The sequence below is a fragment of the Budorcas taxicolor genome, chromosome 5 (genome assembly GCF_023091745.1).
Source record: "Budorcas taxicolor isolate Tak-1 chromosome 5, Takin1.1, whole genome shotgun sequence".
NCBI lineage: Eukaryota > Metazoa > Chordata > Mammalia > Artiodactyla > Bovidae > Budorcas > Budorcas taxicolor.
In genome coordinates, this window is record NC_068914.1 from 51,257,718 (window position 1) to 51,401,896 (window position 144,179).

A 144,179-nucleotide genomic window follows, 5' to 3' on the forward strand; every position below is an offset into this window, starting at 1 on the left:
AGATTCACACTAATTGGCAGAGAAACCAACCTAGTTTGGTTTTGTGTTTCATTTTGTGACTGTACATTACTAGAAATAGCTGCAAGAAAGTCTGGTGAGGTAGAGAAAGTGAACCACGGAGCTGAGGTTTACAATGAAATGAAAGTTCCAGGACTTTAAGATGGGGAGACAATCTGAAGTCTCAGGGCATTTCCTTATGGGAAAGAGATAAGAGATATGAGCTAGAATAAACTTTCAGCAAAGATAAAATAACCCTGGTTTTCTCACGCAGGCTGTATCTTGCCTCAACAGGGCTTTTGTCTCCACCACCATTTCCTCAAGGAAAGGAAAAAGTAAACAGAAGAAGAAATACTCTGTCCTCAAATAGGAACTAAGAGTAGAAACGAAACTGGACTCAGATATGTAAGGAAGAAAGTAAAGATGACAGAAACAGGATTCAAACCCAGGTGGTCTGACTAGCCTGGGAAATCTGGATAGAAGAATGTTTCCTAAATAATATAAATCAGCTGAACCAACTTTAGTTCAATTTCCAACTCTCAGTCTGATTCTTAGGTATAAATAAGTCAATGAGAGAGGAGCCCCGAGTTGCTGATCTAATACCTTGCAAGCGTGTTTGCGTGTGTGCCAAGTTTCTTGTGTCTGACTCTTTGGTGACCCCATGGACTGAAGCCTGCCAGGCTCCTCTGTCCATGGAATTCTCCAGGCAAGAATACTGGAGTGGGTTGCCATGCCCTCCTCCAGGCGATCTTTGCTACCCAGGGATCGAACCTGCAGCTCCTGCAGCTCCTGCGTTACAGGCAGGTTCTTTACCGCTGAGCCACCCTGGAAGCCTGATCTGATACCTTAGGGGACATAAACTAATCAGGATACATCCATGCAGTGATGGGCCAGGAGCTTGGGGAAGAGGTCAGCGGCAGCACTGCCAGGGAGCATTGTGAAAGCAGCCCGGTCACAGTCTGGGCCTGTAAGTTACCACACATCCAAACTGTCCTAATGAAAATCCTCATGTGTGTGTGTGTGTTAAGTTATTCAGTTGCATCCGATGCTCTGGGATCCCATAGACTGTAGCCCACCAGGCTCCTCTGTCCTTGGAATTCCCCAGGCAGGAATACTGGAGCAGGTTGTCATTTCCTTCTCCAGGGGATCTCCCAGATCCAGGAATCAAACTCACATCTCCTGTGTTGCAGGCAGAGTCTTTACTGTCTGAGCCACCAGGGAAGCCCTCATGTAAGTTTGCTCTTTTAATATCCTTCTGAACAGGAAACCTGGCAGGGGTCCAGCATAGTGAATCAGAGCACCATTAGCACTGAGGTAACTGGGACCTGGGACTCTCTACCAGATTGCTTGCATTTATACCTGGACAAAAGTCTCCTCGAGCAGCAGGATATAGAGAAAACATAAGGGGCTAAAATTAACTACACGTGCAGCTAGGGCAACTGTCAAAAATAAGACACAAACAGGGCATAAACCAACTGCCATTTTGGTGGTGTGGGGAGCAGAGTATTTTGTATCATCCCTACACACAGTACCACCAAGGGGGTGAGCAGACCACCTAAACACCCCATCCCCCAGCCATCCCACCAATCAGCCCAACACTTACTGCATTTAAGGAACCAGCCTGACCTCCTAGGAGAGCAAGGGCACCTGTTACTTGAATTCACTTCCTCCTGCTGTGAGTCCCAATAAAGCTTTGCCTGAAGCCTGGCCTCTTATCAATTTCCATTTATTAAAGGGTCCAAGAACTCTAGTCAGTAACCGCACCTCATCCCCAAGTTAAACACATGTCAAATTTCACATACTCCTTTAGTTCTCTAATTCGATCTTATCTACACCAATGGGACAAGATGAAAACTGAATTGTTGTAGCGAAAATTATTTCTGTCCATGTGAAAATGTGTCTGAAAGCAGTTTGGAGCACCGAAAGCAGGACCCTAATTCTGTTTAACTCTGCATAATGGGTGGAGGAGTCAGAATCAAAATTTTTGGTTTGGGCCAGGATCAAATGAATGAAAATCAGCTCAGACCAAAATGAGAAAAAGCAACTGTGCTGGGAGAACAGACACTGATAAAACCAGCCACAAAGTTAACAGAGATGCTATTTTTTCCCCCCAGCCATGCAGCGTCTGTAAAATGCCATTTTCACCCCGCTCTGAGCGATACTTTTCTCTTGCCAATGATGCCCAGACACTTTGCTTTTTTCTTTTATTACTACACTACCCAATTACTAAGCCGCCCTCTCCCACTGACAGCATCCAATCCCCGGTTACCCCTCTTTTCCAAATCCCGCCTCAGAAACAGCGTCCAATCCAGAACCGATCCCCGCTCACCCAGACCCTACAGACCTCCTCTGGCGGGAACCTAAACCTCACAGAAGATGCTTTCTCCTACCTTTCTGAGCGGTATCCAAGCTTCCTCGGAGGGCCCTCCCTCCTGATTACAAATAAATCTGATACTGTCGGATTGCAGGCTTCTTCCTGATTTGGCTTTAACACAAAACAGGTTAGTATCAGGATCCCTGTGAAATAATGCTTGTTGCTAAATCGTTCTCTGAGCAGTTTAGATTTTCGATTTTTAATAGCTAATAAATAACTACTTTCTCTAACAGTGCCATCAGCACATTTCTAAAACCCAATCCCCGCTACCCACCATGGAGCTGTAATATCCGTTTAAAAAACGTCTTTTTCTCTGGTTCGCATTTCAGCGAATTCGGTTTAAATAACTTCAGTTCTGAATTCCTGGATTACATTAAAATGTAGCAGAAGGGGGCGTGCGGGTTTTGAGGGCGTTCATTTTAAATGTGGTTATTCGTCATTCAAGACAGGGCAGTTTGGGATCATTTTAAAAAGGCTTCTTCAGGAAGAAATCCCAAGCTTTATCCGTGTTTTCCGGGGTCCCCCCGGAGGCATAAACTGCGGGACGATCTTTCTGAGGGCGAAAGAAGAGGTGCGTCTTTCTTTTTCCAGGAGCGATGCACATCTGGATTCAAGCCTGAGCGTCCCAAAGCTAGTACCTGGAGCGGGGTGATGGCTGCACCCCAGGTCGCTGAGGACGGGTCCCGGGGGTCTCGGATCGGGACAGCGGGATTTGCTGGCGTGGGCTGTCCCGACTGCCCGGGCCCCCGAGTCCCGGCTGCACGGCTCCGAGCCCTGCCCTCGTGGCTGCGCCGCCGCAAGGTTTCCCACGTGAAGGACCCGGTTACCCCCTTGCTGGGCGGCCGAATCCCCCCGGCAGCCAGAGGCGCACAGCTGCGGGAGGCCGGGGCCCGCCCCCGCGCGGCGGCGCCCACGCCCAGAGCCTCAGGCCCGCCGGCCCCGGCGCAGTGCAGCAGAGCGCGCTCCCGCGCGGGCCGGCCCCACACGCGCGCACGCGCGCAGGGACCCGCGCGCTCCGAGGGGGAGGGGGCAGAGGGGGCGGCACGGGGGGAAGGGGAGGAGGAGGCGGCGACCGCGTCGCCTCCGGCGGGGCTCGCGCTCGCCCTCGCGCTCGCCCTCCGCCTCGCCCGAGCCCCGCGAGGGTGAAACGCTTTCTCCCGGCATGCAGCGGGAGGAGGGATTTAACACCAAGATGGCGGACGGCCCGGATGAGTACGAGAGCGAAGCGGGCTGCGTGCCCCTTCTCCATCCAGAGGTGAGGAGCGGCTCCGAGCGCAGTCCTCGCCCCACGGTCCCCCCGGCCCTTCGCCCCCGGACGCGCGGCTGGGCGGCGGCCTGCGCGTGTGGGGTAGTGGAGCGTGCCGGAGTTGGGGAGGGCGGGCAGGCAGATCCAGGCCCGAGCGGGCTGTGAGCGGATAACGGGGGAGGAGATAGCGGGGCGGGCCCGGCCGGGGCGTGCTCCGGGACGCCGTCCCCGGCTGTGCCTGGAGGGCAGGGGTGGAGGTGTTGACGGGTCTCCGCTGTCGCTGCGCTGCTCGCCGGTCCGCTGGAGACGGGGGCCTGGTGCTGGTTTGGAACCGCAGCTTGAGCGCCTAGTTCTGCTCAAGCCTCCCCGCGGGGGTGGGGGGAGAAGGAAGCGCGTTTGGTTTTGATTTCTTCAGTTTCCCTTCACCAGAGTGAACGACCGTGTCTGTTCTTCCCATTTGGCTCTCTGGAGATGTGTAGGGTACGGACACAGTTTCTTGGCCAAAGTGATGTCCTTCCTGTTGTGCCATAGGCAGCACCTCGGGGCACCTTGTGTCGGATGTCCGTATTTTAGCGTTTATCCTTAAACGATTAAAAAGAGAGGTCGAAACTTTTGGGAATAGACCCACGCTCACAGTAGCTTGTCAAAGTGTCTTGTTTTTAAGGGGGGCAGGAGCCAGAAGAGGATAGTGCAACACGTTTTCCCATCACATGAGTATCTTCCCTGGAAGTAAACAGCGCTCCGCTCCAGGATCAGTAGCATTCTGGACGTGTTTACTTCTTAGTTCATAACTGAGGGAGTGCTCATTCAGGCCTGGAAGCGATTCTCGACGCCTCCCGGTTTTGAACGGCCCACAGTGATGTGCGGAGGGCAGCAGCAAAGCTTCCTGAAAAACTCGTATAGTTTTTATGAGCCTTTTAAGGGATGAAGACAATTTCTGTGTCGTGGTAGGGTGAACAAACATGGAAGCCTCTAACTGGTTATCATGCATTAGAATGATTCTGTTTATTTCTGCAGTTGAGATTATACCCGGTGTATTGTTTGTTGTTTAGTGGTTAAGTCGGTACAAACTTTTTTGCAGCCCTTTGTACTGTAGACCGCCAGGCTCCTCTGGCCATGGGATTCTTCAGGCAAGAATACTGGAGTGGGTTGCCATCCCCGTTCTCCAGGGGATCTTCCCCCACCTAGAGATCCGACCCACGTCTCCTGCATTGGCAGGTGGATTCTTTACCACTGAGCCAGGAGGGAAGCCCATAGCATGCTTATATTACTTAGTAAAATATAAATACAAGCACTTACCCATGTTATATACTAATACTCGCCACCTTCTCATTTGTCACTTTGACTTATCAAAAACAGTGGGACAGTTCCTTAGGCGCATACCTGGGCCACTCTAAGTGAAAAGGCTACCCTGGATTTCTAACAAACAGAGCTGTACAATAAAACTAAACGTTCTTTTTTGACCAAATGGTAAAAAAATTCTCAGAATTGGCATTGGAGATATCTCTCTTTTAGTTCACGCTTCAGGCCCTAAAACTGTATCAAGAAATAGACAAAGTTTTCAGAAGACGCGCTGAAAATGTTGCTAAGGAATATTTCTAATCACCTATTCCTGTGAAAGTATTTTTAAATACATAAATACTGATTCTGTGTATTTTAACATAACTTTTCTTTCTTCATAAACTTTTGCTTTGTGAAGTAGTTCATTGTTTGGTACTTTAGGAATAATTTCAACAGGCGACAAATCCAGAGATTGCTTGGTGTGATGGAATGGCCTGTAGGCTTGAAATTCAGAGACCAGGCTTCAGGTTACCATTTGATAGACTCTTAACTAGAAAATCAACTTCCTCATCAGTGAAAGTGAAAGTTGAAATACATGACAGTTACCATTCCTTTTTACTTGGCAAACACGGGGTTTGCTTAGTTCAGATATTTTGAGTCTTAAGCTCATAACTGTTAATACCAGAGCTATGCATTTTTCATGTGGTTAGTTTTGCACTCACAGCTGGTATGCGAAGAGCCGACACATTGGAAAAGACCCTGATGCTGGGAAAGACTGTAGGCAAAAGAAGAAGGGGGCGACAGAGGATGAGGTGGTTGAATGGCACCACCCACTCAATGGACATGAGTGAGCAAACTCCAGAAGGTAGTGGAGGACCGGGAAGCTTGGCATGCTGCAGTTCATGGGGTTATAAAGAGTTGGACATGACTTAGGGACTAAACAATAGACCTGGGATAATTCTGTGTGTGTTCTTGGGCAAGCTACTTCTCTGAGTTTTAGGTTCATGATTTTTAATAATGGGATGAAGTAATATAAGCTATAATAAGGATTAAGTGAGATAATGTATCCTTTTTTGTTGGTAAAGTAAGCAGTGTCTTCATTCTTCCTTGGAAAGAAACTGAACAAACCTTTATTTGCTTTGGTGAGCAAATAGGATAATAGTAGCTTTAACTTGCTTAGCATGGACTTTTGGCTAGACAAACTTGGGTTCCAATTCTGGATTTGTAGTAATGAGCCAAGTGACCTGAGACAGGCTCTTAGCCTCTTAAAGCCTCAGTTTGTTCACCAGAAAATGGAAATGCTGCCTAGTTCATTTGGCTTTAAGGGATCAGGTTGTGTTGAGCTTTGTTGAGCTTGAAGAACTGGCACATTGTAGGTGCTCAGCTAATGTTTCTCCTTTCTCCAACCAGAAGGAGAATGGTGTTATATATTTATTTTGATTTTGATAAATGGTTCAGAAACTTGTTTGGGTTTTAATTTAATGGAATAGGATCTTGCAGGAACAAGTTTATTTTACTTTTATGTTCAAATTTAGCACTGTGTCACAAAAATTGTTTCTCACTATTTGTTGAATAGATCATTTGTGAGGTAAAGACATTATCTGTTCCTTAAATCTGTTAATATGCAGACTGCTCACTGTTAAAACCTTTCTTAGGGGATTATGTAACTAGATGAACAATGAACCCTCCTTTTTAGAAGTATTTGCTGTGAGAGAACCTTACTTTTCAGTTAATTAAATAATTCATTCATTTAGTAAGTCATTTAATTATTTGTTTATCTTGAGACTTCAGGATATTCGTGATAAAGTCAATGTGAAACAGTATAGGATACTGGTTAAAAGCCAAGACTAGTGACAAATGGAAAATCTAGATTCTGCCTCTTACTATCATCATGGTCAAATTACATTTTATGCTTTTGTGAAATTAGGTTCATAGTACCTACCTCTAAGTAGAATAACGTTTATAAAGCAGTCATCGCAGATCTAGGTACATAGACTGCCGACCAAATCTAAAGGGCCTTGGGCCCTAACAGAAAGTGAGTACTGATGCTGTTGACTTTTGTTTTCTGATGAGATAGACTTTTATTTTAATGGAAAAAAATAGAGGCTATTTGGAAAAAGATAAACTGATTATCAGGGGATTAGGCTGCTAATCCCAGCTTTTCTACTTTAGGCCAGTAGACATTTGAATTATACTTTGTTTCTTTGCTTTTAAGATAAAGAGGCTAGACTATATGCTGTCTTCAGATTTCGTCAGACTTCAATGTTCTGATGTATGTTGTAATTTTTCAAGGTTGATAGGCTTGGTCATCTCTCTGCTAGATGCACAGCACTGTGCTAGGTTTTATGGGTGAAAATGTAATAAATAGCTTCTGCTGTCCAGAAGTTAATGACCTAGTTGGGAAGATAGGCGAAACCAAGTAACTGCTGAAAGGAGAAGTGTAGTCAGTAAGTTTGGATTCCCGTTATCTACACTGGTTAGAAGTAAAACTTAAGTGGATGGATACCATATGTTGGTCTCTAGATCCAGCTGACTTGCCGTCTGTCACCAGCCTTCCGTCTCACTTGCTAATACATCCTCAGTAAGCCACCCCTGCTCTTTCATATAATGAGGCCATGATACTCCCTTCAGTCAGAGTATCATTATTAGGGCTCTCCGTTTGAGCAAGAGCTGACTTAGAGCTTTGAACTGGAATGCCTAGATGATGTAGAACTTTCATCTCTTGATTGCTTCCTTTTTTCCCCCCTCAGTTTCACAACTTCTATTACTGCCTTTTCTCTAGTGTCTCATTTTTTTTAATGCTGTTTTTTTTGCTTCACATTACATTTGTGTATATTTGGGTCTCATTTTACACAAATGTAATGTGAAGCAAAAAAAGCATTAAAAAAAAATGAGACACTAGAGAAAAGGCAGTAATAGAAGTTGTGAAACTGAGGGGGGAAAAAAGGAAGCAATCAAGAGATGAAAGTTCTACATCATCTAGGCAATCCAGTTCAAAGCTCTAAGTCAGCTCTTGCTCAAACAGAGAGCCCTTATAATTGCCTCACATTACATTTGTGTATATTTGTGTCTCATTTTTGGAGAAGGCGATGGCACCCCACTCCAGTACTCTTGCCTGGAAAATCCCATGGATGGAGGAGCCTGGTAGGCTGCAGTCCATGGGATCGCAAAGAGTCGGACGCGACTGAGCGACTTCACTTTTACTTTTCACTTTCATGCATTGGAGAAGGAAATGGCAACCCACTCCAGTGTTCTTGCCTGGAGAATCCCAGGGACGGGGGAGCCTGGTGGGCTGCCATCTATAGGGTCACACAGAGTCGGACATGACTGAAGTGACTTAGCAGCAGCAGTGTTTCATTTTTTCTTTGTTTAGAGTATTAAACTGAAGTACTGAAAATTGCTTTTCTTTTTCTAATAGGTTGCTGGCACGTTCTTTCCCTTCAAAACGGGTCTTTCTGTCAGTCTTCTAGGATCTGATCCCTTTTTTTATTCAACAAAAATTCAGCTATAGGCCATATACTTGTAATTAGGTTTAAAAATACTATATCTCAAGCATAGTAACCACTGATTCAATAAATATAAAATGAAAATGCAATTAATCGGTGACCTCATGAACTGTGGCAAAGCCAAAATTGAAAATTACTGATCTGTAGAACAAAAAAATTACATTTGATTGTGAGAAGGGCCATCTTACTGTTTTGATCACTGTTTTTATTTAATTTGTGAGACTTATCCACAAAATTTTTATTAAGAGTGGACTGTTCAGTAGGTACATATAGGAGTGTATAGGTTACAAGTGGTTCCGTTCAAATCCTAGTTTTCTACTTGCTACCCATGTGACTCTGGGCAAGTTCCAGAGTACTGTGTTCCAGTTTCCCAGACTAAAATGGGGACATAATAGCCCCTATATCATGAAGTTGCTGTGAAGATTAAATGAGAAAACGTATGTAAAGTTCTGTGTCTGGCACTTGGTAACACAATGCATGTTAGCTGTTAATGTTGTGTTAAGTTAGTAATATCCCAGGCAAGAGTAGTATTCATATATTAGATATTGAGACAACTGACTAAGTAGCTAAGATAAAGAAAATTGGTTGTCTGGGGTTTGAAGAGAGGATGGGCAGGCAGCTTTTTATTATAAACGTTTGCTTGCACTATTTAATTTTCTTAAGGGCTTCCCATTCTCTCATAGCTCAGTTGGTAAAGAATCTACCTGCAATACAGGGGTCCCAGGTTTGATCCTTGGGTTGGGAAGATCTCCTGGAGAAGGAAATGGCAACCCATTCCAATATTCTTGCCTGGAGAATCCCATGGACAGAGGAGCCTAGCAGGCTACAGTCCATGGGCTCTAAAGGAGTTGGACATGACTTAGCAACTAAACCAACACCAAGGGCTTCCCAGGTGGCTCAATAGTAAAGAATCTGCCTGCCAAGCAGGAGACATGGGCTTCAGTCCCTGGGTTGGGAAGATCCCCTGTGAAAGGAAATGGCAACCCACTCCAGTATTCTTGCTGGGAAATCCCATGGACAGAGGAGCCTGGTGGGCTATAGTCCATGGGGTCACAAAAGAGCTGGACATGACTTAGTGACTAAACAACAACAGTTTTCTTAAAGATGTGTGCTTTGATCTAAGAGTGTTTATTGAAAAGCTAAGTATGGTCTTCATGCTTTGATAGGCCACAGAGTAAGTCATTATAAAATAACAAAAGATGAATTGGCGGCCTTCAGGTCCCTCTGGAGAGATGAAGGTGCACCTGTGTGTGTGTATTTTGTTAAAATTTTTAAATGCATTGTGGACCTCCTTTCCTCTAGAGAGTATCTTTAAGGGTGTCTTAGGGTTGGTTAGTCAGTTAAGGTGTCTTGATGTAGTGTGCCTTTAACAGAACTCCCAACAGGCATGTAATCCTTAAAGATGTTATTTCAAGGTTATGTGAAATTTTCTTTCAAAGCATCATCTATTTCTAATATTATTTTATGATTAGATTCTGTTACAGATAGGTAATTTAAGAATAAAATATCAAATAGATTAAACTGTGGAATTTAAAAAATTGATTGAAGGCAGTATTTGTATTTACAAAATATGCAGGTAAAATTCTCACCCAGTGCAATAACTGTACATTTGTAGGATGATATCTTCTGTTAAATTCTCCTTAGCTACAAGAAGCTAATTTGAAAGTAGAGTGAAACTTGAGCTTTCTGTGAGATATTATGAAAAACTTAATTTCCTGAATTATAGAGGGTTAACAAAATATTTTTTGTTTTTGTCTCAGTTGTTGAAGATTTGCCAAGTGAGTTACTTTGACTTTTTAGGGTTAATACATATTAAATATGATAGAATCTTTCTTTGATAAATCAGAATATTATAGTGTCTTAGGCTCATTTTTCTGATTATCAACAATTATTGTTGAGATGGAAACAGTAGGGATGAGTATACCTGAAGGGTTTTTTTGTATATATATCAGATAACTTATGTTTTTTTCTCAGTTGTTTTATACTAGGAACAATCAACTGAGAAATAATAACTAATGGTTGAGAAGTTACTGTACCCTCGTTCAGTTTTTTAGAATAGCTTTCTAATTATGAACATCTATTAATTTATGAAAGATTTAATGAAGGATGAACCAAATTGGTGACCAGAACTATTCTCATTCTCGTGAAAATAAATGAATGGATGAATGAGTGATTAAAGGAACAAACTGTTCCGTGCCTGAAGAAGTTGCTTGTCGTGTTAGTTAGAATCCTTGGACTGCAAATGTCACCAGCCTTTTAAAAATCTCCTTGGGCAAGAAAGGGAGTTTCCTCATTCACATAGCCCACACTTGGGATGCCAGCAGTGCAGCTGGGCTCAAGGGTAGCTGGAACCTGAGCTGAGGATGTCACCAAGACGGTCTTCTCTCTCGTCTCATCTCTGCCTTTCAGCTTCATTTTCTCCTTATGCAGAGTAGGTTCTGTGTTCTCTGCAGTGGGGACATGGATGCCAGCATCATGTCTAAAACCTCAGCTAACCATCAGAGAGGGACTGCATGTCTTTCCTCATTCCACACTGGAAAGTGGAAGCAGGTCCTCGTGATTTAGTTTGTGTGCCCACTCCTGTGACCATGGGAGAGGGCGTAAACTTGGCCAAGATTTCTTGCTTGGAATCGGAGGAGGAAGAGTTTCCTTAAAGAAGGAATGCTGCAGGGAAACTGTTTCTGTGCTCTGTACACTTAATGTGAAGAACTGTTTCTTTGCTTCTTTCCAGTCTTCTTATTTTCTGCGTACTTCGGGACTCTAATTACACTGCACTCATTGTTAACAGTAAATGTTCTAGTTGAGCTACTGAATAGCATTCTGCATGAATAATCCAGACCACGACTGGGAAACATTCTCTGTAAAGGCCAGATAGAAAGTATTTTCAAGTTTGTGGACCGTGTAGTCTCTGGAGCAGCGACTCAGCTCAGTGGTGATTGTATGGAAGCAGTTGTAGGCAATATGGGATTGAATGAGTGTGCTGTGTTTCAATAAAACTTTATATGTAAACTTAAGTGCTGGGCCAGATTTGAATTATAGGCTCTATTTGCCAGCCCCGATCTAGATAATATGTAAGAACTCCAAGAAATTTATGTTAAAATATATAGTTCAGTGCATTAAACCCCATTCACTGCTGGTATGCAATAATTTCATCTCCCATCAGCCTGGGAGATGGGTTGGGTAAAATAAGAATGTGTGTGTCTGTGTGTGTGTGTTATTAGAACCTTATGGAGGACTTATGCTTCCATATACACATTTCAAAGTTTCTAATTTAGTATTTGGGTTTGTGGTATGTATGTTTTGAAAAACTTTCAGAGGTGATACTGTAAACAATTCCATACTTTATCCTGCCCTCTCTGATACACACCTGATATGTGGGAAAAGTTTTATTATTTGTTTTTCTTTTTTGCACAAGAAGGAAGCAGGATGCTAATTTGAGATTTAAAGTATAAGGTGTTGTATTGTGTGCTTTTCTTGTTATTTCCTCAGTCTTCTGATAATCACAAGTGTAATTGCTAAGTTATCAAATTATAACTATGAGCTGGTCACTGTCCTAAGCAGTTTTGCATATATGTTCATTCATTTAATTCCCACACCTTTTTAAATACATCTTTTACAAAGGAGAGGATTGAGGCATAGAGAGGGTAACTTGGTGGTAAGTAGCAGAACTGAATTTGAATTCAGGGCTTCCCTGGTGGCTCAGAGGTTAAAGTGTCTGCCTGCAATGTGGGAGACCTGGGTTCCATCCCTGGGTCGGAAAGATCCCCTAGAGAAGGAAATGGCAACCCACTCCAGTATTCTTGCATGGAGAATCCCATGGACGGAGGACCCTGGTGGACTAGAGTCCACGGGTCGCGAAGAGTTGGACACGACTGAGCGACTTCACTTTCACTTTCACTTTTAAGCTGCTTAAATCCAGTTGCCCCTTTAGTATTGTGCAGCAGCTTGTGATAGTGATGATACAGAGTTAATTGAATAGCTGGCTGTGATAGCAAATGTCCTTGATATTATAAAAAATATTTTTAACAGATTAATTTTTAGAATAGTTTCCGGTTCGCAGCAACATTGAGCAGAAAGTACAGAGAATTCCCATATACCAGGGGTCAACAACTTGCACTGGAGGTGGCATGTTTGTTACAGTCATTGAACCTGCATTGACCCATCATTATCCAAAATCTGTACTTTACTTCCGGTTCTCTTCTAGGTTTTCATATGGGTTTTGACAAATGAATAATGACATGTATCTACTATTACAGAATAGTTCCATTACCCTAAAAATGCTCTGTGTTCTGTCTACTCATCCCTCTCTCTTTCTGCTAACTCTGGCAACCTCTGATCTTTTTGCTGTTTCCATAGTTATCCCTTTATCATAATGTCATGTACAGTTGATCCTTGAACACATGGGCTTGAACTGTGTAAATCTACTTACGCATGGATTTTTTTTCAGTATTAAATACTACAGTACCATGTGCATCTTGTGTGTGCATCACAAGCTGGAATCAAGATTTCTGGGAGAAATATCAACCTCAGATATGCAGATAATGCTACCCTAATGGCAAAAAGCAAAGAGGGATTAAAAAACTTCTTGATGAAGGTGAAAGAGGAGAGCGAAAAAGCTGGCTTAAAACTCAACATTCAGAGACTTAAGGTCATGGCATCCAGTGCCTTCACTTCATGGCAAAATGCATGGGGAAACAGTGGAAACAGTGGTAGATATTATTTTCCTGGTCTCCAAAATCACTGCAGATGGTGACCGCATCTGTGATGTTAAAAGACGCTTGCTCCTTAGAAGAAAAACTGACAAAACTAGACAGTGTATTATAAAGTGGAGACGTTACTTTGTTGACAAAGGTCTGTCTAGTCTGTCTGTGGTTTTTCCAGTAGTCATGTACGGATGTGAGAGTTGGGCCATAAAGGTTGAGCACCGAAGAATTGATGCTTTTGAACTGTGGTGCTGGAGAAGACTCTTGGAGAGTCCCTTGGACAGCAAGGAGATCAAACCAGTCAATCCTAAAGGAAATCAATCCTGAATATTAACTGGAAGGACTGGTGCTGAAGCTGAAGCTCCAATACTTGGGCCCTCTGATCGAATAGCCAACCATTGGAAAAGACCCTGATGCTAGGAAAGATGGAGGGCAGGAGAAGGGGTAACAGAATTGAGATGGTTGGATGGCATCATCAACTCAATGGACATGAGTTTGAGGAAAGTCTGGGAGATGGTGATGGACAGGGCAGCTTGGTATGTTGTAGTCCACTGGGTGGCAGAGTCAGACATGCTTTAATGACTGAACAGTGGACAACAATGTACATCTTACAGTCAACAGCGTCTTTGATTCTGAGGAATCCTACCTCTAAGTAAAGTTTAGAGTAGCACTTGGCACGGAGTTAGCTGTTACTTGTTTTACAGTCTTCCCTTTCTTTCTGCTGTTCAAGATTATGAGAGAGAGAATTGCTCAGTGTTGTTGAATCTGTTTCTGCCTTGGAGATTTTATCTCCCTTCACTCTAATTAAAAATATGCATTAGTCTTCATTCATAATTCTGTAATTTTTATAATCATGAATAAAATGTAGACATTATTTTCTAAGGAAGTTTTGCTTTCGATTTAACACTTGATGTAATACTTGTTATTTTCTTACTTGTCTCCTTTTTCCTGAGGATAACTGAATGTTATTGCTTAGTTGCAAAGTCCAACTCTGCAATCCCGTGGACTGTAGCCCACCTGGCTCCTTTGACTGTGGGATTTCCCAGGCAAGAATACTGAAGTGGGTTGCCATTCCCTCCTCCAGCGGATCTCCCTGACTGTACCTGTGACTCTTACATCTCCTGCGTTGGCAGATGGACTCTTTACCACTGAGCTCCCCGGGAAACCCTACTGGTATCATACAGTGATATAAAATTCACACTTTTTCTGAAGACACTTTTGCCATAGTTTCATCTTAGCACATAATGACCTTTCCCATTATAAAATGTCTAGATCTGCCTTATCCAGTCTGGCAGCCACCAATGGCCTGTGGCTATTTAAACTGATTAAAATGAGTAAAATAAAAATTTGAGTTTTTCAGTTATATTAGTCACATTTTCAGTGTTTTATTAGCCATGTGTGGCTAGTGACTACTATTATAGATAGCACAGAAATATAGAATGTATCAGTAATTGCAGAAAGTTCTATGGGACAACACTGGTCTGTATAGTTTTTGTTTTAATTTATATCCTTTAAAGCTTTTTTTTTAATCACATAGCTATTTTTATTGAGGCATATTGTATTTATAAATTACACATTTTAAACATTTTAAGTTAATGATTTTCTTTGAACTAAAAAATTTTTATATGGACATAATTATAGATTCACATGTCGTTGCAAGAAAAAATGCAGAGAGATTCTGTGTACCCTTTTATCTAGGTTTTTCAAATGGTAACACCTTGCAAAATTATAATACCGCATCCGAGAAATTGATATTGAATCAGTGAAGTTACAGGATATTTTTATCACCAGAAAGATCTTTCATATTGCCTTTGTATACACCAACCTATTCTCCCATTTCTATAATTTTGTAATGTAAAGAATGTTTTTTAAATGAAATCATGTGTGTATCCCTGTGAGACTGGCTTTTTTCATTTAGCATAACAGTTTGGAGATTCATCCAGGTTTTAGCATGTATCAGTAGTTCATTCCTTCTTACTGGGTAGGATGTGGATATACATCCGCATTGTTTCCAGTTTGGGGTTCTAAATAAAGCTGCTTTAAGTATTTGTGTAAAGATCCTGTGTAAACGTAAGTTTTTAATTTCCCTAGGATAAATACGCAAGAGTACTGTTACTGGGCCATATGATAGTTGTATGTTGAAATTTTTAAGAAACTGTCAGACTGTTTTCTGGAGTGGCTGTACGTTTTACATTCCAACCAACTCAGTGGTGTATGAGTAATCTGATCTCTCTGCCTCCTTTCCAGCATTTGGTGTGGTCACTTTTTAATTTTAGCCCATTTTAATAGGTATGTGATGGTAAGTCATTATGTTGTTAATTTACATTTCCCTAACAGCTAATGATGCTGACTTTGTTTTCAATGTGCTTATTTGCCATCTGTATCTTCCTGGGTTAAGTATTTCTTGGTGTGAGTTTGCTAGAGCCACCATGACAAAATATCACATATGAAATGTCTTAAATAATGGAAATTTATTTTCTCATTTATTTAGTTCTGGAAGCAAGGAATCCAAGAACAAGGTTGGCAGGTGTGGTTTCTTCTGAGGTGTCACTCTGCTTAGCAGATGGCAGCCCTCTTGCTGTGTCCTCCACGTGTCTGTTTCTGAGTGTATACGTCTCTCTGGTGTCGGCATGTCCAGATTTTCTCCCTGGAGCAGGAAATACCTATTCCAGTATCCTCCCTGGAGAGTCTCATGGGCAGCGGAGCCTGGCATGTCCATGGGATCATGGACAGAGGAGCCTACAGTTCACGGTGTCGCAGAGTCGGGTGCGACTGAGCGACTGACAGGACGCCAGTCACGCTGGATTAGGGCCCGCCTTGATGACGTCATTTTAACTTGACCAGTTCGGGCTTCCGCAGATGGATTTGGGGGGACACAGTTCAGCCATAACAGTGTCCTTTTCCAGTTTTTTAAAAATTGTTTTACTGTTGAGTTTTGAGAAGTTTGTTTTTTGTTTTTAATATCCTAGGCCCTAGTCTTTTGTTATGGTTTGCAAACATTTTCTCTCAGCCTGTAGCTTGTTTGTGAAAGTTTGATTAAACTTGAAAGTGGAAGTCACTCAGTTGTGTCCGACTCTTTGTGACCCCATGGACTGTAGCCCACGAGGGATTCTCCAGGCAAGAATACTGGAGTGGGTTGCCATTCCCTTTTCCAGGGGATCTTCCTGACCCAGGGATTGAACCCGGGTCTCCTGCATTGCAGGCAAATTCTTTACCATCTGAACCACCAGGGTAGCTTGTCTATTCGTTCTCATAACTGGGTCTTTCTGAGACCATGAAGTGAAAGTGAAAGTGAAGTTGCTCAGTCGTGTCCGACTCTTTGCGACCTCATGGACTGTAGCCTATGAGGCTCCTCCGTCCATGGGATTTTGCAGGCAAGAGTACTGGAGTGGGTTGCCGTTTCCTTCTCTAGGGGATCTTCCCAACCCAGGGATCAAACCCAGGTCTTCCGCATCGCAGGCAGATGCTTTACCATCTGAGCCACCAGGGAAGACTCACTGAGACCATATATATATATTTAAATTCTGATTAATTTCAGTTTATAAATTTTTCCTTTTATGGATTGTGCTTTTGATGTTAAGTTTAAGTTCTCTTTGCCTAGCAATAGATCCAAGAGTTTTGTTTTTTTCTTTTTCTTGTTCAGTTTATGGTTTTACTTGTAACATTTATGTTTTAAGTTCAGGATCAATTTTGAGGGTTTTTTTTGTATGAAATGTGAAAATTAGGTTGAACATTACCCCCCCCACCCGCCCCATAAATGTCCAGCTGCTCTAGCACCATTTATTGAAAAGTTTATCATCCTTCCATTGAATTGCTTTTATGTTATTGTCAGAAATCAGGAGAGCATATTTGTATGTTTTCATTTCTGGGTTCTGGATTCTATTTCATTGATCTATGTATCTACCTCTCACCCAGTACTACACAGTCTTGATTGTTGGAGCTATGTACTAGGTCTTGAACAGGCTGCTTCTTTGTACAATTCCTTTTTTAATTTTTGAAATTATTTTAGCTGTTTTAGTTGCCTTTCCATATAAATTTTGTGTATGCACTCAGTTGTGTCCGACTCGCTGCGACCCCATAGACTGTAGCCCGCCAGGCTCCTCTGTCCATGGGATTTTCCTGGCAGGAATACCGGAGTGGGTTGCTATTTCCTCCTCCAGGGAATCTTCCCAACTCAGAGACTCCCACCTGGGAAGCCCTGCATATAAGTTTTATTAATAGAATAGTGTTATATATACATACAGAACATCTTGCTGGGATTTTGATAGGACTTGCCTTAAATTTATCTCTCTGTGTGGGGGAAATTGACATCTTAACCGTTTTTAGTCTTCCAGTCCATAAATATGGTACGTCTGCCTATTTATTTAGATCTTCTTTGATTTCTTTCATCAGTGTTCTGTGTTTTTTAGTACAGAAGTACTGCGTATGTTTGTTTATGATAGTTTCTGTCCTCTCATGCCCACTTACGGCGTCTCTCTAGCAGTTCTCTATTCCTACTTCTACCTCATCAGTTTTTGACTCTACCAGATCATTTCTACTAGCAGTCATTTCACCCATCCTAAAAAAAATCTGAAAACCCAAACTGTGTTTTCCTTTGATTCCACTTCTTTTCTGCCTACTGCCCTACTTCTTTGCTGTTCCTTGTATCAAAACTCCAAAGATTTGCCTGTACTTGCTGTCCCTCTTTCCTTCCATCTTCTCCTTAATCAGTTGTGGTCTGGTGTGTGCCCCTACCTTGTCAAAGTAACAGGAAATCTATATTGCTACATCCAGTGTTTGACTTGGTGACTTTTCAGCAGGATCGATATTCTAGATAAATTGTTTTTCAGTTTGCTTCAGGGAGATGCAGATGAAAACAAGATACAATTTCTTACCCATCAGATTCCTCCAAAATTAACCCGGTCAGTCTAAGTATAGTGTAGTCACATGGTAATTCCAGTCTTAAGTTTTTGAGGAATCTCCATACTATTTTCCACAAGTGATTGTTTCAGTTTACAGTCCCACCAGCAGTGTGCAAGGGTCTCCTTTTGTCACATCGTCTCCGACATTTGTTATATCTTGTCTTTTTAATAGTAGTCATTCTAAGAGAAAATGTAAAGGGAAGAGTATAAAATAAATGAATACTGCGATTACAGACGACATAAAGATATATAAATATTTGGGCAAATAAAGATTATATAGCTCTATTGAAGGAAATTTACAAAATTAGGTTATATTAAAAGCTGCTGCTGCTAAGTCGCTTCAGTCGTGTCTGACTCTTTGTGACCCCATAGACAGCAGCCTACCAGGCTCCCCCGTCCCTGGGGTTCTCCAGGCAAGAACACTGGAGTGGGTTGCCATTTCCTTCTCCAATGCATGGAAGTGAAAAGTGAAAGTGAAGTCGCTCAGTCGTGTCCAACTCTTCATGACCCCATGGACTGCAGCCCACCAGGCTCCTCCGTCCATGGGATTTTCCAGGCAAGAGTACTGGAGTGGGGTGCCATTGCCGTCTCTGCATTAAAAGCTAACACATTTTAAAAACACATGAAAGTGAAAGAAAGTCAAAGTTGCTCAGTTGTGTCTGACTCTTTGCGACCCCATGGATTATACAGTCTATGGAATTCTCAAGGCCAGAATACTGGAGTGGGTAGCCTTTTTACCTTCTCCAGGGGATGTTCCCATCCCAGGGATTGAACCCAGGTCTCCCACATTGCAGGTGATTCTTTACCAGCTGAGCCAACAAGGAAAGCCCAAGAATACTGGAACAGGTAGCATATCCCTTCCCCAGCAGATTTTCTTGACCCAGGAATTGAACCAGGGTCTCCTGCATTGTAGGCGGATTCTTTACCAGCTGAGCTATGAGGAAAGCCCTGAAACAAAACACATACTCATCAAGGTCATCAAGAATAAGTAAAGTTTGAGAAATTGTCATACCCAGGAACAGCCTAGGGAGCCGTGACAACTTTAATGTGACACCCTAGACGGAATCCTGGAACAGAAAAAGGACATTGCCTAAAAATTAAACAATCTGAATAAAATATGGACCTCAATTAATGGTAATGTTGATTGAATTAGAACAACTGTACCATAGTAATGTTAGGTGTTAGTAATAGTGGAAACTGGGTGTGTGGAAGAAATATGGGGACTCTTCATTGGTTTTGTAAATCTTAAACTATCCTAAATAAAAATCCTAAAACTAAAATTATTTTTTTTAAGAGAGGGAGAAAAATACACATATAGGCATTTGTTTATCAAATGTCTGTGGAAGGAAAAAAATGCAGATTTATGTATTTTGTTATATACATGTATTTAAATATAGATTAATGCTAGAAGGAAATGAAGTGAAAATCAACTTTTTATAGAAGCTGATAAATATTCTCCTCGTGTAAAATCTGTTGGAAGCAAGCAAAGCAAGTTTGAGACAGTGGTGGTTCTGCAGCGTGAAGAGAACTTATGCCTCAAGTTGGTCTGTTTTCAAAAGTGAAAGTCGTTTTCTCTTAACCGGGGGTCAGGGGCCACAGCGGATCACACTATGTAAGAGGCCTCTAACTGAAGAATTGATGTGAGCTCTTTTCATTGTACTACCAAATCATTTTTGTCCAGTCTTCCCTTAAAGAGGGTGCATCAAATGGATGAGTGAGAAATTCTGTCTTGAGTGGTACTGTTAATTAGATATATTTTAAAAAGAAAGTTATTTTATAATTTTGTGGTGGCTATTACTTTTCTTAATCCTTCACTGTTCACTTGTTTGTATGTTTTATGCTTGTGCTGTCCTTTCATTGTTTATTCTTTTAAAAAAAATCCTTATGATACTCCTAGAATTTCATTCATCACTACCTAGGTTCTAAGAAGGTCTCACATTTGGCTCATCAGTTTTGGTTAGGAGTTAAAAATAAGTCAATTATGCCTAGAGATGTTCTTTCCTTGGTGCTTCTTGTCAGTAACCCTCGGTATTGTTCTATACATCTTATAGAATTAAATTTGAGCAGCTCCAGATTATATAATTAAATACAGTTGGCTTCTTGATTCAGTTCACCCTGTTACAGTGACACCTGACAGCAGACATTTGCACAGTGCAGCTCATCAGCGTGCAGTGAAGCCCTGACATACGCATATGGTGAGGCCCTGCTGGTTTCCTAATGCACCCGTGTATATGAGTTAGTGCCCCAAAGGCAGGCAGGGAACACGTGTCTTGTAGGTAACATATATGTGCCGTGGGAGTTCATTGAATTGATTCTCTGCTCCAGTTCTCTCTCTTTCTTTCTCCCTCTTAGTTTGGAAATACATTGATAGTAATTGAGAATTATAGTGTCTTCTCATACTGTATTTGCCATTGTGTTTTGCCCTCTTTGAATTATCTTCGTATTCTTTGCCCATTTTTCAAATGTGTTGTTACTCATGCTTTTCTCAGAGCTTTTTTTTTTTTAAACATTAGAACGATTATTACGGATATTCTTACATTTAAATCTTTAATCCGATTGGAAGTTGTCTAATGTGAGGAATGAGATGGAAATCTTAGAGGAGGACTCCTTAGGCAGACTGAGGCCTGGTCCTGAGGCCTGATCGCCACTTATCTAGGAAGCCTGGGAAGTTGGTCTGCAGCTCCCCTGGTCTTGCATTGATCACTCAGGAAAGTCCTAGAGCTCTTTTGAACAAGTTATTGCTTGGACCTGGTAAGCAGCAAACACATGGTCGTGCGTCCAGGATGGGAGCGTCCAGAAGGGCACAGAGACGCCCTGAGAACAGGAGGGTGCGTGCTTCTCTCACTCGGAGAGTGGTGTAGCCATCTCCCTGTGTGTTCTCAGGGAATATGTTGCTGACCTGGGAAGCTTCCCCCTGGGAGCATGCTGCTCTGAATTCTGCTTTGTGTGGCATTGCCTTTTCAGACAAGTTTCAGCATCATCTGCCATTAAACAGACTATATCCTTGGCTGTATTTGTTGGCGTTTTCCTGTTACAGACATCACCGTTTTGTGTTGGAGCTTGTTGAATTTCTTTTTTAAAAATCCTAGGTGGCTGGTTTGTCCGCTTATACCATTTACTCAGTCAGGTGTTCTAGGGGATCCCAGGTGGCGCAGTAGTGAAGAATCTGCCTGCCGTTGCAGAAGACACGAGAGACATGGGTTCGGCCCCTGGGTTGGGAAGATCCCCTTGAGAAGGAAATAGCAACCCAATCCAGTATTCTTGCCCAGAAAATTCCGTGAACAGAGGAGCCTAATGGGATCACAAAGAGTTGGACATGACTGAGCATGCATGCACAGCCATTTGCTGAATAACATGCCTTTCCTTCTTGATCCCAGTTCTCATTCTTCAAGCTTTCTCCACTGCCCTGTTACTGCAGCACTCTTAGTTTTCACTGGCTTGCTTTCTGATCTATTGTAATTAATGATAGGACAAGTCCCTGCCCTTACTGTTCTTTCTGAGCATTCCTGAACTTACTCTTTGCATGTTCGTTCTTTCAGATACACTCTACCATTGAACCAGTTCTGGGAGCACCTTTTCTTATAGAGCACTTATAAAAACATCTGTATTTGGGGGGTGATAAAGTACTGTGCCATAGAGGATTCTTTGGTCAGTGCTGCCTCCATCTTTCTTTTAAATGACTTTAATAGGTCTAGCATTTTTTAAAAGTTAACTAGATTGTGCACACTCTGTAATTCGTTTGTTAGCTATCCACCCAGGCATGTGGATAAACACTTATTATGGAGTCTGTTGTACAGTGTCACGAACCTCCATCCATAGTTCTTCAGGCACTCTATCAGATCTGATCCCTTGAATCTGTTTGTCACTTCCATTGTATAATCATAAGGGATTTGATTTAGGTCGTATCTGAATAGTCTGGTGGTTTTCCCTACTTTCTTCAGTTTGAGTCTGAATTTGGCAATAAGGAGTTCATGATCTGAGCCACAGTCAGCTCCCGGTCTTGTTTTTGCTGACTGTATAGAGCTTCTCCATCTTTGGCTGCAAAGAATATAATCAGTCTGATTTTGGTGTTGACCATCTGGTGATGTCCATGTGTAGCGTCTTCTTTTGTGTTGTTGGAAGAGGGTGTTTGCTATGACCAGTGCATTCTCTCGGCAAAACTCAGTTAGCCTTTGACCTGCTTTGTTTTATACTCCGAGGCCAAATTTGCCTGTTACTCCAGATGTCTCTTGACTTCCTACTTTTGCATTCCAGTCCCCTATAATGAAAAGGACATCTTTTGGGGGAGTTATTTCTAGAAGATCTTGTACGTCTTCATAGAACTGTTCAGTTTCAGCTCCTTCAGCATTACTGGTCGGGGCATAGGCTTGGATTGCTGTGATATTGAATGGTTTGCCTTGGAAACGAACAGAGATCATTCTGTTGTTTTTGAGATTGCGTCCAATTTCTGCATTTTGGACTCTTTCATTGACAATGAAGAATTGAACGTGGAACAACAGACTTGTTCCAGATTGGGAAAGGAGTACATCAAGGCTGTGTATTGTCACCATGCTTATTTAACTTATATGCAGAGTATATCACGAGAAATGCTGAGCTGGAAGAAGTACAAGCTGAAATCAAGATTGCTGGGAGAAATATCAATAACCTCAGATATGCAGATGACACCACCCTTACGGCAGAAAGTGAAGAAGAACTAAAGAGCCTCTTGATGAAAGTGAAAGAGGAGAGTGAAAAAGCTGGCTTAAAACTCAACATTCAGAAAACTAATATCATGGCATCTGGTCCCATCACTTCATGGCAGATAGATGGGGAAACAATGGAAACAGTGACAGGCATTATTTTTGGGGCTCCAAAATCACTGCAGATGGTGACTGCAGGCATGAAATTAAAAGATGCTTGCTCCTTGGAAGAAAAGCTATGACCAACCTAGACAGCATATTAAAAAGCAGAGACATTACTTTGCCAACAAAGGTCCATCTAGTCAAAGCTATGGTTTTTCCAGTAGTCATATATGGATGTGAGAGTTGGACTGTAAAGAAATCTGAGCACTGAAGAATTGATACTTTTGAACTGTGGTGTTGGAGAAGACTCTTGAGAGTCCCTTGGACAGCAAGGAGATCCAGCCAGTCAATCCTAAAGGAAATCAGTCCTGGATATTCATTGGAAGGACTGATGTTGAAGCTGAAACTCCAATACTTTGGCCACCTGATGTGTAGAACTGACTCCTTGGAAAAGACCCTGATCCTGGGGAAGATAGAAGGCAGGAGGAAAAGGGGATGACAGAGGATGAGATGGTTGGATGGTACCACCGACTCAATGGACATGAATTTGAGTAAACTCTGGGAATTGGTGATGGACAGGGAAGCCTGGCGTGCTGCAGTCCATGGGGTCGCAAAGAGTCGGACACGACTGAGCGACTGAACTGAACAGATGGAGCCTATTGGGGCTTCCCATGTGGCTCAGTGGTAAAGAATTCACTTGCCACTGCAGGATACTCCGGTTCATTCCCTGGGTCAGGAAGATCCCTTGGAGAAGGAAATGACAACCCATTCCCCTATTCTTGCCTGGATAATCCCACGGACAGAGGCGCCTGGTGGATTATAATCCATGGGGTTGCAAAGAGTCAGACACAGCTGAGCATGCACACGTGGCGTCCTGTCATCTTGATGTGCAAGCTGGTGTCTGCCTGTGCCTGCGTGTGAGTTTGGGTTTTAATCCTACTGATTTCTCCTAGCAGCAGTGTATGGCAGCTGAGCTTGTCACAGTTCTTCTTCCTGTCAGCTATTTCAGCAGCAAGGTTTGGAGATGCTTTCTCTCCTGCCAGTTCTATTCAGCAATCCTAGGACTATAAAAAACCTTTGTCTGTCAATTTAGGTACCTTTAAGACTCTTTTTAGTGTCTGTAATTGCTTTATTCCAATATGTAAAATAATTTCATTGTGTGTTAGCCTTAGAAGGGATCTTGGAGGACTTCTGATCTAGTTTTTAAGTTTTTTTAAAAGCAACTGAATCTTTTTTTATTAAAGACATACTATGTAAATTCCCGTATATCTAAAGAGGCTAAATAATAAAGTGCTTTGTTTAAGAAGGAAGTGAGCTGAGTGGAGCTGAACCCATCGCGCTCTTGGGTGCCCTGGTGTGGTCCTTGAGGGCCCTCGGTGAAACTCTGGGCTCATCTTACTCACTTCCTGTTTCTGCTAATAAGGGACCTGAGTCCTGCCGTAGTTAATTGCCTTGCTGGGTTGCAGCCTAGATAGGAGAGTGGCAGACTTTCAGTTCAGCAGTCTCCCAGTCAAGGACTTTTTTGTTATACTGTGATGCTTCTAGTGGAATAAGTGTGTTCTCAAAAGCTGCGATGACCCGCATGTGTATTCTGAAATCAGTACTACTTTCCTTGGCAGAGAAACCAATTAAATTCCTTCTTGGTTTTCATTCAAATCAAGGAAAAATTGTAAGATTCTAAAGTGTTATTAAATATCTGTATGTTGAAAATTTATCTGATATATAATAACATTTATAATTAAAAATTAATATTATCTATACATTTATAATCAAGATTGCCAGGAGAAATATCAGTAACCTCAGATGTACAGATGACACCACCCTTATGGCAGAAAGTGAAGGGGAACTAAAAAGCCTCTTGATGAAAGTGAAAGGGGAGAGTGAAAAAGTTGGCTTAAAGCTCAACATTCAGAAAACGAAGATCATGGCATCTGGTCCCATCACTTCATGGGAAATAGATGGGGAAACAGTGGAAACAGTATCAGACTTTATGTTTTTGGGCTTGAAAATCACTACAGATGGTGACTGCAGCCATGAAATTAAAAGACACTTACTCCTTGGAAGAAAAGTTATGACCAACCTAGATAGAATATTGAAAAGCAGAGATATTACTTTGCCAACAAAGGTCCGTCTAGTCAAGGCTATGGTTTTTCCTGTGGTCATGTATGGATGTGAGAGTTGTACTGTGAAGAAGGCTGAGCGCCGAAGAATTGATGCTTTTGAACTGTGGTGTTGGAGAAGACTCTTGAGAGTCCCTTGGACTGCAAGGAGATCCAACCAGTCCGTTCTGAAGGAGATGAGCCCTGGGGGTTCTCTGGAAGGAATGATGCTAAAGCTGAAGCTCCGGTACTTTGGGCACCTCATGTGAAGAGTTGACTCATTGGAAAAGACTGTGATGCTGGGAGGGATTGGGGACAGGAGGAGAAGGGGATGACAGAGGATGAGATGGCTGGATGGCATCACTGACTCGATGGACATGAGTCTGAGTGAACTCCGGGAGTTGGTGATGGACAGGGAGGCCTGGCATGCTGCAATTTACGGGGTTGCAAAGAGTCAGACACAACTGAACGACTGAACTGAACTGATACATTTGTAGGTGATATTTGTTTACATTAGCATATTATTTTTTATTTTATATTTTTAAAGTTTAAAAATCACAGCTGTTGCTCCTAGACCTAGTGATAGTGGTGTTTATCTTGATAGAGAACGTTGTCATGTCAGATTGGCAGGGTACTAGTTCCAGAAATGAATCAGTTTCCAGTGTGATTTAAAATGAGAAAAATAATTTAAATTCTATATTATTACTCTTTCTTTTAAGTAAAACAGGTTGGAGAGTTGGTTAAACACCCTTTCTTCTACCTCTTTAGTGGGAGTAGCTCTACCTCTTAAGAATTACTCTAGGGATATATGTAAAACCATCTTTGAAAAAATCTTATTTCCTTTACTAAAAAGTAGGAAATTAAATAAAAATCAGATAACTATGATAAAACAAATACTGGTTACAGGTTTAACTTTTAAATGTTACTGGAAAAAAGTCTGATTTCTGGTATATTAGAATATCACATTTGGCACTGTCAGTGGGATAAAATGGATAGAAGATAAACTGAGAATACAGTTTAATCATATATAATAACAGGTCTCTGGGGTTTTTATAAAAATGAAATTAAAATCACATGAAAGTATTACAGTAGTAAGCCTTAAAAGATATTTATTTTATTTAATGAATATTTGTTATTTGCCTGTAAAAGAACATGTTTGTCCTTAGTAAGAGAAAGAACAGCAGTTTGCCCTAGCAGAGTTTTATGTGTACATAGGTTTTAAAGTTATATTATTACTTTTTGGTCCTTGTGTTGTCTGTCTTTAGGTCTTAGCTTAGCTCTTGCTTCTACTCTCTGCCTTTGCGTCTCATCTCCTTTGTCCTTCCACTCTGGTTTGTAGAGGCCTGGAGAGCATCAGACCTTGCTGGGTATGTGCATCTTGCTTGGCGATGCTGATCCAAGCCACAGTGGTTGGTTGCTGCTCAGGCGCTAAGTTGTGTCCCCCTCTGTGACCTTAAGCGACCGTAAGCGACACAACTTAGCGACTGAACAGTGAACTGTAACGCACGCCAGGCTCCTCTGTCCTCCACTATCTCCGAGTTTGCTCAGATTCATGTCCATTCAGTTGGTGATGCTATCTAACCCATCGTATCCACTGCCACCCCCTTTTCCTTTTGCCTTCAATCTTTCCCAGCGTCAGGGGGTTTTCCAGTGAGTTGGCTCTTCATATCAAGTGGCCAAAGTATTGGAGCTTCAGCAACAGTCCTTCCAATGAATATTCAGGGTTGATTTCCTTTAGGATTGACTGGTTCTATCTCCTTGCAGTCCAAGGGACTCTCAAGAGTCTTTTCCAGCACCGCAGTTTGAAAGCATCAGTTCGGCACTCAGCCTCCGTAATGGTCCAAGACTCATATCCCTACATGACTACTGGAAAAATCATAGCTTTGACTATACCAACCTCTGTCGGCAAAGTGATGTCTCTGCTTTTTAATATGCTGTCTAGGTTTGTCATAGCTTTCCTTCCAGGCAGCAAGCGTCTTTTTCAAGGCTGCAGTCACCGTGTGCAGTGATTTTGGAGCCCAAGAAAATAAAATGCTACCAGTTTTCCCCCATCTGTTTGCCGTGAAGTGATGAGACTGGATGGCTTGGTCTTAGATTTTTGCATGTTGAGCTTCAAGCCAGCTTTTTCTCACTCTTCTTTCACCCTCATCAGGAGGCTCTTTAGTTCTTCTTTGCTTTCTGACATTAGAGTGGTATTGTCTGAGATTGTTGATATTTCTCCTGGGAAGTCTTGATTCCAGCTTGTGATTCATCTGGCTTGTGATACAACTTGATGTTCTTGGTTCACATACTGCTGAAGTTTAGCTTGAAGGATTTTGAGCATAACCTTGCTAGCTTGTGCAATGAGTGCAATTGTATGGTAGTTTGAATGTTGTTTGGCATTTCCTTTCCTTGGGATTGGAATGAAAACTGATCTTTTCCAGTCCTGTGGCCACAGCTGATTTTTCCAGATTTGGTGACCAGTTTGAACACAGCAGTTTAACAGCAGAACCCCATGGACAGTATCAAAGAGCCGCAGTGCAGCCTGGTACAAAGGAACAGCAGTGAGCAATACTACTAGTGATGTCTGTATTTAAAAGTTTGATGTTTGGATAGTCTTTTTTTGATTTTTAAAAGATAATTCATTCTGATTTTTAAGATTTTGATTATGGAATATTTGACACCCTCTTAAACTTTGCACTGGCCTTACCCTGTCCTGGCTTGTGGGTCCCAGTACACTGTAGAGGGTTTTGTTTCTTGCAGGCTTTCAGTACATGTTTTGTTGAATATATTGTCCTGTTCTGCTTGTAAACTATGGCCGGGTTTTATTTTCCTTCAGATGTCTTACACTCCTATAGAACAGTCAGATTCAGAATTTTAAAAAGTTATTTTCCCTGTGGTAGGGGAGAATAATATAAAAATATTTAGAAAAAAGGAAAATCAGTGTTACTGATCTGAGAAGTGTCTTTGTCTTATCTTGTGTCACTGGGTATAGAGCACCGAGAAGTTGAGAACTGGAATTCAGTGGAGAAATTGAATAGAAAAGGTTAAAAAAAAATTAAACTGGTTAAGTCATGTATTGGTTAGCTCCACCAGTTATTCAGACTGTTGCTTACACCCAGCATCGTGTACCTGCTTGTGTTCACATTTAACCAGTTGTACTTTAATGGAGTCCAAGAACAATCTCTCAAAAAAAAAAAATCACTTAATAAACTGTATGTAGTATGTCTGTTGTGGATCTTGGCTTAAGACTGATGTCTATCTTCTTTTTCTGCAAATATGTATTTGTGATTGTTATGGTTGTATTTTAATATTGGTGATAGCATTTTCTTAAGGAACTAAGCTTTCTTTGTTGAAAGGTTATGTTAAGCAGAATTTAGTTTTGTGAAACTTTTAAATTTTTTGTTGTTGAAAATATTCAGTAATATTATTGATACTCTTCTAAATGTATGGCCCAGACAAATCAGTTTTGGAATTTTTCACAAGTTGAATGGCTAAAGTGAGCTGAAGATAATAGCCTTTTTTCCTCCAATGAACTACCATTAAATTTGTATTACTAAATTTCAGTGGCCAAGAAAAAATGAATTATTCTAAGGATTTAATTCTTTCCAAATATCTTGTTATACCTTATCTTTTCATTTGCATGTGTGTGCACCTATAAGAGAAAAATATCAGAATCATAGAGATTTGAATGGATGATAGAGCCAAACGAGCTCAATTTTTCTGTTTTCATATTGAAGTAATTGGATCTTAGTGCTATATACTGAAGAAATTGACTATGCATAGCAAATTTTGTATTTTAAATAGAAAGCTGCACATAGTATATAAGCTTTAAATGGATATATTGATAATATTCTATAAGGCTGTTTAAATTTTTATTTAAAAGTTAGTTTCTTTAAGGATGTTGACATTTTAGGATTGCTTAAGTGAATTTATAGGTGGTGTGGTGGTAAAGAATCTGCCTGTCAAAGCAGGAGGTGCAGGAGACAAGGGTTCAATCCCTGCAGCAGAAGGAGCCCCTGGAGGAGGAAATGGCAGCCCACTCCAGTATTCTTGCCTGGAAAATCCCATGGACAGAGAAGCCTGATGGCCTACAGTCTGTGGGGTCACAAAGAGTCAGACATGACTAAGTGACTGAGTACTCCCACTTTTCTTTCTTCACCTGCTAGATGCTTAACAAGCTCTCAGCATGAAGGAGTATAAGAAAAGGCGATATCTGAGATTAATAAAATAATATCCTGGCTTCCTTTTTTAGGACCTTAGTTTTTATTTGGCAGGTGATGAAAGTTTTGATGTAGAACTAGAGGTTATGCTGGAATAATAGAAAAATTGGTCAGAGAAAGTGAGAGTTGATTTAATGAAGAAGTAGAGTTCTGTGGAGCTAAAGATAAATTGCAGTGACTAATTTGTCACTAATTTAAAGTCTTACAGCTGTTTATTTTGAGTTTGTGTAAGGGGTATATCTGTTTGAACATGCTTTTTCTCTGAAGAGTATGGACTTCAGCATAAAGTTAATATTTTAAATTATGAACATTCTTCAAACAGCACAGAAGCAGTAGTAAAATACCGAAGTATTTTCTGTACTTTTCTCATTTCTTCTGTGTAATTTTTTTTTCTTTAACAGGAAATCAAACCTCAGAGCCATTATAACCATGGATATGGTGAACCCCTGGGACGGAAAACTCATATTGACGATTATAGCACATGGGACATAGTTAAGGCAACACAGTAAGTTTTTTGTTGGAGTTGTCTTCTTCTTTGACATCTGTTTCTGGGTGAGGTCCAGTTGATAAGCCTTTCAAGTAGACTTTTCCAAGGAACCGCCATGTAGTTGAAGTAATGACTCCTCATTGGGAATGAGGCTTTGTGAGAACTCCTTTCCTGTTCTGCTCACTGTGATACCAGTACCAGGAATATAACATTTTTTTCAAGGTTGCTGGAAGCAGAGGATGGGACTGTGGTATTTTTTAAAGATTTTTGTTTATTTATTATTTCTAGCCTTGCCAGGTCTTCGTTGCTGGGTGAGGGCTTTCTCTAGTTGTGACAGTGGGGGGGTCCTCTCTGGCTGTGACAGTGGGTGTCCTCTGGCTGTGACAGTGGGGGGTCCTCTCTAGCTGTGGCAGGTGAGGGGTCCTCTCTGGTTGCGACAGTGAGGGGTCCTCTCTAGCTGTGACAGTGGGGGGTCCTCTCTGGCTGTGACAGTGGGGTCCTGTCTAGCTGTGACAGTGGGGGTCCTCTCTGGCTGTGACCGTGGGGTCCTCTCTGGCTGTGGCAGGTGGGGGGGTCCTCTCTGGCTGTGACAGTGGGGTCCTCTCTGGCTGTGACCGTGGGGTCCTCTCTGGCTGTGACCGTGGGGGGTCCTCTCTGGCTGTGACAGTGGGGTCCTCTCTGGCTGTGATAGTGGGGTCCTCTGGCTGTGACAGTGGGGTCCTGTCTAGCTGTGACAGTGGGGTCCTCTCTAGCTGTGACCATGGGGGGTCCTCTCTAGCTGTGACCGTGGGGGGTCCTCTCTAGCTGTGACAGGTGGGAGGTCCTCTCTGGCTGTGACAGGTGGGGGGGGTTCCTCTCTGGCTGTGACAGTGGGGTCCTCTCTGGCTGTGATAGTGGGGTCCTCTGGCTGTGACAGTGGGGTCCTGTCTTGCTGTGACAGTGGGGTCCTCTCTAGCTGTGACCGTGGGGGGTCCTCTCTAGCTGTGACCGTGGGGGGTCCTCTCTGGCTGTGACAGTGGGGGTCCTCTCTGGCTGTGACGGGGGGGGGGTCCTCTCTGGCTGTGACAGTGGGGGTCCTCTCTGGCTGTGACAGGTGGGGGGGGGTCCTGTCTTGCTGTGACAGTGGGGGTCCTCTCTGGCTGTGACAGTGGGGTCCTCTCTAGCTGTGACCGTGGGGGGGTCCTCTAGCTGTGACAGGTGGGGGGTCCTCTCTAGCTGTGACCGTGGGGGGGGTCCTCTCTCGCTGTGACAGTGGGGGTCCTCTCTGGCTGTGACAGTGGGGTCCTCTCTGGCTGTGGCAGGTGGGGGGTCCTCTCTAGCTGTGACAGGTGGGGGGGTCCTCTCTGGCTGTGACAGTGGGGTCCTCTCTGGCTGTGGCAGGTGGGGGGTCCTCTCTAGCTGTGACAGGTGGGGGGTGCACTCTGGCTGTGACAGTGGGGTCCTCTGGCTGGGGTGCTCTGGCTTCTCATCATGGTGGCGCCTCTTGCTGTGTAGTGCAGGCACTGGAGCCTGCAGGCTTCACGAGTTGTGGGCCATGGGCGTCGTTGCCCTGTAGCACGTGGGATCTTCCCAGACCAGGGATTGAACCCCTGTCCCGTGCATTGGCAGGCTGTTTCTTACCATTGGACCGCCAGGGAAGTGTGGGAGTATGGTATTTTAAAATACCACAAAGTCCTCTGTTCTTCCTGAAAGTCTTCCTGTTTTTCTTGACCAAAGATACCTTCGGTAGCTGAAAGTCTTGTTAACTGTTTATTCCCTAGATTCTGAAAAATTTGATGTTTAGTTGCTGAGTCGTTTCTGACTCGTGTGACGCCATAGACGGTAGCCCACCAGGCTCCTCTGTCCACAGGGTTTTTCAGGCCAAAATACTGGAGTGGGTTGCCATCTCCTTCTCCAGGGGATCTTCCCGACCCAGGGATTGAACCCACATCCCTCGCATTACAGGTGGATTCTTTACCAGTGAGAAGAACTGTTTGGAAAAGCCCCAAACGTTGATAGCGCCGGTTTTTTCATTGCTTTCATGGAGAGGCAAACTCCCTGAAGTCCTCAGTCCACTGCCACCCTGCCTCACACAGGCACGCACAGTCAGAAAGCAAAGCACTCCCTACTGGCTCTATTCACCAGGCCAGTTACACTGCTCTGCATTAACTCTTCCTTTCAAACCTTGCTGCTATTAATATATTCCTTCTCTCCTTTGTCATTAACCTCTCCCTCTAATGCATGATTTCCACCAGCAAATATACGCCAGCATCTCTCCTCTTAAGAAAAAAACCACCTTTCTTTATTCCTCAAATACCCTCTATGTGTGCAGTCTATGATTTCTACCTTTTAAAACATTTATTTAAATTTTGAAATGTTTTAATCCTCCAGATAAATATAGAGAAGAATATAACTGTCAGATTAAGCAGATGCTAACATTTTGCTGTAATGCTGCAGGTTGCTCGGCATCCTTTTTTCTTTATCTCCCCAAGGAAACTTCTCTTGAAATTACTATAAATCATTCTCATGAACATTCCTGTGTGTGTGTGTGTGTGTGTGTGTGTGTGTGTGTGTGTGTGTTCAGTTGCTCAGTCATAGTTCCCTTAACTGGGCACATGTAAACAGTTTTCTGAAAAAGAACAGAGAACTGAAGGTGCCCCTGTCATCGCTTGTGAATTGAGGAACTCCTGCTGTTGGCTTAGGTTGACTGTGTGCGCGCGTGCGCGTGTGTGTGTGTGTGTGTGTGTGTGTACATACGCAGTACGGAGCCAGGGTAGGCGAGCATTAAAGCAATGAAGACTGGTAAATGTTAGTGAAGATCAATTTCTTTCTCTATTAACTGTGATGTGAATGTAGTTTTAATATTTGCTGCAAATGTTCCATTATTGTGTCACCTTTCTCCCAGCCTCACCCTGTGGTATGCCTTCCCCATTTTGGAGGCCATTCTGATTAATATGGTCAAAGCTCATTTCAGTTTGTTTTTGTGTCGGATATTTCCAAGGATCCAGTATTTTGTTTTGGATAAAGTTGATGGTTTTTGAGACTCCATACGGATTCTTGGTGATTTATTGTATTATTCTTTGATTTTTGCTTATGCATAAAAATTTCCATGTTGTAACATTTTGAGAAATATATATGCAGTCACACAAGTGACCTAAACAGAAAGAGAGGAAAAGGTTAAGCTCTGTGCATGCATCTTTCTTCTTTATTAAATTAACTTCTTTTCTCAAGCTCTTCTAGTAAACTTTCTCTTATGTCTCATTGACTTAAACTCACAAGACCCTTCCCCACCCACCCTACTTCCCACTTCCACACTTTTTTAAAATTTGCCTTTAGGAATACCAAAGCTAAATTTCTAAATAAAGTATCTTACAGGTGTAAGACATCCTTTTTTTTGATGTTGTTCTAAATCAATGATAAATTCTTTGTTATCGCTTCTTTATGACAATATTTTAACATAATTGTATGTATTTTTAATAAGCTGCCTTCAGTGTTTTGTGGAATAGTGGTGATGTTAGTAAAAACAAATGACTGATAGATATTTTTATTTATAGTATCCTGTTCTCTCCTACTTGATGAGTTATTGCATTCTTAGAGAAGAGAAATTTAAAATTATAAAACGGGTTAGTAAAAGCTGTTGGAATATTGATATTTCTAAAGTAACACTTTATATTGAGAAAGCCTTTTTAGTTTCCAGGTATCAAAATGGAGCATCAGTTTCTTCTAGAAATGTTATTTTCGGCTTTAAATTTCTTGTCAAATAGTGTTAACAATCACGTTTTCCTTCTTTTTAAGATATGGAATTTATGAACGCTGCCGAGAATTGGTGGAAGCAGGTTATGATGTAAGGCAACCAGACAAAGAAAATGTTACACTCCTTCATTGGGCTGCCATCAATAACAGAATAGATTTAGTCAAGTAAGTATTTCTTTATTTTTAAGTAATTAGTTGTTACTACAAAATTATTGAGAATAATTATAAAATATATAATTTCTAAAATTCATAGCTTTTAAAATGTAGTTTCTGTATACTTTTTTTTTTGAGAAAAAATTGTTTTTAATGTATGTTGAATGTTTATTATGTGATGGATATTTTGCTTAGTGCTTTTCTATGTGTATTTTAGATCTTAATTCTTGAAATAACCTATGTGAAAAATAACAATTTTTACTACTGTCCTAATGATTTGGAAACTGATGCATAAAGAGGTTAAATATACTACCAAGTGACATTTGGGTGTTAAAGGTTGGTGTCTGGACTTCTAACTGAGGCAGTCTACCCTGTAGCTCACATTCTAAATATGAATTCTGTGGAGAAAAGGAATGAGGAGTTAGAAAGATAGTAGGTAATAACCTAACTTCATATCAGCATAAATGAAGAATACCTTTTATACTCAGTATACATTATTTTTATTACTTATTTTTCTGCTTATTCAGTAATAATAAGTTAGATAAGCAAGAGTCAGAATGATAACGAGGTCTTAGTATATCTGGCTTAATAGTCTCTGGCAATTTGGGCCTAAGATCTTTAGATAGAGACATGAACCTGAAATGAACTGCTTGCAGATGTGCCTTTCAAGTACAACATGCTGAGTTTAGAGATAAATAGGATGTTAATATCAAGTAAAAGAATTTGCCCTTAGAGTACTAAAAAAAGATTAAGCAAGTAGTAATTAAAGTGTTGAACTCCGCGAATCACATTCTTCTGGAGAGCATGTTTCCATCTTACTTGCCCTTTTCCCCCTTCTTAAGCCTTTAACTTTTCCTCTGCCTGCATGGGGTCTCTTGATGTCTAAATTCTGTTATTGTTCGTTAGAAAATGTTTTCATTTCATCTTCATTTGTGAAGGATATTTTCAGATGGCATAGAAATTTAGATTGGCCATTTTTGTTTTATTTTTGTTGTTTACTCATTGAGAGCATCATTCCACTGTTTTCTGGCTTCTGTCACTAGTGATAAATCAGTCTAAGTATTACACTTTTAAAGGCTTTGCTTTTTTTTTTCTGACTGCTTTTAAGTTTTTTTTTTCTTTCTGGTTTTCTGCAATTTCGTGATGACATTTCTAAGTGTGGATTTCTTTTATTTACTCTGAGATTGCAAGAAATTCTTGATTCTGTGGATTGATGTTTTCATCGGTTCTGGAAAATCTCAGTCATTATTTCTTCAAACAGGGCTTCCCAGGTGGCATTAGTGGTAAAGAACCCACTTGCAAGTGCAAGAGACACAAAAGACACGGGTTCGATCCCTGGGTCGGGAAGATTCCCTGGAGGAGGAAATGGCAACCCACTCCGGTGTTCTTGCCTGGAGAATTCCATGGACAGAGGAGCCTGGTGGGCTACAGTCCATGGGGTCACGAGGAGTTGGGACATGACTGATGTGACTTAGCATGTATGCATTTCTTCAGACACTGCTTCTGCCCCATTCTCTTTTTGTCTCTTCCTGGAACCCCAGTTAAACGTATCTCTGGCCTTTTCATCGTATACAGTGTCTCTTAACCTCTCCTCTGTGTGCAGCATCCTTTTTTCTCTGCTTCGTTCTGGAAACTTCTTCTGACTTACCTTCCAGTTCTTTTGTGCTCTATGTGTTGTCTGCTGTTAAATCTATTCAGTGAGTGCCTAATTTTGTTTTTTAGTTCTAGAATTTTAATTTTCTTTTAGCTTGTATTATTTGATTCTTTTGTTGCTGAAATTTTCCATCTTGTCTTACATACTTAAAAATATAGTTATATATAATCTGTCTGAGAAGACAGCATTGGGAGCCCATGTGGGTCTGTATCTGTTGTATTATTCTTTTGTGTGCCTGTTTTATCTTTGAATGTGTACTAGATATTATGTTTGAAAACTTAGTTGTGGAATAATTTGAGGCCTGGTGGCTCAGTGGATAAAGTGTCTGCCTCCAATGAGGGAGACCCAGGTTTGATCCCTGGGTTGGGAAGATCCCCTGGAGAAGGAAATGGCAACCCACTCCAGTACTCTTGCCTGGAAAATCCCATGGACTGAGAAGGCTGGTAGTCTGCTATCCATGGGGTCGCAAAGAGTCGGACACAACTGAACGACTTCACTTCAAGGTGAGAAGATACCGTTTGTTTTTATTAAGCCCAACTTTAAGGCTTTAGATTTTCTGGAGCACTTAGGTGGCTGACGACTATGCTAGAGCAAGGTTTAATTCTGGTTCTTAACTACTTCTACAGTTACGCTTTTGGGGTCCCAACCCTTCTTTTGCTTTGTGTGCTGAGGTTGCCTCTGGGCCAAGTCTCCTGCCTCAGCAAATTGTCTCTAGGGCAGATGGTGCCCAAGCAGTTTTCTAACTTTTCCCAGTTTTAACCTTCTCCTGAATCTTAATCTCCTGGTGAAGGTGAATGCTCTTAATCTTAGGTTTTATTTTTAGGAAATATTTCTTATATTTTGTTGAGCTTTTTAAAGTTTTCTTTGAGTTGGTTCAAATTACCTAGCCTTCTGTAGGCTCTGTATTTTTAAAAAATTACTGTTATTTTAATCACAATCAGTTCAGTTCAGTCACTCAGTCATGTCCGACTCTTTGTGACTCCATGAACTGCAGCAACACCAGGCCTCCCTGTCCATCACCAACTTCCAGAATCCACCCAAACCCATGTGCATTGAGTCGGTGATGCCATCCAACCATCTCATCCTCTGTTGTCCTTTTCTTCTGCCCCCAATCCCTCCCAGCACCAGGGTCTTTTCAAATGAGTCAGCTTTTCCCATCAGGTGGCCCAAGTATTGGAGTTTCAGCTTCAACATCAGTCCTTCCAATGAACACCAGGACTGATCTCCTTTAGGATGGACTGGTTGGATCTCCTTGCAGTCCAAGGGACTCTCAAGAGTCTTCTCCAACACCACAGTTCAAAAGCATCAATTTTTTGGTGCTCAGCTTTCTTTATAGTCCAACTCTCACATCCATACATGACCACTGGAAAAACCATAGCCTTGACTAGACGGACCTTTGTTGACAAAGTAATGTCTCTGCTTTTTAATATACTATCTAGGTTCGTCATAACTTTCCTTCCAAGGAGTAAGCGTCTTTTAATTTCATGGCTGCATCACCATCTGCAGGGATTTTGGAGCCCCCCAAAATAAAGTCTGACACTGTTTCCCCATCTATTTGCCATGAAGTGATGGGACCAGATGCCATGATCTTAGTTAAGCAATTAAAAAAATTAAATAGTACTTAAAGTCTTACAATGAAAACAGCAGCCCCTCCCTACCCTTTAGTTCTATACCCCAGAGGTAACTATTTTCAATACTTTAGATGTTTCTTTCATTATTGTATTTTATATTTTTATGTTGTTACTTTAATATAGAAAGTTATCTTTACAAAAATGATGGCAAATGCTTTTCAGCTTTCTTCATTTAATTTTTGTTTCTTGAAGATTTTCATGTCAGTACAACTAGAGCTACATCATTCTCTCTAAAATGCTGCATCATGTTCAATTGTATGGGCTTTATTTAATGGTTTACCTGTTGGTGAACATTTAGATTGATTTTAGTGTGTTTACTATTTCATACAGTGTTGTAATTAATACCTTCTTCAGGTAGCATTTTGCTTGTGTTTGTATATATCTATAGAATTCTTATGAGAAGGAAACTTAGGAGGATGGATTTTAGTAAATACTGCCAACTTTTGTGCTGTTTCTTGGCTTATCAGTTATTTTATTTTGACTTTCCGTTTGGGGATAGCCAGATGTCCTAGAACACCTCACTGCTAATACTTCTTCATCTATCTGCTGTTACAGTTTTAGTTAAATTACTGTGTAAAGTTTAAACTGTTGTGCATATGTAAATTCTCACTGATAAGCCCAGAAGTGTTCAGTGATTTTTTTTTCTTGTAGAATTTTTATTTTTTTCTGAAGTAATAGTTGCTTTTCCCCCCTCATTTGTTTAACTTTCTGTATATCATAACTGATTGTTCCATACTCTTAAATAGAACTGTAGAAACCATCTGTGTGTACAAACAGTATCACATAATTTATTGGCTCCTTTTTTTGGTGGAGTGGAAAGGATGAAATCATTTCTGAATTTCTCCATCTTTCTGTTCTAGCAAAGACTGTTTGCTCCTGAGAGCTGCGTGCAGCCGTCGTCTTGAGACGCACCTTTGCATGCATCCTGAGATATCCCTTTGCTCCATTGTGCATCTCAGTTTCCTGCACCTCAGATGCTTCTATCTGTTGGTTTACTCTCTGCTCTTAGTAGATAACGAAACTTTCTGATAACTTTCTGAGAGAAAGAGAGTCCTTGGGAGGAAAATGTTTTGAAGTTACTATCTCTTATGACCTTAACCCTTATTGGTTGGTTGGCTGAGCATAGACTTCTAGATTGAACTTAATTTTCTCAGAATTTTAAAGCATTACTTGATTATGTTTTTGCTTCAAGTGTTCCAGTTGAGATATGTTTGATCTTATTCTGCTGATCAAAAAGTCACATTTGTCTTGTGTAAAAATAAAGAAGGAACTCTAAAATGAGAAATGCAGACAGAAAGTCTTGATATTGCCTGTTGCTTGCCTTGATTGTTCACCACTTAATGGACAAGTGAGGTTACAGAATAAAGTCAGTAATTATGGAGTGGGTTAATAATTATAGTGTCTGTGTATATTATATCTTCAGGGGGGTAAAATTAATTTCTTACAATACATAGTCTAGCAACTTACTTTCCTAAAATAAACATAATTGTGAGTAAATACTGTTTTCAATAGCAAGTAGTATTCATTGCCTCAAGATTTTTACTTTTGAGTCTAGAATTACACGCTACATTAAAGCTAGAGCATATTACTATTTCATGGATGCTAGCAGAAGACGCACGATTTTGGTAGAGACAAAGGCCTTTATTATTCATCGTGCAGCAGATAGCATGAGCATCTTACTTACATAGCTCCCTCTTGCTCCCTGGGTTCTATGGGAGCAGCTTGATGTGGTTCAGAGCGATGTAGCACACACAGTGGATATTCATTGTTTTATTTTGTTTTTAAGCAGTATTTAAGATTTATTTTGCTTTATAACCAGAAAGTATATTTATTTCTTCTTTACTCAGAAAACAGAAATATGAAGCATTGACACTAATTCAAAATTGCATCTCTTTCAGATATTCCAGTTTGATCATTGATCATACATTGACTTTGTAGATCATACATAGATGTAATGTTTTCAGTCTGGAAAGTCTAGGCATGACTGACTACAGGGTCTGTAACAAAACAAATGAAATGCAACTAAATATGAAAAAAAAGACAAACATAAGCCAGCTATTAGACAGCTTGAGTCAGGATATTAGAAAAATATTCTAATACTTCATTTTTTAAGATATGAATTGTATTTATTTATTTAAATTTATTTGTTTTTAATTGAAGGATAATTATAATATTGTGTTGGTTTCTGCCATGTATCAACATGAATCAGCCATAGGTATACGTATGTCCCCTCCCTCTTGAACCTCCATCCTACCTCACACCTGGTCCTGCCCCTCTAGATTGTCACAGAGTACCACGTTGAGTTCCCTGAGCCATGCGGCAAATTCCCACTGGCTCTCTATTTCACATATGGTGGTGAGCTGTCCTCCCCTCCTGGGTCCACAAGTCTGTCCTCTCTGTGTGTCCATTGCTGCCCTGCAGGTAGGTTCATCAGTACAACATTTCTAGATCCGCTATATCTGCATTAATGTATGATATTTGTTTTTCTCCTTCTGACTGACTTCACTGTATGTAATAGACTCTCAGTTCATCCACCTCATTAGCACTGACTCAAATGTGTTCCTTTTATGGCTGAGTAATATTCCATTGTAGACATGTACCACAGCTGCTTTATCCAGTCATCTGTCAGTATGACTGACATACTAGGTTGCTTCCATGTCCTAGTTATTGTAAATAGTGCTGCAATGAACATTGGGGTGCATGTGTCTTTTTCAGTTACGGTTTTCTCAGGGTATATGCCCAGTAATGGGATTGTTGGGTCATATGGTAGTTTTGGAGAAGGCAATGGCAACCCACTCCAGTACTCTTGCCTGGAGAATCCCATGGAGGGAGGAGCCTGGTAGGCTGCGGTCCATGGGGTCACAAAGAGTCGGACACGACTGAGCAACTTCACTTTCACTTTTCATGGTAGTTTTATTCCTAGTTTTTTTTAAAGAAACACCATACTGTCTTCCATAGTGGCTATATCAGTGTACATTTTCACGGGCAGTACAAGAAGGTTCCCTTTTCTCCACAGTCCCTCCAGCATTTATTGTTTGCAGATTTTTTGATGATGGCCATTCTGACTGATAGGTGATACCTCATTATAGTTTTGATTTTCATTTCTCTAATAATGAGCAGTGTTGTGCATCTTTTCACATGTTTATTAGCCATTTGTATTTCTTCTTTGGAGAAATGTCTGTTTAGGTCTTTTCCCCACTGTTTGATTGGAATGTTTGCTTTTCTGGTATTGAGTTGCATGAGCTGCTTGTATATTTTGGAAATTAATCCTTTGTCAGTTGTTTCAGTTGCTATTATTTTTTCCCATTCTGAGGGGTTTTTTCTTTTCATCTTGTTTATGCTTTCCTTTGCCGTGCAAAAGCTTTTAAGTTTAATTAGATTATACTTGTTTATTTTTGTTCTTATTTCCATTACTGTAGGAGGTGGGTCATAGAGGCACTTGCTTTGATTTATGTCATCGCGTGTTCTGCCTATGTTTTCCTCTAAGAGTTTTATAGTTTCTGGTCTTACATTTAGGTCTTTCATCCATTTTGAGTTTATCTGTGTGTGTGCTGTTAGGGAGTGCTCTGATTTCATTCTTTTACACGTAGCTGTCCAGTTTTCCCATCGCCACTCACTGAAGATAGTTTTCTCCATTGCATATTCTTGCCTCCTTTGTCAAAGATAAGGTGGCTATAGTTGCATAGATTATCTCTGGGCTTTCTGTTTTGTTCCGTTGGTCTATATGTCTGTCTTTGTGCCAGTACCATACTGTCTCGATGACTAGCTTTGTAGTGTAGTCTGCAGTCAGAACAGCTGATTCCTCCACCTCCGTTCTTCTTTTACAAGATTGCTTTGGCTATTTGGGGTCTTTTGTGTTTCCATACGAACTGTGAAATTTTTTGTTCTAGTTCTGTGAAAAATGCCGTTCGTAATTTGATAGGGATCTCATTGAATCTGTAGATTGCTTTTGGTAGTATAATCATTTTCACAGTATTGATTCTTTCAACCCAGGAACATGGACTCTCTCTCCATCTGTTTATGTTGTCTTTGATTTCTTTCATCAGGTAGGTTTATTCTTGGGTTTTTGTTGTGGTGGTGGTTGTTGTTGCAGTGGTAAATGGGATTGATTCCTTGATCTCTCTGATTTTTAGTCGTCAGTGTATAGGAATGCTAGTGATCTCTGTGTATTGATTTTGTATCATGTGACTTGACGAGAGCATATTAGCTCTATCAGTTTTCTGATAGCATCTTTAGGGTTTTCTGTATAGAGTATCATATCACCTGCAAACAGTGAGAGTTTTACTTCTTTTCCAGTCTGGATTCCTTTTATTTCTTTTCTTTTCTGATGGCCATGGCTAGGACTTCCAAAACTATGTTGGATAATAGTGGCAAGAGTGGGCACCCCTTTTGTTCCTTATCTTAGATGAAATGCTTTCAGTTTTTTACCATTGAAAATGTTTGCTGTGGGTTTATCATTTATGGCCTTTATTATGTTGAGGTAGGTTCCCTCTATGGCCATGTTTTTTAGAGAAAGTTTTTATCATAAATGGGCACTGAATTTTGTCAAAAGCTTTTTCTGCATCTATCAAGATTATCACATGGTTTTTGTCTTTTGATATGGTGTATCACATTGTTTGATTTGTGTATATTGAATCCATGCATCCCTTGGATAAACCCAGCGTGGTCAAGGTATATGATCTTTTTAATGTGTCGATGGATTCTGTTTGCTAGAATTTCACTGAGGATTTTTGCATTTGTGTTCATCAGTGATATTGGTCTGTAATTTTCTTTGTTTGTCATATCTTTATCTGTTTTGGTGTCAGGGTGATGATGGCCTTGTAGAATAAATTTGGAAGTGTTCCTGCCTCTGCGGTTTTCCGGAAGAGCTTGCAAAGCATAGGCATTAGGTCTTCTCTAAATGTTTGATAGAATTTGCCTTTGAAACCATCTGGCCCTAGGCTTTTGGTTTTTTTCGGAGATTTTTTACCACAGTTTTGATTATGGTTTCCTTGTGATTAGCTTGTTCATAGTCTCAATTTCTTGCTGGTTCAGTCTTGGAAGATTGAGCTTTGCTAAGAATCTGTGCATTTCTTCTAGGTTGTCCATTTTACTGGCATATAGTTGCTCTTACGCTCTTTCGAATTTCTGCACTGTCTGTTGTAACCTCTCCGTTTTCATCGCTAATTTTGTTGATTGGATTCTTCTCCCTTTTTTTCTTGATGAGTATGGCTAATGGTTTGTCAATTTTGTTTATCTTCTCAAAGAACCAGCTTTCAGTTTTTTTGGTTTTTACTACTGTTTCCTTCACTCCTTTTTCATTTATTTCTGCTTGATCTTTGTGGTTTCTTTCCCTCTGCTAACTTTACGGATTGTTGTTCTTCCTTTTCTAGTTGTTTTAGCTGTAAAGTGAGGTGGTCTATTCGGAATCTTTGTTTCCTGCGGTGGGACTGTGTTGCTATAAACGTCCCTCTTAGAACTGTTTTTGCTGCATCCCATAGGTTTTGAGTTGTGTTTTCATTGTCATTTGTTTCTAGGAATTTTTGATTGCCCTTTTTATTTCTTCAGTAATCTGTTGGTAATTTAGAAAAATATTGTTTAACCTCCATGTGTTTGTGTTTTTTAAAGTTTTTTTCCCTGTAATTGATAACTAGTCACATAACATTGTGGTCAGAGAAGATGCTTGGTACAATTTCAGTTGTCTTAAATTTACTTAGGCTTGACTTGTGACCCAGGATGTGGTTTATCCTAGAGAAGTTCCATGTGCGCTTGAGAAGAAAGTGGTACTCTTCTACATTTGGATGGAATGTCCTAAAGATATCAGTAAGGTCTCTCTGGTCTAGTGTGTCCTTTGAGACTTGTGTTTCCTCATTCACTTGCTGCTTTGACGATCTGTCCATTGGTGTGAGTGGGTGTGAACGTCTCCAGCTATTACTGTCGTACTTTCAGTCTCCCCTTTTACGTCTGTTAGTGCTTGCCTCATGGATTGAGGTGCTCCAGTGTTGGGTGCATAGATATTTACAGTTGTTATGTCTTCTTCTTGGATTGATCCCTTGATCGTCATGTAGTGTCCTTCGTTGTCTCTTGTTATGCTCTTTATTTGTCTATTTTGTCAGATATGAGGATTGCTGCTCTGGCTGTCTTTTGATTTCCACTTGCATGGAATATCTTTTTCCATCCTCTTACTTTCAGCCTGTGTGTATCTCTAGCTCTGAAGTGAGTCTCTTATAAGCAGCATATATGTGGGTCTTGTTTTTGTATCCATTCAGCCAGTCTGTGTCTTCTGGTTGGAGCGTTTAATCCATTTACATTCAAAGTTGATATGTAGTCCCTTTTGACAGTTTCTTGTTTCCGATTTGTTTTTGTAGGTCTTTTCCTTCTCTTGTGTTTCCTGCCTACAGAAGTTCCTTTAACATTTGCTGTAAAGCTGGTTTGGTGGTGCTAGATCCTCAGCTCTTGCTTTTGTGTAAAGCCTTTGACTTCTCCATCAGTTTTGAATGAGATCCTTGCCAGGTAGAGTAATCTTGGTTGTAGATTTTTTTCCCTTTCAGTACTTGAAGTATATCCTGCCATTCCCTTGACCTGCAGGGTTTCTGCAAAGATCAGCTGTTAATTGTATGAAAATGATTAACAGCTTTTCTTTGTGTGTTACTTTTCCCTTGCTGCTTTTAGATCTCTCTCTTTGTATTTAATCTTTGTTAGATTGATTAGTGTGTGTCTTGGCGCGTTTCTCCTTGGGTTATCCTGTTTTGGGAGGACTCTGCTTCTTGGATTTGATTGGCGGTTTTCTTTTCCACGGTAGGGAGGTTTTCAACTGGAGTCTCTCCAGTTTTCTCGGATCCTCTCTTTTCCCCTTCTTCTTCTGGGACCCCTATAATTTGAATGTTGGTGTGTTTGATATTATCACAGAGGTTTCTGAGACTATCTTCAATTCTTTTCATTCTTTTTTCTTTATTCTGCTCTTCAGTAGTTATTTCCAATATTCTGCCTTCCCGCTCATTTATCTGTTCTTCTGCCTGTTACTCTGCCATTGATTCCTTTTAGAGTGTTTTTATTTGCATTAATTGTGTCTCTTTCTGTTTATTCTTTATTTTCTCTAGGTCTTTGTTAATGTGTTAATTGATTCTTGGATTTTCTCCATTCTGTTTTCTAAGTTTGGGACCATCTTGGCTGTCATTACTCTGAATTCTTTTTCAGGTAGTTTGCCTGTTTCCTCTTCGTTTGTTTGGAATTACAAGGTTTAACTTGTCGCTTCGCTTGTGCAGTATTTCCCTTTTTATTTTTTCTAACTTACTGTGTTAGGGGTCTCCTTCTTTCAGGCCTTAGGGCCGTATCCCTCCTTCTTTTTGGTTTCTGCCCACGGTGGGTTAGGTTGGTCCAGTTGTTTGCGTAGGCTACAGGTTGGGAGGACTTGTCTCTGCGTTCTGGTTGGAGGAGGTGAGCTTTTTTCCCTCCGATGAGCAGGGCTGTGTGAGGTGGTATGTTTTAGGGTGTCTGTGGGAAGTCTGTCTGCCAATGGTTGAGTTTGTGTTTTTGTCTTGTTTGTTGTTTGGGTGAGGTGTCCTGTGCCGGGGGCTGCCAGACCTTGGGTACAGGTGGAGACCTTTGTGGGAGTTCCACAAATTAACACTCTTGCGGCTAGGAGCTCTCTGGCAGTCTAGGGTCTTGGACTCAGAGGTCCCATTCCAGAGGCTCAGGCCTGATCTCTGCTTGGGGAACCAAGATTCCACGAGTTGTTTGTTATGGCATGAAAGGGGATTACAACAAAAGACAAAACAAGAAACAAAGGAAAAAACCCAGACAAATGGGAAATACAGAATCAGACAAATAAAAGCAAAGACAAAGGAACATACACAGACACACCCATAAAATTAAAACAGCCCAAGGAAAAGGCGGTAGAAGAGAGTAACCCAGTGACCAAAGGAAGTAAAACATGGCATTGACCAGTTACAAACAAAACTAAAAACAAGACCAAAGCAGAGTGCCAACAGGGGAATAAAGCAGTGAAAACAAAGCAGACTAACAGACATGGTGAAATAGAGAAAGGAGGGTAAGAAGAAACCTGCAGAACCAGAAAAGGCCAGTGAGTAGGTTCAGCTCAGTTCAGTTGCTCAGTCGTGTCTGACTCTTTGCAACCCCATGAACTGCAGCACGCCAGGCTTCCCTGTCCATCACCATCTCCCAGAGTCCACCCAAACCCATGTCCATTGAGTCAGTGATGCCATCCAACCATCTCATCCTCTGTCATCCCCTTCTTCTTCTGCCCTAGATCATTCCCAGCATCAGGGTCTTTTCAAATGAGTTAGTTCTTCCCATCAGGGGGCCAACGTATTGGAGCTTCAGCATCAGTCCTTCCAGTGAATATTCAGGACTGATTTCGTTTAGGATGCACTGGTTGGATCTCCTTGCTGTCTAGGGGACCCTCAAGAGTCTTCTCCAGCATCACAGTTCAGAAGCGTCAGTTCTTCAGCACTCAGCCATCTTTATAGTCCAGCTCTCACATCCATACATGACCACTGGAAAAACCATAGCTTTGACTAGACGGACATTTGTTGGCAAAATAATATCTCTACTTTTTAATATGCTATCTAGGTTGGTCATAACTTTTCTTCCAGGGAGCAGCCGTCTTTTAATTTCATGGCTGCAGTCACCATTTGCAGTGATTTTTGGAGCCCCCCAAATAACATTTGTCACTGTTTGCCTTGTTTCCCCATCTATTTGCCATGAAGTGATGGGACCAGATGCCGTGATCTTAGGTTTCTGAATGTTGAGTTTTAAGCCAACCTTTTCACTCTCCTCTTTCACTTTCATCAAGAGGCTCTTTAGTTCTTTGATTTCTGCCATAAGGGTGTTTCCATCTGCATATCTGAGGTTATTGATATTTCTCCCGGCAGTCTTGCTTCAAGCTTGTGCTTCATCCAGCCCAGTGTTTCTCATGATGTACTCTGCATATAAGTTAAATGAGCAGGGTGACAATATACAGCCTTGATATACTCCTTTCCGGATTTGGGACCACTCTGTTCTTCCATGTCCTGTTCTAACTGTTGCTTCCTGACCTGCATAGAGATTTCTCAGGAGGCAGGTCAAGTGGTCTGGTATTCCCATCTCTTGAAGAATTTTCCACACTTTTGTGGTGATCCACACAGTCATAGGCTTTGGCATAGTCAATAAAGCAGAAATCGATGTTTTTCTGGAACTCTCTTGCTTTTTTGATGGTCCAGCAGATATTGGCAGTTTGCTCCCTGGTTCCTCTGCCTTTTCTAAATCCAGCTTGAACATCTGAAAGTTCATAGTTCGCATACTGTTGAAGCCTGGCTTGGAGAATTTTGAGCATTACTTTGCTAGTGTGTGAGATGAGTGCAATTGTGCGGTAGTTTGAGCATTCTTTGGCATTGCCTTTCTTTGGGATTGGAATGAAAACTGACCTTTTCCAGTCCTGTGGCCACTGCTGAGTTTTCCAAATTTGCTGGCATACTGAGTGCAGCACTTTCACAGCATCATCTTTTAGGATTTGAAATAGCTCAACTGGAATTCCATCACCTCCACTAGCTTTGTTCACAGTGATGTTTCCTAAGGCCCACTTGACTTTGCATTCCAGGATGTCTGGCTCTAGGTGAGTGATCACACCATTGTGATTATCTGGGTTGTGAAGTTCTTTTTTGTATAGTTCTTCAGTGTATTCTTGCCACCGCTACTTAATATCTTCTGCTTCTGTTAGGTCCATACCATTTCTGTCCTTTATTGAGCCCGTCTTTGCATGAAATGTTCCCTTGGTATCTCTAAATTTTCTTAAGGAGATCTCTAGTCTTTCCCATTCTGTTGTTTTCCTCTATTTCTTTGCATTGATCACTGAGGAAGGCTTTCTTATCTCTCCTTGCTATTCTTTGGAACTCTGCATTCAAATAGGTTATATCTTTCCTTTTCTCCTTTGCCTTTCACTTCTTTTCTCTTCACAGCTATTTGTAAGGCCTCCTCAGGCAACCATTTTGCCTTTTTGCATTTCCTTTTCTTGGGGATGGTCTTGATCACTGCCTCCTGTATAGTGTCATGAACCTCCGTCCACAGTTCATCAGGCAGTCTGTCTGTCAGGTCTAGGCCCTGGAATCTGCCTCAGTCCACAGTTCATCAGGCCGTCTGTCTGTCAGGTCTAGGCCCTGGAATCTGTTTGTCACTTCTGGTGTGTCATCGTGAGGGATTTGATTTAGGTCATACTTGAATGGTGTAGTGGTTTTCCCTGCTCTCTTCAATTACATCTGAATTTGGCAATAAGTTCGTGATCCGAGCCACAGTAGAGGTAGAAGCGTATAAAGGAAATAAAAGTATGATTAAAATAAAAAAGTTCTCGAAAGCTTAAATTGATGTAATAAGAAATCAACAGTCATAGCAACAGAAGAAAAAAAATCCAGAACCAACTTCAGAATGATAGTGTTTTTTTCTCGCATCTCAGCTGTCAGCGTCCTTTCCCTTGCCGTAAGTCAGTCCATATCCCCCTCCGTAGGTTGCTTTCCGAAACTAGGCTGGTGGCTGTGCCTGCTGTGGGGACAGCTCAGACCCTCATTTGGCCCTGCTCCTGCGTGTTCTTGCCTCCAGTGTCCACAGCTGCCAGAGCTAGGTGGTTTTCTTTTGGGGGAGCTCTCATTATCCTTTTACATGTTCCATAGATACAGAGTCTGCCTTGTTGGTCGTGTGGATTTAACCTCAGCTTGTACAGCTGGTAGAAATGTTTTTGTTACTCTTCCTTGGCTACACTGCCTCTGGAGTTCAGTTGTGCCTTTAGCCCACCTCCGCGTGTGGGTCATCCACAGGCGTTTGCTCCTGAGACTGCTCTCTGGGACTTGGGTCTACCTCAGAGAGGACCGGTGTGGAGGTGGTGCAGCTGCTTGGATTGCAGCGCCAGGCATGCAGCGGAGCTGGCAGCCATGGGCACAGGATTTACGGCACTGTTAGGATTTTTCTAGCCTCTGGCAGCTCTGCTCCTGTGAGGATTGAGTGTGGAGCTGGTGCAGCTGCTTGGATTGTGGGAACCCTGGCAGTGCCAAGTAGGCAGGGACACTGGCGTTCTCAGGCACAGGAGCAGTGGCACTTTCTGGTAGTGGTGGTGGTGTTAGTGACTCGGTCATGTCTGACTCTTTGTAACCCCATGGACTGTAGCCCACCAGGCTCCTCTGTCCATGGAATTCCCCAGGCAAGGATACTGGAGTGGGTTGCCATGCCCTTCTCTAGGGGATCATCCCAGCCCAGAGACTGAACCCAGGTCTCCTGCACTGTGGGCAGATTCTTTACCATCTGAGTCACCAGGAAGGCCCTATTAATCTTTTTTTGTAGCTTCTGGCAGCTGTTGTTCAAAGAGTTTCACTGGCTCGTCCTTTTCTGTTCCTTGGCACAGCTGGCACTCAAAAGACGCCCCCCCCCCCCCCGCCAAGCTGGGGTCCTTCTCTGTTGCTTGGCACAGCTGGTGCTCAAAAGACCCCCTCAGCTGGGATCCTTTTGTTTGCTCTGCAGATCAGGCACTCAAAGATCCACCCTCTCTGGGGTCTTTCACCATTGGTCAGCCGCCAGCACAGGCGTGTAGGAAAAGAGAGGCTACAATTTTGGCCCACACCCTGCGTATGACTCAGCAGTATTGCCTTGCCTCCACGGCTGCCCGGTTTTCCTCCAAAGGTATTACCCCCTGTGATCTCCCTTATGCCCCCTCTGGCTGTCTAAGTGCAGTCAACAGCAGACCTCACCCTAGGATTGCTCTGCAGTCCGCACACTCCAGTCTCAGCTGCCACCCATTCCAGGAGACTTGCATCCTTGTCTGGGGTATGTAGGGCTGCGCCAAGGATTGTCTGTGTGGCTCTTACTCCATTCGCTTTCACAGGCCAGCTGCTGCACTCTTCCGTCAGCCTCACATGCCTCCCTTCTGTCTGAAACAGTTGGTCTGATGTGGGGGTCTGCCCCCTGCTTCAGTTCCCCAACCCTTGGATGGAGGTCCAGTCCTGCTTACTCTCTTCTTTTTCCCTTCCTTCCTTCATCTGACTGAATTTTGTGTGAAAGGAATCTCTCTATTCCTTTCCAGTGGGCAGGGACTCCTGTCGACTCTCAGCTGGTAGTCTGTGAGATCTTGTGCATCTGAAGATGTTTTCCTGGTGCACCTGTGGAGAGAGATGCACGCCCTTGTGCACCTACTCCTCCACCATCTTCTCTCTCATCCCCCTTTTTCCCCTAGTGTTTTCATTTTTAATTGAGAGACTAACACAGAAAGCATGGCTTTGTCAGCAACAGTGTGACTACCAAGAATTTAGTTGCTCCCTTTTGGAAACAGTTTCAAATGCAAATATAATTTTGTTCAAATATTTGCAGCAGATAAGGGACTTGTGTCTGGAACACACACAGAATTTTCACAACTCATGGATAAGCGACAGCCCCATTTAAAAATGGGCCAATGATTTTGAAGGTATTTCTCAAAAGAAAATTTATAAAAGGTCAGTAAACTAATGAAAAGTTACTCAGCATCATTAATTACCAAGGAAATGTAAAACTAAAACCATGGTGGGTACCACTTCACACCCACTAGGATGAGTATAATAAAGAAGATGGACAGTAAGCCTCAGCAGGAATGTGGAAAAATGGGAATCTCAAACATGGCTGATGAGAATGTAAAGGGGGCAGTCAGTTTGGGAAAAAAGAACTTTAGAGCAATTATTTTACTTTACATGTATGCAGGAGAGCTGAAAAGCGCTGTCCACACAAAGTTCTTAAGCAAATGTTCATAACAGTGGTCTCCATAATAGCCAAAAAGTAGAAGCACCGCAAATGTTCATCAGCGAATGGCGGATAAACAAAACGTGTGGTCTGTCCACATGGTGGAATATTATTCATCTGAGTAAAGCACTGACACGTGCTGCAATGTGGATAGACCTTGAGCGCGTGCTCAGTGAAATAAGCTGAACACAAAAGGCCATTGGTGCACGATTCTGTTATAAAAATCCAGAATAAGCAAATAAAAGAACTGAACGTGGACTGCTGACTGCCAGGGGCTGGGCATGGGGAGGAGGGTAGAGAGGGATGCTCACGGGTTTCTTTCAAGATGATGGGAATTTTCTGGAACTGAACAGAGCTGATGGTTAAGTACTAAACATCAGTGAGCGGACTGTGGAAATAAAAGATGAACTGCTCCTCCCGTTAGTCACTGGCTTCTTCATTCATCAGGATCGCAAAGAACATCTGGATCCATACTGAGCAAGTCAGGAGTCAGTGGGCTGTGCTGTGGGGTCACATCTCAGGCCCCCTGTGGGAGCAGGTCCTGGCAGGTAGGGCACCTGGGGACACAGCAGGTGAAGCAAATTAGGTGCCATCTCCATGTGATTCAGTGTGAGAACAGTAGGTTCCTCCTCAAACTCTCAGGGCACCAAACTGGCACCACATTGTACAATTTCTCTCATTTTAACTCTGAGAGGTAGTGAAGGACAGGGAAGCCTGTGCACTGAAGTCTGTGGCATGGCCAAGACTGAGATCCAACTTAGTGACTGAGTGAAGAACAACAGTCTCTTAACTCGAGAATCAATCTAAAGCAGCTACAAAAGTGACCTTCTAGAAGTGAGTCAGATTTCCCACGCACTGGCTGAAACAAGCCAGATGACTCTGGTTTGGATGGAAGGTGATATGTGGTAACAGATTCTGTAGAACCTTCCTCTTCTCTGTCTGTAAAGCTCACCTGAGATGGCTGTGACAGTGATGCGGGAGAACAGGGAGAGCCCGCTCCTCACCAGACTCCTGAGCGTATCAGTAATCAGCTGTACGGGAAATATAAGGAAATAAAGTTGGCTGTTCTTGTGAATTGTTCAAAGAAGTGCTTGGGTATGAAGCTCCGCAGCATGTGCTGGGAGAGGGCCCTGTTGCCGGGGACCGCTGCAGGATGTAGGCCTCCATGCCTGGCCCACGTGTACAGTCCAGCTGTCTACCCAGTCCCCCTCCCCACCACAGCATCTATGCACGAGTGTCTGCACCACGCTGCAGGCCGTGGCTTCTCAGCTGCGCCCACTTGATCAGCGCCCACTTGATCAGCGCCCCCAAGCCTGGCTAGGCGTGCCCCGGTGGCTGCGGGCCCCACCTGCTCACAGTCCAGGAGCGCCGGGCGGTGCCTGCGGGGGAGACCGCTCGGCAGCCAGGGCGTGTGCACCAGAGTTGGAGTTGTGGGGCTGCTGGCTGGGTGTGCTGGCCCGTGGATCCTGCCGCTGCTCAGCTTGTTGCGCGGTCTCTGGTCTGCTCCGCTCCCTCCTCTTGTCATTGCTTTGATAGTATGTAGAAAATCCCATGGACAGAGGAGCCTGGTGGGCTGCAGTCCATGGGGTCGCTAAGAGTCGGGCACGATGGAGCGACTTCACTTTCACTTTTCACTTTCATGCACTGGAGAAGGAAATGGCAACCCACTCCATTGTTCTTGCCTGGGGAATCCCAGGGACAGAGGAGCCTAGTGGGCTGCTGTCTGTGGGGTCACACAGAGTCGGACACGACTGAAACGACTTAGCAGCAGCAGGAAGCAAGGTTTTTGTTCCAGAGGGAGACATTACCTCATCCTCAAGGTTGCTTGATGCACGCACAGCTCTCAGAAACGTCTTATGTGAAGAGTGGTTAGGGCCTTGCAGTCTTCTCATGTGCTCAGCAAGACACAGGGGAGCACCAGAGACCAATGGAGAAGTGTCTTACGTTCCATCAGGACGTGTTAAAGAAACTAACTGCAGGCAAAGTAGTTGGGTCACTGTCGTGATGATAAGATTAAAGTAAGTATAATTTGGAAAGGAAGAGACCTTCACCTAACCTGGATTTCTCATATATTTCTAAGGTTTTCAAGTGGAAGTCTTTGTTCCTTAAACTTTGTCCAGATAAAATGAACTAGGAAGGTTTAGTGCAGGTTTTTGCCTTTAGCAGTCTCCTGTTACCTCAAGATTCTTCATTAACAACAGATGATAATGCTTAGAGTCTCTGATTTCAGTTTGATTTCAAGTCAAGGTGTTGGTAATGAGTATGGGGCTTTGTTAAAAAACGTGCAGCTTATAAATTCTGAGAATACCCTGTGTGTGTGGCTTACTCTTGTCTGGCAACATGCAAGTTTTTATTCTCTATCCTCCACTTTGTGAAAGTTTACATCAGTGTACACTGATATGGTCCTTTTATAGCTGTTGTATTTTGGGGAGATTTTTAAGTTTATCTTCTAATCCTTCTTTTGAATTTCTAATTTTATCTATTGTGTTTTCAATTTGGAGCATTCTTTGTTGATCTCTGCCTCTCACCCCACTTTAAAAAAATGTTTTGTTCTTACATCAGAAGGATTATATTTTATTTTTGGGGGGATATTAATCATTTGTTGCTTGGTTGCTCAGTTGTGTGCAACTCTTTGCGACCCTGTGGACTGCAGCACAGCAGGCTTCCCTGTCCTTCACCATCTCCTGGAGCTTGCTCAGATTCGTGTCCATCGAGTCAGTGGCGCCATCCAACCATTTCGTCTCTGTCATCCCCTTCTCCTCCTGCCTTCAGTCTTTCCTAGCAGCAGTCTCTTTTTTAAGGTTTTCTTCTTTGTATATTATTTATTTGGAGCTTCTGTTTATTTTGGTCTCCTTCCATATTTGCAGTTTTCTTCAATTATCTGATCATGTTTGACCGTTCATACTTAGGAGAGACATAACAGACCTGATTAGAAATTGTGAAACTTAGAGAGTTCACAGCAGGAACCTCCCAAATGTCCCTTCAGCATGTAAACCTTCATTGCTGCATTTTCAGGGTCTCCTGTGTTTCTGTGATGTAATTCCTCGAGTCCCTAAACTTCTCTGGTAAAGATGCACTGAATACACCTTTTGGCAAATACTGAATGGCTGCATGTTAAAATCAGCAGGAGCATGAGAAGTTTGACACTAGAATCAGTCTAATTTTAATAGAGTTTCAGTTATCACTGTAATATCATTGAAAATTTGCATAGTCACATTTTAAGAATACATCGCACAAAGAAAACTAGTGTAGTCTTATACTAGTTTTGCTTGATTGCTTCCGTGTCACTAAAATCCTATGTGTGTGTCTGTGTTAGTTGCTCAGTCGTGTCCCCCTCTTTGCAGCTCCGTTGGCTGTAGCCTGCCAGGCTCCTCTGTCCATGGAATTCTCTAGACAAGAATACTGGAGTGGGCTGCCATTTCCTCCTCCAGGCATCTTCCTAACCTAGGGATCAGATCTGGGTCTTCTGCACTGCAGACAGATCTTTACTGTCTGAGCCACCAGGAAAGCCCAAAATGCCTGCCGGTGCTGCTGCTGAGTCGCTTCAGTCATGTCCGACTCTGTGCGACCTCATGGACTGCAGCCCACCAGGCTCCTCTGTCCATGGAATTCTCCAGGAAAGAGCACTGAAGTGGGGTGCCATTGCCTTCTCTGCAAAATGCCCATGGTGATGCTAAATAAATAATTACTTTCGGTGAGAATATAAGTTGGAAAACAACAATTTTTCAGAAACTTACGTTGAGTTTGAACCGCTGTTTCTGTTTATAGTCCAGCTTCTTGCCTCTTCCTTTTGTTGTAACTCTTGCCTTTAATCCCTTAACCTTTCTAGGGTTTTAAAACATATTCTGGCTTGCTTCTCATTGGTGTTTCTGAAGACATTTGGGTTTTAGCTCTTTGCTTTTCCTCTTTCAGATATCTGTTGCTATCTCTTGTTCACTGATACTCTCTTCTCAAACCTAGAGATCATTAGTACCTGGAAGTACATATCTTGATAATAACCTTCTTATAGTATTGCAAGGAGGCTTAGGTTTAACAGTAATAATTATAAGATTTCAGAATTTTGGAGCTTTGAACAAAGATCTTCAAGCTACAAAGAATAACATAAAAATATGGTGTTTTTCTTCCAGAAGTTTACACAATGAAAAAGATGATAGAAGTTATTAGCATGCAGAAAAAAAGTTCCCCTATCCTTGTGAAAAAAAAGTTGTACTCTAGAACTTTGGAAATCACTCTTTGCCATAGTCCTAGCATGAATTTGAAATGTGAGTAAAAATACCTCTCAGGGATACAGCTATATTAACTATAGAGAAGGCAATAAAATTGCTTTTAAAAAACCTCTCTAGTTGGAATTTTTAAGAAAATATTTCCTGTCAAAGCAGTTCTTTGGCAGTGCTGTACTTCTCGTTGGGCTCAAAAAACCCATTTTTAATTATTACATTGAAGTCTGCTGAGTATCTCAAGAAACAGTTTAGGAGTATTTGAATATTTGTGTTCAGACTGTCTGATATTTTGGACTGAAAATATGTTAGTCTGGAAATACTTTTAAGTCACTTCAAGCTATTCTATATGATAGAGTGGAATTGGGCCCATCATTGCATAATGCCTTAAAAGCACCAACTTAAGTATACAAAGAAGAAAATTTCTGAATCAAGCTCATAAGTATGAATGTATTAGATGTGTAGAACTGTGAGCTTTAAGAGTGAATGCATTAGTGACCTAGAAGAGTAATCGCTTAGAACAGCTTAAAGAACCCCTGTCAAATACTTGCCATCAAATGCCTTGAAATCATTTGTATTCAAGATTCATTGCATTAATCAGTTTGAAAGCAAGCATTATATAAACAGCTAGGTCCTGTTCATTTCAGAGAATATCAAGATGTTACAACATTTAATTTGGTGAGCAATGAGGGTGCTCTTTCTTTTTAAAGCAGCATAACTTTAAAAGCATCGCAAATAAGGCATCATGAAAAGCCTCTGTGTTACACTTTACAGTTTAGAAAACTCCTTCACATACGCTGTTTGATTTAACCCACAGTAATCGTGTGAGGAAGGTAAAACGGAGCTTCTGCCCATGGTGGGTTAAGCGTCTGGCCTGCTCTACAACTGCTGTGCTTCCCAGACTTCTGCCTGATCCTGCTGTAGGATCCAAGTCTTGTGGCTCGGACTGCTTGCTTTCTTATATGATGGTGGTTTGGCTTTGCTGTTCTTTTTTGTAATTAAAAACATTGTTTTCCTTTTACTTCTGAAACAAGACAGATACGTTTCATATAAAGTTCTTCTAATATATTTTAAAACATCACAGAAGACTGTTTATTGTCAGAGGCGTGAACTAGCATGAGACCTAAAATAAAGAATCATTTCTTTACTTTTTGTATAATTTCTTAAAATTGAACATGGAAATTGTCTCAATTATTTAACATTTTGTCTTATAGATACTATATTTCGAAAGGTGCTATTGTGGATCAACTTGGAGGAGACCTAAATTCAACCCCATTACACTGGGCCACAAGGTTTACATTTACTTCTGGACTTTTTTCCTCTTTTAGCAACTTTTTAAAAGAATGATATGCTGAAATGAATGGGAGAACTTGTGCTGGTAGCTAATATCAATAATGTACTCACTTACTGCTGTCCAGGGTTACTTGTGTTGAAAGCAAAGTTTATTGTCCGAAGTGTCCTTTAGGAATTAACCATGCTGATGTTAATCCAGTTAATTTTAAGATGGGGTTAAATTTTGGAATACTTTTGCAGTCTGTATATGTTTATAGTGAAAGAAGTGTCTAGTTTAAGGTCATATTGGAATAGGATTAATAGAATATGGTAACTATTTAATACATATTTAAAGAAGTTATGAGTATAAATTTTCAAAGACTTTTATACCAGTTAAGACTTAAGAACATAAAATCCTAAATGTGTCTTGACGTATATTTGTTTTAAAATAACATAAAATAAGGTTTTTCTAATCTTTTCTACCATTACCCTATTTTTTAAAAAAGATCTTTCCAGAGTTTCTTGTTTGAAATAACTTTATCTGTTTAAGTGTTTATTCTTTTATGTTTTAGACAAGGCCATCTATCTATGGTTGTGCAACTAATGAAATATGGTGCAGATCCTTCATTAATTGATGGAGAAGGATGTAGCTGTATTCATTTGGCTGCTCAGTTTGGACATACCTCAATTGTTGCTTATCTCATAGCAAAAGGACAGGTAAAAAAAATCACAATGGGGTAGATTTTAATCAAACTTTCTTCATGGTTTGAATACCTAAGATCATTGGTGTTAAGAAGTGTAACAGCCTAGTGATATTAAAATAGTACTTTCTGATGAATGAAGAGAGTAAATAAATGAGCTGTTTATTGTAGTTAACATAAAAATACAAAAACCAGTTATGATCCAGATAATGATTCGTTAAGTTGGGTTTTTTATTTCCAGTAGTGGTGGACATGAATTCCAGAAAGTAAGGGGGACAATTTAGGTTGTCTATTTTTTCCCCTTAATTACACCCTTTGAATATATTATCTGAATTCATGTAAACTATTTTGAACATATTACTGGTTGTTTTCTATATTAAGTCCCTCTCAAGGGGGATGCGTTCCTCTCTCATTTTCTCTGTTTCTGATGTATAAAATACTGCTGCTTACATGTCAGAAGAATTCTCATGATTTAAGTGGCTCTTCCTAATTACTCCTGAATATGTAGTGACTATAATCATATTAAATATTATCAGTTTATGTGTACCATGATTTTCTAATGGCAACTGTATTTTGTTAAAAGTTATATCACTTAATTTTTCTTTCATGAGATTTTTTTCTAGTTGTACTTAAACATTAGTTTTTTTAGCTAAGTATCTTATCATAAAATTAAGATAAATGATTTTAATTCAGTGTTGTTAAAATATATTTGTTATTTTAATGTAAAACATTCGATTCAGGATTTGAATAGTATTTATTTTATGAATCCTTTGAGGTATTTGCTGTTGACAGTGGCAGTCAGTGATGACTGTGTTGTACACTATTGTTAAGAAAAGGAGGCTGAGGCTGGTTAATTGTTGAAAGGAGGAGTTTTATCATCTGTTGCTGTGTTAAAGACTACCCTCTAAATCTGATGGTTTTAGAACAGCACCCACCATTATATTTCACAGTTCTCTGGGTTAACCGGGCTTGGCTGGGTGGTTCTTCTTGTGATGATGGCAGGGGGGACTTATATAGGGGCTCTGCTGGGCTGGAGAATGGCTCACTTGCATACCTTGTATCTTGATAGGAATGGCCAGAAGGCTGGGCTCACTTGGGATACCAGACAGCTAGGCCTCTCTCTTTCTCTCCATGCAGTCCCAGAATTTCTTCTTCTCCACAATACCCCTCCATGCGCTCTCTCTAGCAGGGAAACTTGGTGGTGCAGAGCTCCCCAGAGAGCAAAAGCAGAAGCTGTCTGACTTTTTAAAGGTTTTGAACCAGCATGGCAACATTTCTGCTCAATTCTGTCAGTTAAACCAAGTAACAGGGTCAACCTATGTTCATTGTGGGAACACAGAGGTTTGCACACCCTAAGAGGAGGTTTACTGGAAGCTGCCTTTGGAGACCAGCTACCAGGAGGGATCACTTTTGCTCTCCTACAGTTCCTTCTAGACTGGGGATAAGAGCAGTAGATGGCGCTGTTGCACATGACATTGTCTTTAGTGGCCGTCTCTATTACAGACATAAGTTTACAATGCATGTTCACCGTTTTCCTTCCAGTTTATAAGTGGGTAGGAATAGTGGAGTAAAGTTTTGACTCTTTTTGTTAATTTATTGATTTTTGAGGTGTAATCATTTTAACTCTGGCATAGTATGTAGGCTATAAAATTCTTAAAGGATAGAGTTTTTTGTCACAGTAACTTTTGTGCAGTAAATACATGATGATGTTAATGAATGTCTGACAGATAATTCGTTTTCTTTTTCATGAGTAATTTTTTTTTCCTGCTTACAATAGTAACATACTTACTGTAAAGTATTCAAACATAATTGAAAAGTATGGCTTAGAGAATGAAATCTCACCTTCCTTTACTTCCTCACCCCCACTGAGATCTCTTCCTCTAGTGGTTTACTATATATTTTTCCAGAATTTGTCAATGTGTATGCTAAAATATTATAGAAAGAAAACCCCTCTAATGTGCATTCCATTGTACTTTGAGTGGGTTCCAAAGTCCTTCTCTGGCCTATTGAACTGCGTGTGGTCAGCCCTGGAAACCTGTGATCTCATGTTCTGTCGTCTCTCCCTCCCTCACTGCTTTTACCACACCTGTCTTGCAGTTTGCTGAACAGCTGTGATAAGTTTTGTCATAAGGCTTTTGTGCCTGCTCTTCTTCTGCTTGGTATATCTTTTCTCAGTCACACAGTTCGCTCTCCTTTTCCCTCTCACTTTAATCAGATATTTGCTCAATTTTGATTAGTTCTGATTAGTTCCCAATTATAAGCAGTAATAAAATTATTGTATTTCTAATTCCTTCTTATTCTTCTCCGCCTTATTTTGTCATCAGTCAGTGATACTGTTTTTCTTAATGTTAACTTTGTTCTGATAAATATAACTTATATTTCTGTTACTTGATTTTTCAGCTCTAAATAATATTCTTTGGCTCATAGCTATTACAGGGTAGACACTCATTATGCTTTCTTTTCAGCCTTTTCCCACCCCCACCCCCCATTTTTTATCAATTGTGCCAAATTTACATCCTTAGAACATATAACATTTCCATTCGGTTTGTCATTCTACTCATCGCAATCGTTTCATTTTAGTTATTCTGTTAAATATGTTCAGTGCTCACTACCAATTCTTTTGAATGATTTTCAGGGGAAAATGCTAAGTAATGGAGCCCTGTTGATCATGGAATTCCCATAACCTTTTGATCTGGGCTTGTTAATTCTTCCTAATAGAGAATACTCATACGTCCAGGCTGAACTTGGAAAAGAAGTACCAAGTTTTAAATCCTGACCCAAAGAGAGAAAAGGTTGATTTTCATTTTTCTTTTAGTACTCTAGAGGTGTGGCATAGTTTTACATTTTTTATTTATTAACATTTTTAATACTGTCACTTTTTAAAAACGATAATGCAGAGACTTATGACTAAGAAGGAAGAAGATACTTCAACATGAGAATTTACATGTTTGTTTTAATTGGACGTCAAATTTAGTTGAGCTTTCTTGAAACCAGGGCAGTGAAGGAAGTAAAATAAGTGACAGTACTCAACTCTCATGTAAGAAACAAGGAAGTTTGTCATTTCTTCAGAGAAGGTTTTAAGATTTTTATTGGGAAAAAAAAACCATGTATAATGTAAATATTGAGTGAGGTTACATGAAATATTCCCAACAACACCTAGAATAAATTTAGAAATGGATTTGTAGTGATAAGGCACAACATTTAACTATAGTTTTCATGAGACAGACTGAAACTAGTGATGTCCAAGGAGGATATGTTATCACTTGTCTCGGCTTTTTTTCTCTTTACCTCAATATATGTGGACATTGGAGACACACTCCCATCAGTGAGAGTGGCTTACAGAGAACTGTACGTAGAGTTATGAAGTGTTCTAACAGTGCACTCACTATAACTGTGTTCTCTCCGCTGGGTGGTAGATTAGATAACATATGTTGGATAACATCTGCAGGTTTGATGTAGTCCAGGAATAGGAGATGGGGACAGGACGAAGAGGAAACAATTTTTATTGAATGTCTGTTATAGAATTAGGTTGCCTTACACACATCATTCCATTTAATCATCACAGGGATCTCATGAAGCCATTATTTGTATTCACATTTGTAGATGGGAAAGCTGAGGTTCAGAGAATTATAGTAATTTTGCCAATTTTACAGTTATTAAGTGATGGAGCTAGGAATTCAAAATCATGTCTGTCTTGTTCTAACGCCCATGCCTTTCCCAAGCCTAGAAGAGTAGATAGGTAAACTTGTCTTTTCATTTAACAGATGGTTTTTGATTATTCTCCATGCCCCGAAAAGTAGATACAAAGATGATTTTAAAACAATTTTGATCTTTAAAGAAGTCCTGTTCTAGTTAATGAGACAGATGCCTCAGGTACATAGCAGAATCGAGCCAAATTGATTGCTGGAGTGGGTCAAGAGAAAGAATTTTAGGGAAGTGAAACAAATAGAGTCTCTGATACATTAGCATGTCTTAAAAGAAGATTTAGATAACTTGAGAAAAGTTAGGGTTGAATAGGTTGTAGTTTTAATTCTAATTTGCTAAAAAGAAAAAAAAAGAAGCAAAAGGGAGAAAAAAATAAGAGTACCAAGGAAAGCAAAAAGCTGGGTAGGAGAGAAAAAGTAATTATGCTTTCTACATAACTTTGTTGGGAATAGTATTCATATATAGTTATAATAATGTAAGCATCAAATATTTACAGAACCTGAATTATTATCTCTTCAGAGGAAGGACTAGGAAAGGTGCATGCCTGTGATGGGGCAGTGAGAAGAGAGAGAGAACATGCCATTTTACATGCTGAGGTTGTGTAAAATATGGATGTTGAGGATAATGCCTGAAACTGAAAAATCAAAAAGTGCCAATTCAGGTTTTTTATTTTAAGTATGTGGGAGTAAAAAGCACAATAAATAATGAGTTTTTAAAAAATGAAAATGGTAGGGACTAAGACAAAGGATTGCTTTATTACCTTGCTTTTTCACCACAGACTTTGTAGAGATAGTTAATTCTAAAAATATTTGTGCATAGTGACATAGTGATAAGAAGCATTTTAAAACAAGGAACAAATTCAGTAAATTTTAGTAGATTCAGAACATTTGACTCTTTTAAAATTTATTGAATTTATTCTATGTTTTAAAATGACTAGAAATAAACAGGGTCTTATTATTCCCTCATATCATGAATTAATATAAATAAGTTTTTCAGAGACATAAGTCATTTATTTAATCTGTCCATTGTGGGTGAAAGATCAGGGGTAGGTCAAGATCTTTAAAAGGCTGAGTGAAGCATCTTAAAAGAGAAAACTATAAATAAAAATTAATTAAATATTAAATATATGTTTTTATTTATAAATAAGTAACATATATATCCATATTAATTTGAATATTTAATAATAATAAATATTGAATAGTTTTACTTTAAAGTTAAGAAAGGAAAAGTTTCATAAATCAGCCTTGACTGAGTGGTGTCCTCATGTTGGCTTCTTTTGTAATGTGTAAATTACGTTTTTCTAAGTACATGTGGTAGGGACTTAGACATTTTTACTGTCTGACTTTTTACTCTGTCAGGATGTAGATATGATGTAAGGACTTAGACATTTTTACTGTCTGACTTTTTACTCTATCAGGATGTAGATATGATGGATCAGAATGGGATGACGCCTTTAATGTGGGCAGCTTATAGAACACATAGGTATGTAACCATTATAAAATACTTATTCAGATCATTTTCAGCATGATAAAATGTAAAACAAGTGATGAGGAAAAGCAATTAATGTTATACTTATTAATATTTAAAATTCTTACAATGAATACATAGTATATAACACAGATTATCCTTTTGGATATTTTGAGTCTTTATGTTTACCTTTATGTTGGCAATTGTTGTACCCTTAAGGTAGTCTTAAGCAGTTTCCAAGAATGGAAGATGCTACCTTCTTATTAAAAGTATAACTCATTTTTTATATGACTGGCATATTGGCAAGTTTAACATTAATAAGTTGCCTTAAATCATTTTTGGAACAATCTAGATTTAAATTTAAAATTTTAATTGTTTAAGTATTTAAATACTAATGACATTAACTCCATGATGTAGAACATAAACATCAGGACCAGGTGTGCTCTCTCTTGGAACTAGTTTACGTTCTGTGATGTAGAACATACTTAATTCTTCATGTTAAAAATGTTGTCTCATTACTCATTATAAAGTGGTCGAAAATAGGTTAGAATAGAAGTGTTCCAAGATGGAATATAACCACAATCAGTTTAGTGTCTGTAATGATTTCTATAATTGAAATTAGGGTTGTTGTTGTTGTTGTGTTTTTTTTTCCTTTTCAGTGTGGATCCAACTAGATTGCTTTTAACATTCAATGTTTCAGTTAACCTTGGTGACAAGTATCACAAAAACACTGCTCTGCATTGGGCAGTACTAGCAGGGAATACCACAGTCATTAGTCTTCTTCTGGAAGCTGGAGCTAATGTTGATGCCCAGAATATCAAGGTAAAAATAGCCTTTATTGATTGTGCTTTGTGAAATGTGATTACCAAGATTGGAATTCTTTAATAAAACTTAGGTTTTTTAATAGACTGTCAGAGGTGGAAGAAACTTGACTTACTCTCAACCCTTTGCTTCCATGCAAGAATTTGTTTTGAAAAACTAATTTATTTATTTTCGTCTTTTAGTATTGAAATATTTTTCAGATTTTGGTGACCTTTTCATTAGTGAATTCTTACTGACTTTTATCTCTTAATAGCTGAATAGATAGTTTTCTGATTTCTTTAAGAAGATTATTGCACTAAGATCCCACATGTGGCACCACGTAACCTAAATAAATAATATCATTGCAGAGAATCACAGATTTTTATCCCAAGTATGCATAATAACTTTGAGTAATTTCTTGACTTGGTCATTAATTATCTTATTTTTATAAAGGTCAAGACCTTTACATTTGATAATCACCTCTGTGATATTTGTAGGAGAATTTCTCTCCCCTAAATGCTGGAGTAATCCAAAAAAAATGTACCCCAAAAGTATACAAAACGCTAACATTTACACTCTGAGCATTTTAGAAATTTATACACATTTTTATGAATACCTGCAAGAAAATTCTGTTGATAATCTTAAATTTTGGTTAACCATTCTCAGTGTTAAAGCTTGTCTTTTAGCAACAGACTTTTTCTGTGAAATGGCTTTAAAATTTTAAACATCTTTTAATAATGTGCCTTCTTAAATAACTTTGTACTTATTAACAAATGTTGTTTAATTTTGACTATAAGCCATAGTATTTTCTTAGTCATGCCTCTTAAATTTCTAAGGAATATATGCTATTTAAATATTAAAGGAATTTGAAAAGCATAATAATCTAAATTTGGCAATCAAAAAGTTGGTTATCTCCTGCTGGATCCGGGCATCTTTTTATGTAGCAGTGAATAGTTCTTTCTCTGTTTGATGACTCTGAGAAGATTAAACTACTAAAATAAAATAGCTTAGACTAATTTATTTACGATTACAACCAATTTTTAGAAATGAGTCTCTAACTGAAAGTACTTAGTTAAAAGTTAATATCAAATATCTTATTGGAAACACTAAGAAATTGAGAAAAGCATGTATTTTCTTTTACCTTTTTTCAATTTCAAGTCTTTTTGTCTCTATCCAAAGTGATCAGAATGGTCTAGTTACCTGCTGGTAAATTTATGGAAAGAGGACAGTCAACTTACCCTCATGTCTGACGTGTGATGAGCACTCCTTTAAATTTTGTTGACCGAATGAAGATTCTTGTCTTGAGCTTCACCCCTAGGCTGGTTTTCATGACTGTGGTGGCATACTTCTCTGCCACTTCTGAAATCATAGAGAGAAATTTTCGCTTTTCCAAACATTCTAAAGTAGGAAGTTCTGAAAAATTCGTAACATTGTAATCAGTAAATTAGGCTGATCCCAAGGCCTGAAGAAAAAGAAGGGAGGAGTTTGACTAACCCTAACCAGTGTCCCTATGAGAAAAATTAACGAGATGACCTTATATTTTATGATCTGAATTGCTTTAGAGTGTGATTTTTCTTCTCTTAGCTACTGGATAGCCATTCCTAAAGTGAGTCATTGCCTCAGGAATACATTTCCAGTATTTAGTGTTATATTTTAACCAGTTTCACTATGGCAAATAGTGTATGTCCATAGACTTTGCAAGAATCATATAGATATGTTGAAATTACAGTAGTACCAAAGAATTATGACAAAGTGACGGCACAGTTTTATAATTTGAAACTAGTAGTATGTATTTTCAGAGCATTTAAAATGATCTTTTCTTAGCATATAAAAGTTTAGATAACTTTTCATGAACTTCAGTCATGAACTTTTAAGTATTTGAGATGTGGTTTGTAAGTTTAATGTCCTTTCATCTGGTACTCAAAATTAACCATTGTATAAACTTTTGATAAGCTTTTGGCTTCCCAGGCAGCTCGGTGATTAAGAGTCTGACTGCCAGTGCGGGAGACTGATGGGCTACCATCCACGGGGTCACAAAGAGTCAGACATGACCGAGTGACTAACGCTTTCACTTTCATACAACTCCAGGTGTAGAACATGATGATTTGACATGTGTACACCTTGCGAAATGACCAACATGTCCAGTAAACATCTATCACCATCACAGTGACAAATTTCTCTTTTCCTGTGATGTCAACCCCTCAAGATTTGGGCTTCCCAGATGGACATAGTGGTAAAGAACCTGCCTGTCAGTGCAGCGTACCTAAGAGACACGGGTTTGATCCCTGGGTCAGGAAGATCCCTTGGAGGTGTGGTGGGGTGGGGGGATGGCAACCCACTCCAATATTCTTGCCTAGAGAATCCCATGGACAGGGGAGCCTGGGTTGCAAAGAGTTGGACACAACTAGAGTGACTTAGCACGCAGATGATGCAAACCCTCGAGGTATTCACTCTTAGTGACTTCTGAATATGCACCAGAGTATTGGTAACTGTGGGCTTCACTAGGGGCTCAGTTGTGAACAGCCTGCCTGCCAGTGCAGGAGATGTGACTTCCCGTCCCCGGGTGGGGAAGATCTCCTGGAGGAGGAAGTGGCAACCCCTCCAGTATTCTTGCCTGGAGAATCCCACGGACCGAGGAGCCTGGCGAGCTGCAGTCTATGCAGCTGCACAAGAGTTGGACCTGATTTAGCAGCTAGATAACAGCAGTTATTAACTATAGTGTCATGCATTATATCCTCGTGACTTCTTTTTTTTTTAGAACTGGCAGTTTATACCTTGGACTCCCTTCGCTAATCTCCCCAACTTCCCACACTGTCTCCCTCTGGCACTCAGCAGTCTGTTCTCTGTATTTATGAGCTTGCGTTTTGTTGATGTTTTGTTTTTAGATTCCACATGTAAGTGGTATCATAAGGTATTTGTCATTCTTCTGACTTAATTGAAGTGACACTGTTTTTAAAGGAAATAAAGTCTAAGGAGTTGCTTCAGTTGCTCAGGGAGCATTTAAACTTTCAGAGTAAAAGCAATCTTTTTAACCACACTGGTTAAAAAATAGATTTTTGTTTAAAACTGTAATTTTAATGTGATTAAAAGGGTGAAATAAGTATCAAATACCTTTTCTACTGGAATCTGGCATTCCTAATATGCTGAAGTCTAGTCACCTTCTAGTGGAGAGCGTTCATTCATCCAACAAATGTTTGTTCAATGCTGGGCAGTCAGTGCTTAAGACAGACAAAGTCCCTATTCTCTCAGAAAATTACACTGTATTAAGGAAATAGATGATAAGTAAATTAACAAACACACTCACAGAGGCAAATGTGGTCATGATGAGGGCTAAGGGGGCTGTGTCAGGTGAGAGTGATTTGTGAATGTCTCTGAGACAGGGACCAGTTAGATATATGAGAAAATACTTCACATGTAGAGGAACCTACAAGTGTGAGGTCCAAGGCCAGGAATAAGCTTGTCATGTTAGAGGCGTAGAAATGACAGCTTTGACCAAGCAAGAGTCACTGAGAGAGATAGGTACCAGGCCATGATAAAGTACTTTAACTGTATTCTCAGTCATGAGAAGTAGTTGGAAAGATTTTTGTAGAATTGTTACATAATCTTAGTGTTTAAAATATTTTTTAAAAATTGCTTTGTTATTTGGAGAATATATTGAAGAATTAAGAAAGTGAAAGGGGATGTATTAAGATCAGTTTGGTTCTTGTAATAAATCAGGCAAGTGATAATGTTACTTTTGCCTGAGATTGAAGTGATGGAGAAAAATGAATGATTTGGGAAATGATAATTTAGAGCAGAAAAGAAAAGGTAGATTAAAAATGAAGGTGAAAGAAAAAATATCAATGATTCAGTTTTGGTTTGAATAACTGAGTGTCTTGTGATATATGTTGAAATTGTGAAAATGGAAGGAAATAAGCTTTTTTGGGGCAACAGGACTTGGTTCTGTTTTAGTCATATATAATTTGAGATGGTACCTTTTAGCTTTGTGGAATGTCACATAGCTATGTGAAAAATTCGTTAAATAAAAAAAAAAACCAACCTAGATTGTTTGTCCTGGAATTTGACGGATTAAGTTGATTTATAGCTGTGTATTTTTCCTTTTTTTCATTTTAAGCCTTAAGAAAGTCTGGTGATAAACATGAATTGTACCAAGATGGAGCCTGTAAATCTGGATATGGCTTTAATAGCTAATAAAAGTTACATTCGTCAAAGAATATGAAAAATTATACTTTATGTTATAGTATTTAACTATTGATTATTTCTTCTAAAATAGCTATTTCCTAAATAAAATTAAGCATAAGTTTCTTAGGAATCTGTCTTTATATCCTTGTAAATTAGTTATTTGAGTGTTTCAGTTCTTTTAATATATAAACAAATGATTCTTTTATCAAAATAATAACTTATTTTGGAGACATTATTAAATGATAGATCACTTTAAAATGACTAATTTTATCCTTAGAAGGATTAGGAATGACCATATACCCTCAATTAGAGGTTCTTAATCTGGGGCCCACCAGTGGATTTTGGTTAAGGGGTAGGTCTTTGAGCTCTAATATTGTTAATGAATAAAGTATCAGCATTTTTCTGGCGAGGAAGTCGCCAGACTTTCATCAGACATGCCTTAAAAGAGTTTAAAAACCATGTCCCTAATTAATGGTGACAAAGAATAAATCTTCTGAGATAGTAATAATAGTGGGAGAGAGTGATTTGAGATACTTAGACTTTAAGAAAAATGACCTATGCAGTAATCCCTTTTCATGGTAGCATCTCATTTGTGGATTTAAAAAATATATTTCACCTCCTTACACATGTTTTTGGTTGATAAATTCAGATGAATTGAGTTTGGGGAGGGCAATTAATCTTGAGTGCTGCCTATATATTTATAATTTTTTCTTTCTAAAATTATCAAAGGACATAATTTTTAGCTTGTGCAAAATGTAAAATTCCTGAGCTTTGTTAATTAATATATTGAAAGACTTTTGTATGGTTTCTTGAAAAGAACTAAGAAACTATTTTCAGAAAATAGTTTTCATTACCTCTTAGGTACCCGACCTTGATGGTCTCCAAGGAAGAACTTTCCTTAGATTTAATAATGAAATTCAACCTCACTTAGGCAAAAAGTGGTCTTCCACCTTCCATAGTGTTTATCTCACCAAAACCCCTGAAGGTCTTTTCTTACTAGTCAATTACATGCTCTAATACTCCATGATTCTTGTTACTGCTCATGTTATCACTTGCTGTTTTGGCTAACACATGGAGTGTTCAAATATAGACTTGACCTGGAACCTTGGTTTTAGTAGAATTTTTAAAATTAATTGCTTGTTTGTTTTGCCAGCTGAATAAAAGAACTGTACAAAAGTAGTCAGACGACTAGAGGAGCAGTTGAAAGGCTTCTTAAAGCGCCCTCCATCTTTTTATCTAGGCGATCCTTAGGTGTCACATGGCCCTGTAGTGGAAGGGATGCTCAGCTGGACCGAGGCAACCGCAGGATATTCTCTGGGAGTTGTTGCCCAAGGGAGTGCTTTTATTCAGGTAATCTTTCAGTTTGGTTCTGACAACCTAGGTGATAGAATTTTGGAGTAGGTAAGGGGACATTTTAAAGTAAATATCCCTGTTTGTGGAAGATTCACCTAAGTTAGCCCATTTCTTATTAAATACTATTGATCTTTTTATTAAAGGATTGGTTAGGCTTTTTGTTTTTATAGTTGTGTTGCTATTGCTGTTGCTCTTGGTGGTAGTGGTGTGTTTATTTTGTTGTTTGATTCTTTATTTTTCAGTGTTTTTTAAAAATTGAATAAACTGTATTCCATATTTGATTAATAATTATCCCTCATGAGTAAGGCACCCAGGCCTCCTTATTTCTTTATTTTCATCCAGTTTTTAAAAATAAAATTTCAGTACTTTTTCCCATTTTTAAAGTAATTTTGAATATTCATCCTTAATTCTTAAAATTTTGGCAAACAAAATTATTTTTTCTTTTTAAGGAAGTAGATAAAAGTGGAGACTATGAAATAGAATAAAAATGTAGGTATATAACTACCAAAAGGAGAAATATGATTTTTAATTAATAAAGGCATAAAGAAGCATAAATTTAGAATTGGGGACACTCATTTCTTGTTTCTTCCTTTAAAATGTTTTAGTTTTGGTCATTTATACTTCCTGGCATTCTTTTTCTTGCAAGTAAAGGGAGCTTCAAGTCTCTAACATGAGTTTAACTCTTTTGTTACTGCCCTAGTTCTCTTTGGAAGTTTCTGGATGGGTGAATGAATTTAACATGATCAAGAATACCAACATAATAGTAGAAGAAGTGGCAGTTTTCTCTTTTTCTCCTCTCTTCTTTTCTCTAGACTTCTTTCGTCACTAAAATTAAACAGAGACATTTCTGGCAGTTTGGTATTATAGCAGGATGGTTTGTAGCAATTACTATTCCTAATGAAACCCTTAAAGAATTTAGAATAACTGCATAAACTTAGTGATAGCCTCTGATCCAGCAGGTGCTAAAATACCTACTTTTTGATTACTCTCTAAAATAAGTAAAAATGCAAGCCAGAAATAGTCTGTAGAATAGGATGTGTAAATATATTTTCTGAATGTACCTTAAGTGGAAAAGCATAAGTAATATATAATTTAGAGTCTTTTAGTAATTGACTTTGCCAAATGTAAAAACAATGTTAATGAATTAATAGTGCTGTCCGTTTATCTTTGTGAAAGTGCTTTAATTTTAGCTAGTAACTAAAATATTCTACTTTTTCTTTGTTTTCTTTTTTTTTTAATGTGAATTTCTTCTGCTTATATCATCAGGGCGAATCAGCACTTGATTTGGCAAAGCAGAGAAAAAATGTGTGGATGATCAACCATCTGCAAGAGGCACGGCAAGCAAAGGGATATGACAATCCATCCTTCCTTAGAAAGCTGAAAGCTGATAAGGTAAATCCGTGACTGAAGATTTTCAACAGAGAGTCTTTTTGAGTAAAATTCATAAGCACATTTTCTCAGCGTGTGTATAGGCTTTAGTCTTGGCACTGGCCAGTGCAGTGTTTTAAAGTATTATTTCACCCAGCTAAATAAAGGTAGAGACCAAAGTTTTAAGAAGGATGGGTATATGTGAAATTGTTTAGATGCCTGTTCACTGCTAACATAAACTTTAATTCAGCTGGCCTTTGTTAAGTTTTTATAGAGAGATAATAAAACTTTTCCTTCTAAGTGTATTTGTTAGTATAATAATAATAAATTGTGAAAAATCTTAGTCCTTATATATTTTGAAACTACTTACATCTCTATAGTTAATTTAAGCCTTCCATTCTTTTGTAATATGTTGTAACTTTCGTTGAGAGAGAGAAACTTATTATTCTATTCTCTATAGAAAGCTCATTTTAAATCTTCCATAAAATCTTCAGTTTTAAACTGTGTGATTTTTGCCCTTAATTGTCTAATTGTATGACTTCAAAACTAAGAACATTTTCCCCAAAAGAAGGATCTGTATTCCTGAAAAATTTATTTCCTTAAAAGGAAAGACTAGCTGACTGATAGTTTTTGGTATTTCTGAATAATTGATGAGATATTTGCTGACTTGTCAGTAATCACAAGTTGAATGGCATTACGCCTTGGGCATCATATATGTCTTATTCAGGCGGTTCTAATGGTGATACTTTTATATAAAGTTAACACTGATCTATCTGTTACCAAAACAAAATAAGTTTGGGGTAAAGGAAAACAGATTTGAAAGCATGCCTCATTGATATGTAGGATTTAGACTTCCTTAATGTCCTAATGAGCTGAAAAGTCCATTGGTCCACTACTTAGACATCAGAAGAATTAGATTTGTAGTTTATAAACTTGGCCATTTTCAGCCCCATATATGAGTCTGAGAAGCAGTTTTTGCATGTCATATCATCTTTTCATTTTACTATTTAGATATGATATTAAAAATAGTTAATTATTTATTGAGTTGGCCCCAAAGTTTCTTCTGGTTTTTCCATACAGTGTTATGGAAACTTTTAAACAAACTTTTTGGCCACCCCAATACTCTGACGTCGCTCTGTCCTCCAGGATTTAGAGCAGTTTTGCTCAACAGAGTAAAAAATGGCTAATTTCTCATAATAACTAGGCCACTAATAAAAATGTCTTTTGTTGCTCTGGAACGCCTCATTATCTTTGTGCTTTCATTTGCTTAGTGAAGTTTTAGATGTTTATAAAAGTATTTATTATAGCAGTAATGAACTGTATATCAGGGTTATGTGTTTGAATACAGTTTCTTTTAAGAAGAGAGCTGCATTAAAAAGTTCTGCACAATTTTATTAACATTTGTGTATATTAATGTGATCAGTTCAGAAGTTGTATATTCCTGGTTTTTTTGTTTAAGCTTTTTTGCATTAGTAGCTTTAAAAATATTATGTAATCTAAAGCAATCACTAGATAAAAATTCATGATTTCATTAACTGGGGCTTTGTGAAATTAAATATTTGCATTTGTATAGACTATTCTCTTTCCATCTCACATTAGAAAAATTTAAATTATGAACATGACTGGATTTGCTAGTCTGTGAAGTATGTTCTGTATTTAAAACTAAACAAGAGAACGCCCAAGACTCAATAGCTTTTTACTAAAAATAAGTCAGCCCAAAAAGAAAAAAAATTATTTTTGGACACTGATAGTAGACAGATATGAAAGGAATCTTGATGAGTTATAAGGAAATCTCTAAATTAGTGTTTCTCAACATTTAAAAACCCAGGATCCCTTCTGTTAGCAGTGAAAATCTCACAAGTATTACTCTCTAATGTTTTTTATTAATTATGTGAAAATAAATCTGGGAAGATGGAGTAGTTGTATTTTTCCCTATTCCTTCTTGCCAAGTACAACTAAAGAACCTGGATATTATGTACAAAACAAATATAGGAAGACTGAGGATGGAGAGAAGAAGGCAAGAGAGTTAGGGAGCTAAGGATCCAAAGAGTAACGTGGTGGTGAGTTCCCTCCTTTTTCTTTTTTTGCTTCATATTTTCCAGAAGAGGAACTGACAAGGCCAACAACCCAGAATCATGAATGGGTACAGACTAAAACAGCTCCCCCAAAAGCTTGCCCTTAAACCAAAGACCATAAAAGAGACAGCATATTTGGCAAGGTAGAAACTTTTAGAAAATAAATTTCTGCTACAGCCAGAAACAACAGAAAAAACTGTGGACCCACCCTGACTCGAACCAGCAAAGACCTAGCTTTCCAGCCTTACCGTGCTACAGTGATGTGCCCCAGGTTCTCTCCTGGGGTGGGGTCAGGGAAGGTTGGGTAGAGAGCCGGGGTTTTCGTCCACACACGCTGTCAGTGAGCTCCCTTCCCCTGCTGTGTTAGTGGCGATCATGTAGGAAACAGGAATGGGGCACTCCCAGCCAGGGAGGTCACCAGTGAGGGGCACTGGGGACTTGGGAGCCCCACCTCTGCCCTTCAGTAATGAGGAAGCCCCTCCTCAGTGTCAGTGAAGGCCCGCTTGGCAGCCTGGACTTCACCTAACCTGCCAGTAATGAGAAGGTGTTCCTCTGCCTGCATCAGAGGAATCCACACGAACGGTTTAAATACGATCCAGTGTCTCATAATACCCCAAATGTCTAGGTTTCAAAAAGAAGTTGTTCATCAAAACAAGAATCAAGAAGATCCGACTGAATGAAAAGAGAATCATTAAATGCCAGTGTAATATCAAAGATGTTAGAATTATGTGACAAAAGATTTTAAAACAATCATCATAAAAAGCCTTCAGTGAATACTTATGAGCACACTTGAAACAAGTGAAAAATAGAGGCTTAGTGAAGAAATAGAAATATAGAAATAGACTGTAAATAAGAACCAAATGGAAATTGTAAAACTGAAAATAACCAAAAAATTTTTAAAAGTCAGTGGATGAGTTCAACAGCAGAAGAGAAGAGAAAAGAATCAATGACCTTGAAGACAACAAAAGGAAATAAACGATGAAAACAAACAGAAAAGAACCTTAGGGGCCTGTGGTTATAACAGTATATCTAACATTGATATGATTGGGGTTCCAGAAGAAAAGAGGGTGGGGCTGAAAACATGCTTAAAGATATAATGGCCAAAAAATCCCCAAATTTTGCAAAAGACAGACTTGTAGGTTAACAAGTAGAACAAACCCTGAACAGATTAAACTCAATAAAATCCAGACTGAATGTATCATAGTGAAACTTCTGGAAGCTAAAGACCAAAAAATAAAAATCTTAAACACCCCTTACCAGTAGGGATAAAACCATTCAGTAATAGTGGATTTCTATTCAGCTGCTGCATTTTCCAAATGCCAGATGGAAAGAACTATCAATTCAGAATCCTATATCCAGTGAAAATATGTTTCAGGAGTGAAGGAGAAGAACACGTTTTTAGATAAAAGAAAAGTCAGAATTTGTAGACAGCTCAAACTACCGCACAGTTGCACTCATCTCACATGCTAGTAAAGTAATGCTCAAAATTCTCCAAGCCAGGGTTGAGCAGTACGTGAACTGGGAACTTCCAGATGTTCAAGCTGGTTTTAGAAAAGGCAGAGGAACCAGAGATCAAATTGCCAACATCTGCTGGATCATCGAAAAAGCAAGAGAGTTCCAGAAAAACATCTATTTCTGCTTTATTGACTATGCCAAAGCCTCTGACTGTGTGGATCACAATAAACTGTGGAAAATTCTTCAAGAGGTGGGAATACCAGACCACCTGACCTGCCTCTGGAGTACGTCAAGGCTGTATATTGTCACCCTGCTTATTTAACGTCTATGCAGAGTACATCATGAGAAACGCTGGACTGGAAGAAGCACAAGCTGGAATCAAGATTGCCGGGAGAAATATCAATAACCTCAGATATGCAGATGACACCACCCTTATGGCAGACAGTGAAGAGGAGCTAAAAAGCCTCTTGATGAAAGTGAAAGAGGAGAGTGAAAAAGTTGGCTTAAAGCTCAACATTCAGAAAACGAAGATCATAGCATCTGGTCCCATCACTTCATGGGAAATAGATGAGGAAACAGTGGAAACAGTGTCAGACTTTATTTTGGGGGCTCCAGAATCACTGCAGATGGTGATTGCAGCCATGAAATTAAAAGACGCTTACTCCTTGGAAGAAAAGTGATGACCAACCTAGATAGCATATTCAAAACAGAGACATTACTTTGCCAACAAAGGTCCATCTAGACAAGGGTATGGTTTTTCCAGTGGTCATGTATGGATGTGAGAGTTGGATTTTGAAGAAAGCTGAGTGCTGAAGAATTGATGTTTTTGAACTGAGGTGTTGGAGAAGACTCTTGAGAGTCCCTTGGACTGCAAGGAGATCCAACCAGTCCATTCTGAAGGAGATCAGCCCTGGGATTCCTTTGAAAGGAATGATGCTAAAGCTGAAACTCCAGGACTTTGGCCACCTCATGTGAAGAGTTGACTCCTTGGAAAAGACTCTGATGCTGGGAGGGATTGGGGGCAGGAGGAGAAGGGGACGACAGAGGATGAGATGGCTGGATGGCATCACGGACTCAATGGACGTGAGTCTGAGTGAACTCCGGGAGTTGGTGATGGACAGGGAGGCTTGGCATGCTGCGATTCATGGGGTCGCAAGGAGTCGGACACGACTGAGCGACTGAACTGAACTGAGTCCTGCCCTGAAAGTGGCTAAGAGGCGTTCTTTAGACAGACAGGAAGTGATAAAAGAAAGACTCTTGGAACATAATGTCAAGTAAGCAAAATTGCAGGCAGATACAGTAGACTTCCTTCTTGTTCTGCCTCTGCCAAACTACGTGACAGTCGGAACAAACATCACAGTATTGTTTGCTGTGGATCTGAATGCATGTAGAAAACAGTTTTGAGACAGCTTATATTGTAGACAGGTAAGGACAGAGAGAGGATAATGGAGGTAAGGTTTCCACACTTCACTTAGATTGGTGAAATGATGACACCAGTATACTGTTCAGTTCAGTTCAGTTGGCTTAAAGCTCAACATTCAGAAGACGAAGATCATGGCAATCTGGTCCCATCACTTCATGGGAAATAGGTGGGGAAGCAGTAGAAACAGTGTCAGACTTTATTATTTTGGGCTCCAAAATCACTGCAGATGGTGACTGCAGCCAGTATACTGTGATGTTATATTTATATTGTACTTAGAGTAGCCACTAAAAAAGGTCTTCAAAGAGATATAAATTCTGAAAAGCTTTTAAAGATAGTTATGAAAAGTTTATCAGTAACTCACAAGAAGATAGGAAAAAGAAAACAGAAACAAAAACAGAACAAATGGAAAACAAAACGTTAAATTATGGATTTATATCCTAACATATTGGAGAAGGCAGTGGCACCCCACCCCAGTACTCTTGCCTGGAAAATTCCAAGGACAGAGGAGCCTGGTGGGCTGCAGTCCATGCTAAGAGTCAGACACGACTGAGCGACTTCACTTTCACTTTTCACTTTAATGCATTGGAGAAGGAAATGGCAACCCACTCTAGTGTTCTTGCCTGGAGAATCCCAGCGATGGTGGAGCCTGATGGGCTGCTGTCTATGGGGTCACACAGAGTCTAACACGACTGAGGCAACTTAGCAGCAGCAGCATCCTAACATATCAGTAGTTAGAGTAACTGTTTGTGTGCTAAGTCGCTTTAGTCACGTCCGACTCTCTGCGACCCTCTGGACTGAAGCTCTCCTCTGCCCATGGGGTTCTCCAGGCAAAAATCCTGGAGTGGGTTGCCGTGTCCTCCTCCAGGGGATATTCCTGACCCAGGGATTGAACCCTTATCTCTAAGTCTCTTGTATTGGCAGACAGGTTCTTTACCAGTAGTGCCACTTGGAAAGCCCAGAATAACTATAAATGGTCAAAATATACCAATTAAAAGACCGATATCGGCAGTGTGAATTATCCATGACTCAACTATATGCTGTCTGTAAGAAACTCACTTCACCTACAAGAATATTGAAAAGTTACTTGTATGGGCAAGTAGCAGAATAGAAATGACGTATGATTCCAAAAGCAGGCAAAGACAGTACAAAAAGGAAAACTCCAGGTATATCTCATTTTATTGCGTTTCACAGATATTTCTTCTTTTTTTTAACAAGTGAAGTTTTGTGGCAAGCGGCATCAAGTAAGTCTTGTTGGTGCCAGTTTCAACAGCATTTGCTTATTTCATGTCTCTGTGTCACATTTTGGTAATTCTTGCAGTATTTCAAACCCTCCGCCAGCAAAAAGATTATGACTTGATGAAGGCTCACGTGATGGTTAGCACTTTTTAGCAATTTTTTAGCAATATTTTTAAATTAAAAGATATGCTTTTTTTTGACATAAGGGTATTAATACACTATAGTATAGTATAAACATAACTTTTTTTGTTGTTGTTTTTCTATTTTCTTTTTTTATTATTATTTTTTACTTTACTTTTAAAATTGAAATATAGTTGATGTCCAATATTATGTCAGTTTCAGATGTACTGCATAGTGACGTGACATTTGTATACATTGTGAAATGATCACCATATTAAGTCTAGTAATCATTTTTCCTATATACATTTGTTATAATATTATTGACCATATTCCTTATGCTGTTTTCCATTTGTTCTGGTTTTGTTTCTGTTTTCTTTTTCCTATCTTCTTGTGAGTTACTGATAAACTTTTCATAACTATCTATAAAAGCTTTTCAGAATTTATATCTCTTTGAATACCTTTTTTAGTGGGTACTCTAAGTACAATATAACATCCTATGGCTTATTAATTTTATAATTGGAGGTTCGTACCTCTTAATCTCTTTCAGCCGCAGCCCCTTCCCCTCCGGTATCTCTGTGTCTGTTTTTGTTTTGTTTGTATTTTTAGATTTCCCATGTAAGTGAGACCACATGGTAGTACTATTTGTCTTTCTCTGACTTATTCCACCTGGCATAATACCTCTCAGTCCATCCATGTTGCCACAAATAGCAAGACTCCACTCTCTTTAATGGCTGAGTAATATTCCATTATATGTATAGATGACACCTTCTGTATCCATTCATACCTCAGTGGGCACTTAAGTTCCTTTTATATCATGGCTACAGTAAATAATACTGCAGTGAACACTGAGGTGTAAATATGTTTTCTGTTTAGTCCTTTTGTTTTCTTTGGGTAGATACCCAGAAGTGATATTTCTGGGACATGTGGCAGTTCTGGTTTTAACTTTTTGCGGACCATCCGTAGTGCCTGTACCGATTTACAGTTACACCAGTAGTGGGCAAGGATTTCCTTTTCTCCACATCCTCACCAGCGTTTGTTTTTTCTCATCTCCTTTACTGATATCCACTCTTGCAGGTCTGAGGTGGCACCCTCTGCTGGTTTTGAGTTGCGTTTCACCGATGAGTGGCTGGTGTGTCCGTTTCGGTGCCAGTGCTGTGCTGTGTTGATTGTTGTACCTGTGCGGTATAATGTGAAATCAAGGAATGTGATATTTTGGCTTTGTTCTTCTTTCTCAAGATTGCTTTGGCTATTCAGGTCATTTGTGTTTCCATGCAAACTGTAGAATTGCTTGTTTTAGCTCTGTGAAAAGTGCCATTGGTATTCTGATAAGGACCACACTGGATCTGTAAATTGCCTTGGGTAATACGGTCACTTACAATATTAGTTCTTCTAGTCTGTGAGAATGGTATGTTTTTCCATCTGTTGTGCCATCTTCAGTTTCTTTTACCAATGTCTTAACAGTTTTCAGAGTATAAATCTTCTACCTCTTTGGTTAGATTTATTACTCGGTATTGAATTGTTTCTGATGTACTTGTAGATGGGATTGTTTTCTTAATTTCTCTTTCTCGTTGGTTATTAGTGTGTGAACCAACAGAGTTCAGTTCATTAGTCTTATGTCTTGTAACTGCTCAGTTCACCTGTCAGCTCTAATAGACTTTTGGTGATGTCTTATGCATAGTGTCATGTCACCTGCAAACATCGACAGCTTTACTTCTTCCTTTCCAGTCTGGATTCTTCTTTTCTTTTTCTTGTCTCACCGCTGCGGAAGAGTGTGCATCTTTGTCTTGTTCCTGACCTTAGAGGAAATGCTTTCAACTTTTTACTATTGAGTATGATGTTACCTGTGGGTTTGTCATATATGGCCTTTTTTATATTGAGATATGTTTCCTGTATACCCACTTTTGTTGAGGTTTTTGTCATAAATGAATGTTGAATTTTGTTAAAAACTTTTTATGTATCTCCTGAGATAATCATATGATTTTTATTCTTCAGTTTGTTATTGTAGTATGACATACTGATTGGTTGGCTGTTTGGGTGGCCCCAGGCGGTGGTAGGGGCAGTGCTTGCGGTGTGCTGCCCGGATGGAGGGTTGGGGCCAGGTTCTGGGGACCGATAGGCTAGAGGGAGGATTCTAAAATGCTTCTTTCCAACCCTAGTGTTAGTGAAAGTGAAAGTTGCTCAGTTGTGTCCAACTCTTTGTGACCCCTTGGACAATACAGTCCATGGAATTCTCTAGGCCAGAATACTGTAGTGGGTAGCCTTTCCCTTCTCCAGGGGATCTTCCCAACCCAGGGATTGAACCCAGGTCTCCCGCATTGGAGATGGATTCTTTACCAGCTGAGCCTCCAGAGAAACCTAGTGTTATTAGGGTAAAAGAAGTTCCCCAAAATAGCTGCCACCAGTTTCTGTATATGTAGGGGTCTTTTATTTGCTTTCTGCCGCTCCAGAGGACTCTTCAGGCTTAGCTGGTAGATCTGTTCCAGGCTTCTAACTATTGCCTCTTTGTGCTCATACTTTGGAGCGTCTGAATTTTGCCAGTGTCCTTTAAAACAGAATCTCTGTTTCCTGTGGACCTCCAGCTCTCCTGAAATGGGTCCTGTTGGTTTTCAAAGCCAGATGTGTGGAAGCTTTTCATCCTAGTATAGGAGGACCCTTGGCTGGGGAGCCCCACATAGGGCTTAAACCACTTCTTCCTTGGGGAAGACCTCTAGGATTGTGATACTCCTTCCATTTGTAAGTCCACTGATCCTGGTGATATGAGCTCTGATTATACTGTGTTCACCCCTTCCTGCCATCTCATTGTGGTTCCACCTTTATTTCTTTAGTTATGAAAAATCTTATCTGCTAGTCTTCAGGTTATTTTCCTGGAGAGTTGCTCTGTAAATTGTTGTAAAGTAACTTGTATGCTGAAAAAATTTTAAATGCCAATGAAAGAAATCAAGGATGATCTAAGTAAGTGGGGAGACTTACTGTGTTCATGAATTGGAAGATTCAGTGTAGTAAATATATCAGTTGTTCTCAAATCCTGGCAAGATTTTTTTCTTTTTTTTTTTTTGTATAGCCAAAACTTCCTTGGAAAGGCAGTAGACTTAGAATACCTAAAACAATTTTGAAAAAGAAGAATCACTGTCTGCAGTTTTAACACCTGCTATATATATAGCTTCAGTGGTCAAGACTCAGTAATATTTCTGGAGACATAAAATAACCAGTGAAACAGAATAGAGAGCCTAGAGTTAGAATCACGAAGATGTGCCCACAGATGTTTGACAGATGTATAAAAACGATTCAGTGGAGGAAACATAGCCTTTTCAACAATTGATATTGGAGCATCTGGACATGCATAGGCAAAAAAATAAACCTCTACTCAGACCTCATACTGCATTAATAAACTAACTCACAACTGTTGAAGACTTAAATGTGAAATGTAAAACCTAAAAATCTAGGGCTATACAGAGATTTGATATAAAAAGCATGATCCATAAAGGTAAAAATTGATCATTCAGACTTGAATCAAAATTAAAACTTACGTTCTGTGAAAGACTCTGTTATGAAAATGAAAATGAAGACTACAGACTGGGATAAAGAATCTACAAGCCGCATATCCAACGAAGGGACTAGTTGCCAAGATGTACTAAGAGCTTTCAAACCTCAAAAGTGTAGAATCGAATGATCCGATTAGAAAATAGTTTAGAGAAGAGACATTTTTACCAAAAAAGGTATAAAAGTGACAGGCACATGAAAAAATCTTCAACATCGTTTTAGTCATTTGGAAAATTCAAATTGAAACTGCAGTGACTTACTGTTATATACCTATCTGAATAGCTGCAGTAAAAAGTTACTGCACCGCCAGATGCTGATGAGGGTGCTGAGAGGCTCAGACATTGCTGGCAGACATGTAAAGCAATACAGCACCCTGGAGAGCAGTTCGGAACACGTAGTTCCATACAACCCAGAAATCATACTCTTAAGCGTTTATCCCAGAAAAGGGAAAACTGACGTTCACACAAAGATTTGTATGTGAATGTTTATAGCATTCATACTCATGTATTCATAATATTCGTTCATGTATTCATAATAGACCCCAAATGGAAAAAACCCCAAAGTCCTTCAGTGGGTGAATGATTAAACAAACTAACACATTCATTCTGTGAAATATTCCTCAGAAATAAACAGGAATGAACTAATGGTATGTGTAGTAACCCAATGAATGCCCAGAAAATTATGAATGAAAAGCCAAGCTGTCCCTGTTTGCAGGTGACATTATACTATATATGGAAAATTCTAATGATGCTAGTGGAAAACTGCTAGTGCTCATCAGTGAATTTGATAAGGTTACTGGATGCAAATCTAATATATAGAAATCTGTTGCATTTCTATACACTATCAATGAAATATCAAAATGGGAAATTAAGGAAACAATCTCATTTACCATTGCATCAAAAAGAATAAAGTACCTAGGAATAAACCTATCTAAGGAGATAAAACACCTGTACTCTTCAAAAAAACTATAAGCTACTAGTAAGAGAAATTGAAGATGACACAAACAGATGGAAAGATATATGGTGTTCTTGAATTGAAATAATCGATATTGTTAAAATGACCATACTACCCAAGGCCGATTCAGCACAATCACTATCAAATTACTGATGGCATTTTTCTTTGACCTAGAACAAAAAATTTTACAATTTCTTTGGAAACACAAAAGACCTGGAATAGCCAAAACAATCTTGAGAAAGGAAAAGGGGAACTGGGAGAATCATGCTCCCTGACTTCAGACTATACTACAAAGCTACGGTAATCAAAACAGTATGGTACTGGCACAGAAGCAGATGTATATGGATCAGTGGAATAGGACAGAAAGCCCAGCAAGAAACCCATGCAGTTAGGGTCAGTTATCTACAACAAAGCAGGAAGAAATATACAATGAAAATAAGGCAGTCCCTTTGAGAAGTGGGTGCTGGGAAAACTTGACAGCTTCATGTGAAAGAATGAAATTAGAACTTTCTCTAACACCGTGTATAAAAATAAGCTCAAAATAGATTAAAGACCTAAACGTAGAACTGGATACTGTGAAGCTCCTAGAGGAAAACAAGCAGAACACTCTTTGACATAAATCATGATAATATTTTTCAGATCCATCTCTAAAGAGTAATGGAAATAAAAACAAAAAGAAACAAATGGGACCGAATTAAACTTAAAAGCTTTTGCAAAGGAAAGCATAAACAAAACAGACAACCTGCGGGATGGGAGAAAATATTTGTAAATGATGCTGCCATCAAGGGATTAATTTCTAAAATAAAAAGCTCATAATAGCTTACCGTAAAAAAAGAAAACCCGATCAAAAAAAAGGGTGAAAGACCTAAAGAGACATTCCTCCAAAGAAGACATACAGATGGCCATGAGAAGATGCTCATTATCACTTATTATTAGAGAAATGCAAATCCAAATTACAATGAGGTGCCACCTCACCCCGGTCAGTATGTGTTTGCATATTCACAGATTGGCAGCAGAGCACCCTGCCGCCTAATCCTGCTCCCACCAATGTTCCTCTTTCTCCTGTGTGCTCAGTCATGTCCAGTTCTTGGTGACCCTGTGGAACCTGTAGCCCAGCAGGTCCTTCTGTTCATGGAATTTTCCAGGCAAGAATATGAAACAGGTTGCCATTTCCTCCTCCAGGGGATCTTCCCAACCCAGGGATTGAACCCATCTCTCTTGCATCTCCTGCATTGGCAGGTGGATTCTTTGCCACCATTAGTCCCACCGGGGAAGCCCGCTAATCAGAATGGGCATCATTAAAATGTCTACAGATAATATATGCTGGAGAGATTGTGGAGAAAAGGGAACTCTCCTATGCTTTTGGTGGGAATGTAAATTGGTGCAGTCACTATGGGGAACAGTATGGAGGTTCCTTAAAAAACTGAAAATAGTTACCATATGATCAAGCAATCCCACTCCTGGGCATGTATCCAGATAAAACTCTATTTCAAAAAGATATATACACCCCAATTTTCATAGCAGCACTATTTATAATAGCCAAGACATGGAAGCAGCCTAAATAAGATAAGTGAAAGTGAAGTCGCTCAGTCGTGTCCGACTCTTTGCGGCCCCATGGATTGCAGCCTAAGAGGCTCCTCTGTCCATGGGGTTTTCCAGGCGAGAATACTGGAGTGGGTTGCCATTTCCTTCTCCAGGGGATCTTCCCGACCCGGGGATCAAACGCGGGTGTCCTGCATTGCAGACAGACGCTTTACCAACTGAGCCACCAGGGAAGTCTAAATAAGATAAGGATGGTATATATACAGAGTGGAATATTACTCAGCCATAAAAAATGAACTAATGCCATTTGCTGCAGCATGGATGAAGCTAAGAACCGTATTAAGCCAGAGAAAGACAAATATATAACATCACTTACGTGTGGGATCTTAAAAACTGACATAAATGCATGTCTTTACCAAATGGAAATAGACTCACAGACATGGAAAGAAGCATGGTGACCAGAAAGGATGAGGGGTGGGGGAGATAAGTTCCATCTGTGCACTCCTATGTATAAAATAGATAAGCAACAGGGGCCTACTGTATAGTAGCACAGGGAAATATATTCAGTGTCTTGTAATAATCTATAATGGGAAAGAATCTGAAAAAGAAGGTATGTGAACATTGCTTTATATGTATGACTGACATTACTTTGCTGTACACTTGAAGCTAATTTAACAGTATAAATTAACTGTACATCAGTTTTTAAAATAGATTAAAAATTGCAATTATTTAAAAACAAAAAGTGTAGTTAAAGAACTGAATTGAATCTGGGTGGTAGATTCACTTCAAAATCCCTTCAAATTTACTACATATTTGAAAAATTCTGTAATTAAATATAAAATTTTCTGTATCTATAAAAGCAGCATATCACCATTACATCTTTACAATATTGTAATATGTGTGTTAAATGACAGCTTGAAAAACATCCAGGAATCACACACGTAGGTTTTTAACCGGGTGAAATGAGCCAGTGTTCACACAAAAAATGATATGTCAATGTTTCTGATGGCTTTCTTTACAATCAGAGACTGGGAACAAGCATAGTCTCTCAGCTGGGAAGTGGATAGGCAGACTGTGTTAAACTCTTAATGGAATACTACTCAGCCTTCAAAAGGAACTTACTACTGACACACGAAACAAATGGATGAATGTCAGATGCGTTACCTAAGTGAAAGAGACCAGATTTAAAAGACTGCATTAAGTGTGACCCCTTTCATGTGACATGCATGCAAAGGAAAAAGTCAAAGGACAGAAAGCAGACTTGTGTTTGCCAGGGCTGTGCCTTGTGGCACAGGGTGTTTGCGGGCTTGATGGGGCTGTGCTGTGTCTTGATATTCACGCTTGTTACACAACTGTGTATATTCATCAAAACTCAGAGAAGTATACACAAAAAAGGGTGAATTTCACTGTATATAAATTGTGTCTTAATTTTTAATAAGGACCAAAATGTGCCCATTGCTGGGGGGAAACAAATGTCTTGACTAAAAACAAGCCAGATTAAAGATAATTTTAGAAAATACCTTTTCAAATGCCACACGTTCACCTTCTCTCCCACCAATATCTACCCTTACTCATATACTCTTCTCAATTACACGTTCTCTAATGTCTTGATACAAAATTCACACATAATAGAGATAAAAAAGAAATTGGAATGATGATATTTCACAACAGCATAAAATTAAACTCTGAAGTTGATGTGTTTAATTATTAGTCTAAGTTAAAATTACACAGTTAGTTCAGTATATGAATTACAGTGACTGAATTGGGGAAAACAGTCATTTATATGAAAAAAGTGTTTATTTCATTAGAAGCCAATGGTATGAAAGGGGTGCCAAAAAAGGTCTGATGTAATCTTGGCCTTCAAAAAGGTACATATTCAATGAGGAGAGTAATGTTTACACTCTGAGCTTTGTTAGATCGCAATTGGAATATCTTATATAATTTTGTCCTTTAACATAACTCAAGACTTAATGGCTGCCTATAAATCTGTGAAGGGTTGTTACGTAGAAGAGGCAATAGACTGTGTGTTGCTCCAAAGATACGGTTGTAATAGCTGTTAGAAGGAAGCGGGCAGGTTTTGTACTTAGCAGTATTTCTAACAGTTAGACCAGTACAAAAATGAAATGGTACTACAGCTGAAGTTTTAAGCACTGTACTTTGACGCATGTTCAGAGGCACATCATCTCTATTCTGTGATCTCTGGGACTCTAAATAAAATTGATTTTATTCTCTTACTTTGGTATTATAATATACTATTTACATGTATCATTCAAAATATCCTCTCCAGGTTACATACACAGTTCTCCTTCTCTGATGCAGCTGTTAGGCCTTCAGTCATTCTGTCGCCTTTGTCTCCTTCGATGTCAATACACTTGTTAAAATCGGCTATTATTTTCATGAACGGTTTTTAGCCCATCCATATGTTAGCAGGTGGTACCTGCTGGCTTCTGTATCTGACTGTCTAAACCCACTCTTATAGCTCATGTTCTCATTTTCCACAACTTTAACCAAGTACTTTTAAATTGCTTATTTAATACCTCTTCCTAGAAAACAGACTAGCACCTTGAATACTTTCTGCACATAGTAGGTATATTTGATAATTTCACCTCTGTTGTGTGTTTTCACAAAGGTAACAGTGATTCACATTGAGGTTACTTGAAACATGAAAACTTTTTATTTTTTTTTTTTCCTGTCCAGGAATTTCGGCAGAAAGTAATGCTGGGAACTCCTTTCCTAGTTATTTGGCTGGTTGGGTTTATAGCAGACCTAAATATTGATTCTTGGCTCATTAAAGGGCTAATGTATGGTGGTGTTTGGGCTACAGTACAGTTTCTTTCAAAGTAAGTGTGTTGTTTTTAACTGTATTTTTAACCAGACAGGTAAAAGTCATAATTTGCACCTGGCTATGTAAAATTAATGTATATTTAGAACACTGCCTTTATGTAACATGTTTGATCTTAATGTAATGTGGAAGAATTTTTGGCAAATTTATATCTGACATCTTTAACGTTTTTAACATCGTTGTGAAAAATGACTGTAAAGGTACTTTTAGTGATTAAGTCTAACATTTTTAAGGCTAAAATACAGTTTTAAAACTTTTCAATAGACATGAACGTGAGTTTGTTGAACTCTGAATGTAATATATTGCTTATTTCTGGATAAGTATAGTGCCTGAGCTTACCTTTCCATAGAAATTAAGTTTTCTCTGGTCATAGGCAGTATGCAAGAAAGAGGTTTAGTTTTAACTCAAGGGAACATCTAAGCATTTGAAGATTCTAAGCATATGAAGTGGGCTCGGTTGTTTTTTAAGATTTTCTCCTTTGTTCTCTAAACATTGTGTTTGTTCTGTTTGCTGCTTATCCTTAGTTCCTGTTCCTATTGCCCTAAAGTTTGTCCCAGCAAACTAGAAGTTATTTATGGTCCAGAATTTCCCACCTAATTTCCATTCCTTTAGTATTTTGTTTTCACCAGAATTTCACAAGAGAGTTCTGAAAATAATTCACAGAGATGAGAGTGAATGGTAGGGCGCCAGTGTGGTAACTCTCAGGAGGAAACCTAATCTTATTTTAGTGTTTACTTTCACCAAGAGGTGTGAGTAAGAATTCACCAGTTCTGCCTTCTTAGCATACATGGATGGTTGCTAAGCATACATAGTCCTGCTTAGTGTTTAATAAAATTTATCAGTGTTTATTTTTTCCTGAATTCTAAATGCCGTAAATAATGACCTTTAATCCCTCCAAACTAGCTGGTTCATTCTCTTTGAAAAGATGTACTGAAAGCTTAGTGGGAATGTGTAGGTAAGGAGAAATAATGATGCAGTGAAAAACTTGGGGATTGCTTTGCCTCATTTGTTAAAATTATAACATGCCTTTGGTGAGTAGCAAGCTGGATGACAGAGTTACTATATATGCTAAAGTGGGTTTTTTTATTTAAAAGAATAGGAATACAATGAAATTCTAAAGTTGGAACGTATATAGAATATAATTCTAATTCTTGATGAATTAGCTTCAGACTTGAGTCATTCAGCTGTGCATTATGTGTTACTGATTACTGTGGAAAACAGCCTTCATATTTAAGCATCCTGAATTTCTGGGTTTTGTTAAAAAGTTTACTATGCGGAATAGATGTAATTTTCATTTAAATAAATAGTCATTTTTACAATGAAATATAGAGTTCACATTTTATAAAACTTGTGTCTTACAGATCCTTTTTTGATCATTCAATGCATAGTGCATTGCCCCTTGGAATATATTTGGCAACCAAATTTTGGATGTATGTGACATGGTTCTTCTGGTTTTGGAATGATATCCTTTGGTTATAAAGGTCTTATCTAAAACAATTTTTGTTTGTTTAAACAAATGTTTAATAATTTAACATAGCTGAGCTACTCACTATATACTAGAATAAAACAGTTTTATTAGAAAAATGAGTATGAACCAATGTATTTTAAATGTTTCATAGTTAAGAAATTGCTTTTCAAAGCTGCTTTTAATAACATCAGTAGTAATAAAATATCGATAATAGTGACCATTAATTGAGTTTTTAAAGGGCATTTTCCTAACTACTTTGTGTTCCATTTACTACACATCCTATTACGTTTATATTGTTGTCTCCATTTTACAGATGAGAAAACTTAGGTTTAAATAGGTTAATCTGTTATTTTTTCCCAAGATCACGCAGCTAGTCTCTGATAAAGTAGAGCAGAAGCACATGTCTGTCTGATTCTCTAACACATGCTGCCCCTTTGGACTGAGCTGCAATTCTCATGTTTCAGTGTTGTTTTCTCTGCATCTTTTCTTACTGTCACACTTATTACTGTGCTGCTGTGATAGGTAACAGTTAATTCTCTCTTTTGCTTATGAAAAGCCTTTAGTGGTGTATCTTCAGATGTTTGCTAAGTTCAGCAAATTATTTCGATGTACTATTTTTTTTTTTCAATGTACTTTTAAAAAGTAGTATAATTTGACATTGTAAATTTGTGCATGTGTGTACATCTAAGAAATAAGGACAATGTCAGCTTTTGATGTTTTAATAGAAAAAATCAGTAAGGCAGTATGTTTTATTATAATAAAGGTACATGTTTGATGTCTTAAATCATTCTTCAAAACATTACTGTCAATATAAAAAGTATATGATATTTTAAATGGTATGCAGTATTCAGTGACTTAACTGTTCTGAACAATATTAATTATTACTGATACCTAATTTCGCTTCACAGTCTTGCATATTATAATATTGCATTCTTTTTGTTAAGTTGTCCTGTGTATTACTAGACAAAAACAGAATATGCTTATTTCTTTGTGAAACTGAGCTGCAGAATTATAACTGTGCTTCTGATTCTTATCACAGCATTATAGGATTACTTTTTAAAATACTTTCTTAGCATAGTGTGTATTGCAATTTTTTCACTTGCAGTTTTTACCAGCTCATTCTGGGCCTGTATTATACTTTGATATAAAAATTGTTCTTCAGAGATTTATTAAGCATTAGAATTATCTTATTGGATTATTTAATGAGTAAAACGTAACTGCTCGTTTTCAGTACCTCATCTATTTTAAATTTATAAAAAGCACTAACCTCTGAAATGACTAGTATTCCAGACATATTTTCTAACTTGGCTTCCTAAATCGGACAGTAAGTTTAATGTTCCAAAAAAAAAAAAAATCCAGTCCACATCTCAAAATATTTTAGACTGTTGCTGTACTGTTAATCTGTTTGCATTTAAGTAGAGAAAAGCAGGATGATTAGTAAATTACAAATAGTGAAAACTTTACGCCAGAGAGTTTTATATAGTCCATGTATCAACTTTTGCTTAGGAACTTCAGATGGCACTTAAGCACTATACTTGGAGACCATTTTAAACAGCAAAATCACCAACAAAAAGCACACAAATGCTAAACAAGAAGGCAAAGTATTGCCTTGTTTAGCTCAACTGGAAATGTGTGCGTAAGGCAACTCATGTTTATTGTTACTTTGCACATATTTACAAATGACTGCAGAAGCATTCTAAATATTGGTTTTGGGGTTACAAAGAAATTTTAGTTAGTAGACATGAGGGTCAACTGTATATAAGTTATTTTAATTTCTCATATGTTACTCAGCTTCAGTGTTTTTGTGGTGATAATGAGTCTTATATTGATATAAACCATTTGTTATAATAAATAAACAAATTCTACTATTTGATGTATAGTTCTTCAGATATGTTACTTGGTTCTCAGAACAGTTCTTTGAGATTAAAAAAAACAATATACAAATCATAATTTCTAACTGATTGAAAAATTGAGGTTCATAGAAGTTGTATGCCTTGCTCAAAGTTACATAGCCAGGTAATTATTGAGAGTCTGGTATAGAACCCAGTTCTTTGACCTGATACAGCATATCTTCAAATGCCCTATATTATACACTGACCATAATTCGTACAAGGAAATAATAAGAGATCAGATCAAAGGTTTATTTACAAAGAAGTTTATCATTGTACCATTTATAGAGAAAAAATGGAAATAACTTGAATAGGAGGATAGATTTATCAGTTATCCGACATGTGGTAGACAATAAAATATCCGTTAAAATGCTTTTCTAAGACTTAGTGATGTGGTGTCATACTTATAACAAAAACCACTAAATTGTATTTACAGAGAGATTCTGATTTTAGAATGTGTGAATGATAAGCGCCGGAAATGAGCACATGCAATTTTAGCTGTGGTTATTTCTGGTAGCGATTTGCTTGCACTTTCATTTGAAAATTTTGTTCATACTTCTGTAATTATCATACAACTCTAAAATTCACTGTCGTAAGTGATGTAGTCTACTGTTTATTGTGTTGACAAAGCTTTCGAAATAGATTGTTAGGAATTCTGTATCTAAAACTAAATTATTTTTCAATCAGGTCTTGAGCTTCTTAAATCAGAGGTGGATGTGATCATTGTTCCCGTAATAGTCAATGACTCAGAATATTCTGTAGAGTACTTTGGAGAGGCAGGATAGCATATGTAGTAAGAGCCTCGGTTTTATTACCAGCTTCATCTCAAATCCATTCTTTAATCTTAGACTGCTTGCTTAGCCTCTGCCTTGGTTTTGTCATGGGGATGGCAGCAAGCTTTATCATTGGGTTTTTGTGCAGCCTAAATGGCGTGTGGCTTCCCAGGTGAGTCAGTGAGTAAGGAATCTGCCTGCCAGTGCAGGAGACATGGGTTTAATCCCTGTGTCGGGAAGGTCCCCTGGAGAAGGAAATGGGAGCCCACTGGGAAGTCCCATGGACAGAGGAGCCTGGCGGCAGGCTTTAGTTCGTGGGGTTGTGAAGAGTCAGACACGACTGAGCAGCTGAACAAGAACCTGATGGATATATTTATTACATATGTTAGCACTTTTTGAAACTGTTATAATAAAGATTTTGCACTGAAGAATTCAGCATTCTTGGCACATAACATTTACCCAGCTTTATTCTTAAGCTTTATTTATTTTTTATTTTATTTTGGCTGTTGAAAGAGCTGGAAATTTGGCTTTCTGTGTATTCTGTGCTGGCTGTTCCCATGGATTTTGGAGAATGAGGATGGTGAAAGGTGGAAGTAAACAGGGGATTGGAGCAAGAAAATCACTTTTATATGTGGCAGCTAATATTAACTACTCTTTTTTCTTCTTCCTTTTTGTTCCTCCTGTATTTTTAGTGGTTGGGTAGTGTTTTGGTATTTACCAAACAAAGACAGGTTTGTTTCATTCACGGAACTGTTCTTTCTTAATCTGTGCTTCCATGAGAAATGTAAGGAGTGTGTATACATAATAATGTCTAAAAACCTTACAGAATATTTATATGATACTCTTTTTTAACAGGAGAAAAGCATACACTTTCTTTTTGGTTGTATCCTGCAGTCTGTGGGATCTTAGTTTCCCCACCAGGGACTGAACCCAGGCCTTTGGCAAACAGAGTTTGGAGTCCTAACTCCTGGACTACCAGGGAATTCCTAGCATATATGTTTTACTAAATCTTTTCTTTTTTTTTTTAACATGTACTTAGTGAAAGGGAAAGTCACTCAGTCGTGTCCGACTCTTGCGACACCATGGACTGTAGCCCGCCAGGTTCCTCTGTCCATGGGATTCTCCAGGCCAGAATACTGGAGTGGGTTGCCATTTCCTTCTCCATGTACTTAGGGGCCTTCATAAATAATGAAGACCTAACAAATGAACAGAGTAGGAATCTTCATGCCTTTTAGACCAATAATACATTTGTGAAGAATAACAAGAGAAAGATTTGGGCTGAGGCAGTCAGTTGGTGGGGGTGTGGCCCGCAGACGTGTGGGAGGACAGATGGACGTGAACGGTTAGTGCGGTCAGTGTGTGAACAGAGATCCCTGTCATCAGCATCCATCCCAGACTTCTGTGAGGGGCCTTTCCTTTCCTCGGTACAGGGATGGCACCATTCTCACGGGCAATTTCGTGGCCAGCTTTTGCCTGGAAATCTTGGAAATGGAGTGTTTTGTGCCTCAAAAATGTGTTGCTCTAGCAACATTGCTTTATTTTTCCCAGTGTTATTGAAAATAGTCTTTGATTCTTCACTTAACATTTATAAGTGCCTGGTTCATTTATTATGTTTTTATTAGGAAGGAAAATGTAACCAAAGAAAGTATTTCCTGTTTTAAGCAAGTTTATAAATACTTTTTCTAAAATTAAAGTCAACTTGAATGTGGGCAAAAATGGCAATGAAGAGAATGTAAAAACAATCTTTTAAATATATGGGTATGATATCTAAGTGTTTGGTAGATTTTAATGAATATAGATAAAGTAATATGCTAATTACTTTGGACATGAGAAGTCCCTCATTTTTGTCAAAAGAAGTAGTGGTCGTTTAAAAATAATGTATTCACTGACTTTTAAAAAGTGTCAGATAAACTTACCCTACATGATTTAAAATTTGTAAGCAATTGACATTTTGGTTTTTTGCGTTTACTTATGAGCACAATGGAAAATGTGTTTGTTGTGATGTAATAGACTAGCATGTACAGATGGAATTCATTTTGATGTAATAAACCATCTTGTACTTTTTTCTAGGTTTCTTTGTATGTGTGATAAAATCTTACAGATTATAAATTTACCTATAGTAATAACTAGTTTTCATTGCTTCTTTAGATTCCTTAACTTTAGGCACATCTCAATTTTCTATTTATCCATCTTCCATTCCTTGCCAACAGTATTGCACTTTTCTACAATTTTGGAAAATCTTGGAAATCAGATCCAGGGATTATTAAAGCCACAGAAGAACAAAAGAAAAAGGTAGCAAGATACAATCTAACTAGTTACATGTGTTTTATTGCCAGATTATCAGTATTTTTAGCAGATACGAGAGTAAAGAAACTGGGAATTTCAAGCCAATCTGAGATTATGTATATAGTTGGTGCTCTTGAGATGCCTGTCCTTAGACTTCTGTGACATGTTAAAATGACATTTTAATATTTCATGTTTCTCTCCTTTCTAAGGATTATGATTGAGGGACTAATACAGTATTTTAAACATCTCTGTAAAGCTTCAGCAAATAAATTTGCATTCGTTAAATAAATGTTTGTTAAAAGACCGTGTAAACTAGAAGGCCAGAAAACTGGTTGATAGTACAGATAAATTGTTCTAATAGCTAACATATTTGTATATGTGATCCAGGGCACCCGTCATCTATGTCTCAGGTACTTAAGGGAAGCCGAATTTATAATCCAAAGAGGTCATGTTAAGTGGAGAAATAGACCAGAGGCAGTTACGTTATTTTAAGAGTCGTTTGACCCAGTCCCTGAGAACAGAGCAAATCCTGATGCGTCTTTCTATCCGCAGTCAACTAAAGCACGGGCAGGCTCTTGCAGTCTGCCCCTCTCTGTGCTGCACGAAGCACGCTGCGCTTACGCGCCGGTATTCTTCGGACATTTACTGCCAGTTGATTTGCCAGGTTTTCTTAAGGCATAATCTAGCTCTGAAGAGTCGACTCTCTTTTGGATTCAGGTTTACATTTATCCCTTAATCATCAAAACCCATGCAGACTAGTTCTTACATAATTTAGTTTTATTCCTGTAACTTAAGTTTAGGGTTGCTTTATTCATATATCCAAGAAATAAAATTTCTGTATTCAAATTATAGTAAAATAACAGAAGTAAGTGAAGAAATTTATTATTTCAGGTGAAAACCTTGGTTAATTAAAAATAAATGTATGTTTCTTGACATTCATATAAATATTGAGTATAGTTGGTTTTCAGAGTTTTCGTTTCAGGTGTACAGCACAATGATTCAGTTGTGTGTAACTGAATCACTGAGTTTTATATATGTAATCTGAGAAATAATATATTTATTATTATTATATAATAATATAAAATATAATTATAATAATATAAAATAATACATTCTTTCTCAGATTCTTTTCCCTTATAGTTTATTACAAAATACTGAGTTCCCTGTGCCATGCAGTAGGTCCTTGTTGGTTATCTATATTTAGTAGTGTGTATTGATACTCATTTTGATGGAACAATAGCTGATGAATATTGTTCTGTTTTGAATGAAGTTTTTTTTTTTTAATTCACAGACAATAGTTGAACTTGCAGAGACAGGAAGTCTGGACCTCAGTATATTCTGCAGTACCTGTTTGGTAGTATTTTTTTCTTTATTCTTCCCTCTCTCCTTTCCCCTCAGCAGTGGCATAGCATAGAGAGTTTGGGAAACCAGGACAGTGTCTTTCACTGAGCACATTTCATGATCCCCCAACCAGAAGGCTTTTAGATCATGGGACAGGAGGAAAGATGGTGAAAAGATATCTTCTTTCCAGTGTTCTTGTCCCCCTGATGTTATACCGTAACTGCATTTCCAATTCAGTGTTACCATTCATTTGTATTCATTCTTTTTTTCTCAGAATTTAATTCAACAGAAAACTAATAAAGTATTTCAAATCAAAAGTTTACTGATTCCCTAATATGCTGTTATCCTAGTTTGTTATGTTTAAAGGCCATGATGGGAAATAGGTAATCTTTAAGACAACAGCAGAGCAGTTATCCATCTGCGTTAGAGTGTTTATGCAAATTAGAGCACTCTTTCATCATTGACAGTAAAAGTTGTCATATTCAGCCAGGTCGTAGATGATAATACGGTTTTGTGTTTTAGTGATTTTCTGCTTGATTTTTGTAATTAGTTCTTGTGGAAAATGTATGGACTGCCACAGTGTTTCTGTGGCGTACAGTGTTCCTGTATAAACCATGTTTCTCTGTACGGAAATGGAAATATCCCCAAATCATTGCTTGAAACTATATGTTCTTTTATACCTTTAAGTTATACACTACAAGTGAACTAACATCTTAACAATAATAATGAAATAATCGACTTAGCTGAGGATTCTGGAATGAGTTTTTGAAACTAAGCTCTAGTTCTAAAGATTCTTTTAAGTTTGACTTAACATTCTTTGACAAACAGTTATGATTTTGGATTTTCACTATATATACTGCTTTATTTTGGGTAACAACTTTAGAGTACTGATTCTTTTGTGTTTTAAAGCATGCTTTAAAAAGATTTTTGTTTCTGTGCTTTACAATGGGTAATTTGCAGAATTGTATTCTTAATGTTTAGAACATTTTTATATTCTACTATTCTATGAACATATTATTCTATTCCACAAAGTCAAGTATACATTGCTGATGTTTTTGCCATATGGCAAACAGATTCTTTTACATAGAGTTGCTCAGTACAGTTTCATTATTAAGTAAATATCTGATGGCAAGAACAAGACTACCTTTGTCATTATAGCATAAATGTTTTCATTATGTATTATGTTACGGTAAGCTGTAGTTCTGGATAGATAATTTGGTATTGTAAAATCAAGAGCATGTTGTATTATAAAATGATTCAAATTGACAGAGGTATTTGTAACTATATGGATTTCCTTCACTTTGACAAATAGGTAAGAAGACATATGTAAATCAGAATTTCCTAAAAATGAATTGCTTGTGTCAGCTTTTGTGCAGAATTCCTTCATAACTGTTGCTCAAAGAGGAGACTTAGCTGAGAGTTGCAAGTTAGGGTAGAAGTTGTTTGATATATCCTACTTCTTTCTGCTGATAGATTTAGTCTCACATCTGTGGTGAAGAATGACTTAGCCTTTTCTTGGGTCCACAGATTATTTTAGCCCATGTAAGAGCCACATAATGCACCTATGCCTTCTTCTCAGTACCCTCAGAAACATGTATAACCTTATGTAAAGTTTTGGGGAAATGACAGTGCTTTTATTGAACCACCAATGAAGGGTATTTTGAAATTTGCTTCTAGCAAGTGTTATTACTCTAGCTCTTGTCATGTATCCAGCATTGGGACTAACAGCTCTTTGAAGATCACTAATGCGTTCTTATATTCACTTGACCGCTTTAGAGTAATGGAGAGAAAAGCATTTCACAAGATTTGAAACAGAAGGCGTCATGAAAATGAATTCTTTATTGCCTGTCGAGAGCTGTATAATGTATTTTTTGTTTTTTAGAACAAACAGGGACTGCCTAAACTTCACAAGCATGTTGTATTTTCTTAGATAATGGTCTTGCAGTTCAGCAGGGAAAAGTGCTGTACCTAAATCTGAGATCTGAGGAGGCTCTGAAAGATGCGTGCACTTACTGGGTGTTGTTTTTTTTTTTTTTTTGCTAGATATGTTAACTCTGGGAAGACATTAATGATTTGAATTTTAAAAGCTGCTTTTGTTAACTTCTAACGACCTTCCTATTACTAAGGAGCAGTTTCATTTTATTAAGCAGCAACCAGTATCATTCACTGTGATAGATTTTCATTAAGAAGCCAAAAGAGTGATATTTGAGGAATTTAAGGGTTATGAATTAAATATAGTACCATTCACTGCAGTAACAGATTGGTATTTGATTCTTATTTTTGTAAACTGATGGTTCTGCCCCACCTTAGGAGTTTTTATTTGTTTGTTTGTTTGTTTGACTGTCCACACAGCAAGTTTATATTTTAGTTGTAGCCTTCTTTTTCATCTTTGTTGTTGCAGTTGACATTTTATTAATCAAGAATGATTTTTGATTGGATCTATTCTTTTGGAAACCTTGTTTTTTTCATAACTGTATTTTGAGAAAATGTTCAGCTTTTCTGTCTTAGGTACAGTGCCTTTTGTAATCTTTTCACATGCCTGTTGACAGATACGGAAACCAGTAAGGTCCAAACACTGTGGTGTGTGCAACCGCTGTATAGCGAAATTCGACCATCATTGCCCATGGGTGGGTAACTGTGTAGGTAAGTTTTATTAGTAATTTCTAAGTATATTGTTCATTTATATTGCTCCATGGGGTCAGTAAGAGTTGGACACGACTGAGCCACTTCACTTTCACTCTTCACTTTCATGCATTGGAGAAGGAAATGGCAACCCACTCCAGTGTTCTTGCCTGGAGAATCCCAGGGATGGGGGAGCCTGGTGGGCTGCTGTCTCTGGGGTCGCACAGAGTCGGACACGACTGAAGCGACTTAGCAGCAGCAGGTAACTAATGGAGTACAATATTAAAGTAGATGTAGAAGCTTCATTCTTGCACCATGCAACACTCCTCGTTCCCCTAATTATTTCCTTGTTGACGGTACATCAGCTCAGTTGTGAGAGGGGGAAAAGACATCATAAAATCATTGTCTAGGAAAGACTGATATACTTTCTCTATCAGTTCTCTCTGGTGCCTCCTCTTGTTTTCTCCATTGGACAGCAGTGAAATCAGTCAAGAGGCAGGTTGTGTTGTCTTTTAGTTAAACTAGAAAAAGTAAGACAATTAAAAATTGCTGCAAAATTGTTATGTACAGAGGCAGAGCGAAATGACGGATAAGAACTCTGCGTACCTCAGTGTTGAGAATGGCCCAGTCTAAGGAAGTGGACTAAGGGCCTGAGAGATGGCCATGGAGATTTTATGAGGGACAGCTGGGAGATGTTACAAAGATTGCATGACTCCTGGGGAGAAACCTTTAAAAAGTCGGATTATAAAGTTCATAAAAGTAAAGATCAAATAGGGTTTTTTAAACCTCAAAACGCACAGTGGAATCAAAGCTCAATATTGTGGTATTTTTGGTTCATTAAGACTTTTGACTTTAGAATGCATTTCACTGCAGTCACTACATCTTTGTGTATAATTGTAAGCCTCTTTTATTTAAAGACTTTCATTAAAACAGCTGTTTTCTTGACAATCATTTTATAAATAACGTATGTGATTACTGTCCAATGTGTGTCTCACTTTTCATGGCATTTCCCCACCCCAGCCTCCTCTCTAGGTATGTGCCTGGTTGTGTTTTCTTAGCTGGAAAAATTGCTCTGTTTTGTTGTCTAGGTGCAGGCAACCATAGATACTTTATGGGCTACCTGTTCTTCTTGCTTTTTATGATCTGCTGGATGATTTATGGTTGTGTTTCTTGTGAGTACAATTAGTACCTTTTATCTTCTTAAAGCAAATGCTTGCAAACTTATGCTTCACCATGTTAACAAAAAATACGATAATGACAAATGTCTTTTAACTGAGGCAATTCACTACAATGAAAAAATAGATACAGAACTATCAAACATATTCAGTAGAGTATAAGCAACAGAATTATCAGTTAATTATCTTGTAATAGGTTTTGAAAAGCTTCTGGGTAAAATACGCCAAGATTTTTCACGTTGCATGCTCGCTCTACTTTAGTAGTTTGTAGATTTTGTGATTATGCTAGTTGCTCTTTCTTATCAAACAGCTGGGAAAATATAGTTGAAGTTCAGTTTTCACAGAACTTGAAATATTTTGAAGAGTAAGGTATAATTATTGTCTGTTGGAGAATATTTAAAAGGTTAAAAATAAGTTGTCGTTCACTGATCATATGGTTTAGTATTTTAGAAGAAATAATAGGCTTTTATTGCACTGAGAACATAATTTGGAAAGAATTTGAATGAAAATATTAGCTACTGTCCTTCGGGGCTCATTGGTGCTTAGCATGAAGACATGTTAGATGCTGACTTGAAAATAAGTCTTGGATGACGTCCTAGTCTTCCTCCTCCCAATCTCCATTATTGTTAATACTGTAATGAAAAAGGAGGCTAGTTCCTCAAAGAGAGATGAACAGAGAGAGAAAGTTTTGGTCGGAGACCCTTACCCTAATCTCTGGCAGTCCAGCACCCCTAAGAAAGAGCATGGTCCAGCAACAACATTAGTTCTTTCATGGCGGCGGCTCTCTGAGTAAACTTTGCTTTGGAAAAAGCTCTCCTCCCCAAGGTGACCTTGTATTATATGCCTTCCCTCCAAAGAAGTCTCACATGTATATATCATCTCATCTTTGTATAAAGGACATGTTTTTATGTACTCTATGTGTACAGTACCAGTCAGATAAAAACTGTTGTTCCAGGACAGGTTGGTTTGTTTTGAAGGTTGGCTGCTGCTTTCTGTTCTTTATGTTTTTTTCACTAGGGGATAAGGGAATTATTTATGAGTACAAAAATACTTGCATTGAAAGTCATCAGTTAAATTCTTAGGTCATGTTTTCTAAGTGGTACCTACTACAAAATTATCCACAAGGGGCTTGGATGATTATCGAGTAAATCTGAGTGCTTCTGCTCTGATTTTAGACTGGGGACTACACTGTGAGACCAGCTACACCAAGGATGGATTTTGGACATACATCACTCAAATTGCCACCTGTTCACCTTGGATGTTTTGGATGTTCCTGAACAGTATTTTCCATTTCATGTGGGTGGCTGTGTTACTCATGTGTCAAATGTATCAGGTATGTGCAAATGAGTTTTCTTTAGTGTGCAGAGAACTCTTAAAAACTCACTCCTTGCTTGAAAGATAACAGTGTGTCCTCTTCATGACCACTCCTCCTTCCCAATAGCTAAGATTCTTCAAGAGCTAAAAGCTTGATTGGCTGTGCCTCTCTCCTCCCCTCTGTCTCTCTGCCTCGCCTCCCTCTCCTTACATGAGGAGCTTTTGGCTTTCAGCACTACTCTTAACGGAGCTGATTGTTTCTGTCTTTGCTGATTTACATGCATCCAATTGGATATAACTGTGGGCTTAGATTAATGGTGCCATTAGTTTTGTAAGTGTTTTAATAGTAATATTTTATTACCTGCAAATATCAGTATTTATTCAAGAGGGTTTTTTAACTTAATTTTTAAAGTTAATTTAATTGACTCTTTCTTAATTTAATTAAGAAAACTGATACATATGGATTTTCTCTGTGTGTGCCCTGTGTGCCCAGTCATATCTGACTCTGCAGCCCCATGGACTGTAGCCCACCAGGTTACTTCACCCATGGAATTTTCCAGGCAAGAGTACTGGAATGGGTAGCCATTTCCTTCTTCAGAGGATCTTCCTGACCAGGGTTCAAACCTGCATCTCTTGCGTCTTCTGCATTGGCAGGCGGATTCTTTACCACTGAGCCACCTGGGAAGCCCTTTCCTTTTAATTAGGATTTTTAAAAAATCTCCTGCTTAAAGGGCCCGACGGAGTAGTAATATGTACATAATGTCCATCTCTCCACATACACAATGCTGAGTAACCTGTTTAAAAATTATTTCCCTGTTTAGCCACTTTTCATAGAGACAGATGATCTCTTGTACACTAGCTTGATGTTTCTTGATGGAAAACCAAAAACAGACTTCATCATTTTTTTCTCCATCCTAATCCTGAGAACTAATTTTAATTCATTTTATATTAAATATTCAGAGATTTAATGGTTTGCTTTCTTTTGCCTCTCAGATATCATGTTTAGGTATTACTACAAACGAAAGAATGAATGCCAGGAGATACAAGCACTTTAAAGTCACAACAACATCTATTGAAAGTCCATTCAAGTACGTACATTTTTGTGGATTTAATATTTTCTCTTGAAGTTCCTTCAAGAAGTTCCTTACTAACTAAACTAAGCAAATATCTAATGAGTACATCAAAGAGAAGTATTTTCTTTTAAAGTGGCAATAAGATATGAAATAGGGAATATTTCTTTTACTTAGCCATGTATAAAATAGCTTGTAAAACGTAAATACCAAGATTTCACTTTTTCCTTTAATTATGATTCAAACTTTATTGACCTACTGATGTTTAGTATTTGTTCTTTAACGTTTCCATCACTTTATAAATTTTCATTCAAAAATGAATGGATCAAGAAAATTGAAATAAGATTTTTAAAAATACAATTGCTTGAAATTCATTCTTTGGGGAAATTTCTTAGAGTCTCAGGCAGCTACTTTTTGCTTCAGATTACTTATTATTTTTTAAGTATTTATTTGTTTGTTTGCCTGCACTGGATCTTAGTTGCAGTACTCAGGATCTTTAGTTGCACCGTGTAAACTCTTAGTTACAGCATGTGGGACCTAGTTCCCTGATGTGGGACCTAGTTCCCTGACCAGGGATCGAACGCAGGTCCCCTGCATTGGGAGTGTGTATTCTTAGCCACTGGACCACCAGGGAAGTCCCGGATTACTTATTTTATTTGCTGTTTGAATGACATAAAGATTTCCACACACCTGATTTTTCTTTTTTCTTTTTACCTTTAATTGACATACAACGTTATGTTGGTTTGAAGTGTACAACATGATGGCTTGATGCTTGTATACATTGCAGAGTGATCACCATTAAAATCTAGGTAACCTCTGTCACCATGAATAGCTGGAAAATTTTTTCTTGTTGTGAGAACTTTCACGATTTGTTCCCATGGCAGTTTTCACACGTGCAGCGCGAGGTAGCCTGCCGTCACCATGCTGCACACTGCGTCCCAGGACTCCCTTGTTTAGAACCGGGAGTTTGTATGTTCTGAGCCTGCTTCACCCGTTTGCCTGCCCCACTCCCAGTCTCTGGCCTCCCCAGTCTGTTCTCTGTCTCTGAGCTCTGGTTTGTTTATATTCAAAGTAAGTGCGGTAGTGCCCTATTGGTCTGACTGACTCCACGTAGGGTGCCCTCACGGTCCATCCATGTTATTGCCAGTGGCTGGATTTCCTTTTTCTTTACAGTGGCTGGATTTTGTTTCATTGCATGTGTGTGTATGTCACATTTTTTAAAAACCCATTCATCCATCGGTGGATACTTAAGACTGTTACCATATCTTGACTGTTGTAAATAATGCTGCAGGGAACACGTGGGTGCATACATCTTTTCAAGCTAGTGTTTTCAGTTTCTTTGGATAAATACCCAGAAGTGGAATTGCTGAATCATATGGTGGTCCTATTTTTAATTTTTGAGGAACCTCCATACTGTTTTCCGCAGTAGCTGCACCGATTTATGTTCCCACCAGCAGTGCACAGGGTTCTCTGTATCCTCCGCGACACTTGCTTCTCCTATCTTTTTGATAATAACCATTCTAACAAGTATGTGGCAGTGTTGTCTCATGGTGGTTTTGATTTGCATTTCCCTAACAATTAGTGTAGCGTTGAATGTCTTCTCGTGTCTCTTGGCCATCAGTCTATTCAGATTATCTGTTTTTACTTGAATTATTTGCTTTTTTTCTTTTGAGTTGTATGAGTTCTTTATGCAATTTGGATATCAACCTGCAGATATATGATCTGAAGATGTTTTCTCCCATTCAGTAGGTTGCCTTTTCATTTTGTTGATGGTTTCCTTTGCTGGGCAGAACCTTTTTAGTTTAATGTTGTCTCATTTATTTTTGCTTTTGTTACCTTTGCTGTTGGTGTCAGATTCAAAAATTCATCACCAAGACTAATGTCAGGGAGCTTACCATCTCTGTTTTCTGGTTTCAGTTCATAAATTCAAGTCTAACCCATTTGAGTTAATTTCTGTATATACTGTAAGATAGTGGTTCAGTTTAGTTCTTTTGCATGTGACTGTTCAGTTTTGCCAACACCATTTATTGAGGAGATTGTACTATTCTTTTATTTATATATGTATATATTTGGAAATTTGCATTCAGTTTGGAGTTAAACAGTAGTTTCCTAATAATATGAAATATTTAAAACTTTGAATTTTACTCAAACAAATTGTCTGCTGCCTTCGAGCTTTTGTGGTGCTGTTAATTGTTGCTTGCTTTTGGAAAGCACGCAGATCTTTAAAAGAAAACGTAATAGAGTCAGTTGAACAGTTTTGAGAATTCTCCCACTGGCATAATAATTACGTAAGGTGTGAAACTGACTGCTTTTCCAAAGGTATTCTTGAGGTTTCTAAAATTGCAGGAACTTCCCTTGACATTTCTTTTTTTAATTTGTTACTCTTAGGGTACACTGTCACATTTATGCTGTTTATATTTATTTTTTGTTTTACTTTCTCAATTCTGGATATAGTTTGTCTCCTTGCCAAAGAGACACTGTCACATTTATGCTATTTATATTTATTTTTTCTTTTACTTTCTCAATTTTGGATATAGTTTGTTTCCTTGCTACCAGTCAAGGAAAGGTTTTATCAAAAATTTTATTTTACATAGGAATGAGAGATGGATGTTTGAATAACTTTAAAATATAATAATGTAACCCATGGTATAAGCACAAGAGAAAATCAGTGTTGTCAGAGCTCTGAAGAAACACGAATGCATAAATATCTTGTAGAGTTATAAGCAGATTCTTTCTGACAAAAAAATCTGAGTATTTAAGTTTGGAAACAATATATTTAACATAAAATTATGTTAAACTCATATTAAGTTACTGTACTAATAGACTGTTTTTTTCTTTTTCTGTTTTCTGTTTGTTTCTCTGTTTTGTTTTTTTGCGGGGGGTGTTTAGCCATGGATGTGTAAGGAATATTATAGACTTCTTTGAATTTCGATGCTGTGGCCTCTTTCGTCCTGTTATCGTGGACTGGACCAGGCAGTATACAATAGAATATGACCAAATATCAGGGTCTGGGTACCAGCTCGTGTAGCACCATCTTTATCCTTTGAAGCACATTGCTGAGTGGTGCCTGAAAATTGTGTCTGTCCGTGTCTCTCTCACACTCGAATCCACATCCTTTGAACAAATAGCATGCTATATGTAGGGCTAACAGTGAACTTTACAGTCTTTTTTTCAACATTTTTGTTAACAAAGGTAAACATGGACAGAACACACTGCCACTTCTGGGAAGAATAAAGATCTTAACAAGAATTTTAATGGTTCTTAATGTGGGAATTCACAACATATGCAGCTTTTTGGTTTTGTTCTCATAACATTTTTCACGAGGAAAGAATGAACTTACTCTGTTGACAGACATGGTTTACTGATGAGAAATGTTCGAGTCTAGCTAAAACTAAATTTATGGTATACAGCTAAAGTTTATAATGCAATCTACTATTAGTATTGCATTCAATTCCAAGAGAGTTGTCTTAAATTGATTCAGACTAGTATTACGTACGTATTAGAATGTACATGTAAATACTGTGATGAAAATCATGTGGTTTTATTAGGGATCTACTGTAATGTGTCTTCAGAGGCACAGGAAAATAATGTTCACCAAAAAAATGTGCTAACAATATTTTATTGCTATCAGCTGTTGAAGTGCTGATATATTTCTAGTTCAGTGAAATAATTTGCTCCTAAGGTTTTATGGTCTGATAATAAAACACTTGCATGAGTATAGTAAGTCATGTTATTTTGTCCAACTTAAAAGCTCTACTAAGTGCATGATGCACCTCATAGAATGTATACTAGCACACACTATCCAGTAAAGCGTAAATTAGAATTTAATTTGATGTGCAGATAGTCCAATTTTTAAGAGTTGAGCTATTTTCAAGTTAATGCAAAATTCTCAGTGATAGAGATAAACGAATATACTGCAAAAATAAATTGTAGACGAAATAATGGGAGTCTAGCTAAAGATGGAGCATGATTTCTGTACATAATAGACATGTGAATATAAGAAAAGCTAATGGTATATTCTGGTTTTTTAAAAATGACCTATCAGAATTTTATCTCTAAGATTGTTTCAGTTTTCCCAGCGTTGAATGTTTTGAAATTTGTTAATGCTGTCTGAAACAGTTTCAGATAGATTTTCCAATTGTTAAACATGATGCACTGATCAATTTTTGTTGCAGCATTTCCATACCCTCATGGTGAACTGTTAGTCACTGCTTCCACAAGTGCTGTTTACAGAGTGAGACTTGGTGGAGTCCTTTTTAAGTGCTGTCGCAAACTGTGGTTCAGGCAACCTGTGGGAAGTGTGTGAGAGGGGATAGGCCAGCGGAGAGTGGGAAAAGGGCGGCCAGACTGACGACAGGCCCTAGACCAGTGTAAAGATTGTGTATCTGTATATAAATAAGTTATCGAATAGTTTTCTCCTTGTGTCTCTATGTGTTAGTGTATTTAAAGCTGCTCATTTCATTTTATCCAACCGAAAAGAAAAGGGAGACATCTAATGAGCTTCTAGTGGTGTTCGATGTTGCTGTTAATAGGCATTATACCCTGCAAGTTCACTGCATGTCTGATGCTTGGTAAAAGTAGTGTTCTCTGTAAAATGCAGATTACAGCTATTAACGCAATCTAGTGGTAAACCCGCCCCTTGCCTTAGTAAGAGGAGCAGCGAAACTGTATATAGTTGACGTTCAGTATTTCCAAGTACCATTTTTATATAGTAGTTTCTTTGACCATAAGTCATACATCAAAAAGATTACTTAGTGTATGTGAGTGTTTTAATATTAGAAAATTGGCATACGTGCTTTATTTTTGAAAAGGGAAGAGATGGGTGTGGGGTGGCAACAGCATCGTGCCATTTTGTCATAGAATGTACAAAATTGGTTATCTTTACAAATGTCTCTGCTAGTTTTGACTACTAATTGGGGGAAATTTTAGATAATTTTTAAATTCAAAGTTATTTATAAAAGGCTAGAATTTGTTTTAATTTTTTGTATTTTGAGCCACTTCACATGAAGACTCAGTTGCAATTTTTATCGAAACATTTTTTATTAACAGTCAAATACAGTGGTGGTTTTCTCAGAGTTTGAATGAGAGTGTTGTTACCATGTTCTTCCTTTATGGTACAATATTCTTTCAAGTGCGAAAGAAATGTCTTTCAGTTAAATAGAAAAAAAAAAAACTGTAGATGTATACATGGAAAATATTAGCAATGTTAATGCTTTAGCACTAAACCATCTCATAGCACCAGTGAAATCTGTAACTCAGAAATGGTCGGATGGTCAGGAGCCAACTATGCAGCAGTGTACCTTCTAGTGATTTCATAGGTCTTACGTGTGGAACCAGTTTAACCCCATTCTAAAGTTGTGAATAAGGGTGACCCTTGGAGGAATAGTTCATATCAGCTTAATTGGATACTTTTAGCAAATAGGAACTTACTTCTCAGCTCTAAACCTGAATTACTCCTTTGGAATCTTTTCCTTATTTCTGTTGTTCCCAGGAATTTATTTGAAATATTAATAGGCATAAAACAGCATCATTATTATACTTAAGCTATGAATATTTTTATTTTATATTCTTTATTTATAACTGTGCCAAGTATTATTTTGCTACTTAATGTGTTATTCTGTGGAAAGAAAAACCTGTAAAGTGTTTAATAAATTAGCTCTCCTTACATAAATTAAATCTGTCAAAATTTTGTAAAATATTAATCAGAATAAATATTGACTCTTAAGTGTGTGTGTGTGTGTTTATTTTGCTCAGTTCACTTCAAAAGATTGATGAACTGCTGATACTGGTACCTGTGATATGAAAACATTATTCTGTATGTTTATATCTGGGTCAACTAGGAATCAAGTGGCAAAACTAGAAATTGGCAAAAGTAGAAGGAGGTAGTATTGATACGACAAACATAACTTTCATTCTGTGTATGTGTGTATATGTGCGTGTTTGTAATTAATTATTTTAAAATAAGAGAGTATATTTTTCTTTAAGAATTTTAGATTCCATAGAGTTAACTAGGATTTTCAGGAACTGTATGAATCCCCAAGATTTAAACGTAAGTGTGTCTAAAGACTCTAGTGAAATATTGGAAACCTATGAAACATTGCTCTCAGTTACTTGAGAAACTCTGCATGACAAGGAAAGCTTTATTTGGGAATTTACAAAGCAAAAATTACGGAGGAATCCTTTCCTGTTGATCACATGATTGTTTATAGTTAAATTGAGGACCGAGTGGTATTAAACAAATAGATTGGCCTAATACTCATTTCATAATTATTTTACTGTATTGAAAGTAATGCCTCCAGAGCTATTAGAACTCAAGTAACAATATTTTAAACAAGTACAAATACAAAAGGAAATTGTACAGTAAGCCCTCCCCTTTCACTCTGGTTAGGTCCTTTTCTCTCTATTATCTTCTTGAGTGGATCCCCTGGTCCTTCCCAGATTGGTAGCTTGCACCTGTGATGTGAATGCCTGGTTCTAAGAGTTTATGGAGATAATTGGAAACAAGTACATACCAGGGCAAGAAATCTTAGCTTCAAGTCAGAAAGTAAACCTTAAATTCTATCAAATTTTTGGTATAAGAGTTTTAAATATCTTTATGTGGCTTTTAAAGTAGAAAAATCTATAATTCCAAGTGCAAAATTCAAAATGTCCCTTGATCTAGGTCAGCTAAGTCATCAACACAAGGAAATCATATGTGTCTCTTAGAAAAGTTTTTGCCTTTGAATTGAAGTATGAATGTTTTGCTTACCAGAATATCTCTGTCTTGAGATAACAGACTGGTATTGGGAAATACTTTTTAAAAAAATTGATATCTTTATTTTAATTGGAGGCTAATTGCTGTGCAGTATTGTGGTGGTTTCGCCACACATCGACGTGAGTCGGCCACGGGTGCACACGTGTCCGCCGTCCTGAACCCACCTCCCGCCCCCCGCCCCAGCCCGTCCCTCGGGGCTGTCCCAGAGCGCCAGCCCTGGGCGCCCTGCCTCGTGCACCGACTTGCACTGGCCATCTGCTTCACATGGTGGTATGCGTGTGCCAGTGCTGTTCCCTCAGAGCAGCCCGCCCTCGGCGTGGTGGAGGCTTTCTAATGCACGGCAGTGTCTCTAGTACCAGGTAAGAAAGGGGCTGTTCCCATCCAAAGCATTGGGAAGCCTCATTGCTACGAATGCTGTTTCTTGGATCTGTAGTTTTACAGTTTTCATCAAGTTTGGAAAATTTTCAGTCATCGTTTCAAATGTTTTCCTTCCCCCCGCTTTCAGCAGACTGCAGTTACACCATATTGGGCCATTTGAGATTGTCCTAGGGCGCAGTGATGACTCATTTATTAAAGTTCTCTGACGTTCACTTAAGTTCTTTTCTGCACTGTCTAGTCCGTCATCAGGGCTATCCAGTGTGTTTTTTTATCTGCTCCATTATAGTTTTCACCTACAGTGCTTTTATTTGAACCATTTTTACATCATCTGTATTACTACTTAATGCTTTCAAAATAGAATACTGTTACAGTTAGCTGTTTTAATATTGTTATCTGCTAATTATCACAGTGTATATCAGGTCTCAGTTGGTTCTGATAGATTTTATTTTTCATCATTATGGACTATTTTCCTGCTTCTTTGCATGCTTGGTAAATTTAACATTATTATTATTTTGGAACTTTTATGTTGCAGTATAGCCAGTTAACAGTGTTGTGATGGTCAGGTAGATATACAGGTATCCATTCTCCCCGAAACTTCCCCCTCATCCAGCCTGTCACATAACACTGAGCAGAGTTCTCTCTGCTATACTGTACAGTAGGACCTCCTTGCTGGTGATCCACTTTAAATATAGCAGTGTGTACATGGTGATCCCGGACTCCCTAACTATCCCTTCCTCCCACCCCCAGCAACTATAAGTTCCTTCTCTAAATCTATGAGTCTGTTTCTGTTTTGTAAATTTGAATCATTTCTTTTTAGATTCTGCATATAAAGCATGTCGTATGATATTTTTCCTTCTCTGTCTGACTTACTCCACTCACTATGACAGCCTCTAGGTCCATCGATGTTGCTGCAAATGCCTGCTAATTTTTGACTGGGTGCCAGACACTAGAAACTGAGTACTGGGTATTTTTATTCCTGTAGAAATTCCAGAGCGTTGCTCTGGGATGCAGTTATTTGGAAACGTTAATCCTTTCAGGTTTTGCTGATGAGCAGGGTTGGTTAAGGCAGGACCAGAGCAGTGTTCAGTTTAGGGTTAATCGTTCCCCATTTCTGAAGCAAGACCTGTGTGTTTCATAGAGTTCCATGAGTCACGCTTCCCGATCTCACGGGTGAGAGCAGGCACTACCCCCAGCTCTGTATGAGCACCAGATGCTGTTCTGTCTAAATCTTTCAGATGGTTTTTCCATGCTCTTGAGTAGTTACCTCACACACATGTTCAGTCCAGAACACAGCTGAAGACTTCACGTCGGGGGCCAGGCGGGACTTCGCGAACTCCTGGGCTTCTTGCTCTGTGCAGCTCTCTCCAGTCCCTCCCTCTCTAGCTGCCTTGCTTCCTCTGCACCCTCAGCTCTGTCTCCTCAGCTTGGGGTGCCCTTCAGCTCCCTCATTCTTCCCCCTCCTTGCACTATAGTCCAGAAGCTCTCAAAAGAGTAATAAGCTTGCTAATCTCAAGGCTGACCTCATTTTCCCCTTCACTATCCTTTGTTGCCTATTGTCAGTTCTCAAAATCATATTTTGTTCATGTAATTTGTCTTTATTTTTGATTGTTTGAGGTGAGGTGAATCTGGTTCCTGTCAATCTCAACTTGACCGTAAGTCTGAGCTAATGTATTTTTAAATTTTTTTTTAAAATTTCCTAATATGGAAAGTAATGACAGATTTAACTGTCATAAACAAAAGCTCTTTGCAGGGGGGTGGGAGTGGGGGGCTCAGTAACTGAAGAATGTAAAGAGGTCCTGCGGTCAGAAAGTTTGAGAACCAGTGGTCCAAACCATCATTTCCCAGTATTGTTCCTTGAGATGTTAGTGGTTCCATGAAGTTAATTCCATACAAGGCTTTCTTCAAGTTAAAACAGACTTCTCACCTCAAGATCTCAAGACTTCAGTATGCCGATGTGCACTGTGAATCTAAAGGAACATAGGTATAGACAGAGATGGCTGCAACGCTCCCTAAACTTGATTGATGATGAAAACTTTTTCGGGATCGCACTCGGGTCTCATGCATTGCAGGCAGATTCTTTACCATCTGGGCCATCAGGGAAGCCCTTCAGAACTGGAGTTGTCAGCAGATGTACCAAACCTCCACCGGGCCCTGAGAATATCCCAGGTGGGCCGGTTTTAAAACAGAAATATTGATGTTTACCATGCAACACTTCAGTATCACATTTGGATTAACTTGGGACTACCCTACTGCTCTGCTTCCAAATGATGAAAGTGATGCCTCTCAGAACAGAGCCTGCTCAAAGCCAGACTGCTGTTTCTACTCCTGGAACGACTGGAACCTTTATAGTTGGAGTAGCTGTTTTGCCATGGCTCCCAATTTTAGAATAAATTTAATTCTGAACGGGGAGGGGGGGTGGTCTAAACTTTAAATTTCAAATTATCAGGTGCCTGACAACTTCGTGTATTTTCCTCTTGAATATCTGTTAGCATCTGCAGTAGTTTGGGAAACAGTAGGATGGGGAATGTTGGCTCTGTGGTAAGTTAAATTCCGATTATCTATAGCACTGAAAAGTTTAGTGGCTTAAAAAGGCATTTTTGTTCACAGATCTGCAATTTAGTCAGAACTCAACAGGAATAACTCACTTTGCACCAGTTGGTATCCACAGGGATGGTTCAAAAAACTGGGCACTGAAACAGTCTGCAAGCTGTTGGTGATACTGTCTGACGAGGGAGATCTTAGCTGAGGTTATGGCTGTAACACCTACACGTGGCCTCCCCGCCAAGAGTAAGCATCTCAAGAGAAAGAGGCAGGTAGCTGTGTTGTCTTTTCTAGCCTAGTCTGGTCCATTATATATACTGTTAAAAACGAGACACTAAAGTTGGGTAATTAGACTGCCATCTTTTGATGGAGCTGTCAAAAGAATTTGTACACATTTGAAACTGCCACAGAATGATTTCAATTTATTACCTAAGTCTTCTTCATAACCCTATGTCCTTGTTTTAATTTTTACTTCTTCTTACTTCGTTGTGCCTGTGCCGGGTCTTCGTTGCTGTGCAGACTTTCTCTAATTGCGGCAGGCAGGGACTACTTGTTGCGCAGCACAGGCTCTAGACAAGCAGGCTTCAGTGGTTGCAACACGCAGGCTTTAGAGCGCAGGCTCAGCAGTTGTGGTGCACGCGCCTCGTTGTCCTGAGGCATGTGGGATTTCCCCACAGGGCTCAAACCCATGTTCCCTACGCTGGCAGGCAGGTTCTTAACCACTGGACCACCAGGGAAACCTGTTCCTTAATGTTGATTAACTTCCCCAGCCTGCTGCCCCCTTTCCCACAGTGAAACCTAACTTACGGAACATGCAGTGTTCAAGGCTGTGATGTAAACAATCATGAGTTGTTTTCACCTGGTACACCCTCAACTAGCCTTTTCCCGCCAAGTTTCTGACTTTTTTCCTTTTCTTGAGGTTATGTAAGATTAAGATATATTCACACACTAGGCTGGTTCAATTTTATAATTACACGTTACTGAACAATTTCACACCCTGCTCCTGAAAAATAAAGGGTTGATTGAGTCTTTGATAATGAACCAAAAGTTTCTGGAGAAATTAATGAAAATATACCACATATAGTCTAATATTCATTTTCTCCCTGAGCCAGCTGAATGTGCCAGGACAATGTAACATTCTTTGCAGATTTTGCAGAACTGAAATTTGCAAGATATTCGCCCATTTCCTGGATTAGTAGTTCACCATCTATCAGATGAGAGTGGGGAGTCTTAAAGTCACACTAAGCCTCAGATTCTGTAGTTGTCTATAGGTAGCTGTTTGTAATGACCTAGATAAGCCTAAGGAATTTCTAAGTGTTTTGATAACAGTGTGCCCACCGTGGGTCGGTATGCCTTTCTGAGAAGCTTGTTCAGAAGGCTTCTATGGCCTCACTCCCAGAGGTCCTGCTTCTGTGCGGCCTAGGAACCTGCCTTCCAGTACTCTCAGGGGACTGGTGCAGGTTGTCTAGGAGCCACGTTTTAGGAGACTGCATCCAACAACAGAAGTGCGCCCACTGAGCTTGAGAGGGGCGGGCAGGCAGGCGGTCTGCACTGCTAAATGCCAGCTCTCAGGTGCTGGCATGGTGGGCCTGTTGCCTAGCAACCCTCACTTAGGGCACACTTGCCGCTCAGAGAGCCATCTTCTTCAACAGCTGTAATGCAGAGACTAACCTGGTGAGTCACCCACGTGATGGGGTAGGTAGATGCTCTTTAACCAATAAAAATGCAGGTGGGGACCCACTGGTTAGTTTTACGCTAGCCAACATCACAGCACTCCTCCAAAAGGTTTACTGAAAGACACTGAATACCCAAATCAAGCTGAAGTTTTATTTAAAATGTAAAAGAAATAGTTCTTGAAATACTGATGAATAAAGTGAAAAGATGTAGTGCTCTCTTCCTACTAGTCAGCCAGCCTATCCAAGTACAAGGCAACATACAGTACTTCGGTACTGTAGAATTTCACAGTAGTTGAGTGTTAGATTATCTATGCCTAGATTATGTAGAGACTCGGTGTGTGATCTTTCTCGGTTCTGGGTTTGCACCTCTACTGAGCATGAACAAGGGCCCCCGCTCCTTGGCCGTAGCCAAATCCCTTGGGCCCAAAGTTCTTCGCGTAGCATCCTACAGAAAGAAAAGGGGAGAATTAGTGCAAGTCCATTAAGCTCTGCTAGTGTGACATGACTGAAGCGACTTAGCAGCAGCAGCACTGCTTAAGACCCATGTATCAACAAACCTCTGTAATAGAAACCTGCTACGTATGCCTTACAGTAACTACCTTAAAGCTGCAAATTTAAGTCTTGAGTGTTCTAGTTCCCTAGGTTTAGCTCATGGTCTCAACTGACTTGCAAGTTGGGACCAGACTAGTTATGTATGTGTCTATTATGTGAAGGTAACTTCATATATTCATATGTTTTGCTTAAAACATTTAAGTTGAAAGAAAACTGTTGCTTATGTAGAGGTGTTTTTAATGGCCGGGAACTTAACTTACTGTGTCCTCAAGAATGTTCTGTGGTTTTCTGTCATCTGTAAGCATCTCTGCTGCTGCTGCTGAGTCGCTTCAGTCGTGTCTGACTCTGTGCGACCCCAGAGACGGCAGCCCACCAGGCTCCCCGGTCCCTGGGATTCTCCAGGCAAGAACACTGGAGTGGGTTGCCATTTCCTTCTCCAGTGCATGAAAGTGAAAGAAAGTGAAAGTGAAGTCGCTCAGTCGTATTCTACTCTGCGACCCTGTGGACTGTAGCCCAACAGGCTCCTCAGTCCATGGGATTCTCCAGGCAAGAATCCTGCAGTGGGTTGCCATTTCCTTCTCCAGGGGATATTCCCGACCCAAGGATCGAACCCAGGTCTCCCGCACTGGAGGCAGACGCTTTAACCTCTGAGCCACCAGGAAGCCCTATCAGGCTCCCCCATCCATGGGATTTCCCAGGCAAGAGTATTGGAGTGGTGTGCCATTGCCATCTCTAGATCTTTTCAAATACCCAGTGGCACTATCCCCCACCTTTTCCTCATTTTTAGAGTATTTTATCCCCCCTCCTGGTGACATTTCCTTCACTAATAGCCAGTACAGGATATTCATATGGACAGCAATAACTGAAGTTACATTATACCTTTACAATAGATTTCACCTTCTTTCTCAGTCAGAGTTGTTGACTCAAGACTCTTCCCACACTTAGCACATCGGAAACAGTTTTTGTGCCAGGGCTGGAAGAGAAGAATGAGTAAGTTTGGGTGCTGGAAGATCAGCCCCACATGGGCTCCTGACTGCTGTGGGTGAGCCCCAACCAGGCTAAGCCCAGACCCTCCACATGCTCGGCTGCCTGTGGAGGCACTCAGTTCAAACTTCATCTACAGCAGACACGGAGCGGGAGCTGTGCCACAGAAGGGCCATTTCCCGAAGAGCTGTCCGAAGGCTCGCCGCAGGCGCAGTGGACTCCCTTAAAGACCACTTCCCCTGTGGTTGAGAACACTGCAGCTTAAAGAGGAAACGTGCTCGAGCAACTCTTCCAAACTGCTTAGCATCAGGTGCCCTGATACTTCCTTTCTTGGTTTTTTTTTCCCCTTTCACCACACTGAAAAACCTGTGGAGTCTAGGTTTGTTAAAAGTCTTGCTTTATTCGTTAACACCTTCATAAGTGCCCCCCCATGAAAACAAGTTTCTGTTAAACATAGATGTGATCTGTCAAACAAGGGGATCACTTCAAAAAATTAATGATTCAGATGGAAATCTGATTAAGAAAAAGTTTAGTTCAAGGCATTTATTTATAAGGCAGAGCGCCTGAGTGGGCCCTGAAGGGACCTGGGGGGGAGAGGGAGCAGAGAGCAGGCTGACCAACTCTAGACAGCACCTCACCTTTCCAGCTCCAATGATCTTCTCGGCAGCGTATACAGAATCCCCACATCTGGAACACTTCTCAGCACCTCCGTATTTCTGAGCAAATTTAGAAGTGTTTGGATTTGTTGTCGGCCTGTGAGGTTGAACACTGTGGAAGGGGGAAGAAAGGGGTAAGACTTCCCAAAAGGCTCTCAGAAGCCACAAGGCAGACACGACAGAACTCCGGGACGTAACTGCTCTCCTGTCCTTGGCTGGAGGCCTCCACAGGCCAGGACAGGGCAAAGAAGAAAGCAAGCTCAGGGGCTAGCCAGTTATTATCTTAATCTATTTATGGGCTCATTATTGTTACCAAAAGTCAGACAAGGCTTAAGTATCTGTCCCTCTGAGTCTATCAGCTCATCAGAATTCATGGAATCCTCAGCACTAAACACTTAAGCCACCTACCATAGCATGTATGTGCACCCCACATTCATATTATTATTGTTCATATAACATTGGAATTAACAGCTAGCTTCTTCACAAAAAATAGAAAATATCAGTGGTAGTTTAAGCAGTCAAGTTTCTGCATATAGGCAGAATTATGAAAATTAAGTATGTTTTATGGATTATTTAATTCCCCAGTATATTGGGGGAAAGTATAAATAACTTACTTTCTTCATGGGAAAATATTTCAGAAAGTTGGCCTATAACTATGTGATCGGTGTATCTTTTACTTTTTCTCTGTATAGAGTGCTGTTTTTGTCACTATTTACAGGTCACTAGATAAAACCTTATTTTCCTTGTTCTGTAATTTTTTTCCACTCATTATATAGATGCACCTGCACATAGAACACCATTCTGGGCTCTGAACAGATTTAAAGGCTACTCTAAAACCTTACAAACAGGTTGAGCAGATAAGACAACAGTTAGCATTCAGCAAAGGGTAGCTAAGTGTCAGTTTTCCCACCTAGAAAAACAATCTTGTCCTAGTTATATTTTTACTAAGTAACTTACATATATGTTTTAAGTGAAATGTTTACTGAGAAATACCGCCTTTTCTTAAGACAATTTATTCAAACTTCACATGTATTAATATCTTCATCTCCAAGTTTCCTACATTTCCACCTACCTAAATTGTTTCATGCACAGAATTTCTTGAATCACGTTTGAAGTGGCCACTGGAAATTTTATTCTAAGCAACAAATGCCAATTCACAGTACTAATTCACAGGATTGAATTGTCCGTAACTGGGCATATTTTTACAACTCCACAACCCACTGTATCGATATAGTCAGGCCTCTATCCACAAGTTGTGCATCCACAGATTGATCCAACTCAGAGTGAAAATACTCAAGAAAAAAATTCCAGGAAGTTCCAAAAAGTAAAACCTGAATTTACCACATACCAGCAAGGAAATGGCAACCCACTCCAGTGTTCTTGCCTGGAGAATCCCAGGGATGGAGGAGCCTGGTGGGCTGCCGTCTGTGGGGTTGCACAGAGTCGGACATGACTGAAGTGACTTAGCAGTAGCAGCAGCAACTATTTACATAGCACTTACACTGTAATAGGTCTTATAAGTCATCAAGAGGTGACTTAGAAGTACCTGGGAGGATATGCGTAGGTGACATGCAAATACTACACCATTTTGTGTAAGATCTGAGCATTCTCGGGTTTTAGTATCCGTAAGGGTGCTGGAACCAATCCCTGCAGATACCAAAGGACATCCCCACCTACTTTGTGATCTTTAAAAGCTATTCACAATATCCAACACTTGTAGTTACATGTTCTCCAAGAAAAATTTCCAGATCTGCTAGTCCTACTGAGAAGAATTTGATATGAACTATCTTCCACCTTCCTTCCAACAACCTCAGAAGGGAAAGTCGCTTAGTCGTGTCCGACTCTTTGCAACCCCATGGACTGTGACCCACCTCTGTCCATGGGATTCTCCAGGCAAGAATACTGGACTGGGTTGCCATGCCCTTCTCTAGGGGATCTTCCTGACTCAGGGATCAAACCTGGGTCTCCCACATTGCAGGCAGTTTTTTGTTTTTTTTTTTAACCCATCTGAGTCACCAGGGAACTAACAACCTCAGAAGGTATGGTTAATTGTTACCTTGAATGTCAGATGAGGAAACATGGGCTTATGTGGTGAATAACCTGCTGAAGGGCCAGAGTATTAGTAAATTGGTGAGCCTGAACTAAAAAAATGCAGGTCTGCCCAATGAACTGGAGAAGGCAATGGCACCCCACTCCAGCACTCTTGCCTGGAAAATCCCGTGGATGGAGGAGCCTGGTGGGCCAGTCCATGGGGTCGCTAAGAGTCGGACACCACTGAGCGACTTCACTTTCCCTTTTCACTTTCCTGCATTGGAGAAGGAAATGGCAACCCACTCCAGTGTTCTTGCTTGGAGAATCCCAGGGACGGGGGAGCCTGGTGGGCTGCTGTCTCTGGGGTCGCACAGAGTCGGACACGACTGAAGCGACTTAGCAGCAGCAGCCCAATGAACATGTCCCTGTCCCCCGAGTGCTGCCTCGTCAAGAAGTTCTCCCAGAGCTGTGTGTGCCCCACACCTGTTAGGCTGACCACGTGGGGGCCTTCCAGACCACAGGTGCGCCCAGAGTGCAGTCACTGAGAGAGGCTTCCAGAAAAGGAAGGTCCTGCAGGATGCGTGGCACAGGGCCAGGCTAACACAGGGAAGAGGGGAGGGCACAGATAACACAGGCCAGCTTGGAACATCGGCCAGTTACTGGAGGATGTGGGAAGAGCAGACACAGAGGAGGGGCCACTGGTCCTTGTGGCTTTACCACTGTGGCCACAGACACTGACTCACTTTGGGGTCATGGATGAGCTCTGTTTAGGGGGCAGATGGACAGATCTGTGCTTGAAATAAAATCTTGGGGAACAAGAGTGGATTTTAACAAGTTGGAAAAGAAGAGCAGAACAAGAACAGTGAGTGTTAACGAAGTCGGGTAAGCTGGTCTTCAGGTGCCGGCATGCAGCAGTGAATGAGTCAGTCCTGGTACAACTGACGCCCAGCAAGGCGCCATGGCTCAGAGAGGAGCAGAAACGAGAGAGGCGGGCTTCGATGTAGAAAGGAGCACAGGTTTGGGGCCAAGAGGACAAATGTTCAGATCCTGGTTTTGCTACTTACCTGTGTGAACTGAGCCTTAGTGCCCTGCCTATAAAACAGGGACAAAGTACCTAAACTCAGAATTACTATGAAGATTATACAGAATGGACATAAATGTTCAGCAGACATTATTTCAGGCATACCACAATGCCTTGTGCTTAAGATTATAAGCTTTGGAGTTACACTGTTCTAGGCTCTACAGTTAACTAGCAGTGTGACTTTAGGCAAATCACTTAATTCTGTCTTACTTTCTTCCTGAGTAAGATGGGAAGCCCTACTTCATAGGACTGTGAGAAGTATATGAGTTACCATATATTATTGCATAGTGTCCATTCTAGAGTAAGGGCACAATTAATGGCCTTGTCCAAGGGAGAGGCCATCTTACAGGATTATTATACCACTTTTGGCTTCTTCCGTATCAAAATGGATGTGAAAAATATGAAGTTCATTTGAAGGAATTATCGGGTCAACAATAGGAATAAGTTTCATGTGAAGAAATTAGTCTCAACATGAATCACTAAAATTTGGCGGATTTATTAGCACTTGGCTTACTTGGGTACTGACACCTTTAATAGCAACTCATCTCATAGAATCAAACACAGGAAATAATTTCCAGTTTTAAGTAAGCTAAAGAAAAGTCATTTCTTGGTGAGGAGGCATTCTAGCATGGAGGGAGTGACTGAGGAATTGTCGCCGACTGCGTAACCCCACAGGAGAAACGCATCTCCTGATTGCGACACTATCTGACATCTGTGAAGTGCTGTGGAAGTGGCACTAGCTTTTGAGAATATCATGACTCCTTGATACATGCTATAAACCAGGACTGGGAATCACTAGAATAATCAATAGGACTTTGCCAGGTCCCAAACTGTCCATTATTTCAAGCTTAAAGAACAGCAGTAAATCTGAATCATTGTCTTTGATTATTTTAAGCTAAAAATCTGGAAACTCCCAGGTTCCACTGCTCATCAAGCCACAGGACTCACCACTGCTCCTCTCTGCTGGTCAGAGTCCTGACTCACCTCTCGGGCTTGATGCCCAGCCTCTCGCCCCGGTCCATGTTGAGCGTGCCTGCACCCTGGCCGTACCCGTAGCCTTTAGGACCGTACTTCTTTCCGTAGCAGGATTTGCAGTAGATCTCTTCATCATGAATTGCCACTGTTGTACTATCTAAATTCTTCCTGCAAACCACTGAGGGGGAAAAAGTTAGACTTAAAAAATGTGCCAAAGATGCCTTTTTCCTTAGAACAGTGATAGCGCTGACACAGAACTTAGAAAAGGGAAAGGACAGGCTCTCATTCCTACTTCATCCTCTGCTTCCCAAAAGCCACCCAACGGCCTCTGGACTGCTCAGTTATCTGTGAGAACGATCTGCCTTCCTCCACCTATATGATGGTTTGCATTAGAGATACATTAGAATGTTAACATCCTGAAGCCTCAAACTTTGTGGCAGGATCTGCCTCCCAGGCAGGAGGGAGAGAGGTTTCAGAGGTGACTGTGATGAGGTGCACAAAAGCACCAGAGCTAGCGCTTTGTGCCCAGGCCTTTGCTCCTAGCCCTCAACACTCAGTCTTCATCCCCTTCATCCAAGGATTGTTAAAGAACAAAAGGGCAGGAGTGCCTTGGCAGGGGGTGGGGGCTGCCTCTGCAGCTCCTCCTCCCCCCAAAGCACCTCCTGGGATGAAAACAGTTTTAAAATCCAGAATTCTAGTTTTCATCACTAGTCTGGAAGGGAAAAAAACAGTCTTCTCGCATCTCACCACCAGCTTCTCCAGCAGTGATAAGTAATGTCTGAAAATCGTCAAGTGGTTTCAAGTCTCCCTTCAGTCCCCAAAGGGGAACACATTCTTTCTTGATGGATTTCTTACCACAAGACATTTCCACGTATCCCACTTCATAAAACTGCCAAATGTCATCAGGTTTTATCCAGACATTATTTCACTTTCTAAAACTGCAATTAAGCTGGAGAAAAAAACAAACTGTGAGAAAGCTCACTGGTAGCACAACTGGGCAACAGGAAAGCCCGCCCTGGTGCGATAGAGGAGGGGGTCCCCCCCTTTAAAGGAGAGATGGAAAGAGGAGGGACAGAGAGGCAGGGAGACGTGACCAGCTGGCTGCTTCAGAGCAGCGCTGGATGGTGAAGTCTCTGTTTTCTTAGACTGAGGTCTCTGGTAGAACAGAATGACATCATCCTCTTTGAACCTTGATGCTGAGGCTCCAGTACTGACATACCTGTTTCTGCCTAAAGGTAGAGTGAACGTAAAATTGTACACTGCTAAAGAACAAACACCCTTCACAGAATACACAGAAAAAAACTGTTTAGACACGTATCTATGAACCAGAACAAGTTTAAATATATGAAATTTTTACTGCAGAACCACCCCCTCCCCCTAAGGCCTCATCTGCATTCTATGCAGCAAAATTTGAGGTCTACAAACTCCTCTAAATTATTTCTTTAAAAGGCTTTAGTCAGCAGAGGCAAATATTAGGAAAGAGTAATAAAAATGACCAGTAATGACCTTGACATTTAATAAACACTGGCTTGATTATGGTGTAGACATCATGGCTTAACCTAGAGGAAACTGAGAACAGTTTTTCAAGTATCTGCATTTCCTCTTTGTTCTTACACTCTCTTGGTACAAAGCTGTGGAAAAATTAGATTCCTTTAAAAGAAATTAACTTCTAAGAGAAGAAATGGTTAAACCAAATCTGAGAAATGCTAGCTGCTATGGAGGTGTGCAGAGTAAACACTCATATGCTGTGTTTGTATTCTTTGTAGCTGCAACTCTGTCATCTGTCTCTGACCGCCTGCAAAGCAGCTGCTGCATAAAAAGGTCCAGATGCCTTCAGTGTTGGTGCCTAGAAGGAAAAGGATGACTAAAATTTGTGAGGGAAGCTCTTTCTGATTATTCCTTAGTGTAACTAATTTTTTTTAAAAAACATACAGAACTCCTAACAGTAGTTTTCACTGCACAGTACTCTTGAAACGGCAGATAAGCTGCACGGATGGGAGGGTCCCTCATGTGACAAACCCTTCATTAAAGAAAATGTCACGTGAATCAAGCTGATTAACGTCGAGCTTTCTGAAGCAGCTACTCTCCTGTTGTAAGACGGAAGACTTGGTGGTCCTCAGGAGGAGTCTGCAGCGTGCTGGGTGGGGGCTTCTCTCCTACCCTCTTTTTCTCCTTATCAGGTACTGCTCCTCCGTGGAACAGTCGGGGATGTTCTGTTTCATGGGCCACTTCCTGTCTCCATCAGACACTGTTTCCATCCAGAAACAACAGGAATTCCCCACAAACTATGGTATTCTCATTTCCTTAGTTCCTTTCCCTCAAATTTAGGACATCAATAACGAGAGAACTGTAAATATTCACTATCAGAGAAGTCAGGATCTGAGCTTCTAGACATGTGAATTTCAACAACCAACATGGTGAGAAACCGGCCAGTAGGTTTCAAAGAGGAGGAGCTCAGCCAGGACGAGAAAGCCAGAGCGCACGGGGATCGGAGCCAAGCCCCGGGGATGTGCCAGGGACTGTGCTGGGCGCCAAACCACAGACACCCGCGCGCTCTGGGTGCAGCAGGGGAGACAGACGTGACAACCGATAATGTGCATGGAGTTATCATGCACGAATGGAGGGGAAGTGCTGTGGGGACGCAGGGCTGAGTGTCTGGCTCGCTGTCCTTGCTGGGAGGCTGGGTGCATGCACTGTCCAGGAGGACAGACAGGCGGAAACCACTGGGACTGCTGGTGTCAGCTTTGTTAACAGAAGCAGCCTCTTCCCGAAGTAGGTGAATGGAAGCTCCCACACGCGAGTCTGAGCTCAGGGCGACTCACTGCACAGAAAGCAGCAGCGGTGGAAGCTCCGGCCGTCACACTGCACCTCCTCGGCGTGGTACACGGTCCTCCCACAGGCCCCGCACTTGTTGCCACCTCCCCAGACGGGCATCCTGTGGAAGAGAGCATCTTTAGGACAGGCCCCTACCCGGCGAGATGCCGCTCAGGTTCCCCGGAGGGCTGTTTAGACCCGGGGGACAGCGTTCATTTCTCTATAACCTGCCCTGACCACACCTTTCAAAGACGGGCGGGTCCGCCAACATAACCTCATCTTGCCTCCCAAATTACAGCTCTTTCGCTAGGAAACGGGGTTGTCACAAACAGGTTTTTTTCCTGCTACAGGACAAAGGACGAGGCAACAGTGCAGGCCGCCAGGCACAAAACAAACCGCTACCCGCATCCACAGGCTTTCAGAAAGCAGTGTAGGGAGCGGAAAGGCAGACGCCGCCACCAGTGCAGGCAGCTGCAATGAGCTGTTTGAAAACTCAGCTGAGGGGCAGAGCTTGTTGCTACATGTTTACTCACTGTTAACACTGCCACACTCTTAACCACTTAACATACACAAGCTATGACACACTTTCTAGGGAGGAAGCAAGTGCTGAGTGGCCCGGCAACATTAAGCTGTGTATGTTCAGTAAAGTTACAGGAGGTCACAGCGTAAATAGTTATCTGCCTAGCACAATTGCTCGGGTGGAGCCTGGCTGTAACCACAACAGACCTCCATCCAGATGCCGACCATATCAGCTGCTGTCCTCCAGTCCAGCCAACAGCTGGCTGTCCCTCTCTGATGGGCCTGGCCGTCCATACAAAATGTTGCCCAGTCCCCCTCCTAGTGAAGTGAATTGCTCGTTGAGTGTGTCAGAAAAACCTCTTAAGTAGTGTGGCCGGATGGGGCTTCCCAGGTGACTCAGTGGTAAAGAATCCACCTGCCAAAGCAAGAGGCTCCGGAGACCTGGGTTCGATCCCTGGGTCAGGAAGATCCCCTGGGGGAGGATATGGTAACCCACTCCAGTATTCTTGCCTGGGCGGTCCCATGGACAGAGGAGCCTGGCAGCGTCACACAGAGTCGGACACGACTGAGCAACTGAGCACGCACGCAGTGTGACTAGAGGTGGTAGAGAAGCGGGAAGCTGAACTCCTCAGCTGTCTTGCTATGATGTAGGGCAGCGTGTTCTCGTCTCTCTCTCAATGGGTTGGTCTACTTGGACCCCGTTTAAAATGCCTAGTTCTGAATGGCCAGCCTGCTCGAGTGCCTTTGCCAGTTACAGTTGTCCTGTAAAGACAGCATGTTATGTCAGCCCTGCAGTACCTACAACACAGTGTCTAAAAACACAGTATAAGAATCCCTTCGGCTTCCACTGTCATTTCCAGACTTCCCTTCAGTCAGTGGCGTTAGCAGCCCTTGTCTGTTGTGTCCCCTTGGATGAGCGGCTGGCCTCTGTAGGAAGTATTCATAGCTGGCTAAGAAAGCTGGGACATCCTGACTAACTCATATCTGGCTAGAAAAAGAAGAGACAGGGACAGCCTCTTAAGCAAAACGCTGAAGAATCTTCAGTCTTAAGATTAAAAAGGAGGGTGGAGAAAATTCCCATCCCACTTACCATCCTACACCATTTAGACCATCCAGAACGCGAGGCTTCCTGGACATTGAGATGAGGTCTTTCCACAAGAAAGCCTAACAGAATTAATCACCGTGTTGGGCACCCTGCTGGTACCCAGCCTTCTCTGGCCTCTCTTCTGGGAATACTTTCCCCAGATTCTCTCCAGGGAAGCAGCCATCTCTTTCTTGGCACATGTGCTTTAAGAGACTTACTAAGATGCAGTTTCCTGGAGACAGTGCACGGTGCTTGCTACCAATTCAAGACAACATGCAGGTAAGCGTTTAGAAAGCTTTCCCCAGTTTTATGCCACAACGGTCAAGAGCATAACCAGTGGACTCATCTTGTCAGACAGAGGACAGTCAGACGGTCAGTCTCTATTTGGAAATTAAAGAGAACAGTCCTTTACCACAGACGGTTTGAGAAGCCCTGGGTTAGAGGGGTTTGACTCTACCCTCCACTCCAGGGTTGGACATGCGACTCGTCATACCGGTCAGATCACTGCATCCCCTGTGGTGACTGGTTTAGGACCAGGCACAGGACCCCAGGCCAGTTCAATGGAAGTGAAACCTGGTCTTTGGTTTACAATTAACTGGGCAAATGCAGGAGGGGCGTTGCTAGCAGCTATCTGCAAGAAAACTTAAGAATGAAGCCAGTATGGAGGAAAACAGAAAAACTAGATGCTTTTCAGCTTCACCTCGTTGTATTCCATGCTCTTCACTTATATGAGCCAATAAATTCCCTTTGGGAGATAGAGCCCCTGGTCCCAGAAATAAACATCAGCAGCAACAAAGAGACACACCAAGGCCTGACTGATGGGACCAGTTATCACTATACTATTGGCCTCAACTTGCAGAAAGCCTATTTCCCTTGTTCAGACAGGAACAGATTAATTCCTGGGGTCCACGCATGTTACCAGGCTCCTGTGAAGGCATCGCATAGGATCGATACCCAGCACCAATGGGATGTATCTGCATAGGAGTTTAGTAGCTGCATAAATCTCTCATTCCCATCCCTGCAGATGGGTGCTCCATTGTTTAAATGCACAGTGAAACCTGAGTCCGGCTGCAGAACTTGACACATAACTGGGCTCCAACAGCCTGCCCTGGCTTAAGCTCGGAGCTGAGTTAATGTAATGACCTTGCCCCATGGCTCCAAAGTTACCTGCATTCTGGAATGCTCACAGATACAACAGACATCTGCTGGAAGTAACCCCATGATTCTGAGGAATCCAAACACCAAAGCCAGACTTGTAGGTAATGATGCTGTAGTGACTTAAAATGGGATCCCAAACATCAACAGCCTGGCTGGCTTTTAAAATGCATTATCGTCAAGGCCCTTCTCATCATATTCGAAAGTGTCATGGTACCGCCAACCTGTATCATATTTACTTTGGAGCAGTCACCTGTCAGGAGCCAGACTTCTATCAAGACTAACACTGTTCTGGGTTTCCTTTGAATAGCATTTAAAAATACATCAAAACTAACTCATCACTCTATGTTTCTCTCTACTGCAGAGCAACTTGGCACTTTTAAAAAAGGAAGAATATCCTCCCTTTTCTTATGCAATTCAGGGTTACTTAAATTCACTTCTTGTAAGTTAAGTCTGATTCCTACTGTACACACCATGCCAGTCAGATGTTAAGTAGTCATCTTGTGGGGAAATACCTATCCAATAGCTATTCAGCTTAGCATTTTAAGAACTTCTTCCTTTGGAGGTGGGGACCACAGTTCTGTCTCCCCCCCACATCATCTACCAGAGTATTTGGCTTATGTTAAAATACTTAATTTCTATTGTTTTAAAAGAATCCTTCCGTTTTCAATTTGTACACTTCCCGATTCGATGTTATGAAGACAGCGTAGCACTGCCCTACTTTTCTCCGTCACACTCTTGGATTCTCAGCACAATTTCCAAATCATTAGCTTTTTAAAAGTTGCACTCAGCTTAAAGGCTTTGCTCAGGGTTTCTGAATAACGCTCCCTGTGGGCCAGGCTAATAGGGCGTCCTCAGAGAGAGCCAGTTGGGTTTATGTTTATTGGTTAAGCTGGAGAGTGGGTAGCTGGGTGTTTCTTAGTTTCGTACGTCTGAAATATTTTGTAATGGGAGCAAAGAAGGAGGGAAAAGAAGGAAGGGAGAGATGAAGGAAAACATTGATTTAGACAGACCTGAGATAATTTCACTATTATAATGGTTGTGCAATCTTTGGCTTTCTTAGATGCAAAAGAAAGGGGGAAGGAAGGTAACCCTCTCTACCTCACAGAGATAGTGTGAAGATAAAACACAAATGCATAAATTTCTTGGCAGATATCCAGTAACTGGCAGCTTGAAGATGGGGGAGCATCTCACACTGTCCACCCTGCCAGCAGTCTTCCTAGAGGAAACCCCCTGACCAGCACCCACAGGACACAGCTCAGAGCAACAGCCAGTAAAGAAAAAAGTTACCTGATCAGTCCCTCAAAAACCTTCTTCTGGGACATTACAATGCACCACAAGTAAATGACAGTTGGCACTCGTGGGGACTATGAAATGAAGTTCGAGTTTACACCTTTTGGGTGTACCCTTCTGCACATTTGCTAAGTTTGGCAGAGGGAAACGGGACCATCTTTCATTTCTGTCACTCTTGGCACTGCTATGTATATATTAAAACACACACATACACACCCAAAGCTTCATTTTCCTACAAGCCCCTGGCTGCACTGCTCCACAGCAGCTGACATTAATCACAGCAGGCTGGATTTGCACTGAGCAGTATGCATGCCTTTCCCTGATCCTGTGCATTAATTTACAGAATGGTAAGAAAATCCCCCGTTACACACACCTTGCAAAAGAGGCCACACTTGGGCTAATTCAGGTTTTTCATCTTGTTCTTTGGTTCTCATTACCGGAAAGAGTTCCAGCGCTAGGATTTATCCACTGTGCTGGATGAAAAAAAACTTGATTTTCATCCAAACACCTATGTGCAGTTTCTCTTTGCTGCTTCTCGCTAGTCTAAAGGCACCACACCCAGAATCCATAACACTTAGCCCAAGAAGAAACTTACGGTCTAAATCTGAGTCACCTTCTGGTAAAGTTAGCTCATTCTCTAGATAGCCAGTGGCCACAGGGATCATTCTCCCCACCTGTGCTGCGCTAACTGCCTTATTTTAGGATCTGAATGATGCAAACCCATGAATTTCAAGTCTCCATGTCACCACTTGCAATTTAAGTTAATTGCTCTGATGCCGAGTGAATTGTTCATAAACCTAGATTCTAAATGCTTCCAGAAGATCTGCCATTTTACGACTACATGCAGGTCTTTGTTATTATACTAGAATCTTTGTTAGCATACTGTAATAACTTCCCAAGAGGAGAATCTACTATAAACCAGTTTCATTTTGAGCCACATCTAGACAGGGTCACTTGTTAAAGAATATGTAACTGTCCCCAATTACAGTGGTTTTTAAAGAGGCCAGAGTTTGAGAGCTGTAAATAATTGGAAATTAAGCTTCACAAGCATTCGTGTATGAATGCCCATTCTAAAATTTTCTTCTTCGACCCAAACTACCTTCTATGTCCCTTATCTGAGTGAGACTGCATCTGAGTGACAAGCTCCGTGTTCCATTGGGCATCTTCTACCAAAGCCAGATCCTCAAGCTAGCCTTCAGGAGAGCTCAGCCTCAGGGTCAACTAAGAAAATGGATTTTGGAGTCAACAGTCTCACTTCCTCATATGCAAAATGAGGATAGCAGTGCCTTGAGTTGTTAAGAGGATCAGATGAGAAAATGTCCTTCTAGTCAGCATCTAATTATTGGTAGCCTTTACCATCGGTATTTAGCCATGTTCAGTCTTTGTTATCAATACTCATCTCCTACCCATCTCAGAGTCCATCCATTCCTTCATTATACTCCTAATCTCTCTCAAACATCAGGAAAGCTGACTTCCCTCCCTCATCCAATTAACTCCTGACTTCATTTCTGAATCTCGAGTAATTCTTCCAGCACAGGAGCAGCTGATAAAGACTGGAACGCTGCACTGTTTATGCAGCTCTCCTGCAGACCTATTAACTCAGCATCCTACAAGCCTTATCCTGGGTCGGGAGCGGAGGATAAAAGGGTAAAGGAAGAGTGTCAGTTTTTCAGGGAGTTCTACTTTGGTGGTAGACAAGTAACAGCAAAGTAATATAACCCAAAGCCCAGACGCATCCCTGACAGAGGGATGCCAGGATAGTTTCATCTTGTTCACTGATACGGGTTCCTGCAACCATGTTGAAAAAAGATTCCGGAGATCCGCCAAGGTTCTGAATTCAAGATTATTATTTAATGTCTGCCACAGAAATCGCAGGGCACATGCCGCCTCTACGTCATTCCTGGAGGAAGAGAAAGTGTGGGACTCAGAATCAGACACTTGTAAGCTTGAAAGTCGGTGATCAGCTCTGCTATCTTAACCAAGTTACTGACCCCTGAGCCGCTATGTCTTCAGCTACAACTTGGAAATGGATAAGCAGTCTCTCATAGGATGACTGTTAAGGATTTAACGAGATATTAATAACATTCGTAAAGTTCCTGGCAGAGAGCCTGTGCTCCATAAACGTGGGCCTCCTTTTCCTTCAGGAGCATCAGTGGGCCTGAAATATGGTTACCAAATGTTCCAGGGTTAAGTGACTTGCTCAGATCAGTGAGTGACCTCCAAAGATGCAAATCTAGGTTCAACCACTCATGTCTGACTCCAGAACCACAAGCTGTCCCCCAAACTCTAGTATCTGATTTAAGGGTGGAGAACATTCAGATCACTGGAGCATGAACTGTAACTTACACCCAGAAATGCCTTCCGTTCTGCCCAGTGTCTTCATCCAGCCAACTGGCAGTAAGTGTCCTCTCTGCTAATCTCACACCCAAACGGCTGCTCTCAACCAAAAAGTACCCTCCCACTCCTCTGTGCCCCCCCAAGTCCATCCTCCTCCTGAGGGAAACCACCCTTCTGTCTAACAAGCACTCCTATGTTCACCTCACACTCACCATTCATTACTAATTCTATATCTTGTTGCCACTCATGTCTTCAACCCAGAGGACAGCAAAATCCTTGACACAGATTTGGAGACTAGCTGCCAATCACCCATTAGAATACACCCATGCTCTCAACTCGGTCACTCTGACCTCCATCTGCCAGACCTCCATCTGTCCAAAATCTGTGCCAATGACAAGATATTTAATTACTCAGACAATTTAATGTTTGCATGGTTTTTACATACAGTCAGACTGAGATCGATCTGCCAAGACTACTGTTTATTTGCCAAAAGATCTTAGGTTGGTTATCTGATCTGCTCATTTTCTCATTTTAAAAATGGGAGATACTGCTTATTTATATCATAAGGCAGTTTTGAGATTGGACGATATGTGTAAAGCACTTGGAGTAATGTCTGCCATGTGATAAGTAACAATAATTAGAAATAGTTATTTCTAACTATTCTAAAGGTGGGGGCTTCCCAGGTGGTACAGAACCTGCCTGCCAGTGCAGAAGATTCAGGAAACACAGGTTCAGTCCCTGGGTGGGGAAGATTCCCTGGAGAAGGGAATGGCTACCCACTCCAGGATTCTTGCCTGGAAAATTCCACGGACAGAGGAGTCTAGTGGGGTCACACAGAGTTGGACGCGACTGAGTAAGAAAAATCAGTCAAATGTAAAGCTTACTATACTTATGTTAAGTAGTTTACTTATTATATTAATTCTTGTAACAGCTGAGGATTATCATTATCCTCACTGTATGAGTGGGAAAGCTGAGGCATAGATTATTAAGTGGCTCGTAACTGTGAAACCAAAACTTACCAACTCAACGTAAAAATACCAATGAAATTCAAATAGACTGTATTCAGTTTATTTGACTGATGTTTCACTGAAAGTAAACCACTGCTAGCACACAAAACAGTAGTGACTGACTTGGGCCTATCAGTACCACTTCTTTTCTTTTTTTTTAAAATTTTTTTAGATTTATTATTTTTATTAAAAAAATTTTTATTGGGAATAATTGGTTTACAACGTTGTATTACTTTCTGCTGTAGAACAAAGTGAATTAGTCATAGATGTATACATATAGACAGATCTATCTCCTCCCCTCCCACCTGCCTAGGTCCAGAGCGCCCAGCTGAGGCCCCTGTGCTATACAGCAGCTTCCCACTAGCTATCTGTTTGATACGTGGAAGTGTATATATGTCAATGCTACACTCTCAACAAGTTCTTTTTAAATTGGGTGTTTTCTGTCCTGCTGTGGGAGGGGTGAGGATTTGATTCTGTTTTTCTCTTCTGGAAAAGAAGCCATGATGAAACCTTACTGGGAAGACATCCGGCAGAAATGCGTTCAACGGTATGTGCTGTCTTCTTGCTAGTCAAGGACAATTAGTAGTAGTGTTGGCACAATGAGATGAGCAACAGAGGAACCTGATGTCCTTTGCAAATGGTTTACAATACACATTTTTTGGTTCTTCCTCTAAGACTTACATTAAAATGTTCAACAATCAGAACTTGTGCCTGCCTCCTCCACGATCCATTTTGAGAAAACTCCCTTAAGTCAAGGTTCTTAACCTGAGGTCCACAGATTCCCTGAAATTCTAGGGATTGGTGAACTTAGTACCATGTACTTTATTTTATGTACTTAAAAAGTTTGAGAAGGGGTCCAGAGGCTTCACTAGACTGCCAGTTCCATGACACAAAAAAGTTGGGTAGTACCATCCTAAGTAATTGAGACCCCAGGTGCAGGGAACCCCATCCAAGAGAACACAAGGGATGCCAGGCAAAACCAGCCCAGGAAATGACACAGTTGAGGAAACCTGCAAAAGAGAAGAAAGCTGGCCTCCAAGCAAGGCCCAGGCAATACTGTCCAAGTCAGCACTCTCCCAGAGAAGGCTTTCGCTGATAGCCATTTCCCCGTGTTCAAGTACAGAATGGTACAAGGAACAGCAAGCCTTCTGAGAACCCCTGCAAGGTAAGGGCTATTACACCCATTTATAAGATGAAGTAGCAGACCCAAGAGTAAACTAACTTGCCTAAGGTCATCAAAGCAGTGGGTGCTGAAGCTGGGATGTGCATTTGGGCCCAACCGGTCAGTCCTGCCCTTCTCACCGTGCTATGCCTCCCCTCCTGCAGTGGGCGTGCTCACCCCGCTCATCTGATTTACCTGATTTTTGACAGAGAAGAAAAATTAGAGGCCCAGATCTCCACATTCAGTGGCACTGAGGTTTCTCAAGCTCTTCATGTATTACTGCCAACCTTTACTCTATGCCATCATCACTCTTGCTGTTTTAGTGTAAAATAAGAGTTTCCTTAAAATCCAAGTGAGTTGGTGGTTTCATCAGGACAGACGTCCAAAGGGTATGGCTTTCAGCTCAGTATTTGGCACATACCAGTATCAGTCAATATTTGTGAATACATTTAGAGGAATCCATTAAAAATTTCAAGATAGAAACTGTAGCTCCAAGCTGCTAATACTTACATGGCTTGAGTCCAATTATATCTTTGTTCTCTATAATTGCAATCTTGCTCAAACTTTCATTCATTCATTCAGCTAACCAGTACTGGTTCTGGTCCAACAGTGTTTAAGATATCCAAGCAAAGTTCTGTGAATTTCAAAGACTCATGAGATGCAGACCCTGTCTCTACCTAACTTCATTCTGAAAGAGAAAGTGAAGTCGCTCAGTCGTGTCCGACTCTTTGCGACCCAATGGACTGTAGCCTATCAGGCTCCTCCATCCATGGGATTTTCCAGGCAAGAGTGCTGGAGTAAAGGAAACTAGAATTCAGAGTAGAAAGAACCTTGAGAAATACTGGTAAAGTATCAGAGGCAATCAATTTTAGAGGGCAATGACCAATGAGATAGTGGGGGGAGACCACAGAGGACTTAGTAATATTTGTTCTAGTTTGGTATGCAGTTTTTAAAGTATGTCTTAAATACATACAGTTTTAAAGTATGTCAGTCTGTTACCTTCTGAGATAGTCTGTGGAGTGTGTTTCTCTAAATACTCCACTTCTTACCTAATACTTTCTCAGTGAATTCTTTCTGAGATGAGGCATCAGGAACCTGAGTTTCATTAAGTCCTGAGACTAGTAACTAAGGCCCTCCCACCCTGGTGGAGATGGAATTATGATGTTGACCGCCCCCTCCCCACCCCAGCCTCACCCCCAACTTCAATAGATTAAGGCTTGGACTCTGTTGACCTCTGTCCCAATTCTATGCTGAATTCTCCTTTGCTCAAACCCCTTCATGAATATGCATGTGCCCTTAGCTCAAAACTTCCCCAGTTTTGCTCTTGGGGAGACACTTTTGCTGTTGAGGGGACACTGCTTTAGGAGAGTATTCTCCTTCCTTGCTACAAGTAACAATAAACCTTTCTCTCTCTCTCTCTCTCACACACACACACAGAGTATGTGAAAGTTACCCTTTTAGAATCTATTGCCCAGCTTCTTTCTCTCTCTCTCACACACACACACACACACACATACAGGGTATGTGAAATTTACCCTTTTAGAATCTATTGCCCAGCTTCTTCTCTCTCTCTCTCTCTCTCTCTCTCTCTCTCTCTCTCTCTCTCTCTCTCTCACACACACACACACACACACATATACAGGGTATGTGAAATTTACCCTTTTAGAATCTATTGCCCAGCTTTCTCTCTCTCTCTCACACACACAGTATGTGAATTTTACCCTTTTAGAATCTATTGCCCAGCTCTTTCCCGAAAATCTGAGTCAAATTATAGCCAACTCTGTGGCTGTTCTATTTGAATTCTTGGCATTTTTATAAGTAGAGCTTTAAAACAGGTTAATTAGAAAAGTTAAGAATTATAGAGGCCATTCTTACTCCCCGAGTTAAAAAATTACCCAAAATAAAAGGTATTTATAAAATGAAAATGAAAAACAAGTCTGGTCTCTGGACCGCGAATAAAGCAGCTTAAACATCTTGAGTAACCATTTAAACAGATACCGTTCTACAAAAGTCCAGGCTGGGAGGTGGGGGTGGGGCAGACGTGGGTGTCTCCTGACTCAGAAAAGCCCCCTCCCCCCTTCCCCCTGGGGGCTGCCTACGTGGAGTTTTGGAACCGCGGTTGTGATTTTCAGAACCTGTTGCAGAATTTACAACTAAGCATTCTTGCTTTCCCGGTTTGTACCTGAATTGTAGAAAGTTCCGGAAAAAGCTGGGACTGATCGATATGACGTTTCACTCCTGTTCCTTCAACATGTAAGGTTCGGCGCTCGGTGGGCAGAGGCCGCCGAACAACAGGGCTACAGGAACTCTGTACTCTTCCTCTGCAACAGAGGAAGCATTCTGGGTTCAACCGGCTATGGGAGCCCCCTGCTCACCCCCCAGGGCTCCGAACCAGCCCCTGGGAAGGTCGCTCTCAGCGCACAGCACACTCGGGGCACAGGAGACCCCAGGACTCGGATTCCGCCCTCCCCTCCGCGGAGAGAGAATGCGCCACTGGAGGAGCGGGCCCAAGACTACTAAAAGGCGGATTAGCAGCCACGCGAAACTCTCGACCCTACCTCTCTCTCCCGGAAAAACCGGTATGGAGATAACGCACCATTATTTCTCTGCCCAGGGGACCCGGGATACGAAAGCAGGGCTCGGGCGGCCGCGGGGACCAGGGCAGGTGTGTGGAGGGGGATGGTGGGGATCGGGGCGCAGGAGTGAGGAGGATGAACGGGGTACCAAATGGGGATCGCCATGGAAACATCAGAGGAGGTGGGAGGGGCGCCCGCAGGGCGGCCTGAGGATTCCGGGGGCTGAGGGGGACCCCCACCCCCAAGATCGGCGGAACACCCCCATTGCCTTACTCCGGTTACTCACTCAAATCGGAAGGGGGACCACGCTGAGCGCTCGAGAACAGGTCACAGAAACGGCAGCGGGAGTCTGGCAACCCGGCGGGGAGCGCGGGTACCTTTTAAAGCCCCCGTGGGCGTGGCCTCTGTGCACCCCGCCCCCACCCCGGTGCGCCCCGCCCCGCCGCACCGGTACCTCCTAAAATACAGTGGGTGTGGCCTACGTGCGCCCCGCCCCGCCGTGCGGGGCACCTTTTAAAGCCCCGTGGGCGTGGTCTATGTGCGCCCCGCCCCCGCCCCGCCGCGCCGAGCGGCCTCCAGGGTACAATGCTAGGACTTTGGGGCGTCTGGAGGGAGGGCTGCGCGCGGCGGGGCTCCGCGGTGAGGCCGGAGAGACAAAGGCAGAATCCCGCCTTTTCCTACTGCTTCCCGCGCGCCCGGCGTCCCCCGCCGTACTGGGACCGCTCCGGCCGGTTTCCTCTTCGCCCTAGCCGCTGAAGCCCGTGGGTTCCTGAGGCGCTCAGGAGTTGGGAAAAGGAGACCGCCTCGCCCTGACGCGAGGCCGGACGGCGGGACGGTCCCGTCGGGAAACAGCTCTTGCGACGTGCCCTTCCTACCGCCGGCGCCGATTCTCCTTCTGGACGGAGCACTCCAAGGTCGAGGAGTTTCCAGCAGTAGAAAATCGGCCAGATCGGGGGTTTCCACCACCCCTCCCTTGCCTTATCCTTATAAGTAAACTCAAAGTGATCAACTTCCCCAGTGGACAAGTATCCTCTGGCCCGATTTCCAGCTTCTGGGAATTCGCGCAGCCTTCCTGTTCTTAAAGAGCAAAATTTCTCATCTAGACTAAATAAACGACGTTACAGAAAACGCCTCATTACCCAAGTGTTTTGCTTTTCTCACCGCTGGGGTACGATTGCACACACTGCTGTGGGGGTTGGGGGGCAAACCCAGCCAGAAACCCCGGGCGCCAAAGGACCCTGCTGTGTCGGTGGCAGAAAACCCCAGGGATGGCAGTGACACCCGAAGTGACCTGATACCTGACCGTACAGTCTGCTTTATTGTTTCAAATAAACAATGGCGTCTCTACCTTGTTCAGAGTTCTAGGCCTGCTAGTGACCTCTGTGCCAGCAGCCATGATCCCTGAGAGTTGGTGTTTGGGAAAGTGGAGAACTCCAAGAGGCAGTGACCAAGGCTTTCCCTCAGGTCACAAATGCAATAGCCTCCTCTAGTGCAAAGCTTCTCCAGCTCCACACTGTAGATATTTGGGGTTGCATGATTCGTAGCTATGGGGGCTTGCTGCACATTGTAGAATGTCTCCACCGACAAGCCAATAACACCCTTCCTTACACACTGTAATAATCAAAAAGTCCCCAGACAGTGGTAAATGCCCTCTTGGGGAGGGGGCAGAGGGCATTGTTTGAGAACACCACCCTGGTATATATCTGCATGTCAAAGTGCAGAAGTGGCTTATAGTATTGTTTTATTTTATATGCTGGGACCAATCCAGGATAAACCCATTAAAACAGCAGCGTTATTCTCTGTCCACCCAGTACTGTGTAAAAACACATAGTGGTGATTGACATCTCCTGATATTGTCTTGGGAGTCTGGAAGTATTCCTGCCTGCTGTGAGTGTTGCTAAATATGGTCAGCCCCTATTTTCATGACATCATCTAATGTAACAGGGACTTGACTCCTGGGGCCAACATGAAAAATCTATTTTTCAGATTCTATATACCCTTTAGCTCTGCTGCTTACAGTATTTATTTTTTTCTTGTGTTGGTTTATGTCGTGTTTCTAACTGAATGAAGCCATCAGTGAATTTTGATGCCACCCTGGTTTTCAGTAAATTGTCCTTCCTCAGTTCTTTTGGGTTCTTTTTGTTACCTCTAGGCCTGAACTGTTTGCTTTCTGATATGCTCGTGTCATCCCTAAACTTGTCAGTTACCTCCTAGCATTTGAAGCTGGGGGCTTCCCTGACAGCTCAGCTCGTAAAGAATCTACCCGCAATGCAGGAGACCTGGGCTCGATGTTGGGAAGCTCCCCTGGAGAAGGGAAAGGCTACCCACTCCAGTATTCTGGCCTGGAGAATTCCACAGACTGTATAGTCCATGGGGTTGCAAAGAGTTGGACATGACTGAGCGACTTTCACTTTGCTTTCTGACCTTAAAAAGTATTTCTTCTATCTGTCTATGTATTTGTCTGAGTGTATTTTACAGTGAATTTGGGGATCAAGTGCAACATTTGGTTTTTCATCTATATTTGTACTGAACTATCCACATTTTAAAAATATTTTATTTCTCTTATATTAAACATTTCCTTAAACTGTTGACTCTTTTCAATATAAATTTTAGGAAATTCTTTCCATGTATTTAGACAGAGTGGCACAAAGGAAAGAGTGTGAGCTTCAGAAACAGAGGTGGTTTCAACATACCGCTCTGACACCTACTAACTTTGTGAGCTTGACCGAATACTTGTCTTCTCTGTATCTGTTTCTTTACCTGTCAAATGATGATAGTACACACCTTGTAGCATTGTTGGGAGAGTTATATCAGATGATGTATGTAAAATGCCAAGTATAGCATGTGGCACCTGGTGAACATTCGGTAAATGATGATAGTTATGTGAAGTAAGGATATCTTGATGTCCTCTTCTGCCTTCAGAAAGAAATAGAAGCCAGGCTTTGCTTCTCATTCATCTTATGTTGCCCATGAAGGGTTTGGTAGTAAGAAAATATGAAGTGTTTTCCAAAACCATTAAGAGACTGCCAGTAGAAAGTAAATTGTCAGCCTGGGAAAGAGCTAGTGGGAGAAATGTGCCCTCACGGAGAATAGGCTTTTCTTAATTTCCATATGGTCCTAGTCTGCTGACTCCTTCCACCTGATTATAAGAGGCAAAATTGAAGGTTAAATGTATCCAGCAGGGTGTTTCTTTTTCCCAGGAAAGGCACATTATACTTATATAACAGCTCCTTCAGTCTCTGGAACCCATTAACCAATTTTGAATCAAAGTCCTTTATCAAGGTCGCTGTCCTAAGGCAAGTTGAACCTAGGTTGCCTTTCTTCATGACCTTGTGCTTCAAGGTCAGATTTTTCAAATATTTTTATTCTTTTTATTTTATGCTACTTTTTCTTAACAAAACTCTGAGCCAGATGAGTGTGTGAATATAAACATAAGGCTTTACTTTTTTTTTTAAGGCAAGGATTCCTTCCCAGAAGCCAGCTAGGTGGAAAGGAATCTTTTAGTATTTATTAAATAAAGGAAAAAATATATACATTTTCTCATTTTGCTTATCTACATGCTTAATAATAAAAAAGAAGCAGATGTTCCCATCTCATTTTGTTGCCAAGATTTAGAAGCCAGGGTAAGAATTAAAAATTACCCATACTCAAAAATTACCCCAATACTCTGTGAGGCACTGTCTGGCAGAGACTAAATAATGTAAGATTTATACACTTAAAATCTGAAAGGTAGATTAATATATCATTTTTGACATTTACCATATTTGCTTTTTTAAAACTTGCTTCAAACTCCCCCTTTCTTTAATTTGGTTATTTCTTAACCTTTTCCTTGATGAATACTACAGTATTTCCCTTCAGTGCTATTACCTTCTGTTGCAGCATTATTTAGGTTTTCTTTTCTACAGGAGCATTCTTGCTTTTCTAGCTCTGCTTGTGTGTGTGTGTGTGTGCATGCGTGTGTGTGTGTGCGCTCAGTCAGGTCTGACTCTTTGCCACTCTGTGGACTGTAGTTCACCAGTCTCCTCTGGTTGAGACTTTCTTACTGCAGCAGAGTTTTTCTAGCTCTTCTAGTATGAAAAATACCATTAACTTTAGCCTTTGAGTCTGTCCATTTCAACCATCTTAACCCCTTCGATGTCCCATTATAGTGTTCTCCTCTTTCAGGTGGTGACATCACCTTCTCCCTCATTCTAATTCCCGTTTACCAGCCAGCACTGCCTGAGCCTTCCTCCGCTTTGCCTTGAATCACCATATTTTCCCCCATGTTTACACTTGAGCACCGAAGAACTGATGCTTTTAAACTGGGGTGTTGGAGAAGACTCTTGAGAGTCCCTTGGACTGCAAGGAGATCCAACAAGTCCATTCTGAAAGAGATCAGCCCTGGGATTTCTTTGGAGGGAATGATGCTAAAGCTGAAAGTCCAGTACTTTGGCCACCTCATGCGAAGAGTTGACTCATTGGAAAAGACTGATGCTGGGAAGGACTGAGGGCAGGAGGAGAAAGGGACGACAGATGGCATCACCGACTCGATGGACGTGAGTCTGAGTGAACTCCGGGAGATGGTGATGGACAGGGAGGCCTGGCGTGCTGCGATTCATGGGGTCGCAAAGAGTTGGACACAACTGAGCGACTGAACTGAATCTCAGAAGAACAGGTGCTTCTCCCACATAATCAAGAATAGCCATTCTGCCTGAGCTTTTCATTCTTTGGCATGCTTATATTACTTTGCTCTTCAATTTCTCTATTTCTACTGCTTCCTTCCCTTTCTATCAATAATGACAAAAATGCTCTCTACTCCATTTTTAAAAGTTGACAGAAACTTCCCTGAGTTTTGTAGTAGGTTTTGGTGGCTGTCTCACTAGCAGTCATTCCCTTTTACCCAGAGGCCCAGGTTTCTGTTTGGAGGTCCCTGTGCTTTCAGGAAACAGCCTCCATAACCCTGACTTCGGGTGGAGCTCTGGAAACAATCTAAGCCTTCCAACCCCTGGTTTGCATGGCAAGTCACGTGACCTCAGCCCATCCAGTCAGAGGGAGCCTCTGAACTCTGTTGGGATGTTGAGAGGGAGCCGTGCTCTTCAGTCTGGAAAGCTCTATGCACATACATGGGGCCTAGAGTTTCTACAGTCTTATTTTGCTGGTAGGAAACCAGCCTGAGGATGATTCAACATAAAGAGAATCAGAGAAATAGAGCCAGAGCTCTGAACAAACGACTCACAAAGTTTGTCTACCTGCAGGGTCTTTTCATTTGGGGAACAAATAAATTCCCATTGATGTTTATTTCATTTTGAGGTGGGACTTCTGTAACTTGCAGTTAAGACTCTCAACTGATTGTGCTGGTTTAAAACTGTCCACATATTCTTTGATTTTTCATTCGGTGGCATTTAATTTCCCCTCTCCTTGAGTGTGTGGTGGTTTTAGTGACTCACTTCCAGAAAATAGCATAAAGTCTATGATTCTCAGCCTACATCCTAAAAGGCGTTGTAATTTCCTCCTATGTCCTACCACTCCTGTCCCTCTCTCTCTGCATCTCTGTCTCTGTCAGATGGATCCTTGCTCTGCAGAAGCCAGCAGCCATGTCAGAAGGACACGCAAGCTGCCCGTGGAGGGCCCACATGGTGCAGAACAGAGGCCTACCGCCAACAGACTCCAAGGAGTTGAAGCCTTTTGCCAACAAAAACATGAGTGAGCTTGGAAGGAGATTCTACAGTCTGTCAAGCTTGAAATGACTCCAGCCCTTGTTGCAACTTTGACAGCACCCTCTTGAGAGACCCTGAGCCTCTCACTGTGGTCACGGAGAGTCCCTGATTGCCAAACCAGTTACCATCTTTCAGTGCTTACCCTGTTTGACCTCTTGGTTATGAGACAATGTTGAATGAATATGTGATTGTGTGTACACTCACAGAATGGAATTTTCCAAGAAAGGTCACAGTTCTAAAGTTTCACACAGATGTTAACGTCTGTCTTAAGAGCCTGTTTTGGTGGAAATGGGAATGAATTCTCAAAGCCACAACCACTAGGAAACCTATTTCTTTCTCCCCAAAAGAATTATCTCATGCTTGATAAGAAATACTAGATAATTTCAGGAAAATAAAATGTGTATATATCTATATATATATTCCAACTTTCATAAAACTTCTCTTGCTACAGATTGTATAAAAGTAAGTGTATATTTATCCAGTAAATTTCAACAAAAAGTTTTAGAATCCACAGTGGTGCTTACCAAAGTATTTTGATTTTTTCCCCTTTTGTTCAGAAAAAGACTAAGTAGAAAATTAGTCTAGTTTGGGATTTAAGAATCAGCATTCGGGTATATATTTCATTTCAAATATCCTTAAACAAGATTTCCATATGTATTTTTATCATTGAATAAAGCTTTAGAGAAAGCCTCATAAAAACGTCCAGCTAAAACGTCATATATATGTACATACGTAATGCTTCTTTGGGAAATGATGTAAGGAAAGTTAACAGGATTTTGGAAACAATGCACAACACTATAATTGACCGGCGCTTAATTACTTACTTACAGCATATGCCTGCCAGGACTTTTGTGTAACCTGCACATATGGGATTAAATGTCATTTGTAAAATGAACTGTTTCTTGCAAAACAAAAATTGTCATGTTCCTGCAACTCTCACCTTGTAAGAAAAATGTTGAGCTATAGAAAAAAGGTTAATACCTAAAAACACCCCAACTCCTATAAATTCTATATTTATATGTCTATAGGGAAAGCTGACTTAGCTTTTACTTTAAATATTGTTGACTCACACCATTCCAAAGATTGTCGGAATACCTAATTTCCATTCCTAATTCTTAAATAATGTCATATGTTCAAAGACCCAAGCTTTGATTTATTCGTCCCTGTGTTCACTTAGTGGAAGACTTGTAAGGCTGCAGCAGAAACGAGCTCCACTGACCTGTTAATGGCTGGGTATGAGCTCAGATATGTATGTTTATATGGACTCAAGAAACCATCTAAATCCTTTGTAAAATGGCAGTGGGCTACCCTGGAGTGATCTTACTCTTCTGTTCAAATTCAGCTATAAAATCATAGGTAGGAAAGGGCCAACATATACTCCATTGGCTGGTCTTCAGGTTAACAGCATATATTGCAACCCAATAAAAATAACTATTTATTGTGTGTGCTCAGTCACTCATTCATGTCCGACTCTTTGTGACCCTTCCAGGCTCCTCTGTCCCTGGGATTTTTCTGGCAAAAATACTGGAGTGGTTTGCCATTTCCTCCTCCAGGGGATCTTCCCAACCCAGGGATCGAACTGGAGTCTCCTGCATTGGCAGGTGGATTTTTACCACTGAGCCACCTGAGAATGTCCCTTACATGTCAAACATTACAGAAATATTTCTTCTGGTCCAAAGAACAGCCTTGTAAAAGCCATTATCTTTCTTTGCACTTTGCAATGAAGTAAAGTGAGAGACTTGTGGAAATTGAATAACTTTTCTCACGGTCACATAGCTAGTAAGCAGCAGAGCTGGGATTCAAATCCAGTCTGGATCCGAAGCTCTTTCCATTACCAAAGGGAGCCTTTCGACAATGATTCTTTGCTGTCATAAGAGAAGAGTGAAAAGAAGTGTCCCTCTTTGACAGCATTACACACCACTAGCTCCCTGGGAGCAAGTCTTGATTCATACAAAACAAACAGAACCCTCTGTTGCCTGAGGAGATGCTCCACCCCATAGCCAACTGCAATGAAGTCTACAGTGTTGGGTCACGGCACCATGACTACGTCAGCAGGTCTTCACCCAGGGGAGCAGCTCTGGGGATGGGCCTGCCCTGGGGGATGGAGGTGGATGGAAAGAAGAGGCAACACATTAAAAAGACATCACACTGTGGCTCTTTCTTGGGCTAAAGCCTCCCAGATGATGAATGAGTGTGGTATGCAACACGAAACACTGAAGTTTAACTTGGAGCACTGCCATTTTTGTCCATCTTCTCACTGGGACGCAAGCATGGAGTAAATTCCTTATATGGAATGAGGATAAGGAGATTTACATGTGCTCTTGCCTCCACCGCTCTCCATCTGGGGAAATGGGTGAGTTATTTAACTTCTTTGAGTATATTTTCCTAAGTCTAATTGATTGCTCGGTTCCCACTGAGCTCTAGAATTCTCTGATTCTTCTAGTGGCAGTTATAGAATATTTCTTGACTTGTATTTTCTGACGTGAAAAGGCGTTCACAGGTATTCATTAGGGTTCTTAGTTGCAGACCACAGAATTTCTGAGAGGAGCAGGGTTGCAAGTGTTGCTACAGAGCCCAGAACAATAGCTGAGCCCAGCACAGTGTGAAAGGAGACGTCGTGTCTGCCCATGCTCACCTCTCAATGGCTTTCATCCTAGAGACTGACACTAAACTTTCCGTCTCAGCTACCAGTCGATCTGCCATCCCTGAGCATGATCGTCACTTCATGTCACTCACTTGCCTTCCAAATCTGGCTCAGGGAATGTATCTTCCATCTGGGTTTGGTGGAAACTCAGTTATGTGTGGAAGCCAGGCTGCAAGGGAGTCTTGGAAATGTTTGGCTTTCTAGCCTTTGGGCTTCTCAGGTGGTACAGTGGTAAAGAATCCGCCTGCAATGTGGGAGACCCAGGTTTGATCCTTGGGTAAGGATCCTCTGGAGAAGGGAATGGCTACCCACTCCAGTGTTCTTGCCTGGAGTATCCCATGGACAGAGGAGCCTGGCGGGCTACAGCCCATGGGGTCACAAATAGTCAGACACGACTGAATGACTAACAGTGCTACTACTACTAGTCTCTGGAGGATGGAAGGCTGTGTTAGAACTTGAGTGGGTGTCAAGTGAGCCTGTGTGTAGTGCCTGGCTCGGCCTGTTACATGACTGAGTGCAAAAAGAGGAGAAAAAAGCATGCACATACCATGAGCCCTTTAAATAGTTATGGTAAAAATACTATACCAAAAAGTCTGAAGCGGTATGCACTAAAGTTTTGGTAGTATTTTGCTTTGATCAGAAATATTACTGTGTTTTTACTGTCTTTTCATTTCTCTGAATTGGCTGATATTTCTACCAAGAATGAGTACTTCTTGTGTTTTTTCTTAAAAGAATGATGCTTATTGTTTATATTCTTTTGATTCTATGTGACATAGAGGTGGTATCCTTTTTGTGTCCTGTAGATATGGGTCTTCAGGATACTGACCACTGAATTAGACCTGGGAGATGACTTTGAAAGGCATGTAAATCATTATTCAAAATTAGGTCATGTTATCAAATTCCTAGCTAACTGAACATTTGTTAATAAAGACTCAAGTTCAGTTCAATTCAGTGTAGTCGCACAGTCGTGTCCGACTCTTATGCAACCCCATGAATTGCAGCACACCAGGCCTCCCTGTCCATCACCCACTCCTGGAGTTCACTCAGACTCACATCCATCGAGTCCGTGATGCCATCCAGCCATCTCATCCTCTATCATCCTCTTTTTCTCCTGCCCCCAATCCCTCCCAGCATCAGAGTCTTTTCCAATGAGTCAACTTCGCACGAGGTGGCCAAAGTACTGGAGTTTCAGCTTTAGCATCATTCCTTCCAAAGAACACCCAGGGCTGATCTCCTTTAAAATGGACTGGTTGGATCTCCTAGCAGTCCAAGGGACTCTCAGGAGTCTTCTCCAACACCACAGTTCAAAAGCATCAATTCTTCGTCGCTCAGCTTTCTTCACAGTCCAACTCTCACATCCATACATGACCACTGGAAAAACCATAGCCTTGACTAGACAGACCTTTGTTGGCAAAATAATGTCTCTGCTTTTGAATATTCTGTATAGGTTGGTCATAAGTTTCCTTCCAAGGAGTAAGCGTCTTTTGATTTCATGGCTGCAATCACCATCTGCAGTGATTTTGGAGGCCCCCAAAATAAAGTCTGACACTGTTTCCACTGTTTCCCCATCTGTTTGCCATGAAGTGATGGGACCAGATGCCATGATCTTCGTTTTCTGAATGTTGAGCTTTAAGCCAACTTTTTCACTCTCTTCTTTCACTTTCATCAAGAGGCTTTTTAGCTCCTCTTCACTTTCTGCCATAAGGGTGGTGTCATCTGCATGTCTGAGGTTATTGATATTTCTCCCGGCAGTCTTGATTCCAGCTTGTGCTTCTTCCAGTCCAGCATTTCTCATGATGTACTCTGCATAGACGTTAAATAAGCAGGGTGACAATATACAGCCTTGACGTACTCCTTTTCCTATTTGGAACCAGTCTGTTGTTCCATGTCCAGTTCTAACTGTTGCTTCCTGACCTGCATATAGGTTTCTCCAGAGGCAGGTCAGGTGGTCTGGTATTCCCATCTCTTGAAGAATTTTCCACAGTTTATTGTGATCCACACAGTCAAAGGCTTTGGCACAGTCAATAAAGCAGAAATAGATGTTTTTCTGGAACTCTCTTGCTTTTTCCATGATCCAGCAGATGTTGGCAATTTGACCTCTTGTTCCTCTGCCTTTTCTAAATCCAGCTTGAACATCTGGAAGTTCAAGGTTCACGTATCACTGAAGCCTGGCTTGGAGAATTTTGAGCATTACTTTACTAGCATGTGAGATGAGTGCAATTGTGTGGTAGTTTGGGCATTCTTTGGCATTGCCTTTCTTTGGGATTGGAATGAAAACTGACCTTTTCCAGTCCTGTGGCCACTGTTGAGTTTTCCAGATTTGCTGGCATATTGAGTGCAGCACTTTCACAGCATCATCTTTCAGGATTTGAAATAGCTCAACTGGAATTCCATCACCTCCACTAGCTTTGTTTGTAGTGATGCTTTCTAAGGCCCACTTGACTTCACATTCCAGGATGTCTGGCTCTAGGTGAGTGATCATACCATCGTGATTATCTGTGTCATGAAGATCTTTTTTGTACAGTTCTTCTGTGTATTCTTGCCACCTCTTCTTAATAGCTTCTGCTTCTGTTAGGTCCATACCATTTCTGTCCTTTATTGAGCCCATCTTTGCATGAAATGTTCCCTTGGTATCTCTAATTTTCTTGAAGAGATCTCTAGTCTTTCCCATTCTGTTGTTTTCCTCTATTTCTTTGCATTGATTGCTGTGGAAGGCTTTCTTATCTCTCCTTGATATTCTTTGGAACTCTGCATTCAGATGCTTATATCTTTCCTTTTCTTCTTTGCTTTTCACTTCTCTTCTTTTCACAGCTATTTGTAAGGCCTCCTCAGACAGCCATTTTGCTTTTTTCCATTTCTTTTTCTTGGGGATGGTCTTGATCCCTGTCTCCTGTACAGTGTCACGAACCTCTGTCCATAGTTCATCAGGCACTCTGTCTGTCAGATCTAGTCCCTTGAATCTATTCCTCACTTCCACTGTATAATCATAAGGGATTTGACTTAGGTCATACCTGAATGGTCTAGTGGTTTTCCCTACTTTCTTCAATTTAAGTCTGCATTTGGTAATAACGAGTTCATGATCTGAGCCACAGTCAGCTTCTGGTCTTGTTTTTGCTGTCTGTAGAGCTTTTCCATCTTTGGGTGCAAAGAATATAATCAATCTGATTTCAGTGTTGACCATCTGGTGATGTCCATGTGTAGAGTCTTCTCTTGTGTTGTTGGAAGAGGGTGTTTGCTATGACCAATGTGTTCTCTTGGCAAAACTCTATGAGCCTTTGCCCTGCTTCATTCTGTATTCCAAGGCCAAATTTGCCTGTTACTCCATATGTTTCTTGACTTCCTACTTTTGCATTCCAGTCCCCTAAAATGGAAAGAACATCTTTTTCGGGTGTTAGTTCCAAAAGGCCTTGTAGGTCTTCATAGAACTGTTCAACTTCAGCTTCTTCAGTGTTACTGATTGGGACGTAGACTTGCATTACCGTGATATTGAATGGTTTGCCTTGGAAACAAACAGAGATCATTCTGTCGTTTTTGAGATTGCATCCAAGTACTGCATTTTGGACTCTTTTGTTGACCATGATGGCTACTCCATTTCTTCTGAGGGATTCCTGCTGCAGTAGTAGATATAATGGTCATCTGAGTTAAATTCACCCATTCCAGTCCATTTTAATTCGCTGATTCCTAGAATGTCAACATTCACCCTTGCCATCTCTTGTTTGACCACTCCCAATTTGCCTTGATTCATGGACCTGACATTCCAGGTTCCTATGCAATATTGCTCTTTACAGCATCTGATCTTGCTTCTATCACCAGTCACATCCACAACTGGGTATTGTTTTTGCTTTGGCTCCATCCCTTCATTCTTTCTGGAGTGATCTCCAGTAGCATGTTGGGCACCTAATGACCTGGGGAGTTCCTCTTTCAGTATCCTATCCTTTTGCCTTTTCATACTGTTCATGGGGTTCTCAAGACAAGAATACTGAAGTGGTTTGCCATTCCCTTCTTCAGTGGACCACATTCTGTCAGACCTCTCCACCATGACCCGCCCATCTTGGGTGGCCCCACAGGGCATGGCTTAGCTTCATTGAGTTAGACAAGGCTGTGGTTCCGTGTGATTAGATTGACTAGTTTTCTGTGATTATGGTTTCAGTGTGTCTTCTCTCTGATGCCCTCTTGCAACATCTACTGTCTTACTTGGGTTTTTCTTACTTTGAACGTGGGATATCTCTTCACAGCTGCTCCAGCAAAGTGCAGCCACTGCTCCTTACTTTGGATGAGGGGTATATCCTCACCACTTCCCCTCCTGACCTTGAACATGAAATAGCTCCTCTAGGCCCTCCTGCACCCGTGTAGCCACCCTCCTTGGATGTGGGGTTGTTCCTCTCAGCCACTGCCCCTCAAAGACAATATAATAATGATAGGAAATCAAAAGTGGGATCTCAAGAAGGTTTATCATTTGGAGTTGTTTTTTTTTTGTCCTCATATCACACTGTCATTGCCATTTTTCATTGCCATGTATCATTCATTGCCATTCTGCAAATGATAATTTTTCTTATGAAGCGATATCTTCATAAGAAGGTATCACTTTATAGGAACATGTCACTTTATAAGAACACTGCATTGTTGTAGAACCTTGCATTATTGTTATCTATGCATTAACAAGAACACAGTGTTGTTAACAAGCAAAGATAAATGTGAACTACAAATCTTTTGCACGAGGATCCCACAGGTGTATATATAGGAATGGTGGCAAGAGTATGGAAGATAAAATTGAGAAAGGCAGTGGAGGTTGGACCATGTGGGTTTCTGAATGCTCTGTTAAGCAGTACAGAGAATGACCTGGTGGTCCAGTGGTTAGGACTCTGAGCTTCCACTGCAGGGAGTTCAGGGTCAGATCCCAGGTCAGGGAATTAAGATCCCACAAGCGATATGGTACAGCCAAAAAAAAAAAAAAAATCAGACTCAATTCAGATCTTATCCCCTCTATTTCCCTCAATGGATGCTGAGTTTTTTCAATCAGTAAATGTTAAAATATACTCAATATAAAACTCAAAGCCCGACTTTGACCTTAAAACAATAATTATAAGATTTTAAAAGCAATAACTGTGATTCATAAAAACTTGCTTAAATAATTTCAGTGATTAAATGCCACAGAGAGTGCTGTGAACTATTGAGGTGTTAGATATCTACAGTGCTTGTCTTCTGAAAATACTCAGTTTGATTTAATGTAGTTAATCTAGTTTTTTAAAAACAGTTTCTGTATGCAAGACACTTTGTTAGCCTGTGGGAGATACAGTATTTAAAGGTCTCTGTTCTCAAACAGTTTTGCAGGCTACGAGAGCCAAGACAGTCACAAAATCTCACAGTAAAGAGCATAGTATGAGACACATTACAATACAGGAACACAGGGCCCAGGTGGGGAGCCGTTACTTCTCCAGCATTCTGGCCCGCCAAGCAAGTGGACACAGCAGCGTTTTCCAGGTTTGGAGAAGGTTCCCAACTAAAGACACACTGCTACCAGCAGTCGGAAATCCACTTGTCAACACTGAAGGTGAAACACGAGGTGTGTGGGTAAGGGTCCCCAGCATCTTCTAGGAGGTTAATTCTGAGGGTGGAGGGATGCAGGAGTCTTGCTACCTGAGGGGGGATGTGTGCTTCAGCTGAGCCTTAAAGAGATAGGGCATCTACAGATGTGGGCAGGGAAGAGTCAGAGCATAAACCTCGACAAGGCAAAGTTCAGGGTACTTTAATAACTCATTGGTATAGCTCTCTCCTATTTGTTTTTGTCTTCTGACACTATTTCTTATTTTTATTACTGCCTAGTATTTCATTGTGTTAACTCTTTGCTTCACTCAGTTCTCTGTATTTAAATACCTAAGTTGTTTTCAAGCTTTATTATAAAGGATACTCATTTAATCAATTAAAGTATATTCCACAAATACAGTGATGGATCAAATATCTTCCCTTACGGAGTTGACATGTTAGTGAGGGAGCCTGTAGGAACACAGCTGTGGTCAATCAGTCAGGCTGCAGTATCCAAACGTCCTCCACCCTTGAGGTTCCTGCAGGCAGGGCACTGGTTTCTTTATACTTAAAACTCCTGTAACTATCATACCACCTAGTCCTAGTACTGGTAACGTTGGTTAAGTTAATGGAGAAAAGCCCTAAGTAGAGCATGAAAGGGGTAAGAGGAACGTGAATTTAAGTTTTTATGAAAGAACCATTGTGATTAGCAGCATTTTTTTCCCCTCTACAACTTTCTTTATGTCCTGAGGCATGAAATTTATTTCTCAGGCTTCTGTAGGGTCTTTAGCATAGGATGAAACATATTCCATTTCCTTGAGATATAGTCAGCTAAGGTCATATCTCCCTTACTGACATAATGTACAGAATAAAATTCCTCTTTAAATTCTAGAAGCCAACTTCATTATGTATGAGTGTCTTCACCTCCTGTGGCTTCACAGAAACACCTGCCCAGGCTTTTTGGCTTTCTCTTGAGTTATATTCCAGTCAGCAATTGTTTGTGTAACATTTTATCTTGCTAGGTTTTTTCTCTCATTAAAGTGACTCAGGAATCATTCTTGTTGGTTTCCGAGTAGG

At 40.5% G+C, this 144,179-nt stretch overlaps 2 protein-coding genes across 2 annotated transcripts; one reads left to right on the plus strand and one right to left on the minus strand.

The window, feature by feature from the left end:
• The first annotated feature begins 3,523 nt into the window (after positions 1 to 3,523).
• On the plus strand, positions 3,524 to 100,939 carry ZDHHC17 (zinc finger DHHC-type palmitoyltransferase 17). The gene is made up of 17 exons (XM_052640132.1): positions 3,524 to 3,626; positions 29,492 to 29,595; positions 33,352 to 33,474; positions 54,905 to 54,982; positions 55,535 to 55,679; positions 60,786 to 60,850; positions 61,495 to 61,657; positions 68,438 to 68,563; positions 83,582 to 83,724; positions 85,088 to 85,188; positions 90,024 to 90,148; positions 91,434 to 91,496; positions 94,033 to 94,126; positions 95,194 to 95,277; positions 96,456 to 96,613; positions 97,588 to 97,682; positions 100,554 to 100,939. Exons 1-17 carry the CDS (start codon positions 3,534 to 3,536, stop codon positions 100,690 to 100,692), a joined length of 1,899 nt encoding a protein of 632 aa, XP_052496092.1. The 5' UTR covers positions 3,524 to 3,533; the 3' UTR covers positions 100,693 to 100,939.
• Positions 100,940 to 109,276: 8,337 nt separating this feature from the next.
• Positions 109,277 to 118,226, minus strand: CSRP2 (cysteine and glycine rich protein 2). The gene is made up of 5 exons (XM_052640680.1): positions 118,115 to 118,226; positions 115,302 to 115,470; positions 111,188 to 111,317; positions 110,445 to 110,538; positions 109,277 to 109,458 (listed from the first exon to the last, which is right to left on the minus strand). The coding sequence occupies exons 1-5, from the start codon at positions 118,224 to 118,226 to the stop codon at positions 109,382 to 109,384; spliced, it is 582 nt and encodes a 193-aa protein (XP_052496640.1). The 3' UTR covers positions 109,277 to 109,381.
• Between the last annotated feature and the right edge of the window lie 25,953 nt (positions 118,227 to 144,179).

Coding starts and splice junctions, on each gene's coding strand:
- ZDHHC17 (XM_052640132.1), top strand. CDS start 3,534: ATGCAGCGGGAGGAGGGATTTAACACCAAGATGGCGGACGGCCCGGAT. Junction 83,725..85,087: donor ACAGTACAGTTTCTTTCAAA/GTAAGTGTGTTG, acceptor TGTGTCTTACAG/ATCCTTTTTTGATCATTCAA. Junction 91,497..94,032: donor TATTCTGCAGTACCTGTTTG/GTAGTATTTTTT, acceptor GCCTGTTGACAG/ATACGGAAACCAGTAAGGTC.
- CSRP2 (XM_052640680.1), bottom strand. CDS start 118,226: ATGCCCGTCTGGGGAGGTGGCAACAAGTGCGGGGCCTGTGGGAGGACC. Junction 111,318..115,301: donor CTGGGCATCAAGCCCGAGAG/GTGAGTCAGGAC, acceptor CCCCTTCCACAG/TGTTCAACCTCACAGGCCGA. Junction 109,459..110,444: donor AGGTGAAATCTATTGTAAAG/GTATAATGTAAC, acceptor TTCTTTCTGTAG/GATGCTACGCGAAGAACTTT.